At 40.7% G+C, this 127,501-nt stretch overlaps 4 protein-coding genes across 8 annotated transcripts; 1 reads left to right on the top strand and 3 right to left on the bottom strand.

The window, feature by feature from the left end:
- Positions 1–11,624: 11,624 nt before the first annotated feature.
- On the bottom strand, positions 11,625–13,904 carry ARL14EPL (ADP ribosylation factor like GTPase 14 effector protein like). The gene is made up of 3 exons (XM_062019522.1): positions 13,794–13,904; positions 12,178–12,317; positions 11,625–11,847 (listed from the first exon to the last, which is right to left on the bottom strand). Exons 1-3 carry the CDS (start codon positions 13,902–13,904, stop codon positions 11,625–11,627), a joined length of 474 nt encoding a protein of 157 aa, XP_061875506.1.
- A 12,557-nt stretch (positions 13,905–26,461) lies between these two features.
- Positions 26,462–67,430, bottom strand: LVRN (laeverin). Its single transcript, XM_062018791.1, has 20 exons — positions 66,823–67,430; positions 59,031–59,173; positions 56,465–56,604; positions 54,030–54,156; positions 51,645–51,799; positions 49,877–49,990; positions 45,681–45,824; positions 45,294–45,359; positions 45,095–45,160; positions 43,879–44,048; positions 42,474–42,550; positions 39,500–39,639; positions 38,377–38,432; positions 36,977–37,130; positions 36,023–36,117; positions 34,935–35,042; positions 31,138–31,308; positions 28,683–28,823; positions 27,370–27,445; positions 26,462–26,608 (listed from the first exon to the last, which is right to left on the bottom strand). The coding sequence occupies exons 1-20, from the start codon at positions 67,428–67,430 to the stop codon at positions 26,462–26,464; spliced, it is 2,898 nt and encodes a 965-aa protein (XP_061874775.1).
- A 6,316-nt stretch (positions 67,431–73,746) lies between these two features.
- On the bottom strand, positions 73,747–123,400 carry AP3S1 (adaptor related protein complex 3 subunit sigma 1). 4 transcript variants are annotated; one of them, XM_062018313.1, is made up of 7 exons: positions 123,113–123,400; positions 118,779–118,870; positions 117,506–117,617; positions 109,611–109,682; positions 105,409–105,516; positions 96,457–96,599; positions 73,747–73,881 (listed from the first exon to the last, which is right to left on the bottom strand). In XM_062018313.1, the coding sequence occupies exons 1-6, from the start codon at positions 123,179–123,181 to the stop codon at positions 96,471–96,473; spliced, it is 582 nt and encodes a 193-aa protein (XP_061874297.1). In that variant the 5' UTR covers positions 123,182–123,400; the 3' UTR covers positions 73,747–73,881; positions 96,457–96,470. The 4 variants fall into 4 exon arrangements, with proteins under 4 accessions (XP_061874297.1, XP_061874299.1, XP_061874298.1 ...); XM_062018315.1 differs by lacking the exon at positions 73,747–73,881 and adding an exon at positions 81,563–81,588; XM_062018314.1 differs by lacking the exon at positions 73,747–73,881 and adding an exon at positions 86,306–86,789.
- A 21-nt stretch (positions 123,401–123,421) lies between these two features.
- On the top strand, positions 123,422–126,951 carry ATG12 (autophagy related 12). 2 transcript variants are annotated; one of them, XM_062018317.1, is made up of 4 exons: positions 123,422–123,621; positions 123,784–123,920; positions 125,420–125,482; positions 125,848–126,951. In XM_062018317.1, the coding sequence occupies exons 1-4, from the start codon at positions 123,453–123,455 to the stop codon at positions 125,905–125,907; spliced, it is 429 nt and encodes a 142-aa protein (XP_061874301.1). In that variant the 5' UTR covers positions 123,422–123,452; the 3' UTR covers positions 125,908–126,951. The 2 variants fall into 2 exon arrangements, with proteins under 2 accessions (XP_061874301.1, XP_061874302.1); XM_062018318.1 differs by lacking the exons at positions 123,422–123,621; positions 123,784–123,920 and adding an exon at positions 123,930–124,475.
- The last annotated feature ends 550 nt before the right edge of the window (positions 126,952–127,501 follow it).

Below are 127,501 nucleotides of genomic sequence, written 5' to 3'. Positions count from 1 at the left end.
AAATGTTAATCATTTCTGGGAAGGGGTCCTCTCCTTCTCGCACATGCTTTCTTCCATCTTGGGGGTCTTTTTCACCCTCTTTAGGTGGTCGTTGGAGGAAGTCAGTAGTCTTCCTCATGGTGTCCCCCAGACAACCTCTGTGTGTATATCTCTGCAAAACTGGTTCAAGCTAATCCCACCAAAACATCTGCCAAGCTGCCATTACAAGAAGCAGAAACACCCTCGTTATCAAAATCTGGTTCAAGCTAGTCTTCCAAGACACCTGTCAAGCTGCGGTTATGAAAAGCAAGAACAAGTTACACAAGAACAAATAAAGCTACCAAAAATTATCATTCATATTCATTGATCCGCATTGACATGAATCAAGGGAACACATTTCACAGAGAGCAGCAGGCAGCCTGACCAAATAAACTTACTTTTCCTAGGAAGGCAACTAAAAATATTAAATAAAGATTTCTGAATGTAGCTGTAAAGGTGTATGGGATGTGACCCAAAAGGTTAGTTGTATGGTAGTAAATTACAGTAGGCTTAAGAGGCCTAAGAGAGAAAAGGCTAGAAAATTTTGAGGCACTGAAAAATGTTTTATAGGCATACATGCTGAAATCTTGCCTCTATTGAAGTGAGGGGAATTTAGTCATTAACTTCAATAGGGACAGGATTTCAGCCAGGACATATGAAAAGATACTGCTTGTTTAAAGTCAGCCTTAAGAACCAGCTTTAGGAAAAAAAGAGTGACAAACCTGGTCATACTCCCAAGAGGAATTTTGAAGTGGAGGATTCCAGGCTAAGGCTTTAACAACATTCATACTATAGCATTTACCAGAAGTTGGACCCGCAATCACTGTTAAAAAAAAAAGCAGCTACATTTTTCAAGCTGTTTTTCTGGGGTGAAGTATAATTACATTCCACTATTTAATCTGTTTTTTTTTTCTGTACTCTTATAAAACATGACAAGATAATAGTCTTGCAATAAATTTGTTTGGCTAGAAAAGAAAAATGAGTGTTTAACTCCATACTGAAATAATGTACATTCTTGTTCTAGGAAATCTCCCCCAAGAGCAGAGTTTTATAACGTTTGTTCAGTCAAAATGAGCAAGGGTGACTCAAAGTCTAGACAATTACTTATTTTAAAAAGTTCCAGCTGGTATAGGTATTGGATGAGCCACTCAAGTTTGCTGCCAGTTCTTTGGTTTTATAATAGTAGGCACCATTTTAAAGTATTCTCTTTCACAGTTTGCTGTATTAAATTGATATTCAAAATTAATAGTGGAAACAATGAACATTGGAAACTCAGCTGGCACGATCCCATGCAATCTGCTCCAGCTGGACCTACTTCACACAGGAGGTGTGACTTGAGGAGGCTTCTTCCACTCTGTATGATTCTGTGTTCAAAGCCTCCCTGAAAAAAGAAAAGAAAGAGAGCACCTGTTTGGAAGCAGTAGATAATGAAGCTAATCTGTCAAGTGCACAACTACGTCATTTTATTTCCTAATACCTTTTCTGCTCCAAAGAAAGAATTATAAGAAGTTGTGGCTTCTTGTGAATCCATTAATTTACTGCTGTTATACTTTCGTCCATTACTTTTTTTGAATGTAGCTTTTTTCACTAAGCTAATGATATTACACAATTTATTTTATTAGTCATCTTAACATCTAGGTAAGACATGACATTATTACCCATATTTTGACTCAAAATATTACTCTTAAGCATGCAAATGAATGATCTTTGAGTTTTTGTATTAATCTATAGGATTAATACAAAATTAATACAGGACTCCAGATGAGGCCTCACCAGGGCAAAGTAAAGGGAGGAGAAGAACCTCCCTTGACATGCTGGCCACACTGTTCTTGAGGCTGACCAGCCTGTAGTTTCCTGGGTCATCCTTCCTGCCCTTTTTGAAGGCTGGAGTGACATTGGCCTTTCTCCAGTCCTCAGGCACCTCGCCTGTCCTCCATGATTGTTAAAAAATGATGGAGAGAGGCTCAGCAATCACATCAGCCAGCTCCCTCAGCACTCTCAGATGCATCCCATCAGGACCCATTGACTTATGAGCATTAAGCCTGGCCAACAAGTCTTTAACCTCTTCCTCCTCAACCCAGAGCAACTCCGCTGCTGTCCTGGCCTGTCCTATTATCCTTGCTGGACTGGGCTTCCCAAGGGCTAGCCTTGGCTGTAAAGACTGAAGCAAAGAAGCCATTCAGTAGTTCAGCCTTCTCTGCACCCTCTGTGTTCAGCCATGGACCCACATTCACCCTAATCTTCCTTTTCCTGCTGATGTACCTGAAAAATGCCTCATTACTGTCTGTAACTTTCCTGGCTAAATTTAATTCTAGAAGGGCTCTAGCCTTCCTAGTTGCACCCTGCATGCCCTGGCAACGTTCCTATACTCTTCCCAAGAAGCCAGCCCCCGTTTCCACCTCTCATAGATGGCTGCTTTCTGCCTGAGTTGTCCCAGCAGACCGTTGCTCATCCACGGAGACCTCCTACCTCCTTTTCCTGCTTTCCTACCTGTTAGAACATACTAATCCTGGGCTTAGAGGAAGTGGTGCTTGAAGATTGACCAGCTCTCATTGGCACTTCTGCCTTCTACCTTCTAGGATCTTATCCCATGAGATCCTTCCAAGAAAGTCTTTGAAGAGGCCAGAGTCAGCTCACCTGAAATCCAGGGTCACGTCCTGCTTTGTGTTCAATGAAAAGAAAACAATAATGTTTCACACAGATTTTCACTTGCAACTTGCAAGTGCCTTGAGGAATTGAGGTTAGGAAACTATAAATTTATATGGCAGGGATTGTGCTAGTTTTACCCAGTATTAAGCCACTCAACTTCCCCAACCCTATTGAAATTCTTTTTTGTAAAAGTGTGTTACAAACATTTCAGTGAAATTATGTCTACCAGAAAGAAATACTTCTCTGTTGGTCTGTGATTTATGATTATGAAACAATCTGCCGTTTTTTCTGTGTCATTATTTGCATACCACTGAATATGGAATCTCATTAAAATCACCAGAACTACCTGCATACTGCTCAGAAAGAGTAAAGGTAGGGGATTACAGTTTATTGGTTCTGTACTGGTTTATTGTTTGCTGTTTTGGGGCTTACATGTGAACATTCACTATTACCTGTACTCACATGAAGGGAGTCAGGTTATTTAGGTGATACAGTGCTTCACGATGGAAGTCAGGGCTGCATGGCCTGCTCCTTTGATCAAAGGCATCTGTGAGCATAAAGGAGATTCAGCTGTGGATAGGAGGCCATAATTTATTCCCTAGCCCAAATAAATCCGATCCTGTAAGGGACCAGCATTTGTACATTTACACCTGAGTAGAGTTGGAAGTAGGTCAGTACTTTGCAGGACTAGGCCAGTGGAGAAGAGATGCATTGATAGGCCCAGAAATCTTTCTGTGGTTCATGCCAAGATTACAAATTAGGGAAAAGTGGCTGAAAAACTGTCTGACGAAAAAGGACCTGGGAGTGTTGATCAACAGCCACCTGAACATGAGCCAGCAGTGTACCCAGGTGGCCATGAAGGCCAAGGGCATCCTGGCTTGTATCAGAAATAATGTGACCAGCAGGACCAGGGAAGTGATTGTCCCCATGTACTGGGCACTGGTAAGGCTGCACCTCAAGTGCTGTATTCAATTTTGGGTCCCTGACTACAAGAGAGACACTGAGGTGCTGGAGTATGTCCAGAGATTAGAAACAAAGCCGGTGAAGGGTCTGGAGAGCAAGTCTGATAGCAGGTGGCTACGGGAGCTCACATTGTTTAGCCTGGAGGAGGCTGAAGTAGCACTTTCTGCTACTGCCTGAAAGGAGGTTATAACTAAGTTGGGATCAGTCTCTTCTCCTAAGTAACAAGTGGTAGGACAAGAGGAAATGGCTTCAAATTGCACCAGGGGAGGTTTAGATTTCATATTAGGGAATACTTCTTAACCAAAAGGTTTGTTAAACACTGCAACAGGCTGCCCAGGGAGGTGGTGGAATCACCATCCCTGGAAGTGCTTAAGAGACACATAGATGAGGTACTGAGAGGCACAATTTAGTGGTGAAATTGGTGATGTTAGGCTAATGGTTGGACTCCATGATCTTAAAAGTCTTTTCCAATTGAAACAATTCTATGATTCTAAGGCATATTTAAATACGTATTCAGAAAGTATCAGTCTGTATTTCTTTAGTCAAGCTGGTCTGTTTTTTCCACTGAAGTGAATCAAACCTATATTCTACTCTGGGGTAGATGTATATAGAGAAAGTTCAGATATCATCTTATGGGAGGTGATAAAAGGAGCATGAAGACTGGAAAATAATTAAAGTGTAGTATTTTTCTCTTTTTTAAATGTCATTCTGTGTTTGTATGAACCACAGAGGCTGGCAAATATTAACTATAGTGTACTTACCTCAACAAATGCTGGCACATACTAGAATAGGTTCAATAACAGTATGGACTTACTTTTCTGTAAATGATGCAGTGGGATTGAATGGCACCTTGCCATGTGCAGAAGTTCATTTTAAACCAGGAGAAACAGTTTAGTGGTCTCAGGTTGTGACAGAAATACGTAGACTTTCTGAAACCACAGATCTGATTTCTCCCAAGGCTAACTGTCCATCATTTTTAAGGCACTATAGGTAAACTCAGTACTGTGCAGTTTACTGCAGTTGCATAACAATAAATCTCCATGCAGACAGGAATCCTGTAACACTTTTCATACAGAATTTGGGAGCTTACTTTGGGAAAACTGGTCTCAGTTTTCTACCTCTTGTTTTACAGTGCTGTAATCTATTGTATTCCTAGTCTGTGTTTCAGAAGTACTATGTTTTATATATATAACTGTAGATTAGTAACCATGAAGACTTGACATAAAAAGATTTTTACAAATAATCATTATGGAACTTTGCATGAAGGATTTGCAAACACCGAGGAAGAGAAAACTCAGCATAATTTTTCCCATTTATTAGCACAGAAACAGGCAGACATCGGAGTGGTAACTTTGCTACAGCTGACTACCTTGTCAGCCTTGTGCCCCAGTACAGCTTTGGTCTGCCACCTTATTCAAAATACTCATCTCTTAATTCTTCTAATAAAGCCTCAGATGTTCTTTGTGTTTAGCACAGCTTCACATTTCAAAAGTCATAATATTTAATGGCCTTCACTTCATTGTGGCCTCATGATAATAATTTTACTAATATTTCTCTTAAATTGGCAGTTGTTTTAGGATCAGCTGTAAGTATCCAGTGCAATATGCAATGACAGCCTTTGGGGATTTTTCCTTGGATCTGCAATTGTGAAAGAACTTATCTACACAGAGATGCAGATAAGCAGGCACTTCTTTATTATGCAGCACTGGGGAACACAGAGGATATCTCCTCCAATTGTGCTTCAGTGTTAGTACCAATTTCAAGGTTTTTATACATTTCAAATAAAGAACTACATTTGCCAACAAAAGCATGCATGAAATGTCCATCTTTTAATTTGCCCTTTATCTTGATTGGTTCCTAACTAATGTAAAATTTCTCAGTATCATAGTGAATGGTTGAATGCTAATAGAAAGACATCAGTCTACTCGCCCCATCCACCTGCATTGGCAACAGCCAAGTTTTTCCTAACAAACACCTGCACCAGGTATCTTGTGATTACGTGAAGTATAAATCAATAGTTATAGAAAACCTAAAGTAACAATGGTTATTGTATTAACCACTTGTTTCATAGTTTGCCATACATCACTGCTAAAGGTCCTGTCGCTATGACAGAGGAATCAGACCATGAAGGGCCACCTGGCAAACAGTATGAAGAAAATAAAGAAAGACCACTTTTTGCAACTCCTGAGGTTTTTGCAATTTAAGGGAGTACTTACTTAATGGTTAGGTGATTAAACTATTTGCAAGTGCTTAGCTAGTTAATTAAATTATTAACAAGTGCTTAACAAGTGTTTAGCTAGTCAGTGTGGTATTAGGTTATTGACTAATATAATCTTGTTTCTGCAACAATGTGCCAACTTCTACTATCAAATTGTTAAGTAATAGGTGCCTTCAGTGGCTAATTTTCTGGCTTAAAGTCTAACAGTGCAGTGAAGGCAAACAACAAGGTGCTGGGTATAGCTCTTAGTTTGTTTTCTGAGTTTTCAAGTTTTTAAGTGGCAGGAGATGCAAAGGGTGAATATCTCCTTCTGGACGATATAGATTGTAAGCAAGGAAAATACAGTGGAAGGCAAAATTAATTCAAATTAAAGAATCAACATTTAGGCAAGAGACTTAAGAGATGGTGACTTAGTTGGCTATAGTTTACTATGTACCCATGCTTTCATCTTTTCTTAAGCCACAGTAGGATCACTGGTAGCCATGAGCAAAACAGCTGCATGGACAAAGACCAGACAGGCACAGTACATTCACACTGTCACAGACTTTTTAACCCTTATAATCAGGGTCAAGGCAGAGAGGGGAGAGAGAGAGAACAGTCGACAGACATTATGGAACAGTTCTTTGATCTGCTTCCCCTTGTTTTAAACACTAGCTTTCTGAAGCAAACTTACTGCATAGGGAAAAATACATTCTGTTTAGACTGACATAAGGTAAAAAGATGATGTAGTGTCGTCTGGACAGCAGCAAGTTTCATAAGAGACTAAGAAGAGTTTGCTGCCTTTTCTGGTAAGGGATTTTACTGGAAACCACAATGTCACTGAGTGTGCCATTATGTAATTGCCTGACAAAAACTATCAGATATGGGCACTCTGTTGTTATTTTTATATACACACATTTACCACTAACTCTCTTTCTTTTCTTTTTTTTTCCCCATGCTCAATTGCCCTAATACGTATTAAATTTGTACACTGACAGTCCTTATTTGGAATTCAGGGAAAAGTTAACAGGATCATTAAAATGATAGTCATTCTCAAACCACAGTAGAACTGTCTCTGCAGTACCCTTGTATTTCATAGAATCATAGAACAGTAGGGGTTGGAAAGGACCTTTAGAGATCATCTAGTCCAACCCCCCTGCAGAAGCAGGTTCACCTAGATCAGGTGGCAGGCAGGTCTTAAAGACCTCCAAGGAGACTCCACAACCCCTCTGGGCAGCATGTGCCACTGCTCCATCACCCTCACAGTGAAATAGTTTTTTCTTATATTTAAGTGGAACTTGTGTTCGAGCTTCATCCGATTACTCCTTGTCCTGTTGCTAGCTACTATAGAAAAAAGGGATGTCACAACCTCCTGACATCCACCCTTTAGATATTTATAAATGTTAATGCTATCTCCCCTCAATCTCCTCCAGACTAAACAGCCCCAGTTCCCACAGCCTTTCGTCATACGAAAGATGTTCCATACCCCTGATCATCATGGTGGCCCTGCACTGGACTCTTTCAAGCACTTCCCTGTCCTTCTTGAGCTGAGGAGCCAGAACTGGACACAGGACTCCAGATGAGGCCTCACCAGGGCAGAGTAAAGGGGGAGAAGAACCTCCCTCAACCTTCTGGCCACACTCTTCTTGATGCATCCCAGGATGCCATTGGCCTTCTTGGCCACGAGGGCACATTGTTGGCTCATATTTAGTTTATTATCAATCAGGACTCCCAGGTCTCTCTCTGCAGAGCTGCTCTTCAGCAGTTCAACCCCCAGCCTGTACTGGTGCATGGGGTTGTTCCTTCCCAGGTGCAGGACTCTGCACTTGTCCTTGTTGAACCTCATGAGGTTCCTCTCTGCCCAACCCTCAAGACGGTCAAGATCCCACTGAATGGCAGCACAGCCTTCTGGGGAATCAGCCAGTCCTCCCAGTTTGGTGTCATCAGCCAACTTGCTGAGGGTACACTCTGTCCCCTCATCCAGGTCATTGATGAAGATGTTGAACAAGACTGGCCCCAGAATCGATCCCTGTGGAACTCCACTGGCCACAGGCCTCCAACTCCAACTCAGACAGTGCCATTGATCATCACCCTCTGGGCTCTGTCATTCAGCCAGCTCTCGATCCACCTCACTGTCCACTCATCCACGCCACACTACGTGAGCTTTCTGATGAGGATGTTATGGGAGACAGTGTCAAAGGCCTTGCTGAAGTCAAGGTAGATGACATCTGCTGCTCTCCCCTCATCTAGCCAGCTGGTTATGCACTCATAGAAGGATATCAGGTTAGTCAAACAGGATTTCCCCTTGGTGAAGCCATGTTGACTCCCCCTGATAACCATCTTATCTTTCATATGTTCAGTGATAACATTCAGGATGAGTTGTTCCATCACTTTTCCAGTGATGGAGGTGAGTCTGACCAGCCTGTAGTTTCCTGGGTCATCCTTCTTGCCCTTTTTGAAGGCTGGAGTGACATTGGCCTTTCTCCAGTCCTCAGGCACCTCGCCTGTCCTCCATGATTGTTCAAAAATGATGGAGAGAGGCTTAGCAATCACATCAGCCAGCTCCCTCAGCACTCTCGGATGCATCCCATCAGGACCCATTGACTTATGAGCATTAAGCCTGGCCAACAAGTCTTTAACCTCTTCCTCCTCAACCCAGAGCAACTCCTCTGCTGTTCTGGCCATCCTGTTATCCTTGCTGGACTGGGCTTCCCGAGGGCTAGCCTTGGCTGTAAAGACTGAAGCAAAGAAGCCATTCAGTAGTTCAGCCTTCTCTGCATCCTCAGTCAACAGGGCACCCTCAGTGTTCAGCCGTGAACCCACATTCACCCTAATCTTCCTTTTCCTGCTGATGTACCTGAAAAATGCCTTATTACTGTCTTTAACATCGCTGGCTAAATTTAATTCTAGAAGGGCTCTAGCCTTCCTAGTTGCACCCTGCATGCCCTGATAATGTTCCTATACTCTTCCCAAGAAGCCAGCCCCCGTTTCCACCTCTCATAGATGGCTGCTTTCTGCCTGAGTTGTCCCAGCAGACTGTTGCTCATCCACAGAGACCTCCTTTTCCTCCTTTCTTCCACACTGGGACACATTGATCCTGGGTTTGGAGAAAGTGGTGCTTGAAGATTGATCAGCTCTCATTGGCACTTCTACCTTCTAGAACCATATCCCATGAGATCCATCCAAGTAGATCTTTGAAGAGGCCAAAGTCAGCTCATCTGAAATCCAGGGTCACGTCCTGCTTTGTGTTCTGCCTCTTCCACATAGGATCTTGAACTCTACCATCTCATGGTCACTGCAGCCTCCAACCTTCACATCCCCAACCAGACCCTCTCTGTTCGTCAGTACCAAGTCCAGCAGCACACCCCTCCTTGTTGGTTCCTTGATCATCTGCCACAGGAAGTTGTCATCAACAATCTGCAGGAACCTCCTGGACTGTGTGGCTATCCCAGCAGATATCAGGGTGGTTGAAGTCCCCCATGAGGACCAGGGACTGTGATCATGAGGCAGCTCTCAGCTGTTTGTAGAAAGTCTCATCCACATCCTCCTCCTGATCAGGTTGCCTGTAGCAAACTCCTACAACAATATCACCTGCCTTGCCCTGCCCATTAATTTTTACCCATAAGCACTCAGCTCTCTCCTCATCCCCACCCAGGCACAGTTCTGTACACATTAATAGCTCCCTCACATAGAGAGCAACTCCACCTCCACGCCTTGTCAGTTTGTCTTTCCTGAACAACACATAACCCTCCATGGCTGTGCTCCAGCCATGGCAGCTGTCCCACCACGTCTCTGTGACCGCAATGAGGTCGTAGCCCCGCATCCGCACCCACATCTCCAGTTCCTCCTGCTTATTCCCCAGGCTGTGTGCATTGGTGTAGAGGCAGCACAGGGGCTTACTCAAACACACAGGTTTCCCTGGGTGGGTGCAGGAAGTTCCTCCCCAGTTTGGCTCTTTCTCAGGGTGGTCGGCCTGAGATATTTCATGATCCTTATCTTTATTCTCACTTCTGGGGTGTTTTTTTTCAGGATTTTTGCTTTATTTTCAAGGTTGCACTAAATGTGTTTGCAATGGAGTTCTCTTACACTTTGCATTTAGCTATGATTGTGAAAGAGGCACAGCCCACGCTAAAAACTCCAATGTAACACCAGTTAATTAAATACTGGAACTCTAAAGATTTACAGCAATCTGGGTTTAATCACATTACTCAAAACATTTAACATGTAGCCTTACCACAGGAATCTACTTGAAAAACTATCTGGATTTTTGCTTTTAACTGGAAAGAAAGTTAAGCTAATTCAAACTTGTCCATTTCAAATCTTGATATTCCAAGGGAAGGCTGCCATCTTCTTGTCGATGTAAATTAACTGTATCTTCTTGCAGAGCTGCTTATTCACTCTAGTCTAGACTGAATCTGTGGCACACCTGGAAAAATAAACAATCCTTGACTACATTGGTAGGGCTTCCGTGCACCTTAAGAAATATAGAGACTATGTGGGCTCTTTGCAGTCCCAGCACAAAAGTCCCAGCACAAGTTAAAGGATACTTTGGGATCAGGGAAGTGTATGAGAGAACCGCACCAAATCTGACTGCCAAACAGAGTGTTTTATCCACCATAGCAAATATTCCTATAAAGTTTTTGATACTGGGTGTCTCTATGATACAAGCTTAAGTACTGAGGTGTCATTAGTGGAGAGGAATCTTCCAAAGATATCAAGTCAGAAGGAGATTGTAACATTAAGGCATTCTTCTGTTCCAGGAAGTTTCTTCTACTGCAAGATATCTCTGCCTTGGAGCAAGAGGTCTTTGTCAATAATGGACTATTGTAGGGAGGAAATGTAGTGCCACATGCAAACTTTGCAGAATCTCTTCAAAACCAGCAAGCACTGGGCTGAGGGAATGATTCTCCCCATAGCAGCACACTCCTGGATATCACCTGTGGCAACCTGCAGCCTTCCCCACTTCAAGATCCAGAGGGACCCTCACTCATCAAAAAAGGGTGGGAGTGCCCATTATGGATGAGAACACCTACCTCATAAGAAGACTGTTACAATATTTGAAATCTGTCACGTCTTCCATGAAGAGGAAACTTCTGGAACTGAAGAGACTTTTCTGTCAAAAGCCATAAATATCCAGTCCATGTAGCTATAAAATTAATGATTGATCCAGGTTGAGTGTGCCATGTGCTAAAAAAAGAGAAAAGAAATGCTGACAGAGCATGTCTTCAGTCTTTTAGCCTGGGCAGCAAGAAAGAATTGCAGAGCTGTTTCCACTCTCCTCTGCTTTATATATGGAGAGACACAGAAAACAATGACCTAGTTTCAAAGAACAGAGTTATCTCAAATGAATCATGCCTCATCTGTACCAGACATGAATGCATCAGAAGGAAAAGACACTTGAACAAGTACTCACAAAAGAAAGAGCTGTGTCACACATCTCAGTAAATGAACAAGCAGAGAAATCAACAAGAAAAATAACTCATTACAATTAATGTGGTTCAGCTTCCCAAGATAAGAAAATTGTCTTCCCAGAGCAGTCCAGACACCTTCAGTTTTAGAAAGCCAGGATTTAGAGGGGAGTGACTAGATGCCCTAGTAAAGCTCATGGGAATGAGGAAGCATGAAATACATATTTTTACTTCACAGGGAAGTTTAAAGTCTGCTAGGTTAGCAGCAATAAAGAAGCACAAGTACCACTGCCAAGCATTTCACTGGAGAATTCATAAAGCCAAGATTTACTTTAATGACTGTGAATAAAGTTTTTGCGCCTGATGAAAGTTCTTCTATCAGAATGAAATCAATCAGGGACAAAAAATGGCAACATGCTGATCACATTCCCAGCTTCAGTCTCAATTGTATCATAAACCCATTTCCTGTTGCAGCGACATTCTGGTCCACATTTGGTTGAATTGCATTTGGAGCAAGGATAGAAGCAACCCAGGCAGTTTTTTTCCAGGCAATCACACAAATCGATGTTATTACAGAGCAGCCTGCCATGTTTGTCATATTTCCTTGTAGTTCTGTAAAAGAAAAGAAAACATGATTCTCAGAGAATGCTCTAACATGTTTGAAGACTAAACCAAAGAAATGTGTAAAGCATCTGTCCAGGAACAAATATTTCCTCTTTAACAACCACACAACATAACAAAAATACCAGCACTATATCCCAATTGCAACAGCCACTGTTATTAAAAATGAAAGTGTGGCAAAGAAGTAAATTAAAAGTTTGCTTTCCCAGCACAGCTTTCATGTGTAATTAGAAATCTCTCTGCAAAATATTAACACTTCTATTAATTTAATTTATATTCAGCAAACCAGCAATTCTTTAGGTGATAAATTACATATCTTACTTGGGCTTACAAAAATTTTTTTGTCCCATCTGTGACACGCATGCTTTCTTTTTCAGCTCTCTAGTTTCAGGATTGAAGTCAGCTACCTGGGGTCCTGGATTTTGGAAGGCTAAGCATTTTAATTGTTTTTCGAGTTTTTGCTATAAATAAACAACAGAAAGTTTATAGTTAGTACAACTGGGACAAATATTTATTAGCTGCCAAATATCCTCACTGGCTTTCAAATGGCATATAAAGTCAATAGTCTTGACAATACAGATAGGAAAACAAAGCAAAACTCAACCTAAATTAAGATTGCATTGTTTGGAATGTTTGCTTATCCAGCTGTTAATTGCATATTCCTTTGAATGACTGCATCCTGACAGGAGAGGGTACAAGCATGACTGAATACATGACTGGTACAGTGGCATGGAGTTTGAATGTTGTCTTGAGAGAGGTAGAATCATGTCTTTTATCCTTCAGCTTTGTTTAGAATGTAAGACTATGGTTATAAGCATTGCAACTGGATTCTTCACTGTTGTCCCAGATGTCAGTCTGGAGGCAAAAGAAATATCTGGAGGAGCAAGTCATGCAGGAAGTGAGCACTTGCACAAGTGAGGAATATGAAAAAAGCACAGGCAAAAATAAAGACACTTAACTTAGCACAAGTTTTGAGAAGTGGGAAGGACCGTTTTCATGCCTGTGTTAGGAAATACATGTTTGCAGTTAGCTAAAACAGATGAACTTTAGAGGTTTAAAACATCAGCTCTGTGTATTGCCATTCCATGTAGCCCATGTATGTTAACAGTCACATCTAAAGCCAGTGCAAGGCCATTATGGACATTGTGTTGAGCATTTTATTTTTGGACAGTGGTTGTGTGCATTGAATATACACTTGTCATTCATTATGCAAAGGCACAAATGTACACACAATTTTTTCTTTTCTTAGGTGACTTGCAGCCCCTCAGCTTCCCTATCATTCTTTTCAAAGCCCACTTGTTTCTACAAGCAAGTGCTGCTGCCTTTGCTTCTCATGGGGAAAGCAGTGGCAGGTCAGTCCAATCTGCTTTACACAGTGATTTGTAAATATCCTTGCATCTGAGTGCACTTATTTACAAGGTGGTGGATGCTGTGCATCTTCAGTTGCATACTCCTGAAATCCCACAAGGTGCTCTCATGCACATAAATTCTGCTTTTGAGTCTGGGCTAGATTTTCAATGGAGAAAACATGCTTCAGCATCATCATTGCCCATGATCATAAATTACACCATTTCAGGTTGGAAGCATGTAATTAAAAAATGGAGATAGGTTTCCCTCCAAAAGGGGACATGATTTAGTGGTGGGCTTGGTGATGTTTGGTCAGTAGTTAGACTTGATGATCTAAAAGTCCTTTCCAACCAAAATAATTCCATGATTATACGACTCCATGATCTTATACTCTACTTACGATTACTTACTATTTTTCACTACTTAACTATTTTATTTGAGCTCCGAAGTGCTCACAGCCCTCAACTCAGTTCACTGTTGTTATTACTGATATTTCCCTGTTGACTCCAGCTTTTCATTTTTATAATTATGGAAGAAATAGAAGGCAATGGTAAGTATCTTGATAATAAAACAATACTGGAAAATCATACCATTTGTTTTTGTGATATTGAGTCATCCTTAGCAGAAGTGACATTTCCTTTTACAAGTGCTTCCTGGGCAGAACTGCTTTTCTCGCAGAGTCCTTCCACTTGATCACTCATTTGACAACCTTTGTGAAATACATACATACATATGTGTTAGACATACACAGAAGTGTGAGATCCACACTTTAAGTACAGGTTTTAAGGTCAGATGGTGATATCTATACTAGGCTTTTATGTATTCCTAAGCAACAGCATGTGCTGAACAAAACATGGCTCACTATCAGCCTCGATTTTAAAACAGTATTAATCCAAGTAACATAAGTAAAAGCTGTATCACCAAAGCCACTCTAGTACCATTCGTTAAGCAAACCTCAGGAAGTCTCGAATGTTTAAATAACACAGACATTGAAAGCCATGCCATCTTCTCTGGGTCTGTGACCGACACTACCCCTGAAAAGGCGAGAAGCGGTATTCTCGCAAGAGTCGCGAAACCATCGGCGGTGCACGGTGGAGATGAAGTCAGGGGAGCACAGGAGCCGCCTGCGCTGTCACCAGTAGGTGACACTGTTGTCCCAGACCCGCTCCTTTTGCAGCGCTCCACAAAAGAGCGGCCGTGTAGAGCAGGGAGCAGCACGGGCCTGGGCGTGTTATCTGACGTTATTCGTAAGACACTCAAAGCGTGTGTGCAGAGCTGTGTCTCAACAACCTTGTTATTCCTTCTATGTTCACGATTTTCTTCCTGAAGACTTCAGTCAATGGAGCAAAATTAAACTGTTTGGCTGTGAAACCTCAGCCTTTAGCTTTGCAAAGGAGTTTATGTATAAGTAGAATGTGTAAACTTTCAGGTTTAAGACCAAAAAAGTGCATTGCTCACTGTTAAGAAAGCACCTAGAGAGGACTGTGGGTTCTGTGAGTCTGTCCTACAAATGCCATTCATCACCTTTCTTCCATAGCACAGAAATGGTGGTGGTAACTATTCAGGATGAATGTTAGCTACTTGTTTTTAGTCATCTTGTGAAACTACTTACTTAAAACTTGTAATGCAATATATGCAGTTCCAGTGCTTCTGACTTTAACCCTAAACGTCACCAGAAATATTTAAGCTTTTTTACAGTCCCACCAACTGACCCCCAAGTGCTGTCCAGTTTCTGCCCATTGGTCCCTGGCAGGTTACCCTTGACTTCAGGATTGTTGCCCAAACCATGTCCCTTAGAAGATCTTCATTTTACCACTGTCAAAAGGCCAGCACCTCTCAGAGAGAAGCAGGAAAGGAATACAGGCCTTTGGTTCTGTTCTGGTTTAGCAAGGAGCAGCTTTTGCTTTGCAACAGGGGGAGCGGGTTGCAGTGAAGACCCGGTAAAGAGTTTGCGGACTCTCCCCCGGCTCCTGGGTTCACACCCACCTCCGGCCCGGCTGGGCCAATCTGGCGCCTCTGCCATCACTATTTAGGGGACGGGAATTTGAAGTGCTGGCAGGAGGTGTAAGAGTGATACAAGATGGAGGTGACCACACGGACCCTTCAGCCAGAGAAGGAGGAAGGAAGGAGAAGCAATAGACCAGAGACCCCTCTGCAAGCCGTGGCGAGAATGCAGCTGTACCCCTGCAACCCATGGAGACCCATGGCAGGGCTGAGAGTTACCAGCAGCTCCGTGTGAGTGAGCCCGGACGGGCGAGGGACTGTGTGGGGAGACGGCCATGGCCCAGGCCGTGCTGGAGAGCCTGCGGGCTGCAGAGCAGCCCCACACGAGAGGCAGAGAGGAGCTGCAGCCTTTGGGATAAGTGCACGTCGGAGCAGCCCGTGCAGGGCTGCCGTGTGTGTGAGTTACCCCATGGACTTGCAGGGAGGACTGGTGCAGAGTTCACCCGTCCTGAGGAGGGACAAACGGCAGAAGCTATCGGGAACAGACTAACTGAAACCCCCACTGCCTGTCCCCCCGAACCGTTCAGGGGGGGACAGGGTAAAAACCCTGGGATCAGGGCTCTGAGCCTGGGAAGAGGGGAGATGTGGCAAGAAGGTGTTCTTAAAAAGGCTGGTTGGACTCTTCATTGATGTATTACTCTGTGTTGTTTCATTTTGGTTATGTTTTGGGTTTTGGGGGTATGTTTTAGTTGATGTTGCATTAAATTATGTTCTGTTTTCTTCCCCAAACCGAGTAGCCTGGTCTGTTTTGTCCTGAACCTTAAGTGGCAATTAAGCTCTCCCTGCCCTTGAGCAATTCTCAGCCACTTCTGTACTCGAGGCTAATCGTGGTCTTAGTTCCCTGATGGGCCAAAACCAGGACAGGTTCCCTCTGTTGCGGTCCCTCCCACCAACCACAATGCCACCAACTTTAAAAGCAAATGAATCACCATTGTGACCTGTGACTGTTAGACCAATATAACTAATACTTAACAACAAAATTGTTTTAACATGCTCTGATCAGGTCTGTCTTTATGTAACCCTTCATGCCTTCAGAACCAGAACCATCACGGTTTAACCCCAGTTAGCAACTGAGCATATGCAGCCACACTCACTCACTCCTCCCCAGCATAGTGGGATTGGGAGAAGAACTGGAGGGGAAAAAAGTAAAACTCATGGATTGAGATGAAAATAATTTATTAACTAAAGTGAAATACATATATAGATAACTGAGACTGTGACACTGCTCACAACAGAATGCTCTACAGCAACACTTGTGGTCCTGGGACCTAAGCATCTTTAAGATTAGAAATGGAAAGCTATTACCAGGCAGCTAATATTTGCAGTATGCAGGAGGCTGCTTACTGACTGGAAATTGGCTAAAGACTCAAAAATGAAAGAAGAGTGAAAGTCGCTGCTCCAGAGAAAGTGATTATTGCTCTTCATTTGCACTCAGGTTTGCAATTCTGATAAGGATTTGCTTCCTCTTGGGTCCAACCATGCATATAGCACTGTTAAAGCATTTTATGAGTACCTGCCTGTTCTATGACAGTGTGCAAGATTCAGGGGCAGAACAGCCAACAGCAGCTACCAGTGTAAGCATGCAGAATTCCCACCTGTCCTCTGGTGGCGTAACTATTCAGCTTCTTTGGAAACTGGGTCCTAGCAGTTGTTGAAAGCCAAACATCCAAAATCAGAAGCTACTTTTTAAATACTGTCACAAAAGGAACAAGCACCTCGTTGTAAGCATGTTTCAAATGCTTTTGCATCTCATTGAAAATATCCTGCACAGAAAATGTAGCACATTTCTGTCTCTAGATTTTAATATCCAGGAAAGATACTAAAAGATGAGGCTGGAAGGAAAAGAAAACTGCAAGATTCAGAAACTGGTGAGACTCAACAAGCCTGATAATCCTCCACAGCATGTTCTGAAGGAGGAAAAGGGAATGAAGGAGACTCAGACATCCGCTCTCAAGTCTGCAGAATTGTCCAAAGTAAAGTATTCTTGTTCCTGAAGCAGGATTTTTTTTCATTTACCATTTTTTATATGACTGTAGTGATAATCTAGGGGCAACACATTGAACACTACTCTCTTCCATAAAAATTTCAACTCCAAAGGTAACCAATTGCATTATTCTTTGTTCTTTCACAACTTTGAATACAGTAAGTACTTCCTGAAGGTGATCATCCATGTCTTAATGTCCCTTTGTGGCCATAGCATATGGCTGAGAACTGGCAATTTCAACACAGATCCTTGACATAGTTGACAACGCTGAAAGCAGATTAAGGGAGGAAGAAAATCAGAGGCTGTGTTATATATAAAAAGAGTCATAGACTTATCCATGAGACAGATGTTTCTGTGTGGAGAGCAGATTCAGAAGATGTTGATTTGAAAGGAATTCCATGTATTTATGATTTTCCTATAAAAAATATTTTCCCATATGTGCTCTTTCCAGAGTTTAAATTTCCTATTTATGATCTTTGCAGATCACTAGTGTGAAATGTAGTGACCAGCATTCAAAATACTTCAGGATACTTGATCTCTGCAGCCTGAAGCTAGCATCTTTGCAAGTCTTGACAGAGTGAAGATACTTTTTTTTTCAGGTTGTATTTGTTCATGCCATTGAAGACTTTCTGGCTGCAATCTGTATGTTTATTACCTTCACCAGGGCAAGAAAAGATGCTGTCCCTATGCCTTTAATCTCCCTATGCCTGCATGGATTAGACAGACCCATTGCAATAGTCCCATCTTCCTCAGCCTAGTTCTGCAGAGATGTTTGTGAGCTCAAAAGCCAGCAGTCAGGTTTGTGACATATTCAGGTATCATGAAATCTCTATAGGACTTCTGGTGCCAGACAAATTAATAGTAAGAATAAATATATCTTCCTTGAGATCAGCTGTGGACTCAGCTGTAAAGATATGGAGAGGCCACTTACCAACTAGTCTGTGCCTTCTCTCATAGCCTCTAATGTGCATCTGTGTTCAGAAGATGGTCTTGAAGTCAGACTGGGAACACAAACCAGGTGAAGAAGTAGGTCTCATCTCTTATAATTCAGTCAGTTTCCAAAAAAACCCCAATAAAGATGATGACAAAGCAATAGTGCTTTCTGTGACACAAGTGTCAAGGAGCAAATCCCACCCTGTCCTGGTAAAATAAATCAAATCCTCATGAGTTTTCCCTCCCAAACCCATAGATTTTCTGCTGCATCTGGAAGAGAGTGATCCTTTAACTGAAGCCTAAGAAATTATTATAAAATCATGTGTATTTTCTGGTTGTCATGCAGTAGGCAGGAGAGATATGCCAAACTTACCTTCTGAAAACCTGCAGTTCTGAAGGGCTTATGTTCAGCTCAGAGCAGACAGCAAGAAAGAAGAGACATTCTCCAGAATTTTAAACTGTATGGACCAAAGCAAGAGAGTCTGGTACCAAGTAGGTTTACTGCTGCACAATTCCTCTGGTAGTGGAAGTATAACATCAGTCCCAGAGTGACTGAAATAGAAGACAAATAATCAAAATAGTTCCCCAGAGAAACAGGCTGAAAACACTGCCAGGGAACTGTCTTGCAGTACCTCACACTTCCTGTCTCATTAATTATAGGTTTTAAACAGTATTTAGAACAAAGAGAGAAAGAGAGAAATTATATAAACTGCAATCAGAGCCCTCACTTATCCCTTGCCTCTGTGGTTTATTCACAGAGCGAATGTATTTCTTAGAGCTTTTTTTTTTCCTTAAAGGTAAGTAAATAGAAAAAATATAACAACCACTGCATTTTACAAAAATTGATTTTTTTTTTTCCAGGACATGGATGTAGTAAAAGAATATTTTAACACTTTAGACAAAACATGCTGGATTCTTTTCACCATCTCCAGCAGTTTAAAGTCATCAAAGAAATATGGTCCCCAAATAGCTAAAGTGACAATACGACCTCATGGTTCAGCTTGCTGTCTTTCAGGATTGTTTGTTGTACTGGTGGAGACAACTCAGGCTCCTCTTGGTACCTCCAGATGCTGATTTCCAGCATGCTGCAGTCACTTAGAGCTTTCATTATACTTCCTTAGAACACAACGAAATCGTAATAAACATTCAAAATTGTGAAGTCTTAGAAATTCTTCTGTTGTGCTTAGACAAATAGTCCAATGTGTCTTTTTTATCTTCATCAGCTGTATCCATCCATTCTCTGAGGTATTTCACAAGCCAGCCTGAGGGCAAATAAATTTATTATTTACCATACACCTCCAAACACTTTTAAAACCAAAAGCTGATGGAACATTCTAGAAGCAGATCTTAGCTAAGTGATTTAAATGCTGCTGTACATACCTTCATTTTGTTCCACAGAATGTTTTTCTCATTGTGAAAAATAAACCAGAAATCCCTCAAGGGAAAAAAAAAAATCACAGTCTCCAAGGTACTCTCACAACAGCAAGCCACATAAAAAACTTACAACCGGTTTTATTCTCCTGTATTTTTTTCCATTTGCTTCTGATCTCTCCATAATGGAGGTAACAAAAAATTACTAACTCAATAAATACAAAAATTATAATTAAATCACCTTATGCTTAATGTCCACTTTTCTTCTATTTTTCTAAAACACACATGCATATAATCTTTTGTGCATGCGTTACTATGTTTATTATGGTTTTGTTACCATTATTATTGTTATGGTATTTATTACCATAATAACATGCAGCTTCCATTCTCCTCAGAATAGTTTTTACTGAGTGGGTCTTCAGCTACGAGTGAATGAAGGGATTCTTCTTCATTATGTGAGACAGAAGCGACCAGACACCAATATGATATGCATCGACTCCAAATTTATTGTCACATAATCATCACTTATATATTTTTACCAAAGGCTGTATACATGCCAGACAATTAGTTAATACTAAAGATCACGTGCTATGCATAAGGCCTCAAAGTTTCATTTTTGTAACAACTTAGACACCAACCTCATTGTGTTAAAACATCATCCTTATTGTACTTAAAACATCAACCTTATTGTGATTAAAATATCACTTCATCTATTTGGCCTTCAGTTAGTTTTCTCTCACACTAGACTATGGTTATGCTGACATTACATTTTACATAACTTTATACTATTGTTAGTTACATATATTGCAATTTGTTAGTCACATACATAGGATCACACAATGCTTAACTGAATGATCTATCCTGTCTTCTTATTTTGACCTTGCCTCTGTTACAGTCTGTAGTTTCGGTTTCCTCCCGGCTCAAGCTTGCTGTCACGTAGGCATTCTTTTCATTTCTTTTTCTGCTGCCGAAGGAGATTCAAAGATGAACTGCTAACTTTCTCCATCTTTGTCTAACTCCATAATGTTCATTATTGCCCAGGCCCGTCCTGGTTTAGCAAGGAGCAGCTTTTGCTTGGTAACAGGGGGAGCGGGTTGCAGTGAAGACCCGGTAAAGAGTTTGTGGACTCTCCCCCGGCTCCTGGGTTCACACCCACCTCCGGCCTGGCTGGGCCAATCTGGCGCCTCTGCCATCACTATTTAGGGATGGGAATTTGAAGTGCTAGAAGGAGGTGTAAGAGTGATACAAGATGGAGGTGACCACACGGACCCCACAGTCAGAGAAGGAGGAAGGAAGGAGAAACAATAGACCAGAGACCCCACTGCAAGCTGTGGCGAGAATACAAGCTGTGCCCCTGCCACCCATGGAGACCCATGGCAGGACTGAGAGTTACCAGCAGCTCCATGTGAGTGAGCCCGGACGGGCGAGGGACTGTGTGGGGAGACGGCCATGGCCCAGGCCGTGCTGGAGAGCCTGCGGGCCGCAGAGCAGCCCCACACGAGAGGCCGAGAGGAGCTGCAGCCTTTGGTTCAAGTTATTAAACAATAAGAGCAGGGAGATGAGAAATAAAACTGTCTTAAAAACACTTCCTCCCATCCCTCCTCTTCCCAGGACTCCTCTTCCTTCCCCTTCCAGCAGTGCAGGGGATGGGGTTTGCGGCCAGTTGCCGCTGCTTCTTCTCACAGGGAGGCCTCCTCATACTTCCCACTGCTACAGTGTGGGGTCCCTCCACACAGGAGACAGTCCCTCACAAACTTCTCCAGCATGGGTCCTTCCCATGGGCTGCAGCTCCTCGCGAACTACTCCAGCACGGGGCCTGCCACAGGGGCAGCTCCTCACACCCTGCCCCACCATGTGTCATCTACCTGCAGAATAGTGCTTCAAGTACCAACTGCTTCCAGCCTGAGTCCCTCACAGGATCACAAGTCCTGCCAGCAAACGTGCTCTGGCGTGGGCTTCTCTCTCTTCACAGACTCCTAGGTCCTAGAATCATAAAATCATACAATGGTAGGGGTTGGAAAGGACCTTTAGAGATCATCTAGTCCAACCCCCCTGCAGAAGCAGGTTCACCTAGATCAGGTCGCACAGGAACATGTCGAAGCGGGTCTTGAAGACCTCCAAGGAAGGAAACTCCACAACCCCTCTGGGCAGCCTGTTCCACTGCTCCCTCACCCTCACAGTGAAACAGTTTTTTCTTATATTTAAGTGGAACTTTTTTGTGTTCCAGCTTCATCCCATCACCCCTTGTCCTGTTGCTAGCTACTATAGAAAAGAGGGATGTCCCAACCTCCTGACACCCACCCTTTAGATATTTGTAAATGTTAATGATATCTCCCCTCAGTCTCCTCCAGACTAAACAGCCCCAGTTCCCCGAGCCTTTCCTCATATGAAAGATATTCTAGTCTTGGTAGCCCTGTGCTGGATTCACTCCAGAAGTTCCCTGTCCCTCTTGAGCCGAGGAGCCCAGAACTGGACACAGGACTCCAGATGAGGCCTCACCAGGGCAGAACAGAGAGGGAGAAGAACCTCCCTTGACCTGCTGGCTACACTTTTCTTGATGCATCCCAGGATGCCATTAGCCTTCTTGGCCACGAGGGCACATTGCTGGCTCATATTTAGCTTATTATCAATCAGCACTCCCAGGTCACTCTACAGAGCTTCTGTCCAGCAGGTCAGTCCCCAGCCTGTACTGGTGCATGGGGTTGTTCCTTCCCAGATGCAGGACTCTGCACTTGCCCTTGTTGAACCTCACGAGGTTCCTCTCTGCCAAAATCTCAAGACGGTTGAGATCCCTCTGAATGTCAGCACAGCTTTCTGGGGAATCAGCCAGTCCTCCCAGTTTCGTATCATCAGCCAACTTGCTGAGGGTATACTCTGTCCCCTCATCCAAGTCATTGATGAAGATGTTGAACAAGACTGGCCCCAGATCGATCCCTGTGGAACTCCACTGGCCACAGGCCTCCAACTCCAACTCAGACGGTGCCATTGATCATCACCCTCTGGGCTCTGTCATTCAGCCAGCTCTCGATCCACCTCACTGTCCACTCATCCAAGCCACACTGCCTGGGCTTTCTGATGAGGATGTTATGGGAGACAGTGTCAAAAGCCTTGCTGAAGTCAAGGTAGATGACATCTGCTGCTCTTCCCTCATCTAGCCAGCTGGTCCAGGATGAGCATCCCACAGGGTCACAGCCTACTTCAGGCATCCACCTGCTGTGACTTGGGCTCCTCCACGGGCTACGAGTGGATCTGTGCTCAACAGTGGCCAAAATGAACTGCAAGGGGACAACCTGTTTCACCATGGTCCTCAATACTATCACAGGGGAGCCTTTTCAGTGCCTAAGCTCCCTCTTACCCCTCCTTCTCCACTGACCTTGGTGTCCATGGAGATGTTTTCACATTCTCACTCCCTGTTGCTGCTGCTGTTCAGCAACTGCTCAACAACTTCTTGTCTTTCTCAAATATGTTATTCACAGAGGCGTTACCTCCATCACTAAGTGGCCAGGCCTGGATCAGGTCCAGGGTCCAGCTTAGAACTGACTGGCCCTAACCCTGTGAGCTACAGGGGAAGCTTCTGGCAACTCTTTGTTTAAAGAAGTCATCCCTGTAGCCCCCCAGCTACCTAAAAACCTAGCCCAGGCAAAGACCACTACAGACCATAAGTACACCTCAGGCAACATGTTACAAATGTCTCTACTATTTGTGGAGGGACAGGAAGAAGGAAAGGCAGAGAAATGATGTTTGTTGAATTTCTTTTAAGCTTCCTGGTTGTTATCGAATGTCAAGCTGATTGCTCTTTGTACATCCTAGTGCACTCTGTCACACACTGTGCTCCATGGCATCCTGCAGCTGGTACAAACGGGGCAGTTGAAGAGGAAAAAATACATTCTTTGGTGTTAAAAATTAATCTATCCTATCCTATTGGGAAGCAGTTCCTTATGGCTTTGTGATCTCATTGATAAACCTTAACACAGAGTGAAGTGTTCCTCCCATTTTATAATTAATCCCCTCCCTCTGTGTTGCCCAGCCCAGCACTCCAGCTCACGGCTTATTTAGCGCTGTGACTTTCACATAGACAAAAAAGGAGGCAGCAGGAGCAGCTGCTTCCTTCTATCCCACCCTTCTGTTGCCAAGCCCAGAGCCTGAGATCTGGTGTTACATTTCCCGGGCCATTTTCAGGAGGGTAGCGGTGTCTGATCTCACATCTCCAGACCCTCCACAGCTCAGTGTTACACCAGGAGCTTGGCATCCTACAGGCCAGGTCCCTGTCTCCCTGCTCCTCCCCTTCCAGTTGTGGCTGTCCACCCCCTCACCTTGCCTGCTGTCCCTGCTGTGACAAGCAAGTTATAATAACGCTCCCTGTTGGAAGTGGGGCCTGCAGGGAGCTCTGCAGGCACAGGCTAGGGCCAGACTTGTGTCAGTCCCAGTCACTCCAGTCAGCTGTGGGATAGGCCTGAGCCTCTCAGCTGAGCTGGAAGTGCCACTGGGAGAGTCTACTTAAGAAAGGGCAAAAATGACTGGGAAGCAGAGGAGAGAGGGAGAAAAACCTAAAATGGGAAAAAGCAGTGCAAGTTCACTGAAGCAGGCTGGGGAGTGCTGGAGTAGGGACTCACTGGCAGCCCCTGGAGAGGACCATGAAGGAGCAGGTGGATGTTCCCTGAAGAACCTGTGGACTCTGAAAGGGACTCCAGGCTCTGAAGCCTCTCTTCTAACTGGGAGCAGCCTGGCTCACACTGAAGGAGAAACTGGTGTGGAGAGGGCATGATCGTAAAGGGGCAAATGGCAAAAGAGAATTTCTTAGTGCCAGTCGTGGCTTTTGGAGGAAAGCTGGAAGCTGTGCTGTGGGGCAGGTGGTGATGGCAGCTGTATGGGACTGTAATGACCGGCATAATCAGGGTTTAGTCACTGGGGGCAGCTGGTTGCCAGAACTGCCGTGTGCTTTAACAGCTGCGTCAAGCCAGCTCAGAAATGCACAGAACCAGCCCACCACACACCAAAATTGCAGCCAGTCAGGAGAACACGTGGCACCACTGCTCAAATGTATTTAAGAAAGACCAGTAGGAGGGCCAGAGAAAATGAAAGAGACAAACTGGACAAGTGGAAAATGCTGTGGACATGGCTGGAGAAGCACACTTGGGGGAACATGCTTGATGGTAGAGGAAGGAGACGTCCAAGGCAACTGAGGCCTGTAGGCAAATTATGCCATGGCAGAGACACTGGTGAAGAGCTGTCAATGACAAAGACTGGGACAGGAACACACTTGAAGGGATATCAACCCTGCTCTAAATGAACACCACAGGATCCAAAAGTATACCTCAGGTTGAGTTCCTCTGGCGAAAGGAAGCAGGGCAAGCAATGTACTAAAGAGGAACCTCAACTTCTCCTTCTTTACCCCGTTCTCCTCATTCCCCTTGAATTTTCCCTTTCTCCTATAGCTTCTCTCATTTGCTTTCTCACCCTGTCTCCTCTTTGGATCCCTGGTTCTCCCATCTCTTTTCTTCCTTTCTTACCAACTATTCTGCTCTAAACTTCTCATAACATTTTACACCTAAGCCCAATAGGTGCAAATCCTTTCATTCCAACCATGAGTAACCACCTCTGCCTGTAGTCCTAATTCTCCCTCACTACTTCCACCATCATGCTCGCATGCTGTACTGGCAGAACAAGTGTAACTTTTTTACCTACTACAGTCTCAGAGCAGAGAGCAGGACTTAAGGCAAAAGACTTTTACCATCATGTCCACATTTTTTTAACCCTTCAGAGTCTACTAAATGTATCTGGTCTACCAACGACACACCTCTCCCTGGGAACTGGCCCATAAACACACCATTTTCATAATTACATGCCCCATAACACACACACAGTCTGTGTAAGTACTGTACAAGCTCATTTCCTGAACTCCCATCCATGTTCTCATACTCATTTTGAATGAACTTCCTTTCACCTCAACTCCATTTGCAATAAAGCAGCTTTCTCAGGTTGTCCTGAATTCCTCTCATGCACCTTTCTTTCCCTTGCTGCATCTCCTAGCTGCCACTCTATAAACCTCTGTGCTCAACTTGTACCCAACAGCGGCCTGTGTACAGCTGTCCCTGTTACACACCCTCAGGTGAAAACGTATGAACTCTGGAATCCAGATCTTGTACTCAGGCAGTGTGCCTAGCAATCACGCCTCTGCCATGAAAACTGTGCTGCTATTCTGCGACACAGAATGTTGAAGAGGCACACATTAGTCAGCCATTATTTGAAAATAACTGCAACTCATCATCTCCTAGACAAATTTAATCCAAAAAGAATCCAGCTCACACCCTCCAAGAGCATCTTGGGGGTTGAAACATACAACAACTGGGTCTCTTCAGAAGAACATTCTTAATCAAACACAAATGTGAATGTAGAAACATTAAGTACAGATCTACTAAGGAAAAATAAAGTTTCCATGACAATGCATTAATTTATTGCAATTAAAACTTGAGGTTCCTTTTTCTCCTCCTCCTTACAGCTCCAAAGCCATTCTGAAGTTTATGTTTCATGGCATTGTTGTAAATTTTTGTCCTCTCCACAATTTACAGACATTAAAGACACAGATTCAATTACTTGCCCAAGGTCACAGTACAAACTTTTCCAGCTTCCTCATGTATTCTTTCCACAAACTTGTACCACACCTTTCATTCTGATACTCAGAAAAAACAGAGGATTTAGGGCTGTATCGATGCCAGATTATTAGCAACATATCCCTACTAATAACTCATCCCATAGAAAACTAATTTAGATTTCATATGAAAATATATCTGTCATTTCTTTTGTTGAATTGTTCTTTTATTTGTGAATTCTTTTACCCTGACTTTCCATTTGGGAAGACAACCTCAGGACTCATAAAAATGTGCTTTATCTTTAATTACATCTTAAATTGAATACCAAAATGCTGGTGCATCACACTCTAAAATACAGTGGAAGTGATTTTCCAAGTCAATCATCTTCATTTTTCTGTAACCAGTTGGCAACTTTGATGAGCAGTTCCCTCCTTTCCATATTTTCAAATCTTGTAAACTCCAGTAGTAGAGTAGTAGCCACTTGCTCATCCTCTTCCAGTGTAGCATTATAAAAAACCTGCAACTGAGGAAACTAACACATGAGCTTAGTTCATGTGGCTTCATTTGCAGTAAGCAACTACGTACCTAACAGATGCTTCGGACAGAAGCACACAGAAGAAAATTTTTCTTATAATGACAGATACTAGCAGTTTAGGCTGGCATAGAAATGTAGACCACATGCAAGACAACATGACAGCTGAGCTGCTGAGAAAAGGAGATAATATTCTGGAAGGAATCTCAGGAGACTTGGACTGGAGGCAAAAGAACAAGAAGAGTATGAGACGAGTAGTGATAGATTTGTCAAAGGCATTGATGTGGGTTACTGTGGGAAATGAGACAGCCTACAGCCACCTCCAACAGACTTCCACCCTTTAGCAGGTTTCCTGACACCCATCCCCTTTTTCAAGATGTATAGCAGCCCAATTAAAAAGTAGCGTTCATGGGCTCACCTGGGATGCCACACAGTCAAAAGGAAAGAACTGTATCCCATGAGTAGGCCTGCTGCTCTTACACTGCAGCCACACTGAGCAGGACAATGTCCACCCCTAAACAAAAGCTCACTTTCACACCATGCTTAACAGCCAATGTCACACATAGACTGCAGGACTGTGAGTGTATTTTCACATGTTTACTTCTCAGGTGAGGAAGTGTCATTTGTCTCAATGTCTCAGCACAGCAACATTATACAATATATTCTGAGATTTCTTAAAAAAAACAGGATAATTTAAGATCCGTATTTACAAACTGGCAACAAAGGGCAAACTAACTGCTCTTCTGATTTACCTCTTGGATCTGTGTATCTGTATTGATATATCTTCCCATGACTCTCAAAACATTGTGTAATAATTCCTTCCCATACCTGTAAAATTGAGATAAAAGGTCCTTCAAACAGCATGTTCGTAAATACATGAAATTTCATCTCACTTGAAAATACCCCCACTATTTAGTTATTATTTACTGCACTGGAAATACAAACTGAGCTGAAGTTTGCAATTCACTGCTCTTTTTACCCTTTAAAAAAAATGCTGTAACACTTAATTCAGAGATTTGAGCAAAGCTGAAGCACACTAATTACCCTTCATCTTCATTTCCCAATAAGATCTGGTATTTTTACTTTGGACACATGAAGTCTTTGCTTAAAATGGGTAATCTTTGTGAGCACATACAGCCAAACTAAGCTAGAGAGAATAATCAATGACGGTTCTAATGTAGTGCTTCTGTTGGTGTCTTGAGGATGTTGTATAAATTAACACCCTCACTGTTCTTTTAGTCTGAAAATAATGGGTCAGCTTCCCAGCAAATTTCTGATCACTAGAGAACACAGAAAAGCTACGTCAGGGAACAAGCTAGCATTACACAAATCTGCTACGGCTTGCCTTTTCTAGCATTAGCAGTGAAGCTTACACGTTTGAATATTCTCAGATGGCTGGTTTTGCTTGTCCTGCAACTAAAAGATGCTGATGGATTCCTCTACCACCAAATGCAGCAGGAATGCACTCTGTCACAGCCCTGCTGCTTTTCACTGTTGCCATGGAGAGAGGGAGAATCTTTGAACAGTCACCAAAATCCTTGCTTTGCTCAAGACAGGTAGCCCAAGCTCCCCTGCAGTTCACCTGTGTCAGTGTAGGTGGGCTGGAGATGGGATGGGACTGAACTCAGCGAACAATACTGTAGCTGTCCCTTGCAGCACTTGTAAACCTGTATGGTCCAATCCCCCATCTCTCCCTACTCACTTTGGAAAAGAAGCTACAATCTTACTCCAGTATTTTACACCCATGCTTGTGAAATACTGTAGATAAACTCATTTTTAGAGTCAGATATTCCAGGAAATTTAACACTTAAAACACTGAAACTTTATGAACATACTAATTTTTAAAGTATTCTGTCTGACATGAGCTCTTTTTTGACACTGAGCCCTGATTAGGGTTGAGTCCTCTGAAAACCCTGCCCTGCATACTTAGGGAATTGTATCAATCATTACAACAAAGCCATCTCTAGAAGGAAAGTGTGCACCTGCATTTTACAGCTCAAACATAGAGGAAGAAGCCAAAAAGCCACAAAAATAAAGGAAACTCAAAACTACTTGCTTACCATACCTTTCGCTTAAGAGTGGCCAATTTTCTGTAACAAATTCCCAGCCTATACGGTGCCCGATATCCTTAGTCATCACATATAAGATGATGATCGAAGTATGATTGGAAGAAAATAATGTATCACTGAGTCCATATTGCAGGTATCTGTTAGAAAATAAGGTAATAATTGTATCTGTCGCTGTTTAGCAGTGATGATCTGGAAATACCACCCAATTCAGAAAAATTCCTGTCTCAACAAACATCAGAATGTGGAAGTTTACAGCAAAGTTCATGTCACTCTGAGCTGTGTATTCAGCTTGGGTTTTGTCCTCACATTGGTCAAATCCCATTCTTGTACACTGATTCTGTACTTCTCAGTAAAATGAGGGTGTAGCACATCAGGTGGATATATGTACTTTCAGACTGACAGCCACTGCCAGCAGATGACTCTGTGGAAGGGCAAACTGTGCCTCAGTTTCTAGAGAGTCACTTTGTTGTGATGCAGATGGAGCCTAGAGTGCAAGCCAGCAGTGAGACTCCCTGTTATGCACAGGGGACCTGTCCATAGTGCCCTGTACAAGAAGATCAAACGACAAGGGGTTTGGAATGCTTTCACGGGAGCTAAGGCATGATTTCAGAACTATTTAAGGAACTAACTACTTATGATGTCAGTGGAAGCAAGTGCCTGAATATCTTGAAAAACTAACTACTCCCTCTGTTGCCTCAGCATTTCCCCTTGCACTCCTACTTTCAGGGAGCACTGTGAAAGAGTTATCTTCTCACAGGATCTTGCAGGCTGCTACTTATGGGTAGACTGGATGGGTTTCTCCCATTTCCATGCCACCACCATGCTTAACAGAATGGACAAAAGATGTGAGGGCGAGGAAAAACCCATGTTAACATTTCTCACCCCTAAAAAACTTTCAGGGTGACATTCAGAAAAAAATCAGATTGGCTTATGAACTATTGAGTTACAAGGAGGAAGGAGGTCCCCAGGGCTAGCCTGTGCCAATGACAACACCATAAAGGACCACAGATAGGTGGAAAATCGGCATCGCTGTTTGGACGTCACTTCACAACCCATCTTGCCTTCTTCTCAGGCATATTTGTTCTGTCTTGTCAAATGACTGCCATCACAAGAGCAGGTGGCTGGTAAGAGAAATGTCTCTGCTACTTTCAGAGCTTTAGACCCATTGAGTTTATGCCAAATCTTGGATGATAATTCTTTACGGCATCACTGGCAAATTTCTGCCCTTTGACAAATCCTTCCACTACGGTGGACATGGCAGACTAGAGCATTTGCTTCACATCTTTTTACTGATAAAGCAAAAAGATGCCAGTGAAAGATAATAAATACACTATTCTAAATTGTGTTCAGGAAGTGTTTGGACAACACTATTAGGATGGGTCAGGAGTTACAACTCAATCATCTTCACGGATCTGTTCCAACTCAGGATATTGTATCATTCTGTGAAGCTGGAAAATTTTAAAATTGCTTTTCCATGTTGAGTCTGCACTTCAAATGGCAAAAAAATTCATTTTTGCCCTTAACCTGGGCTATTTGGCTTCCACACACAAGGTAAATTAAGGGGATTGGGCAGCACTTTTTTCTGTAGTGTTCAGTGACAGGACAAGGGGTAATGGACAAAAGCTGGAACACAAAAGTTCCACCCAAACTTAAGGAAAATCTTCTTTACTGTTCAGGTGAGGGAGCCCTGGCACAGGCTGCCCAGGGAGGGTGTGGAATCTCCTTCTCTGGAGGTTTTCAAAACCTGCCTGGACTCATTCCTGAGTGACCAGGTCCAGGTGGACCTGCTTGAGCAGGGGCATGACAGTGGATGATCTTTAGAGGTCCCTTCCAATCCCTACCATTCTGTGATTCTATGATTCTGTGATTCTTTACATAGACTTTGACCCTGTAGCTTGGAAACATAATAAGCAGAGGAGTATTGGAAAATTATATACAACCATGAACAGAAGCAAAAACCATCAAAGCAAACTATGGTAACTACTGCTTCTTACAGTGCAGACAGTAAGGACAGACAATGGGTTCCAAGTTAAGAAAACACCACAGAACAAGTATAAAACAAACCAAAAGGAAGCATGTTTTCATACAACATGCAATTATATTATGGGATGTGGTGCCATAGTCTGCTATAAAGCCTGAAGGTATAATTTTAGTTCAAAAAGGTCACTGACAGAAGACAGAACCAGTGTTAGACATGACAAACTAGTTAACAGCTAGGGGAATACCGTTCTCAGTGATTATCAGCATCTGGGGTGTTATACCACCAGGAGGACCATTTCTGTTTGCCCTGTTTATCATACTCTCTTCATTAGAAAACTCTATAAATTCTTCCAGTGCCATAAGGCACGTACTTCTAGAGAAGGCAAACCTCCATCAAGTTTTCACAGTACAATATTTGTGTTCTTATTATTTATTTCTATATACACAAAGATATATTTTGATCAAGGTCACCTGTAAAGTAACCATGACTCTTTGGCACAGCTCATGGCAGAGAGCAGGATGTCTTTATCTTCCTTTGTGGAGTCAGTATGGTTATACATTTCCCATGCAAAATTCCATTCTTTATCACTTCCCACTGCAACAGCATAGCAGCAGACTGTTCTTCTAATTAAAAAGGGAATTCTGCAAAGCAAAATATGATTAACAGGTATTGTATTATTGTAAAGTCAAAACCAGCAGTTAACACATAACTGATAAGTTTATTTACATTTGAAAGATTCACAAGAAAGTGAGTATAAAGGAACAACCTAAATAAGGCTAGGAAAATTGATTGCTTTATTCATGACTTAAACATTTTAAAAGCATGCAGTTTAAAGGCAAACAAAATAAGTTTTTTTAGAACAGCTGGTCTGAGTTCTTTTGTGTGCATACAGTACCAATGCTACTCTTTCACATCACAGTCTTTATCACACCATTAAAGAGTATATGGCTGCATACAAGCATCACCCCACACAAATATTTTCAAAGCTTCCTCAGTGAACGCGCATCCAGCAGGAAGGGCCACGTGCAGCATAAGTAGAAAGAGAAGGGTCATTTCTCCATGCAACAGGCACCCTCCTATTACTCCCACCCCAGGGGAGAGTCCTCAATATGGTGATGACTTTCATAACAGAAATTGAATGCAAACACTATCAGAGTAATATGTCATCTATAAAGGTTGAACAGAAAGGTTCTCTAGTAGCAATGATGTATCTCTGACATTAAGGCACTATCAATGCTTTCCAGGGGTAGCAACGTATGCTACTATGTGGGGTATCTGAAAACAGTTTAAATTAATGATGTCTTGGACTATTTCTCTGTAAGAAATGTTTAACTTCCCAATGGTATACTGTTAATGTGCTTAGCATTACAAGATTGCAAGTAGAGATGTAAAAACTATCTTCCATTAGATCAGGAAACACACCTGGAAAACCAGATAAGCTTCTGGTCACAAAAGCCATTTTTCAGGTTCAAAACTGGAAATAGCAAATACAAACATAAACATAATTTGACAAAAATTCCCCTAAATTTCAGTAAACTGTCCTAGAGAAATGGTATCAGCAGAAGGAGACACAATACTAGTCAGAACAAAGGCTATATGACAGCAGTCTTCAAAAGGTAGAAACAAGTAAATTATAAGCTCTGTAAACTACGAAAGACTAGTGGGCATGAGAGAGAGAGTGCTGGCTGTTTGGCATGACAGACGTAATTTGTTAAGAAATTATAATGTAAGATGTAAGGATTTAGACAGTCCTTTTGTGGGTGGTGGATCTCACTGTAACAACAACAGAAAGTGTGGGCATGTTATATATTTACTTCAAAAAGTAGTATGGATTCATTTACCTGGGTATGTGCTGGAACATGAAGCACCTGCCACCAAGAATGACAGTTATTGAGACTGAGTGGTTATGTCAAGGTAAAGTATAGTCCTGTAAGGAATCCTCTTCTGACAGATCTTGTTTGAGTTACAGGGTCTAGTAATTTGTTTAATAATCACTTCACAACATTGCAGAAAGAAGCCATGGTAGTGTCCTAATAGGGTAAAGCAGCTTTGGCTAAAATACAGCTGTTTTGTTTTGCTACTGCAGCTATTCCAATAGTTTCAAGAAAATGTTGGTTATCGAGTGCAAAGCTGCTGTGGGTGAAGTGCTAACAGACAAGCTCTGTGTATCATTTGGCTACAGTTCTGATGCTCAGCATTCAAGGGAGGCTGTGCAGGCAGTTTGCTATGGGACAATGACTTGCTGGCTCATGACATCTATGGTGGCCCTGAAGTTGTTCACAGTTGGCCATTAGTTCACAGAGGAAGCCCAATGTGCTGCCAAGAGACTTCAGAACTCAAGGTTCTCTTAGATGAGGGATGGGCCTTACTACTCTTGGTATTTTTTCTAGGAGTGGTTGTGTGCTTTGACGTGACTGTTCTGCCAGGACTATCTTGTTTCTACATCTTGGGGATGATGCAAAAAGCTGCTTGGAAGAAAAGTGAATTATTTCACATAATTTTCCTGGAGGTAACACAGACTTCTTAACTTTTGAGAGCAACAGCAGTATAAGGCTACCTTTAGTAAATAACTAAAAGGTGCAGGAACGTTGTCCCTTCCTCTACACTTATTTCCTTCTTTCAAAGGAAAGAGAATATATCAATTTAGCAAGCTTCACTCCTATAAGCTAAAACCAGTAAAACTGAGAAGCTGGTCAGGAATCACATCACTTGTTGTCTGTATGGAACAGATAAAAATGCACTGTAGCAAGTCCTGTTAAGTTCTGTCAGGAACTGTTTGGAAATATTTGTCTGAAAGCTGATCACCTTATATGAAAGGGAAAAGCATACTCCCTTCCACGGATATGAGAATCCTACGGGGTTCCATTTGTGGCAGAACAGCTATAGTGTGTTGTTACAAATTTTGCACTCAAGATGGAGAAGATAAGAGCATCTAAAGGGATCTGCCTGTGAAATGTGAGCCAAAAGTTTATTGTACTCTCTTCCTTTTCTATCCAGCATATTAAAGGCTTCCTCTTTAACTGAACATGAACTGTGATGTGTCATTTGAAACTTTTCACTTAATAAAACTCATAGTTGTATTTCCACACTTATAGCCACATGCAGGGTGAGGCTGTAGTGTCCCTTTGAACTTATCTCAGTGCTAGGAAGGCCAGTGAAATCAATCTTCTCCATCTAATTCAAAACCAGGTCAGCTAATGTATTTCACAGACTTTCCAGCTCTGTAATTCAGATAAGGTATGTACCGCTCCACCAGAAAAAAAAATAATCAAATGTTATTAATAGAGGCAGATAGGTGACTATTTTGAAAACAGCCTAAGAATTCAGCATAGGATTGTTGCTTTTAGTGTGAGGTAGTAAAAATATTCTCTTTGGAACATAACAGAACATATTTAGGATATTTAAAGTTTTCAGTTTCACTGCAAAGAACAATTTGGTTAATTATGATGAAGATTACCATGAAGCTACTTTAAAAACTCACAAGCAGAAAACTACAATTACTTAGCCAACAGAGATACAAGTAACAAGAAGATATTTATTATAACAAAAAAGTACCCAAAAAACTTTAAATAGTCACTCACCGGTGCCAAGTCTATTGCATAGAAAAAAATCAAAAGAAAGAGGGAGGAAAAGAGAGTAAGAATTCATTACACCTTTTTTTTTTTTTAAAAAACGAAACACTTGAATACAGAAATTCTGATCCTGGCAGAGCCCAGACTCCATCCTCATAGTCCAGAAACTTGAATACTAGGCTCCAATACCAGCTTAAGAACCAATAGCTGTTCTGTTACCTCTTTATATCAATACAGAACATGCACAGCAATTTGAAGGTCTCACCATGGGCAGGTGCCTGTATCACATAAACATAATTTCACTCAGTTCTGATTAGAGAAAGCTTAGAAATTGAGTTGGCACACATGATAACCCTAACACAGTATTGCAGCGAAGAGATTTGATATTTGGGAGATCAGCCCTAATCTGAGCTGTTTTGTGGCTAAACAGATTTTGGCCTTCAAGGCAAAAATCTGCATCCTGCAGCCTGAAAAGTGTACGTAAAAAGCAATAATTACAAAATCATTATAAAGCTGGGATTTGAGGAGGAGGAGGGGGTTAGGGTAGCACAATTAGGCTTAAATTCTGTCATTCTTTTGATAAAGAAGAGCAATATAGAGGAGCATTCCTCATTCTCCCTCTCACATGTAACAGCCCTTTAACTTTCCACCTCACTTGGGCATGCACACTTCTAAGAGCACATTAACACTCTTACTTGTACTCAGGGTTGTCCATCCACTTAGCATACAGTTCAGATGCCAGATTCAAACAGTCTTGGAGGCCCAGCCAGCACGCTGTTGCAAAAAGTTTTTCCAAATACTGTCTTGAAGGAAGTCAAAATAGCAAGATATGTATTCCACATTTGGAGTATGTGAACTGTACTTGATCAGCATATTTTCAGTACATGATGTCATTAACTCAGGAGAACCTCTACTAGAAATAGTTGGGATTTAACAAATACATTAAAACCCCACCCAACCTACCAAAAATGGGTTATTACCATCAATATTCACTGACATTAGTGAGGCTACCAATGTACTACCCTTATTTTTTTTCCTGTGGTTTATATTTCTTTTAGTAGTTTTAAGAGAGTAGCTGCATCTAGTCCAAATCACTCTGACATTCAAGACTCTGTCTGCAGTGGCCTTGCACAACAAAGTATTATAAAGTTCTAATGATTGATCCATAAATCATATCTGAAGTTCACTGGTCTCAGTTTATCCCCAACTGGCAGTGGCCTGCCGAGTCTGTTCTCCAACAAACAAAAGCTACCATTCAGATCATTAAACTCAAATACTCTTTCCTAACCGACAACCCCTCTGCATTTGTGAGGCTTTTACATGGCCCTTTAGATCTCTCGGGTGCTTTCCAGTCAGCTGTCTCCTCAGGCCCATGCCAAGCTGAACTGTGTTCTCAGTTACTCTTCCTATAGCATGCACTTCCCTTCAGTAATTCCCCTAGTCACCACTGATTTAGCAATCATTCCTGCAGGCCATCCTGAGGCCTCAGAAGGTTTTTGCAAGACAAAAGAAGACTGTTAAACTATAGGGTTTTGTGGGGTTTTGGTTTTTGTTTTTGGTGATATACTGAAAAAATCCCAAACTATGCTCATACTGCAGCTCAATTTACGGTTTCATCATAAGTAACATACACTTACAAGACAGCAAAAAAAAAAAACCCACCCTGAGTTTCATCCACATTAATTAGAGCACTTTTCCTGTATTTTGTATTTAAATTTACAAAGTGCAACACATCAGATCCAATCACATTAGAACAAACTTTTGAGAAAAGCAAAATACTTACTGAGCAAAATAGTCATCTTGCAAAGCATCAACATTTTGATGAATAAAACCTGCATAATAATGGTATATTGGCAACATTCTCTTTAAAAGGTATTTCTTTTAAAAAAAGAGAAAGAAAAAGTACTTTAATTTGGATGCAAGTTTTTATTTTACTGTATTTTTCTTTACTTACTCAGATTTATCCAAAATATTTTCCACTATTGATTTCTTGATACCACAGTGCATTAAAATAAAGTAAAATAAAATTCAAAATGCCTGTAAATCCATTCAAACTGGTAACTTAGCATTTCACATCACTAGGATCTTTGAACTCATTGTGAAAGAAAGCAAAACAAACACTTATTCTCAAAGGACAGAAAAACAACTTCTCAATAGAAAATACTTGCTTCTTCTCACATATTTTAAACATAACTTTACTTCTACAACTTAAGAGAATATTTTTGTGAGACTGTACTTGGAAATGAGACAGAATCTTCTCAGGTAGCTCAAATATGGGAGAGAATTGTCTCAGTATCCAAACCCAATTCCTTGTTTCTCTCCATGAAGATGAACTGGATAGCAGTACAAAACACAGGGTACATACACACTACATGCCTTCTATACATAGCAGTGTTACTCCTTTTCCTTACTATTGACCATTTGCTAGTAACTGATAGTCCTGTTTTCTCGATCCTTAGTTTTAGAAAAATCTAGCACCAAGTGTAATATAAAGAATGTGAATATATTTTTGCATTACAACAGGAATTGCTCAACATTCAATGATACTAATCATTAACTAATACATACAACGCCTCCTCCTATTTAAAAACAGTTGACAAAATTATGCAAAGGGAATATCAAGAACTGTGACCCATAATAGTCGTCATTACGTCCTTGAGAATTTAAAAAGCATTTATTTTAGTCTAATTTATTTAAATAGACTAGTGTCTTTGCTAACTATCAATAAAAGTGATACCTTTAATTGTGGGTATACTTCATAGTTCTTCAGAGTACTTTCCAAATTCTCAGGTATTAAGTTTAACAATACCACATTCCATATGAAGAGTTCATCTTCTCTGGCAAGGTACTTGGTTAATTCCAGTGCTGTTTCAATATGAATGTATCCAAACCTATTTGAAAGTAAAAACCCTCACACTTGAGCATATCTATTCACATTAATTACCTACCACTATATCTGTTTATTTATTAAACAGGATACTGCATGGAGAGTGATCTAAAAAATGGAAAAATAAAATAACTATAGAACAGTGGTGCTTTTACGAGCTCAACTATCTTTAATAAAGAGAGCACCGTGCCACTATCAGAGTTAACAGGACAGTGATGGCAGTAAGCATGGCAGTGTGCAGACTGTATTCTGCTTGTGTGTGCAGGACTCAGCATAGACATTTACAGCATACATCCATCTCAAACAAAATGAAGGAAAAAAGCATAGGCTTTGAGTTACAATACATTTGCGGTTTTATTGCTAAACATTGTACTTCCTTTATAGGTTATTTTACAAAATACACATTACCATAAAAAATAATTTAATTCATGTGCACGTTATTTGTGGAATTAACAACTCTGGTGTGGCATTTCTGTGCCTCAGTGTGGAATTATTGTGGAGCCGATTTTTTCCCAACAAAATTCCAATTCAAGCCACTCTCCTCCACTTCTGGTGTAGTAACATATGAGCACACTTTACAGGTACATTCCTTATAAAATGATACTTCTGAGCTCTCTTATGAGAAAAGGACAACTGCATGAAAGAAAGAATGGGAATTTTTACTTTCTCCTCTCAGAGGTTCCTCCACAGGCTCTGAGGAGAGTCAGTGCGCTTTGGCTACCTCCTCCCTGAGCTCCCACATCGCAAGTGTCGGATGCTTTTGGGATCTCTCATACTTCTGAGGCACAGACACATTTATTGCTTCTTTATCTCCCTACAGTACTGCTGATTTCACTAGCACCACAGACATGAACAACTGAGTCATCTATCAGCAAGGGAAATGAAAGAGGTATTAAGAGTGATGCAGGATAGCGCAGCTGAGAGAGCCCAGAATAAATCAAGGAAAATTCAGAATATTCATTCAGAATCTTTTTTTTCTGTTGCGACAAATGTAGGTCAGTTCCTAAAAAATCAATACAATGCCATTATCTAAATATTTCCTAGGAGCTGGAATAAATGTTTAAAGAAATTTTGAAAGAAACCACTCAGCACTGACAGAACAACGGATTAAACACTTAACTCCTCCAGCACTTTGTGAAAACAGCTGTTGTTCTTATGAGACACACACAGGTTGAACAACACAGAAGTAGCAATGCTGAACACAATCATGTAGCTTAGCAATCTCTGAGGCATATTCAAAACATACTTACTGTGACAATGCAAAAACATCATCTATCAGTTGGAACCTGTTGACAGCGGGAATAGCCTGCAGAAAGCATTCACATGCCATTAATAGACCTGAATGTGTCACTAACAGTTTAAAGAAGCTTTATGTTTCAGAAGGGTGAGTTCCTAATTTCTAAGACAAAATTTTCTACAAAACATTCTGCATTTTATGCATGTCAGGGGTGGTATGAAATCTACCCTGAGTTCTGGTGTCCACAGAGGACTGAAAGAGCTCAAATAGAATTGACCGGAACTTCTAAGAAAAATCTCCAACAAAAAAAAAACCCTGCAAACAAAAAAACCCCACCCAAGTTAGGTGTTTTGGGTTTTTTTAAATAATTTCACCAACAGAAATATTGTTTGAGGAAATGTGGAAATAGTAAGCTTTCTCCCAGCTTTCTTTATCCACACTTACTTAACAGCAGATACAGCTCAATCACATAGCCATACCACTAACTCTTTTAGTCATATTTGAGAGAGTGCTCCCAATGAGTAGTCTGGGAATGCACAAGAAGTTGGGTGGGGACACTGCTGGGACAGCTGACCAAATCTGACCAAAGAGATATACTATAGGATGTCATGCCCGGCATACAACCTGGGGGGAGCTGGCCAGAAGGGACTGACTGCTGCTTGGGCATCAGTCACCAGGTGCTGAGCAGCTGCATCACACATTGCTTGAGGGGTTTGTTGTTTCTTCCCTTGAGTTCTATATCTCCTTTTTTTAAAAAAAATCCTTTTCATTACTATTATTATTATTATTATTGCTTATTGTTGTTATTATAATATTTTATTTCATTTTCGTTATTAATATGTTCTTATCTCAACCCATGCATTTTACTCTTTTTTTCAATTCTCCTCCCCATCCCAGTGGAGGCAAGGGGTCTGAGCAAGCAGCTGTGTGGTGTGTAGGTGCTCCTTGAGGTTAAGCCATGACACTCTTCCACTATGAAGGCTAACAGACACTTTAGTGGTGCAACAGTGGTTCACTTCTTCTTATGTGAGTTTCTCATTGTTCTAGATTTTCATCAATACGATTATTGATAAGAACTGCAAGAAGTCCATGGAAAGAGCCTGTTTAGAGGCTTGAGAAAACAAATGTCATCTTACCTTTGGATTATTTTCAAGCAAGTTTGCTAATCTTTTTAAGTTTAATTGATCATAGTTCACTCTGTAGTATCCTCTTAAATTTACATTTAGCAGGATCCAGTCATATTCTGACTCTGATACTTGCATTTCAGGAAACATCTCTGTAAAGTGACAATAGAATGTATAATTTTGTTTTCTGCACACTGATAAGTTCTCCAGCATTTATAAACACCGGACTTGGTGCTCCTCTGAGACACAAGTTTGAGGCTGACCTCAAACAGGGTCCCTCCAAAGCTCTGTGCACTTGTGATCTCTGCTTTGCACAGCAGAACTGCACAAGCAACTGATCTCTCAGGTACTGAGCACCTTAAGATGGAAAAGGGGAGGCTGAAGACCCACTTCGCTGCTACTCTTTAGCTCACAGGCAGCTGTGTGAGTTCAGAAAGGTTATCCAAGAATAAGCATTCTGGATAAGAAGCAATACATGCCTACTGCCTTCCAGTGCTGTTCCAAACCACAGCACTCAGTAACTTATGGAAGAGCTGACTATCTACTAGTATTCACATAAACAGAGATCAAGTAAAGCAAAACAGCTAAGTTTATGGAAGAGATAAGTAACTGAAAAAAATGATTTTAAATAAAATAGTCCCACGATCCTATAGAGTTCCATCATGCACTAAAGATCTCCTCCCAGTCCATCTCATTAGTCCTTACTTTATGTGCATTTGTCTGAATATGTGCTCCTGATAGCCTACAGTACACATGAAGGAGCTAGTGCAGCCCTGAAGGCTCTAAGCTGCCTTGTCAGAAGAGGATTCAAATACTGCTTTAACCAGCTACAAACATAACAATTTAAGGTAGCAAATTTTCTTAAGACAATACATCAATATTGGTGAGTAGTCTAGATTCAGCACTGTTTCACTCTGAAAAGACTACTGAGACTTCAGCATGTCTTGACAGATCAAGATTCATCCTCAGTCATCTTCACAAGTTAAATGAGATGGAAAAGTGGTAGATGACAGATACTGGCTTAACGTTTTAAAACCAGCGTGGGTGGCTAAAACATGGTACTAGCAGTACTTCCCCTATAACAGCATATTCATTCAATGCTCTGCTAATTATCAAGAGCACTTTTAGATTCAATTAAAACAGCAAAAACTCTTCTCCTGTACTGCCCAGGATGAGCAAAATGTTCTCCTGTAACAGCATCATCCTCCTCCTGTGTCTTTTTTCGCTGCACAGACATCTCGCTCAGGAACAGCAATTCCAAGGGCAGAAGCTGAGTATGTAGACAGTGCCTAAGGTGCCCTAAACCAAGAGGACAGGCTTTTAACACTGTACAGTGCAGTGCTGAATGAACACACTCCAGCTGCTGGTATCAGACCACCTTCGAGCTTGGAGTTTAATTCACTCTGTTTAGAAGTAAGACATATTGTCTCCTGCAGAGCACTTTGCAGTAAAAATACACACAAGTGCAATCATTTTCGAGACATTTCCTCTTTATGTACTGCTATGCCACTTCAGCTATTTGAAAATTCAAGCTAAAACTGTACATTGTAGCAAATCTCTCTTCATTTACAAAAATCATTCTGATGAATATCTCTAAATGACAACATAACAGGTCTCCACCAGAAGCCATTTCAATCTTGCAGGAACAAAATGGTAATTGAATTTTAAATTATCCTTAACATTTCTACTTCTGTAAGAAACCATTTGGTTTATTTATGTATCAAAAAGTCAAAAGCAATTTTTTTTCTTTTTAGTCATAAAACATGAATGCAACTTTCTTGGCTGAATAGTGCCTGATACATGGAATTCAAATACAAGTAAAATGTAAAGACTGAATTTCTACTTTACCATAATCCCTTCAGGCAAATTCAACATGATGAGTTCTTTAGAGAAATTCTGTAGCTCTTAAGTCACATGATGGGTGATGAAATGGAATTGGCATCACTTCAATAACACAATCTTAGCACACACCAGTCCTTTCAAGCAAGTGCTGCCTAACAGTTCTTTTCCACAATTTTTCTAACTTTTCATTTTAGCAATCACAGGTTTATTTAACTTTAAAGCATTCAGAGGAATGAACATCTTTTATTGGCTTATGTCCTTCTCTATACACCACTTGATGATCACTATCTTATTGCCCAAAAAACAGGGAAAGTAGCTTTTAACCACTGCAAACAGGGTGGAGAACTGCAATATGCACACGGCGTACTGTACTTTTGCTCTTGAACATTCCACAAATATATCAGTCTCTGTATCTCCTTACAACTGACTCAAAATCTGATGAAGTTCGGGACTGATATGCCAAAGAAAAATGATCCTCCCATTGTAACTCACATTTTTTCTTTCTAAAAAAAAAAAAAAAGCTGCTGATTGAAAAGCATTGAGATAAAAAATAAATTATTTCATTAGAGATGCCTACAAACTGTTTACTAAGGCTTTAGAACTTTAAATGCAAAAATACTCTTATCAAAAGAGTAGAATTTTTTACAGTTTATTGGCATAAACAATGATTAAAAATATTGATTTTCACAGATATACATGCGTGCCAACTTTGAGTCACTTTATAGAGATGGTTTTGATTTTTTTCTGTCTTGTATCTACTACTCAAGCTGATAATTTTCTGATATATCACGGCTGAGGTCCCACTTAAGCTCAAAAGCTGTCATTAACTTTAATAGGAGCTAAGAGTTTGGACTTGCGTGCAAAATAACAAATCAAAATTATTGTGGAATAATACTTATAATATGCGTTTTACTGTATTATTAAAAATAGTCAACTGAAGTTGGATGCGACATAGAAAAAAATGACATACAAACCTATATGAAAATCTATTGCAACACCAAATTAGCACAACAGATAAACACAGACATATCTGAAAATAACTCCAATCTCTCTGTTCAGTTAAAATATATTCTCTGCTTACAGAAAAGTTAGGTGTGTTTTCATCACCTTGGTTTTAGCATGGGTGAACAAATATATTACTTACTGCTGCTTTTATCTAACCACATTAAGGGTTGTGATGATCCATTTCTCATCCAAGAAATAGGAATAATCCATGTGTTACTTAACAAAAAAAAGAGATAGTATATTAATTATTATGGTTAAAAAACCCCTCACTCAATTGATGCTAAACTAGATTGCAGATGAGTTCATTCTAACAAGAATTTCCATTTATGTCCTCTCCTCTCTGATGCACAAAACCTCATCAGATGGATCAGCATTTAGGTTCCTCAAAGACAGGAGAGTTTTAGCATGGTTTTGATAGGTGCTCATACCTAGAATATTGTTCAATCCTAGGTATTTGAACACTCCTCAGTTAATACAACTCATCCTACTTCTGGAGTTCCTTTTCAGAACTTTCAAAACTAGAAAAGGCCCCAGGCAAGCAATACAACTGTAATTCTCACAACTGTAACTTCCTTTCTGAGGGAATATAAAACTCCTATCAAAAACAGATGAAAGTTTCAAAACCCTGAAAAGTTACATAATAGACATCTTGGATTTTCTTACAGTCACATAGTACAGCCTTTTGCTGTCTATGGCAAAGGACTTAACATTTGTAACTTGGAACTCCTTATGCGAGCTAACCAAAATGCCTGAATGGACTAATGCTCTGCAATTTCTGTAGCTTGTGAGTAAAAGAAAATGTGGTTCTCATCAAAATTTCTTTTGGCTGCTTGTATGACAAGCAATAGCAGCCAGGAAAAAACTGCTTTGGGTTTTGCCCTCCTTTATACCTTTTCCCCATGTAAGAACTAATCTCACGAGTGCTGTCCATACATGCCAATGCTCATGACAACTGCTGAATTTCATAGAAGTTCAAATCTAGCCATGAGTTTCCAAAGTAGGTCACCAAAGGCAGCTCCTCCTATCACTGTTTTTAGTTATCTAAATAAGCAACACATCTTTGAAAAGTACCAGGCACTTACTAACAAGAACTTCAGAGCTGCATGTCAGGTACTCGGCACTTTCTGAGAAAGAGGTTGTTTATTTAGGTGCTTAAATGCAATCCCTTTTTCCTTGCCAAGCAGAAGAGATTGGGAATATGTGCACTGGAAAGAAGCTACAGTATGGTTCATATAGGTCTCCAGTCTATACAACTGAGAGATAAAGAAAAAAGTCAGACAAAAGTCCTACCCTGTTCACAGCCTGGGCCTGTGTCTGTCCTTACAAAGCCATCACGGGGCCAGAAAAGTCACAGGTCCAGAGGAAAGCAATATCCTGGCAATACAAGTGGCTTGCCAGTCTCAAATAGATTTAACTTGACAGTTCGCAACAAGAAAAACCGTGAAGTTAAAAAATCAGATGCTCAAGACATAGTGTCCTAATTGAACAGTTTCCTGCAAAAAAATACAGTGTAAGCATATAATAAAAAAACAAGCTAAACATACTTGTAAGAATCAGTACTGTTTTCATTCTTCTTATTAAGAAATTGTTCCTGACTGATTGTGCCAGTAGTTAGATTTAATGTTAAAACTGGAAACCCATTCTGGCATGTCCAGGAATCCATTATTTGTTTTACAGATGTTGGCAAATGAACTTCATCCTGTGCATCTACAACCTGCAAGAGAAACAGGAATTAGAGGTATTTCCAATAAACAAGTACTTACTGATACTGCTTCAGCAACACTCTTGGAGTTGTTCTAACTTATTGAGAAGACATTTAGCAGTTTGCTGGTCTTTGATTAATGCAAAAAAAAGATCAATGTGACACGTTCCAAAGGACATTATTGACATGGTAATAAAGCCAGCATAGGCCTCTTTAGGAATTACAAAATACTGAGGCGGCGTTTCTTATAACTTGACTGCTAACCCTTCTCTTTTTACTATTAATACACTTACACTCCTATATGGCTACAATAGACTTGATCTGTTAATTTTATTCAAATAAAGCTACCGGAACATGAAGATTTTTAAATGACTACCTAATGAATAAACTGAATAATAAAGACTATTGAAGAAGACACTATAGCTAGAGTTCCAACTACTGTGAATTGGTACAACCTCTGTTAGCTTAAAAAGCGTAACAGCCTTGCATATCTGAAATTGTGTCACTCTCATTCTTAACCTGAGTCTGCACACAATAGAAGCCTTCTTTAGAGGAACAGTAAAGTAGAATTTTAAAAATTAAACCTGTTATTTGCACCTGGTTTCTTAGTCATATATCTGCCAAAACTAGCAAAGGGTGAAATGCTGAGCCACTACCCTGGGTATAGACTTTGCTGGATCTGTGTCATATCAGCATCGTTGATCATGAAGCACAGAGCTTCACACACTGATCTGGCAAAGCGTACGCTTCAGAAGAACAAACTATGCAATTTCACATAGGCTTAGGCAACTCCATGAAACCCAAAACTCCCACCTGGCCCAGATTTCCCATGTCATTTTGTTACTCCTTGCGCTTAACCCCACTGACATCAGGTGCAGTAAAGCAGCCAAATAAGCACCGAAACATTAGCCAAAAGAGCCAACAAAGGCAATTTTATGCAAGAGGAAGGCTGCACTAGGAACAGACAAATTCCACTGCAGACCTCTACAAGTCATATATGCCTTACATTTGGACTGTGCCAAACATTAGAGCAAGAATACTAGAGATAAAATGAATACCATCTGTATGTGAGTCCAGAGATCATCTTGATTAGCATTTGAGAAGGAATATTCTCTCAGATACAACTGTATAGAAAAAAACAAGCATCAAAATTCATGAGGTTTCAATAAAAAACATCAGCAAGGCAAACAACAATTTATACAACTGTCATGTTCAAGTTTATAAATCAAGATGAAGGCCTTAGTTTTTCAAACTTACAGTAAGTGCTCTGATAAACAGCTTCTCAGTCAGGAAACCAGAAAGCATCCAGGTAATAGAAGCCCCCTGGGGTACAGACACACACACAAAAAAAGCTATGAGAATACGTGAATTATTATTGCATACAGCATTTTTTCAAACTGTATTCCAGAGAACTCAGTCAGCCTACTCCTATGCTTCATATTTCATAGGTTAAAAAAGTTTCCACCATTTCTTTGATAGCCAAATAGATTTGCAACAGCCAATAAATTGTGTGCGCAACAGAAATAGATTTTGAATGACAAAACAAGCTACAAAAAACATTGTAATTCAAACACTTCCTCTCAAACCTACTTTGCACTGTTACTTTAATATACGAGAAATAGGAAGAATCTTGACTTTTTTAACCTTGTTGTATGTGATGCTGTCAAACAGAGATATTAAAGAAAATGATTCTTTGATATTTTCTTCACTCTCTGACAGTGATCGAACTCCTATTTCATTGTCTTCCCTTAACACAGGTTGTACAACATGATCATAAAAGATTTTATCCTGCAAGAAAAAAACAAATATAAGTGAGCTGAACAGAAAATACTTATTCTCTGGAGAAAATGTAGATCTTAGGATTAGCAGTAATAGAAAGTCTGTCAATACACAAGGAACGATCCTTTCCTCCCCTTTCCCATGAAGTAAAAGGGATCATGTACCTAACATTTTCCACTATTCAGTGAAAACTTTACATCAGGCTTGGGTCTGACAAAGACAATTACAGTGTAGAGAAAAATAAGTCAACTATATTAAACATCAAATGAAAAAATATTGACAACCGAAAACCTGTAACTCATTTACATCTGTATGTCATTAACATGGCACCATTTTCCTCCTAAATTCTCAGTTTCTCCTGCTGCAACACGAGCAATAATGTATATCCTGGTTTAACCCAGCTAGCACAGCAGCATCACAACAGTCTCTCGCTCTGTGCCCCCATTCACCCCCACCCTCCTTAGGATGGCAGAGGCCCCAGCGAAATGGGAGTAAAAAGATAAGCAAGATTGTTGTGGATTGAGACAAGGGCAGGGAGGGCTCACTGCCAGTTACGGTTCTGGGCAAAACAGACTCCAGTACTCGACTTAGAGAGGAAAGTAGGAAAGTTTCTTCTACACGAAACAGAACAGAATAAAAGCAAAAAGGGAGCAGGATGATGAGAAAAGTACAACCAGCACTTTAAGATCTCCCTCCCCCATCCCTTCTTTCTTCCCGGGCCCAGCTCACTGCTCCCAATATCTCTACCTCCTCCCCCCTCAACAGCTCAGGGGGGCAGGGAATGGGGGATGTGGTCAGTCTCTCATAGATGGGCTCTGCTGCTTCTGTCTTCTCAGATGAGGACGACTCCTGACATTCTTCCCCTGCTCCAACACGGGGTTCCTCCCCTAGAACACAGTCCTTAACGAACTTCTCTGGTGTGGGTTGCTCCCAACAGCCACAGCTTCTGCCGATATAGGGTCCCTCTCTCAGAACAAGGCCTCTTCTGGGCATGTTTAATGAGCTGCTTTGTCGTGGGTTCCTCCCCACAGTTACAGCTGTGGATATTGGGTCCCTTCTTCGGGACACGGCCTCTTCCAGACATAGTTTTAAAGAAGAAAATCACTGTCCCTGGCTCGGGGTCTGCAGTGAAGTGGTTGGGTCCCTCCCACGGGACACGGCCTCCTCCAGCCATAGTCACCGTCCCTAGCTTGGGGCCTTTAATGAAGTAAATCACTGCCCCTGGTCTGGGGCCAGCTTTAGCAAAATGAATCTCTGCCCCTGATACAGGCTCATTATCAAAATGAGTCTCTACCGCTGATGTGTGGTCTTTACAGAAATGAAAATTAATCTCAGCTTCACCAGTTCTCTCCATAGAATGCAGGGGAGTCTCTGCTCCAGCACACCTCCTCCTCTCTTTCATCACTGACCTTGGAGTCCGCATGGTTGTTTCTCTCGCTGTTCCTACTCCTTGCACCACCACCAGCCAGAAGAAAAAGAAAAGGGGCAGAAGAAGGAAAGAAGATGGAGGAAGAAAACTCCTCTTCCAGCTTCTTCTTAAAAAGTGATCGTGGAGGCGTCTAATTTGCTCAGCCCCAGAAGTGGGTCTGGCTCAGAGCTGGGGAGAGTTGCAAGCAACTTCTCGCAGGAGCCATCTTTACAGTCCCTTCCCCCTTACCAGAAAAGGCTGTCATGTCAAACCATGACAATGTAAAAACTAACCTACTGAGGGTAGCAAGGCTTAACTATGTGGCATTTCTGCCATCACACAGTGAGAAAGAAATACAGAGCAAGAAAGGTTCCTTTGGTGTAAATCAGTTACATCCTCTTTTTATCAAGTGATTATTCAGTTTTCCAGCTGTGCTAAGATGGGATGGAAAAATGACGTAATTACTAAGGTAATGAAAAAAACCTGTACTTTTAATACACTGTGAGTCACTTTCAGGCTTATAATTAATGGTATCAAATTTGTTGACCCATTTTTCTCCTTGCAAATAGCTAGTAAAGTTAATTTTCAGTGTTCAGTTTGCAACTGGGTGATGGTTGGTGGCCAGTAACTAGTAGTGTACTCCAGGAGTAAATATTGTGTCCAGACCTATTCAACAACTTCATTAATTCTCTGGATGATGGGGCAGGGAGCACCCTCAGAAAGTTTGCAGATGACACAAGACTGGGAGGAGTAAATAATACACCAACAGGTCCTGCTGCCATCCAGAGCGACCTGGACAGGCTGGAGAAATGGGCTGACAGCAACCTCATCACCTTCAAAAAGAGGAATTGCAATCTTCAGGGTTGACTCCTTGCAGGGGAAGAACAACCCTAGGCACAAGTACATGCTGGGGGTCACCCATAGAAAAAGTAACTTTGTGAAAACAGACCTCAGCACACAAATGACACCAAGTTGAGCATGAGCTAGAAATGTATCCTTGCAGCAAGGAAGACGCTAACACAATCTAGGGCTGCATTAGGAGGAGTTTTTCCAGCAGGTCGAGGGAGGTGAACCTTCCCCTCTGTTCAGCATTGGTGAGGCCACATCTGGACTGTTGGGTCCAGTGCTGGGCTCTCTAGTACAAGAGACATGGACATACTGGGGAGAGTTCAGCAAAGGGCAAAAGATGCTGAAGGGACTGGAGTGCACCTCACACCACAACGAAAAAAGCTGGGCATATTCAGCCTGCAGGAGAGGGCACGGGGGAGATCTCATCAGTGTATACAGGCTGCAACACAGGAGGTTCCCTCTGAATATCAAAAAACACTAGTTGACCTCAAGGGTGACAGAGCACTGGCACATGCTGTCTAGGGAGACTGTGGAGTCTCCATCCTTGGAGATATTCAACGGCCATCTAGACATGGTCCTGGGCAACTGACTCTAAGTGGTCCTGCTTGAGCAGGGGGCTGAAGCAGCTGATGTCCTGAGATCCCTTCTAACCACAGCCATTCTGTGATTCTGTGAATGTGTATGGCCTAGAAAACTGCACAAGAAAGCCCTGTATTCTCTTATCTGTGTAATTTAATCTGGATTTCCAAAGCACATCACATAGTTGTAATTTACCAAATGAAATTACTGCCCAGCATTAAAATTCATTTTATGGACATAAATAAAATGACAATTGTTGATTTTTAAGGAGGCAAGCTTCCAAATGGAAAGATCAAAATTAAAAAGGAAACAAGGATTTATTTCAAATTTCAGATTTAGTGGCCTTTACACTTTCCAATGATATTAAAATACTGCATTAGAGAGAATAAAGTGAGCTGTTGTTGAAGTTCAAAGCAGAAGGTTAGTATATGTCATGACCTAAAAATCCTCCTGACAGAAGTTGTGTGACATGCCTATATCAGTTTCCAATTAAGCACTTAATTAAGTACTTTGGTAAATCAGAAAGTGCCAAATAAAAAGCAGACTGGATTGACTGCAGTCTCAGGCATACCCACACTAAAAGCTTCTCCTTTCTTCAGAAGCTGAGGGCACAGTGCAAAGACATATACGATTGCAGAGGGGAATGCACCACATCAAACAGCTACAATTGGGAGCACCTATCCTCCTGTCTCAGAGTTTAATGACAGAGTTTTCCAATACATCATGGGATTTATGCATGTTCCATTTGGGCATAAGGGGAAGGAGTTTCACCCTCCTGTCACATTGGTTGTGTGCACTACATTTGCCTTACCTACAAGCAGAGATCCATGGATCCAGTGGGGTAAAGAGGTTCAAAATGGTCTTAGTCACTCAGATACCTGAGGTATGGGATGCTTGGAAAAGAGCTTGGAGAGGCAGGGAGGTAAAGTATCAGCAGCAGCATCCAGGAGGAAAAGATGGGTTTGCTACATGGCAAAACATCAACTCATTGTCACTGAAGAATCACAGCTGTCCAGCTGTCCTCTGCACCAGCTGCAGAAGAGCTGGGTATGATCACAGCACCTAGCAGATTCTTCCTCTCCATAGAAGAATCAAGATGTGCTGGTCTTTCCCTGGGAAGTTAAGTTACTAATACTGTAGCTTAATTAAATCCCATGTCCTGCACCTTCCTTTTCTTAGTTCATGATGAAATTTTGCTACCTTAGCTTACTTCAGTACGACTTACCAGTGAAAGCTTGGGTTCAACAAAGGTAACTCCCAGATACTCAAAGTAAGATGCCAGTCCCTCATTAAGCCACAGATCATTCCACCAGCTCATTGTAACGAGATTTCCAAACCACTTAAATAGAAATAAAAAAAAAAGGTCTCAACATCACTTTGCACTGCTGTTTTCATATCTTAAAGGTTAAACACACATACCTACCCTGAAGTAACTTTATTTAATCATAGAATCATAGAATGGTAGGGTTGGAAGGGACCTTTAGAGATCATCTAGTCCAACCCCCATGCAGAAGCAGGTTCACCTAGATCAGGTCGCATAGGAACATGTCCAAGTGGGTCCTGAAGACCTCCAAGGAAGGAGACTCCACAACCCCTCTGGGCAGCCTGTGCCACTGCTCTGTCACCCTCACAGTGAAATAGTTTTTGTTATGATTAAGTGGAATTTTTGTGTTTCAGCTTCATCCCATTACCCCTTGTCCTGTTGCTAGCTACTATAGAAAAAAGGGATGTCCCAACCTCCTGACACCCACCCTTTGGATATTTATAAATAAGAACACCCCTCAATCTCCTCTTCTCCAGACAAAACAGCCCCAGTTCCTGCAGCCTTTCCTCATATGAAAGATGTTCCATTCCCCTGGTCATCTTGGTGGCCCTGCGCTGTACTCTCTCCAGCACTTCCCTGAAATGTGTACACATCAATTGAATAAAAGACTGGATACTTCTTCAGATAGTGAAAATACATCCCAATAAAATATAGATATCTAAAAGATCATACCAGGCTATGCTTAGAGTATTTATCAAGCAGTTACATTCTTCAATGTTCTTAAGAGAATGAAATTGTAAGAGGAATGATAAACAGAATCACAGAATCTTAAGGGTTGGAAGGGACCTTGAAAGATCATCTAATCCAGCCCCCTGCCACAGCAGGACCACCTAGAACTGCAGAAATAACCATTTCCAAAATCAGCAAATCCCTCTCCTAGCAAGCAATAAAACTTCCACAACTGCTACATACTCATACCTGGTAGTTCATATTTAACAAAAAATGATCACTTGTGGATTTTATTTGTAATTCTTAAAAATCTGACCTACAACTTTGTTTTAAAATAGAATTTAATTAATTTCTGCCAATTGTTTTATTGGCCTGCAATAAAGAAATTTTGCTCATCTGAAAGTCTGGAAAGTTAAAGACCTTGTCAGAAAGACATACAAGCACATTAGCCAAGTTCGACTCTGTCATTAACTTTGTTGACTAAGTGCAAACAGTTATTGCTCTGGCCAACAACAGCAAATTAAGCATTGTTAATAAAAAGAGTGAAACTGTATGAAAACTGGATGAAGGTCCAGCTACAGCATACAATGTGTTCGTGTTAATTTCATTCTGTCATATCACAGGCTGTTTCTGTTAATTCTCTCACAGAAGTGCTGAGTATAATACAGATAGAAAAAAATCTGTCGTTACCATAACCCTACAGTATTTTCTAGCATGGCATGCAGGTACTGCAAAAGGAAGAAAAATAAGCAGTCCACCTCCAAGTTTTGTATCCATGAGTACTGTGCAGTCAGTATGCAGCCTGCAATGTGACAGAATCTGCTTTTGATACTGATTTATCAGTGGAACATGTAATCAAATAGCCTCCCAGTGCTGCTGTGCTCACACCTCCTACTGTCAAGTCACTATCTTTCTTCTACTGCTCAGTGACTGCATCATCAGCAAGGGGAAAGAAACAACATCATAGGCAACTAAATGTACAGAATTTTTTACCACGTGCCTGGTGTCCTAGCTCATGTGACACAATTATGGCAATCATTGCCTTTCTGCTTGTGAATTTATCACTTGGGAGGTACATCAATGATGATTCCTGGAAAGTCATTAGCCCCCAGTTTTCCATAGCACCTGCTCCAAAATCAGGCAGTGCAACCAGATCTAAATTGATTCAAACAGAGAAATAAAAAAGGTATCTTTAAAATTTTCAAAAGTTAAATGCTCATGATTGTAATGCTCACTGGTTCAGTGTGCAATTAAAGGATACTACATTTTAGTGGTTCTTTGTGGTATTATGACAACAGTCTTCCAAATGGTCTGTGAAATTTCTTCCTGTCATGCCTCATTCCAATGTGATTGCCAGTCTTTCAGGAAACCACATAATAAATTCCCACAATGGCCAGATCCATACTGTATCTTGTACATACAAATGTTTTGAGAAAACATGAAGGCTGAACTCTACCAATGCTGGTAAGAATATACTATCTTCTGGCTCTCAGAAATCTTTCTCTGTATGAGTGTCTCCTGTTTTTTAGAAAGATCTTACTTACCTCTTTCTTCAGCCTAGCAACTGATTAAAAAAAAACACAAACTTGCCTTTTCAGCTCTGAGGGATCCTTTCCACTCTTACTTGAAAGGTGCCTTAGAAACATCATCTCTTTGTTCCCACGGTATGGCTGATACCTCTGTACTCCCCTTCTGCCTATGCACAGGGAGCAGTTTTCCAGTTCAAATGAGAGAGCTGAATGAAACATCATGGATCTCAAAGAAATATACGCTATTTAAACCCTGTAGCAAAGAGGAAAATTTGGAAAAGGTATACAGAGCATTTTGGAAGCAGACACAAGCTCCTGCTCCAAACCAGATGACCGTGACCATGAGCCAGATCTAGTCTGAGAGTCAGGCAGTTAATGTAAGCATGGCAGTGGACTTGAGCAAAGCCAGACTGCCTCTCAGTGAGGCTTATCACCTCAGGTTTACAGCAAAGGCACTCCACTTTTGGTGAGGCAGCCTTCATCCAGACAGCTTGGGGCAAGGGAGCACAGTTCTAAGTGCATTAAAATCAGGTGAAGTCAAACCCTTAAATATCACTTTATGAATTTAAATTGATTTATTATTAATTTCATGGTTAGAGTTCACAATAGAAATCTAGGGCGTTTACAAGGTACTACTCTTTGTTGATCTAATCCCATTGATTCTTAAGCAGAACTTCAAAGAAAGCCAGTCGGAAATGCAGTTGGTATTGCATGACATTACTGTAGGGATTGTAATGGTATTACAGCATTCTGTGAAACTGGAATCTCACCTAACAACAAGCCTACAATGCTGTTCCTCTACTTAAATTTTGTAATATTTTTATACCAATTAATGTATTGACATTGCTGCTAAACACAATAACACAAGTGTAAAACAGAGTAACACAAGCTGCCTACATGCCTTGAATAGTTTGCATGACTATTAAGATAACAAAATTTAAAGGGTGAAGACTGTATATATTATATTCACCACAAGAAGTGTAGTGAGTAATTCTGCAAGTTATTCTAAATACACTGCGAGATAATACATTTACACAGATGAAAATTGACTTTTTTCAAGTGTCAAAATAATGATTTGACAAATCAACAAATTATCTAGTCAAGAAAGCAATGCAGTTCTTTCCCCACAGTCCTGCAACCTGCTAAGATCATGGACAGGTCCACTACTCATTTTAAAATAAAACCTGCCTTGTGTGCTGTCAATATTCTACCAGTTTGTATAAATGAGCACATTTCCCCATAATATTCATGTTGAATATCTTGGGGATCCAAGTACAAGTAGTGGACAAACAGTACAGTAGAACTACACAGTGATACCCTTTTGTCTTGTCTGACACTTGACTAAACTGTCTTACCTTATGTCTACTGTACGCAGAAACAGTTTTGTCCTGCAGGAGTCTCTTTTCAGGGGAGAAATACACAGGAACATACAGACAATTCACAGATAAGACATGGACATATTCACAACAGCAAGGAATGCTTTGGGGAGACATGGAATTACTAGGAGGATATAAGGACTACAACATTCTTGCCTGGTATAGTCTATACTTCCTAGAAAAAAACACACGACTGAACAACTTCATTCTATCCACTCTGTAGCTCCATATGCCCCTTTATTAAGAAATGATGCTTCAAAAGAATGAGTGGGATGTCAAGGTAAAGAGTGCTGAGTTATGGGTTAATAAAAGCTATTATACAGAAGGGAGAATACAGCGAGTTACAGCTTAGGGCTTTATTCCATGAATGCAGTGCAGTAAGATGTAAACAGAGAACCCTGCAAAAGAACTCATTGCTTCTGTGAATGTTACACTATTGGCAGCCATTTCTGGTCCATTTAATAAAGTAAGTAACCTCACCTGTTTTTGGCAGAGGGTAGCTGACATTAAGCAAGTCTTCCAGAAATGAAAATATTGGGCCTGTGATATTTAAAGCATAGTCAACATACCCATTTTTAACCGCCTCTTTCCGAGCCCAAATACGTATCTGTAATTAAAAAAAAAGGAATACTATTTCAGACAATCCTCATTTTTTAATTTTCTTTACTTCTCGTATGTGTTTGGAAATGCTGTCTGTCCACACCAGACCATGCAATGAAGCTTTTGATGAAAAAAATGCCAGCTCAAATTTTGCTGGACCTAATGTGGCACAGAGCCTAGTCCTGCTAAAACCTGGAATTCCAGTACTCCAGAAGGGCCAAGATTTGAAGTAAAATACACATTGCTGGAACTCCTCATTTATTATTATTATTATTATTATTATTATTATTATTATTATTATTATTATTATTATTATTATTAAATGGTAAATGCTGTAAAACTATTTTGAATCACATATCTTAAGCCAATGCACTGCAGCCAGTGAGTCTGGGTGACAAACCCTCCTTCAGCCCACCACTCTTTAGCTGAAGAGAGAAAAATGGATGCTCAGAGCACATTTGCTGTCCAAACATACACATCTCTCCTCTTGAACTTTCTCACAGCCTGAAACAAACCACTGGCATCCCTTTGCTATTGGAGAGAGCAGATGACAATATAGCAGATGACATCTGTACCTCTGAGTAATGGAGACAGAACCAGCAAGCAAAGCTCTCCCCTCCCGTGCCTATTTGCTTTGTCATGGTACTAAAGAGGGCAGGTGCTTGCACAAGGCAATGGAGTAGATTGAGAAAATGTATGTCTCTATCACTTACCTCTGGATGCAAGACCCCCCATGTACCTAGCAGCTCAAAACCCACACATTTTGTGCATCTAAATGCAATACATAGTCCCACATGGAGCTGCAGAGTCAAACACAAACCTGTCACTTTTGGAGACAGCACAACAAAAGCTTAAAATACTAGTATACCAAAGGCATGGAGCACAGTACTGCTCCCACTGACATCAGGAAACTGTCCTCAAAGGGTCCTGAAGAACAAGGCACTTCAGTGGTTTGCCACAGCACTGGAAATGTGTATTTTTTTCCATCTAAGAAGAGAACTAAGAAGACCTTGAATTATGACCAGTATTTTCTGCAGAGTATCTACTCTTAAAGTTTTAACACACAAAGCCCATATCTGTGTGGAATTGTATCAAATGAACAGGACAGAACAATAAACTAATATCCTGAAGAAAAGCTTTCTGCAGAAGTGTCTGAAGGATAAATGCTAGCAGTTTTGTCACATAAGAAAATCGTTTTGGAATGGAAGCATAGTTAATGTCTGTGATATCTTCTAAAGCACATGATGCACCACACAGCCAACTTCTGTTGTGTCATGACTTAGGCCCATCAGGGAACAACAGACCACGATTAGCCTCAAGTACCAAAGACCTGAGGACTGCCAAACGGCAGGGAGAGCTTAATTGCCGCATAAGGTTCAGGACAAAACAGACCAGGTTACTCGGCTTGGGGAAGAAAAGAGAAAATAATTTAATGCACCACCAACTAAAGCACAGCCATAAAACCCCAAAACAAAACCAAAATAAAATAACACAGAGTGGTACAACAATGAAGAGTCTGACCAGCCCTTTAAGACCGCTTCTCCCCACTCCTCCCCTCTTCCCGGGCTCAGAGCCTTGATCCTGGTGTTTTTACCTCCTCTCCACCTGAATGGCCCAGGGGGGCAGGGAGTGGGGGTTTCAGTCAGTCTGTTCCTGATAGATTCTGTCATTTGCCTTTACTCAGGGCAGGTGGGCTCAGCACCAGTCCTCCCTGCAAGTTGGTGGGGTACCTCACACATGGCAGCCCTGCACAGGCTACTCTGATGTGCATTTATCCCAAAGGCTGCAGCTCCTTTCTGCCTCTCACGTGTGTCTGCTCTGCGACACGCGGGCTCTCCAGCATGGCCTGTGCCATGGCTGCCTCCTCACACAAGTCTCTCGCCTGTCCAGATGCACTCACATGGAGCTGCTGGTGGCTCTCAGTCCTGCCACAGCCCTGCATGGGTTGCAGGGGTACAGCCTGCATTCTCACCATGGCTTGCAGTGATGTCTCTGGTCTATTGCTCCTCCTTCCTTCCTCCTCTGACTGTGGGGTCCACGTGGTCACCTCCACCTTGTATCACTCTTACACCTCCTGCCAGCACTTCAAATTCCTGTCCCTAAATAGTGATGGCAGAGGTGCCAGATTGGCCCAGCTGGGCCGGAGGTGGGTGTGAACCCAGGAGCCGGGGCGGAGGGGAGAGTCCACAAACTCTTTACCGCATCTTCACTGCAACCCGCTCCCCCTGTTACCAAGCAAAAGCTGCTCCTTGCTAAACCATGACATGTTGTAAACTTGTAAGCTGCCAGAATGTTTTAGACAGGCTCATATTTACCTCATTTCCTCGTTCAGTTCTGGTGATATAATCGAAATCACAAATCACAAAAGCAGTCAAGTAAGTTGACATTTTCAGCGAAGTGTTAAATGTAGTAACAGTCCACAGGCTTCCATTTTCATCCTTCATTTCAGATATGTCTAGAAAACATATCACAGAAATATTAAAATTATTGCTCCACCTCTCTTTGATATGCTGCATTTCTGCACTAACTTTACATTTCTGGTAGAAGGCAAGCAGTCAGGTTCCTTGCTACTGCCATGTATCAGGATCATAACCTTCCATGCAAACATCAAATATGCCCTCAAGCTTTGTAACTCTTGGGAGTATACCACACTGTGTCAGTTTTAAGATGTAGGTAAATACATGAAGAGAAAATACGGTTATCAAGGGGAGTAAACACAGATTTACCAAGGGGAAACCCTGCTTGACCAACCTGATAGCCCTCTATTAGGGCATAACTGGCTGGCTAGATGAGGGGTGAGCAGTGGGTATCATGTATCTTGACTTCAGCAAGGCTTCTAACACCACCTCCTACAACATTCTCATCGGAAAGCTCAGGCACTTAGGCTTCAATGAGTGGACAGTGAGGTGGATGGAGAGCTGGCTGAATGACAGAGCCCAGACAGTGGTGAGCAATGGCATGGAATCGAGTTGGAGGCCTGTGGCCAGTGAGGTTCCTCAGGGATCAGTTCTGGGGCCAGTCTTGTTCTACATCTTCATCAACGACCTGGATGAGGGGACAGGGTATACCCTCAGCAAGTTCCCTGATGACACCAAACTGGGAGGACTGGCTGATTCTCCAGAAGGCTGTGCTGCCATTCAGCAGGATCTCAGCTGGCTTGGGAATTGAGCAGAGAGGAACCTCCTGAGGTTCAACAAGGACAAGTGCAGAGTGCTACATCTGGGATGGAACAACCCCATTCATCAGTACAGGCTGGAGATTGCCCTGCCAGAGAGCAGCTCTGCAGAGAGACCTGGATGTCCTGGTTGATAATAAACTGAACATGAGCCAGCAATGTGCCCTCGTGGCCAAGAAAGCCAATGGCATCCTAAGATGCATCAAGAAGAGTGTGTCCAGCAGGTGAAAGGAGGTTCTGCTTCCCCTCTCCTCTGCCCTGATGAGGCCTCATCTGGAGTCCTGTGTCCAGTTCTGGGCTCCCCAGCTCAAGAGGGAGAGGGAAATCTGGAGAGAGTCTGGCACAGGGCCATCAAAATGATCAGGGAACTGTAGCATCTTTCATATCAGTAAAGGTTGTGACCTGGGACTGTTCAGCCTAGAGAAGACTGAGGGGGAATCTATCTCATTAATACTTACAAGTATTTAGAAGGTACATGTAAAGAGCATGGGGCATCACTTCTTTCTGTTGTTTTCAGTGACAGGACAAGGGGTAATGGGCAAAAGCTGGAACAAAAAAAGTTCCATTTAAACATAAGGAAAAACTATTTTACTGAGAGAGTGAGGGAGCCCTGGCACAGGCTGTCCAGGGAGAATGTGGAGTCTCCTCTGGGGGTTTTCAAAAACCTTCCTGGATGTGTTCCTGTGTGATCTGACCTAGGTGGACCTGCTTTAGCAGGAGGTAGGATTAGATAATCTCTAGAGACTCCTTCCAAGCTCTACCATTCTATGACTCTGATTCTGTAAACGGCAAACAATTTATGCCATGCTGCATATTTCTAAATTGTATGATATATTATGATTAAAATACAGATCATATACAGCCAAGAATTAAGAAATACTTAATCAGGTGCTTTACTTCCAAGTAAATGAGACATAGATAAGATTCTCAGGAAAAAAAAAAAAAACCCAAAACATGTCTAGCAACTCATCCATAATTTCTATGTTACTTAGTTTCCAGGCAAATCTTATAAACCTTCCTTTTTATAGCTGAAAATATTTAGATGAAAAATAAAGATTCATGGCACTGAAATGCCAAAAAAAAAAGGACATTAAGAAGAAGGCAAAAGATCCAATAGATTCCTGTAAGAATATTAATTCACAGACATTGTTTGGAATCTTATTTTATCCCACATGCATCTCACACAAGATCTCAGTAAGAGACAGAAGCAGCATCTCCAGAACATTATACTCCTTATTCTGCACATGCACAGGAGGCTATAGTGTCTTTAACTGGTAAAACAAACTTTTGTATGATGTAAATACATATATAAAATCTACTTAGAATGAGAAGAATTCCTTCATAACATAATTTCAGGCTTTGCATAAGGCAGCTGCAGTTTTGTTTTAAGCAGAAGTCACCCAGTGGGACAGACACTGATTGAGCAGTAAATGCCAGGAATCAAACCTGTGCAGCCTTTGGCAACCAGAGGAGAAGACATCACCACTGACAAACTATGGAATTATTGCCATCAGAGGCACTAAGTAAGAATAACTGCCTCCAAATTATTAAGTTAACAGGCACAAATTTTCTGTGCACTTTCAAGGCACATGGACAACAGAACATTGCTGTATTGTAAGATATATAGTCCATTCAGATAAATTATAATCTTTTAAAAAGTGATTTAGGAGGAAAAGATCTCGTAAGTCTACTTGTTGTTTACCTACCAATAGCAGGCATGTTGGAAAGAGCCACATAGCTTGGGTCATGGACAATCCTGATATTAAAGGTGGCCTTCATAGCAGGTTCATCAAAACATGGGTACACTGTCCTGGCATATGTTGGTTCTAGTTGAGAGGCAATCAGCATACTGTATTAAAAATACAAGTAAGATTAGCCCAGCATGCTATAGCCAATCAAAGTCAAGATATAGTGCATAAAAATATCAAATCAGAAAATGCAAAAAGTGAATCACATAGATACACAGATTTGAAAAAAAGGTCTGGTTACTATTTAAAGCCACAATTAAATCCTTGCACACAAAGGACAGATCAGTTTTGATGATTCTAGAGAAAAGCAGACTTTTTTAGTTAGGTTGTGGTTTGTTGTGGTTTTTTTCCATACAGACCTTTTCAAGGGATCATATTTTAAATAACTGAGCTTTTCTAGTTGCTTTAGTAAGACACAGTTGATTCAAGTTTTGCATGCAGATGGACACTGCTCAAAAGTGATATGATGTCCAACTTTAATTTTATAATTAGATTCCCTCTGTATGCCTGCTCCTCTCTCTAAGGCATACACTTGCTTTAATAGTACATTTTAACAAAAAATTTAAATTTTAGGTAGCTGATGGGTAACTGCATATACATGCACTTGCACACCTCTGTCAAATCACAAAGATAAGAATCCCAATGAAAGCAGTATCAGTGCTATTCCAGTGCACTGGCAAACCCAGGAAAATCTTTTTTCTACCTGACACTTTGGAGTCTTGCCTCGCTTGTGACAGATCTCTGTGACATGCTGTGATGAATGCACTCCTCCTGTTTGAACTAGCTGAACTTTGGTGCTCAGCAAGTGCACTCAGCTTGTGCTCAGCAAGTAGGCCTAACCAAAGTTAATCCTGCTGTGTCAGGCTATTGGTGAAAAGTTAGCACAAAACCAAAAACGCAAGTTTGGCTGGAGACTGGGCTGATAAGCAGCAGAAACTGTATTAACAGCACAAAATCCAACTATAAATCAACTACTTTATGCTACAATTATCTGCACCCATCAGGGTCTGTAGAGCTCTCCCTCCACAGCAGCTGATTGGCATGGCGGGGATCTCCCCTTGAGTAGGGACACCTCTCAGGATCACTCCTCCAGGCCAAGAGATCCCTTATCTAATACCAGACATCAGTGAGTTGGTGACTTTTTTTTTTTTTGCTTGCATTTAGATTTAAGATATGTATGGTAAACTTGGATGATAATCTTTGTATCCGATACCTACTTTAAGTGTAGTCAATAGTATTGACTGACAATCCATCTGTACTTATCAAATATATTACATACCTAAATTTACTGACTAGAACTTAATGAACTACTAGATCAGATGGGTCTAAGTCTATCACTCTTCTCCTACAACACACATTGGACAGAATCAAAACATAAATTGCCATGTCCGTAGCCAAAGTTTCAAAGAACAGCTGTACCTCTGGGTTGTTCACATTAGGGCATCTTTACCAGGAATTAGAAAAAAAGTATACATAATGATTTTTAAAGCTCAATATGTGTCAGCCAAGTAGTTGCCAGCAGTTGAACATATACAGATGGCATAATCTCCTGTTTCAGTGGCCTCACTACTATCACACAGCTAGTATTTTTCAGCTGTGGTTGAGGTATTCTCTAACTAGTCAACATCAAGTACAAACGGGTTTATACATGTCTATAGTTTTATACACAGCCTCTTCTGGGTAAAATTTTAATGAGCTTCTTTGGCATGGGTTCTTCCCCACAGTTACAGGTTCTATGAATATAGGGTCCCTCCCTCGGAACATGACCTCCTTTGGCTATAGTCACTGCCCCCAGTGCGGGGTCTTTAACAAAGAGAATCACTGCCCCTGATGCAGGGTCTTTAGCAAAGTGAGTCACTGCCCCTGATGCAGGGTCTTAAACAAAATGCAAACAAATCTCAGCTTCACCAGTCCTCTCTGCAGGATGCAGGGGAGTCTCTGCTGCAGCACACCTCCTCTTTCCTCACTGACCTTGGAGTCTGCATGGTTGCTTCTCTCTCTCCTAACTCCTTGCACCACCACTAGATGGAAAAAAAGAAAAAAGGACAGAAGAAGGAACAAGAAGAACCCTTGACTTCTGACTTCTTCTTAAGAAGTGATCATGGAGGCATCTAATTGTCTCAGCCACAGAAGTGAGTCTGACTCAGAGCTGCGAAGAGTTTCAAGTAACTTTTTACAGGAGCCATCTTTACAGCCCCTTCCCCCTAACCTGAAACAGCTTCATGTCAAACCATGACAAAAGCCAGTCTAACCAACCCAGTGCTGATGGCATCAGCAGCTCATCTGCACTATGCCATCTTCACTGCTGATGTGGGGGAACTGAGTTAATATCAACAGGACACCTATGTAAAAGCACTGTACCCTCAGAACATGGTACTTTTTGCATTTAGCAGGCATATCTGATGCTGGACCGTAACATAACTTATGACACTTCAAAGAATCCATGTTGAACACACGTTGATGTACAATGACTGCTAGAACCATGACATCTATTTTGAAGCGCAGAATGCTGAGAGAGACAGGAGCACAGTGTATGTGACTTCTTGCTTGTCAGTGCAGGAAGATTTTCTTTATGGACCTGATTCCTTGCAGAGTCAAGTGTGCACTGTGCAAGCTGCCAGCTGCCCTGATGAATACAGCTCAAGTTCAACCTGAGAAAGAAGTACCACCTCCTCTTCTCCTTTACCTTGTCCAATGACAGAAAGTGACTTAAACTTCTGCTGGGTTTGCACAGGGGCAGCAACAGTGACAGGTCACTTCATCGAGGGAATTAGACACTGAAAATACTCTTTTTCTTCTCATGCAGCAAAGTATGTTTCTGTGCGTTCAGTTGTGCAGTTGACTGCAGCTTGGTTCCAGGAAACACTGAGCAACCACACAACTTCAACTTCCCCTCCCACCAGTGCAGTCGCTCCCTGAGCAGAAACTGATACAGACACTTAGCAAATTTGCCCACAAGAAACTCTTGTTGAAGAATAGAAAATAGCATATATAAAAAAGAAATATGAGGATGGACTAAATGTTATTTTTCAGTAGGACTACAAATTTTAAAAATGGCAATGTTTCATGCATGTTACACAAATAACTAGTGCTTCATATACACATCACCTCATATGTCCAGAGTCATTGTTCAGGCTTTCTTCTTGGTTGCTTTTTTGGTTTTCAGGGTGAAGATATTAACATGAATTGAATTACTAGCAAACTTTTTTCACCCATTGGAATATTATCACAAAAGAAATTGTCTAAACAGAAATTATTTTTTTTTAAAGACTGACATTGCCTAAGCAGACAAATAAATTCCTCTCTTCAGCCTACAGTTATGTGCACAGATTTAATTTTCTTTTTTCTTATTATATAATGCCTCCTGTCCCTAGTAAAACAAAAAATCAGAGCCTTAACAAGAAACAAACAGATAATGGGATCTCTTAGCCTAAATCTTCCACAATTTACATTACACAGGTTCCTTTTTTTTTATTATTTTCAGTTAAAAGAAAGAAAGAGAAAATGAGACATTCAATCTGTGTAGTACATGAATGTGGACACTGCCTCCCTTGCTAAAAATCAGCATAATTATAGAAGAAATGTTTCACATTGATGCAAAAAGGCTATTCTTCTAAAAATCTCTTCTCATAAAAATGGGTTTTTTGTAATACTGACAGAAGAATGGTGTGTATGCTAACATCTTTTATTTCTGATTTTTTCCACTTTAAATATATATAACAAGTAAATGGTAAAAACAACTCTGAAGTGGCTCACAGTAAGGGAGTTATACAGTGAGCTGAATCCTGTTCTGTGCAGTAGCTGTCCGCAACACCCAGTCCCTTTTTCAGGTGAACGGGGCTCAATGCTAACACGTTGCCCAAGAACACACCAAACCTGTTATTTGCTCTGATTTCTGTCCCATGTCTTTGATGGTCTTACACACAGATTGATATAAAACAGAGCTAAGAACTTCAGAGTCTGTAATCAGAGGCACAATTAACTGTACTGATGCTGTTCTAATCCCCTTTACCTTCTTTCTAGTAATTGGTGCAGAAGCAACTGATCTGTGCAGATACTGCATCTGATTGCATTTGGGGATGCCTGTTAATACCAGCCCTATCCAGCTAACTATTCTATAGAAGTTACATAGGATGTGGCTAACAAACAAAATTCTCAAAGGGTTTTGAAACACTGATGTGGACATTGATATACAGCCTGCACTTTATGGCACACTCCATGGGGATCGTCTACTCCCTGGAGCAGTCAGTATAAATGAGATCACACACAGCAGTGCAAGATTTCCACACAGAATGGTGATGGATTTTGTTATGTTTAAACCAGTGCTGCAAAGGTGGTTTCTCTATCTTTCTCCTTACCCAGATCCTGGCATATATTCTCTCAGCTCTCTGCAGAACAGAGATTCCCATTTCAACAGGAAAGCTTTCAAATAGTTAGTGCTGGTGAGAAGTGAGAGCATCCCTTCTTTACTTTTTTACTTTTGCTGCATCTGCAAGCATTGCAGACACAGACTATAAAAGAGTACTCCCAATTTTCAATGTTTCCTTTTCGGTATAAGTCTGGATCAAGTGGGTAGTAAAAATCGTCAACAACAGTGAAAACATATGCAGTCATCAAGAATCAAATTGGTAACAATTTCCATGTTGAAAAGTCAGTGAAGTTTGGGCTTTTGTTTATTCTGTTTACCACAGAGGTGAGATTAGCACTTCAGAAAATAGCTGTCTCTGCAAAAAGCTTTCTCACATGACCTCACCAGTATGCTCTGGCTCTGACTTGGAAAGATGACAGAGCATAGTACTTTGGATCAACTAGCTAATTTTGCCAACCTGCCAAGAGCAACGAGGATATCTGACCCAGAAAACAGACACTGACAAAGCTCAGCCCATGGATTTAATTTCTCTCTATGATCTAGCTATCTTCTGCAAGCTTGCCCTTCTCTGCTTAAACTCTTCTGAAACGAGAGGTTTCTAGAGGCTCCACAAGCACAAAAAAAAACCCAAAACCCAAACCCAATCACTAAGCCATCTAGTGCATGCAAGAAATACAGGAACCTGCACAACCGCAGATGAATAGAACACTGTTAACAGTTGGTGGTTTATGTTAGGTGCTGAAGTTAGAAGCTTATGCAGGAATCAGACTCCAAAAGTCTGCTGAAGCCAGGTACAAGTCATTTTAGAGGAGCTACAGGACAATATGAAGGAAACTGTAGTTTCCTCACAGGATAGTAATGCACTTTGTACTGACAGCCGAAAGGCACTAAATGTTTTTTAAGTGGCTCCATACCTAGATAATCCATTAGAATCCAACTTCTTCCATCATAAACAGCTTGCTAGAGCTTAGAGACTGTACCAACCCTTTCAGTGTAACTGGACCCCATCAGATGAGGAAACAGCTGGTAAAGCGATGACTTAATTCTCAGTTGCAGAAAAAATAACTGGATAGTGTTTCATACTCTCAGTTCAGAGAAAGCCTTTTCAAAGCAGAAAAGATATGCAAAATCCATTCAAGAATATCAGGAATGTGGGCCAGGAACAAGTAATTAAAACAATACATTCTATCTGCAATGAATAGATTTCTTTTGACATATTTCAGTGTCTAAATACCATTGGCACCTCTTTAACCAGACTACAGTCTCCCATTTCATGGTTGCTTTGTGATGAACTAAGAACAAAATGGAACAATTGTCATAAACCCTCTAAAGAACCGAAAATCAAACTAGACAAGTTATTTTAAAGTGTTTTTTAAGACTTTTTTCCTTATTTTCTATCATGGCAGCACAGATGATAATAGCTTTTTTTTTTTTCCGGATCCTCTCTGCATTTTACACAGTCTGAATAAAAAGTGTCATAGTCTAACTCCGTGGTTTTTTACATAGATTTTAATACAGCATCAGCATTCTTGATTAATTCCTGATTAAATACAGCATTCTTGACAGAATTAATACAGCATCAGAAAGCATACTAATACAGTATTAAATGACTGCTTCTTCCTTTCTTCCTTATTTGGATTTTTAAAAAATTATGTAAATTAAGTATTCTAGATTTTCCTTAACTCAAAAATTATAAAAATAATCCTGTGAATGACAGTGAATGAAGAAATAGAAATTGATGAAAATCAGAATATGTTTCCTACAAATACTTATTACCAATACTGCATTTTCCTCTAAGGCTAACTAACTTACCTCCTTTTTCTTACCAAAGAATAGGAGCCTGCATAAGTTACATTTTGTAGCTGTGTCAGACAATGGTATCTGCAAAGATTTACAGAGGAGCTGGCAGCTGAAAAGCCAACTCATTGTTGCAGAAAAGCCACACAGCCCCTCTCCATTTCAATTAAATCTATTAGCTTTATTTTGTGCAGTCATACTATTACTACTCACATAGCGATATGCACCGTTCTTCCAGGTAACTAAATATCACCTGCTTGAACAAGAAGTCTATGAACTGCTGAGAGCAGTTTATTTTAGTGGACTCATCAATAGGCCAGGAGCCAGAAACACTTGGATTTTAAGTCTAGTTTTCCTTTTGGCTCACCAACTGCTGATCTTCAGCAATCCACTGCACCTTTAATTATTTAAAATGAAATAACTTTATAACAAGCAATTTATTTGCCTTTCCTTTAAAGAACTGTTTTGAGAAACTTTTCTTCCTCTGGAACTATTTAAATCATGACCTTAAGTTTCACTTATTTTTAGCAAGGTTCACATCCAGAAATTTAGAATGTAATTTACCTTGAGAAGATTCCTGGTATGTAAATAAATCAACAAGCATAATGGTGAGGGTGGAAATGTGTTTTAGGTGACTGGCTGCTCAAGAAGCTCACACTGCCCCAGTACTGATGTTGCAGTTCAAAAGAAAACAAAAAGGAAAGCATTCTACTAACACTACCTGAGGAAATCACTGGTTGGTTGATGACAAACAACTTCATGTGCAACGGCACCTACCAAATCCAGCTGCCTAAAGCAGCCACCCATCCTGCTCCACCATCCTTCTGAAACTGCATGTAGTCAACACCTCAAAACTTATGCCCAAACCACACAACCGAAATCCTGGGTTACAGATAAAGACATGCTCCTCAAATACATAGGTAGAGGTGAGGAGATGTCAGTGCTACACAGACATGAGTGGGGTCGGGATGACAACTCTGAGGTGGACTGCAGCTCCCAGGAACCAGGCATAGGTATCCAACTCCTCACTGCCAATCAAAGGTACAGAGAGACTTGATGCTATCCAGAAGACATTGGCTGACCAGTTGAGATAGGCCCTTTCCTCTGCAAAAAAGGCAGATCTCACTCTGACAGACCCTCCGGAGCCCTTCCAGACTAACTCTGGAGCAGGTGCTTCTCACTGTCCTCTGCAAACAAACAGGTCTCTGTGAGCCATCTCAGGTCTTTGCAAGCCACCACGAGCCGGTGCTGTGGACAGTCAGCTACTGAGGGAAAGCCACGGCAACCTAGCTAATGCTCTCTGGGGTGGTGAGTGACCATCATGGGGCACGGACCTGAATTTCTGACAAACTTATCTTGCCCTGCCCTGGGCAGCCACCTCTCCTGTCCCCCACGGCTGTGAGCTGCTCCAGCAAGGGCCACTCCGCCCTGTTACTACCTAAAACTCTATCACTGGAGACCCGACAGCTCTTGGGGCTGCGGCCGCTGTCTGGGCGCCGCGGGCGACCCCGCCGCTGGGCTGGGAGACCCCTGCAACCGTCAGCTGACGGGTGCGGGGCTCTCGGGGCGGCCGCCGCCGCCTACCTGCTCCGTCCCTGGTCGATGTAACGAGTGAGGAAGAGCCCGTCGAGGTCCTCCTGCAGCCGGCCCTGGAAGCCCAGCTGCAGCACGTATCGGCGCCCGGCCCGCAGCGGGCCTCGCAGCTCCAGCACTGCCATCTCTCCCGCCTCCTCCTGCCGCAGCCTCGCCACCTCCACGGCGGCGCCCGGCTCGGACAGGGGTCCGCGAACGGTGGCAGCCCCGCGGTTCCGCAGTCCAGAGCTGTGCAGCACCGCCGTCGCGGTCTCCTGCCGGCAGAGCACCGTGATGTTCACCTGCCCGACGAAGGCGAAGGGTCCCGCCTGGCCCGGCCGCACCCGCGGCCACAGCTCCAGGTCGTAGTGCAGCGGCAGAAGGTGCCGCGGTAGGCGGCGGACGGCGCCAGAGCCGGCGGCGGTCGCCGGCCCCGGCGGGGCGTTGGGGCCGGAGGCGACGGTCGCCTCAGGGGGCGGCGGTGGCGGCGCCTCCTGCCGGCAGCGGCCGTAGAGGGCGGCGAGCGCCAGCAGCGCGACCAGCAGGGCCAGCAGCGTGGCGGCCAGCAGGGCGGCGGCCCTGCGCCCCACGTACAGCCCGCGCGCGCCGCCCGCGCCCATCGCGCTCTGCGTCGGGTGCCGGCCCGCGCCCCGCTCTACTTACGAGGCGGCGGCGCGGGGGAGTGCAGGCGCGTGAGGGCGGGACGTCGGGCTGGGCCGGGACAGGGGCCCTGGGTGTCCCTCCGTCCCTCCCCTTGGCCCAGCCGAGCTAAGCCCGAGCAGCGGCGGCTCCGATGGGGCGGGCGGTGCCAGGACCCTCGATTGCCTCGCAGGGAGCGGAGCGCGGTGTTCGGAGGCCGCGGGAGAGCTGCCTGGGGCGGGGGCCGGCCCTTTCCCGTCTGCTGGACCGAGCAGCCCGCGACGGAGCTGGGGGCGGCGATGCGACGGAAGGTTCCGAGGTGCGCAGCTGGGCGACGACGGGGGACCGTGCCGCAGGACCCTCTGGAATGAGCGACAGTGGCACGGCATGGATGGGCGGCACTGTCCGGACAGACGGGGTTGCCCACATGGGAACGGCCCGGACTGGTGCTGCTGAAAGCCCCGGTACCCGGCGGCGGCCGTCGGGACGGAGCTCAGGGCTCCCCGCGCTCCGGCGGGAACCGCGGGCGGAAAAACAAAGACAACAACCCCAGAAATATGAGTACCTTTTTATCACCGTAGAGAATGCAAGGGAAAGAATGAGAACACTGGGGAGGATGTTCAGTGTGCAGAGTTTTAGGATATGAACAGATTGGCTCTTGAAGGAAACCTAGAAGTTAAAATGTCTGGGAGAAAGACATCAAATCTGAAAAGTCTTTGGTACATAAAAAAAGAAAAACCCACAAAACAAAGTGGGTTTGTGGTGAATGGCCCCTGTTTACAGCCTCACTTCTCCATGTAGTTCAGTTCAGGCTATAATCATCACTACACTGTATATGCATAGTTAACCCCACTACAGTCAGTAGGATTACTCTTGTTTTCCCAGTTAAACACATACTTGAAGGGCTTGCCTTGGGTTGAGACCGGATTCCCAGCGCGATTTCAAAATTAAACCTTTGACACCTTGTAAAACTTGCTTGTTGGTTTGGCTCAATTGCAACTCCTCTTTTAAATCCCTATGAGCCATGTGTTAAGGGGAGCAGCAGCCAGGAGCAGTGGCCCTCACATGCTATTGCCCCAAACACTTTTTATTCTGGATTTTTTTTTTTTTAGATTCACTTCTACCACCACCATCACTTCCCTTTGTTTTGAACACAAGCCAATTCCCTTGGGCTTGTAGTTCACACAACAGCCACCCTCAACACCACACAGCTCGGCTTGCAAAATCAAGGCATTGGATTAGGCATTACAGTCTGTTTTGTCACTAGAGTTCAAGCTAAGCTGGCTGAAATAAATTCACCCCAATGACCTAACACTAAAGGTTATCCCTCCAGCTAATTTTTTTGTTGAGAGAGCTACCTGTTCCATGGTCCTGTACAGAATATAGCTGTTGCTTTCCTCATGCCAGGCACAGCAAGACTAGCTGCTACAGATTTACGGAATAGCTCCGAGCCACTGAATAAAGAAAGTTTCTGGTTCCAGCTGTTTTCCTGCTTCTGGAGGGATGGAGAGGATCTCTGCCAGCCTGTCCCACTGGTTGCAAGCTCACCCACTCTTCTCACTTCAACTGCCTCCTGCCCCAGTGCCTTTGCTGCTGTTATTCATTAGCTTCCCAACAGGCTGTCTTCTGGCACTGCCCTGTCATCTGATGTTTTCTCTCACACAGTTTGACTTACACAAGTCTCTGTTTCTGTGCTTCTTTTCTCATTTTGTTCTCATTTACTCTAATCTTCCCCACCCATGCCCTGGGACCTGTTTCTGTTTCTCCAGTTCAGGCCTCTGTACTCTTTCCACTCACAAACCTATCATCCCTTTTGTCTTTGCACATGCTGTACATACCTTTACTCCTCATCTTGCACATCAGCAGCTTCTCCCTCTTCTAGCATGTTTTGCAACATCCATTATATTGTTCTCATATTAAGACTTTACAACAATCTCCAAGGGTCTTCTTGGAGTCTTCTGCAGCCACATGGCAGCCCTAACTACCCTCAAACGAGTATGACCTGCCGGATATCACTTAAAAGGTTTCATGGAAAATGTTTTCAAGTGTTTAGGAAAGTATCTCTTCCCTCTTATTGTCACTGTAAGTCTGGAAAGCAGTTTGTTTTGCCAGTCCACAGAGTTGCCCCATCCCATGGGAGTGCTGACACGCTACAGAGACTGGGTAAGATGAGTGATCCAGAGCTACTAGAAAGATCAGGAAAGAAAAGACTGTGCTGCAAGGAATGGGGTAAGAGGAAGAAGAAATTACGTAAGTGTGCCAGTATTTCTAAGGTGGGAGCCGAGACACTGTAGAAAAAATATGGAATATTTCAATGCTGTGCTTTCCAAGCGGTTTTTGTATACCCTCAACATGGTTCATTAAGACCATGCTCATCTGCTCAAAATAAGGCACAGGCAATGTCAAAAGTGTGAGGCATTTCACTCCACATAGGTGGAAACAAGCAGAACTGCTCAGTAATAAGCCTTTAAGTCCCCCATAGGAAGGTTGCCCTTCTGAATGGTGTGGGATATGTTTTAACCTTCACAGTTTGTAAATGTACTTTTTTTTCTCTTGTTTGCAGGGCAGAGTTCAAATCCGCTTCTTTCCTCAACTAATGCATAATAAAAACACAACAAATAAAAAAACCAAAAACACAACAATAAATATTTTAGGAAGTGTTGTTTGATTACCCTTTCCTCCCAAATGACTTTTGGGAGTGACCTTATACAGAAACTGATGGCTGAAGGCTTTTACCAGATCAAAACTGCAGATTCCCTTCCTGGTGGGAACAAACACACTCACTTGTTTGAAATGAGAAAATACTTTGCGTGTGGTAGGAAAGGTGTGAGTAGCTTCTGTTGCAAATATTACAGGTCACCATCCTGCTGAACTTACCTGCGGAATTAAGATATCTGAACAACATGCCCTGTAGCCAAAGGTCTTGCGCCAGGACAGATACTCTAGCCACAGTATGTCAGGCAGAGGCTTTTATTCAGGGCATAGCTCAGCCCAACTCCTGACCTTGTATGGAAACAGGAGGATTATCTTTAAGTCAGTAGAAGCCTCTGGTAGACATTTGAAGGTAGAAACAAATCACTTGTTATGAGAGAACTCAGAAGTCTGTCCCTCTGAAGGATACCAAAGCATCAGATAAACATTACTATCTTGTTCCAGAAAAAGGCATTTGTGCCATGCTCACTAGCTGTTGGTGTTGCTCACTGTCCTGTTGGTGCCCAATGAATTTTAAACAGAAAGGTCACATCCATTAAGATGGGAAATTTGACATGAAATTTCAGTTAAAGAAATATTACAATGACTCATCTCTACAGTTCATCCAAGCTGAAAGATTATTCCCTAAACCACGTTATTTATGATCTGTTCAACCTAATTTGAAAAGTTCTATATGATGGCATATATGAAAATTGCAGCAGCAGGAGGTACTGGTGACCAGCACTTCTGAAACTTTGTTTTAAATAGAACTGTAGGTCTTGTTTCCTGTTCAAATTTTGGGGAGGTGTCTGATTTTTCTGTATTTACAAAGTCAGAACAATGCTCCTCCTAAGCATGAGGAATCCATGTGCGCCGCCACCTATGTCCATGAAGTCACTTTTTTTTTTTTTTTAACTGGGTCTGCTCATTTTATGCACTGTAATTTGCTCTGCATCATTTATTCTCGTTCTTCAGGAGACTCAATATCAGAGCTGAAAACATTGTAGTACCTGGAAATACCTGTGGCAAGAGCTATTCTGTAGGCGATGCTGAAGTCATGGACTTTTACTATTGCTCTGAAGGTCTGATTTTGTGGATATTTCAGGTTCTCCAGCTGTCTGAAGTGAGAGCTATGGGCGAATGTACATAGTTAACATAGATGTGAATAAGTGCACAAGCCAAACATGAGCAGCTGAGGACCATAACTTCTTATTGGACAAGTTAAAGAAGTCCTCAGCATTCCTGCAGGCTCAGGATGAATACTTTATGTCATCCTTCATGAGATGTATATCTTCAATATCAAAGTCAACACAGGTGATACTGTTTACCAAGTAACTGGAATCTGACTTGAAAGAACAAGTTTTCCTCTGTCTAATAATACTTTTTAAACCACCACCAAAACCTCTGTTTCAGTACTTCTGTTCCAAAGAGAATGTGTACATTTTCTGTACAGATGTCAGTGGATAGAATGTTTACAAGCTGTCACAGTGGCATCTGGGTGTGGACCTGTATTTGTATTGGCAGGATGGTCTTAGAAGTCCAGTACAGGCCAGTAGAGAAAAGCAATGAGGACACTTACAATTTAAAAGGATCAGACTTGACCAAGCATTGGAATATCATAAAAAAACCACGATACTGAAGACTGAAGACTAATGGAGCAAAGTGTCATTGCATAGTGGTCACTATGTGAGCAAGGAAGGTGCTTTCACTGTAGACAGTCATGCATCTAATTATAAAATTGTACATGGGGAAGCATGCTCAAAATGTTGCCATTATTGGTAATGATATCTGAGACTGTAATTGAAGCATTTTTTTTCACTCATGCTTTAATTAAAAGATGTTCCTTGGTGTTTTGGACTAACTCTCTCACGGGCTACCAAACTGTGCAAAAATTTGTTTGCAAATTCTGTTTTCACTCAATGGCCCAGATATGAACTTGTCACCAGGACCTCACTGACTGCCTCTGTAGAGCTGTTTACCAATGCCATGGTTTGGACCTACACAGCAAACAATGAGTAGCACTAAGCATTTCACCAGTGGAGAAAAGACAGCAACTAGGGCAAACATAAGAGATTTGTCTGGGTCCTTTTGCTTTTGGAGGACAACAGAGTCATCCACAAATGGTATGGGTAAAGTATGGTAGTGACAAACCATAAAGCTGGTTGTTAACAAAATGTTCAGCATGTACAGTAAGCCAAGTTGCACTCAGAGCTGAAGAAGTCTCCCTCCAAACTCTTCAAGTTGCTCAAAAGAGTAAGAGAGGCCTGCAGCCCTGTTTGAAGGTATACCGGGGAGAGCCACCTCTCCAGAGGGGAGAGATGGGACAGCATCTCCAGGGAACAGGAGGAGAGCCACAAAACAGTGTGGAAAGTAGCCAAGAAGCAATCACAGAAGACATTAAAACCATAATCCAGAATATGAGCAGGAGATGAAAATTACATCATAGCTGGAATTAAGCTGGAATTAATTGGCTGCAGTTTTATCAATAATTTTTTTTGTATAGTTGGTAACTCTATCAGTTGGGTTCTAAGCTGTGACAGGCAATCAATAGGGCTGATAAACTAGGTCTTGCACTTAAGGATTATGTGGGAAAGAAGTATATCACATTTTCACCAGTTCTTAGCAAGAAACAAAAATTGAACAATACACTCTTAATTGAAACGAAATTTGGGGGGAAAAAAAAAAGAAGAAAAAGATGAGTAAACACATAAATAATTTGCAGCACGTGAAACTTTTTTCCAGTTGATGTTTAAGTTTTGTGAAGTTTAATGTTTTCTGATTGTTACTGCACTTAAAACCAACCTGAATAGGTGTCAGCTTTTCTCCAATTGTGCCAGCATTTTCAGGCTTGTATCCGGTGAAACTGTATGAAAGTGAGCAAATGTTTGACCAGAAATGACTTGCAAATGGATTTTTTCTTTTAAATTACATTAAACATCAGTAGATTGATATTGATTAATATGATAAATGGTGGCATCTTCAGAGCTGTTGGTGTTTTATTAAGTGTTTTACAAGCTTTGAGATGCCTCATATTTCTCAGTTAGCTTCACTGAAATGAACCAGGAATGTGGTATTTGTGCTCAGAGCACTAGTCATGCTGGGATTTATCAGGTTCTAGGAGGAATAGCAAGTTAAATTCTGAAAAAGTGATGTTTTTAGATACTGTAAACTGTTTCACACTCATGGACTTGGACCAAGGACACATATGCCTCCTCTTGTTTCATCTGCTTTTGTTGCAAATAGGGCTTTTGGATGGTATGCAAGCCAGAGACTTCAACAGCCGTGTGCCGGAAATGCTTCACGAAGCTGATTTCAGCCCTAAAGTTGCACAGGGAGCTGAAAGGGAAATAAGCAGAACCTTAAACCATCTGGCCTGCTCCCTGTTATTATGAAGGGGACAACAGAAGTGAGATCAATAGCTATTCCTGATGGAAATAACCTCTTTATCCACACTAGGCAGGTGCCAGCTGTCCAGAATGGTAAGCAAAGATCAATCTTTGTCAGGACTTCTGAAACCAATCTCCTGGTGCGCCTCATGCACTTCAGACATTGATGTAGATTCAGTCCAGGACAGCGGAAGAGAGAGGTCCAGGACACCACAGCTAATCTGAAGTTAACTCTCCGGAAATGCATACACCTTGAGAACTTAGTCTTTTGTACCAATTGCGGATTCACTTCTTTTGGACTACCCTATCTGTGTATCTCAACCTTTCTTGCTCCACTGTCCTAGGGAACTTCTTCCTGAAAAAAAGCACAGAAAAATGGTGCTGAGAGTTAGCTCTGAAACAGAGCATTATTATTGTGCATCTACATTAAGTAGTGCTGGATCATCATCATCATCATCAGACATATATGTATATACACATAACACACTTCAGATACTGAAAGAATTTTCCTGACTCTGTCATCTAGATGTTTGTTTTTACCAAAGTTACTGAGAAATGAGGACAACTGCGTCCTCACAGTTGGGATTTTTTCTATTGAAATCTTAATTAAACCACTCAGATTACAGAACACTTGAAAATTACTGGTGCAAGTTCTCTGAGAGAACTATACACCCAAGACTTCAACGGCTTTGAAGCTAACGTGTAGTCTTTATGCCCAGAGCCTGAGTATTGTCTTTTGCCAGATATGCTTCTGGAAGAAGTTTGCAAAACACTCCCCAAATCTTTAACAGTCCAACAAACCTGTGCTTCACTACAAAATGTGGCTGCATGTCAATCTGTGCTCAAACTGGCCAGAGCTCAGTGTATCCCTACAGACTAGAGAACCTGTTTTCCTGGGCTTCTTTCTGGCAGACCTTTGGTGGAAACATATTAAGGCTTGAGCCTGATTAGTAAATGGGATAAAACAGGTTTCCATTTTAACTCTAGACCACTGTGCCTGTTTACCCTTCTTGTCTTGGTGCAGCCTGAAATCCCATTGCAGTTCTCTGTTCCTGCTTGCCAGGGTTATTCTACCAAATTTGATCTCATCAGATCCCTAAATGTCTGATACATTCAGACAAAAAAAAAAAGAAAATCTCTGCTGAAGATTGCATGTTTGGCTGGCAAATAGTTTCAGTGTTTTTGCCATATCTCCATACTTGGTGGCATGCAACATGGAAACCTATATGTGACAGAAGTTGTGCAAGTTTTTTAAAATACATGCATTACAAAATATAATTCACAAATCTTTTGTGTGGGTAGACCTAAGGAGGGAATATACCCTGCCCTGTTGTACAAATCAGCTTCCACAGAGGATGTGACAAAGGAGATGGAAATAGAACGTCTATACTCAGGATAGGAATAAGCTTTTCATCTAAAAGTAATGGATGCAAAGCAATAATGATGCTGGCTACTAGACACTGTCTTTGATGCAGGAAAGATCAGACCAGAATAAAGGATGTGGATCAGTTTCTGAATGGCTTCTATTAATAAAAAAAAAAAAAATTCCTACTTCTCTGCATTTCTCTGTGCTTTAAAACTATAGTTAAAAAAGGCAGGGCTTCTTGCAGGACTAATGATATAGTAGATGCCTCTGTAGATAGCTCAGTGACAACAATAGAGTTGGGAAAATATTTCTGGTCTTTGTCATTCACAGAGGTGGGACTGCAGGCTGATCCATGCCACCAACTCCTAATCTGCTGTAGTGTTTTGCTGTGGAGATTATACTGGAAAGGCATTAGGAGAACACAGTCAGGATACACTTCTGAGGAAGATCACAGAATCTTGAGTTGGAAGTGGCCTCGAAAGATCATCTAGTCCAACCTGCCTGCCAGAGCAGGGCCACCTAGAGTAGGTCACACAGGAACTTGTCCAGGTGGGTTTTGAATGTCCCCGGAGAAGGAGACTCAACAACCCATTTGGGCAGCCTGTGCCAGTGCTCTGACACCCTCACAGTGAAGAAGTTTTTCCTTATGTTTCTTTGGAACCTCTTATGCTCCTGTTTATACCTATTGCCCCTTGTTCTATCATTGGACATCACTGAGAAGAGCCTGGCTCCATCCTCATGATATCCACCCTTTATGTATTTGCAAACATTAATGAGATCACCCCTCAGTCTCCTCCAAGCTGAAGAGCCCCAGCTCCCTCAGCCTCTCATCATAAGGTCTCATTGGATGGCAGCACAGCCTTCTGGTGTGTCAGCCACTCCTCTCAGCTTAGTATCATCAGCAAACTTGCTGACAGTGCCCTGTGTTCCCTCATCAAGGTCATTAATGAACATACTGAACAGTACTGGACCCAGCACCAACCCCTGAGTGACTCCACTAGATACAAGCCTCCAACTAGACCCTGCCCCATTGATCACAACTCTCTGCCTTCTTTCCTTTAACCAGTTCACAATCCACCTCACTACCTGATCATCCAGCCCACCCTCTCTCAGTTTTGCTGTGAGGATGCTGTGGGAGATGGTGTCAAATGCTTTACTGAAATCCAGATAAATCACATCCACTGCCCCACCGCCATCTATTCAGGTGGTTACATCTTCATAAAAGGCTATCAGTTTGGTCAAACATGACTTCCCTTTGGTAAAACCATGCTGACTGCTCCTAATGACCCTCTTGTCCTTTAAATGCCTGGAGACGGCACCCAGGATAAGTCATTTCGTCACCTTTCCAAGGATGGAGGTGAGGCTGACTGGTCTGTAGTTCCCAGGCTCCTCCTTCTTGCCCTTTTTGAAGACTGGAGTGAGATGCATCCCATTGGGGCCCATGGATTTATGCACATCCAGATTGCTCAACTGATCCTTAACCCAGTCCTCATCAACTAAACAAAACTCCTCCTTTAATCTGACTTCCTCTGGAGTCTGGGGCTCCTGAGGACAGTCTCCAGCAGTATAGACAGAGGCAAAGAAGGCATTCAGTAACTCTGCCTTCTCTGTATCCTCTGTCACCAGCCCACTCGCCTCATTCAACAGTGGGCCTACATTGCCTCTAGTATTAGGTTTATTTGAAGAAGCCCTTCTTGTTGTCCTTGACCTCCCTTGCAAGGCACAACTCCAACGAGACTTTCAGTTTCCTAGTTGGCCCCCTACATCCTCTGACAACAGCCTTATATTTATCCCACGTATCCACCCCTTCCTTCCATGACCTATAGACACTCTTCTTCCACTTGAGTTTGCCCAGCATTTCCTTGTTTAACCATGCAGGCCTTCTGGGTCCCTTGCTTGACTTCCTACCTGCTGGGATGCTCTGATCCTGAGCTTTTAAGAACTGGTCCTTGAATACAGACCAACTATCTTGGGCCTCTTTACCCTCTAGTACCCTGTCCCATGGGATGTCCCCTAGCAATTGCTTGAAAAGACCAAAGTTGGCCCTGCTAAAGTCCAGGGTTACAATCCTGCCTGGTATTCTGTTCCTATGAGATTGGATCCTGAACTCTACCATCTCGTGGTTGCTGCAGCCAAAGGCTGCCCTCAGCCTTCACTGCTTCATCCAGACCCTATTTGTTTGTGAGTACAAGATCCAGTAGTGCTCCCCTCCCAGTTGGCACATCCACCATTTGCATCAAGAATGCATCATCGATGCACTGGAGGAATGTCCTGGGAACAGTGATTTGAAGATCAGTCAGAAGACAACACCAAGCTGATGCCAAGGTTAGGAGAAATGATGGGAAGACACAGGGCTTAGAAGGAAGCAGGCTGTGTCACTAGTTTATTCATAAGACAGTTTCTGATCAGAGTCTAGCTGCAGGAGTGTTACAGCTTTCCTAGGCAGTTGAGATAGGGCACTTATGTCACTTATATTTGATCTACAGCATCAAATGATCAAACCTCTGTGTGGGACAGAGAGATGTGTCACAAAAAGGATCCCAAATTCTTCATGCCTGCTACAGGGGCAACAAAGGCAGAGTCCTCACTCAAACAAAAAACTGAACAAAAAAAAAGTGACCAAAGACTAAGGCAAGTCTAACCCTAGAAAGTTTGGGTGCCTGCAACATATGTTATAAGTTTGCTCTGAAAAGAGAAAGAATGATGTCAGTAAAGTACAGAAATAGGCAGCTAGCCACACTCTTCACTCAGAAATTAGTAGATCTAGCTGAGAAGCGAGAAGAGAGGTCAGATAAACCTGAACAAATACCAAGGAAAAAGCAAGTACATACTGGGAAAGTATTCAAAGCTTCAGGCATGAAGAGCTCAATGCTGACTTGAGGGAAGAGCATTTTGTGGTTCTAGGCACTCGGAAGAAGGGTGGTCTCAGGACTTTGGGATGATCTCCTGGCAAGCCTTTGGGATGATCTGCTGTGGTGACTATCTTCACCAGAAGGTTGTGCTGCCATTCAGTGGGATCTCGATAGCTTGAGAGTTGTGCAGAGAGGAACCTCATGAGGTTCAACAAGGACAAGCGCAAGCCTTTGGGATGATCTCCTGTGGTGACTATCTTCACCAGAAGGTGCAACCTTTCACTCTTCTGCCAAATGTGTCTCAAATCTCCTTCCTTATTCCTCTTTTCCCCTTTTCATATTTTTGTTGCTAGAGCTGTGAGTATTTTTTTTATTTTAAAGTTGGATTCAAACGAGGGTAGTTTAGAACCCAACTCTTTGCAATAATCTTTCCAACCTCATTTCAAAAGACATGGAAATCTCCAGTGTTGAACCCTAACATCTTGTCTCCATTTGGATCTGGAACACACAAAGGGCAAAAATTCAAACCTTACATTAACTGAGTTCTTTCCACAAGCCTCTGGATCACAATCCCTAGCAAATGTTGTCATAAGATACAGAGTAGGTGCAGACTATCCAGGAAACAAGTATAGACAGCAGTGCAATAAATATGGCATTATATGGGTGTAAAGTAGTTAACCAGTGCTTCTCTGTGCCAGAACGATATTGTCAAACAAACAAAAACCCAAACAAATAGCATAGAACACAATGGAAAATAAGCCTTCCAAAGAAAGATCTGCCTTCATCTCACTCCTTCCATTACCTTTCAGGAGCTACCTCTCCAGATTTATGTAACTTTCTTTCCCCTTGGTAAAAATTGCTCTTAAATAATTCTCTTTAAATGGTAACACATACCCACTTACTCCATTCTCTTTTTTTTTTTCTTCCCTTTGTTCACATTTTGTACATAATGGGATCAATCCTATTGTTGAGAGTCTTCTGAGATGATGAGTAATTTAAAAAAAATATATTTGGGGAAATGTCCCAAACCAACTTGGTGTACCAAATGCAGCTATAAAGGACTCAGTCTCTCAATAGAACAAGTGCATTTTTAACTTTGATGGTTTTTATTTCTCAAACTTGAAATATTTTAAAAGTTTAGTCAACACAATTGTATTTAAAAAAACAAAACAAAACAAAAAACAACAAAGAAGTGAGCAAAACCCCTGGCAGCATGCAACATTTGTTACACTACTTTGTGATTCTTCTTCCTTGCTTATGTAATAGACACTTCAGTTGCATAAACATATTCTATTGTATCATAAGATGACAATCTGCAATCACTTCAAAATCTTAATGATTCCTTGTTGTGGGTAGAAACAGAAATAATGATGCTTCAAATGCATCCCAAGAATCATCTCAGTACTCTCCTCAAATTCATTGTGTCATCCCTAACAAAGTGGTAGGATCATAATAGGCAAGAACTAAAGACTTCACCATGGGGATTGGTGACTTCATTTTAACACTATGACTGTCTTTCTGAAACTGGAACCAAGCTGACTGTTGCCTAACAACTGTGTTTATCATCACTACTATCTCCTTTGCCATGGTCTATCCCTTACTACCATCAGGGAGGGCTGTATCAGATAGGTTCCCCACTACTCCAGAACCTCACAGTTCAATGCACCAGTTGCTACCACAGCATAGGGAAGATAGGGCCAAGCTAAAAGTTCATCTAAGAGACGTCTTCCATTTGCACAGCCGTTGGTTTTCCTTGCTTGAACTCTGTCATTAGAGTGTTGCTCTAGTTGTTGCATCCAGTACTGAAAAGCCACTCAAGATATTTATCATCTAAGTATCTATCTAGCAGTTGTGAAACAGTGATATTCACCAGCAGTCTGAAGCAACTGGCAGGACTCAGGAACCAAAATGAGCCTGTTATCTCATCTGCTATCAAACCTGGCACAGAAACAGTATCTAATTGCACACAAAAACCTCACATGCAGAAATCTAAGAGTATCCAGTGTGGCTAGTATAGTAATTTACCACACCAGCACTTGAGGTTGCCATGACTGTTGTGCCAAACGAAGATTTCCTGAAATTAGCAGAAGGGGGAAGAGGTACAGTGGTGGGAACTAAGTGACAAATTTTGAACTGGAAAGAAGTATGGGAGAAAGGCACTGCAAAGTATGAATTTTATAGGTAAAAAGAAGGTGTGTATGTATCTCTAATAGAGCAATGTCATAGACTTTGCCAATTGAGACAGCATAAATTTTTGAGAACCCCTTTTAAAAAGCTTATCATTGCATTGCTCTGACTACATACCCATTATTGCTTTTCTGATGGCTGATCCTGAGATCGCAGAATGCATATATAAAATGTTACATCTTTTGCACAGACTTGATTATTTAAAAGCAAAACATTGAATGTAAACATACATGGCTGGTTACAGACATGACATTTAAAAATTCTCATATTCTGTATTGTAAATACTGTCAGCAAAGTGCTTTTGTTTGCAAATTGCAAAAGAAGAGGCAGACAGGCAGCAAGATAGCATTTCTGGAATTAAGTTAAAAACAAGAATCCCTAGAATGCTCCAAACAGAGAACTGGATCAATAGATCTGCAACAGGAAGGGGTGGCGGGGGGGGGAGAAGGAAAGAAAAAAGGAAATTCTGAATATCTGCTCACTTATTTGCATTACATGTTTTATGTGTGGAAAGATTGTTGCCTCAGTTCCAAGGGAGAAATTAGTGAAGGTTTAACGTTACATCATCTATGCTAAAATCTTCATGCAAAAACACTGCTTTCTAGTTAACCTTTGTGGTTGATTCCAAAAGTGTCTTACCTTTTTTCTTTGCATGTAAAATGCATTACCACAACAAAATGACTGCAGTATCAGAAAATGCACAGGCTGAACTAACTAAGCAGTCTATCATATAGAAAGGTTTGCCAGCTCCAATAGCCTCAGAAATCAGTTCTCGACCATGCAATCCACCAGGACCATCTGGTAAAACAAAGAAAAGCTGTGTAAGTAGAGAGCTTGCTAGGTTCCAGCAAAATAGGTAAGTACAAAACAGCTCAGTGATATGGGCTGTAGGCAGCAAAACAATACCAGGGGCTTGCATCTGCGATGCTGGTATTGCAGTTTTGTTTTCTATTTTTTGTTTACTTATTTTTATTTCATTGTTTCTTTGCTTGCTCTTCAAGAGCCTCTAAAAACTGAGAAGAGATGCTCAAGGTTGAATCCTTAGCTTTACTCTTGCCAACTGTAGACAGAAGTTCATAGGTATAGTTGTCGGTTGGCGCACCTTCAGTAGCAAACAGGAAACATTACTTTTAATGAAAAATATGAAAATGATACTTGGAGTTTAATTAAGGTAAAATGTTTCAAAAGTATTGGACTGTACAATTTCAAAATTGTTTCCATTTTGAAATGTGTTTTGAATTGTTCACAATTTAGTTTTATATAGTCACTCTCTGTTTGCTTTGCCTTCAAAGTAAAACATTTAAAGTTCAGCAAAAACACTTCAACTAAAGTGGATTGAAAAACATGTGGAAATGCTGGAACTTTTCACCAATTGGATTTAGTGCTGCAGCCAGCTCCATGTTTTCCAGGGATGTGATATATACAGGAAAGAATGTCACCACGTGACTTTTGGTATGTTAGCAAATCTTTGGCTTTGTGGTATCAAGGAGGGTGCAATTTCATCTTACACATCTCTGGTGACTACACGGGCTTTAAATTTTCATGTCCTCCTTCAGTCTTGACTATTCCTGTCCCCATGCAGCTGTTCACCTCCTCCTGTGCTGAGCCACTATATGGTCCATGTTAGCAATGGGAAAGTATGAGCCCCTCTCATCTCCTTAAACAGAATAGAGAGAGGGAGGAAGGAGAGAAGTAATGACAAAGTGTTGATTGTGACCCCTCCACTCATATTTAATGAATTATTTGCTTCTCTAACATCCATGTAAATATTGCCAATGCCTGTACAATATCACTCTGTGAGTAACCATATGGCAAGGTGCACTTTACACTTAAAATCTAGACATCCAAGAGCTGGCAAGCGAGAGCAAACCTAAAGTTAGCGTAACAAAACTGGATTCTTATCAAGAATATTACAATAAAGCCAAGTTAGCCTGAGTGATATGACTTCGCCTTCTAAACGCTGTGTTTAGACTCTGTTGAATTAACAAATTAATGTCTTGCATGGTGGTTACACCCAGTTCTACTAGGGAGCATTGGCTGAAAAAGACATTTGTTAGTTTATTATAACATTAGAGAAAGCATTCTCAAGAGGAAAAGATGGGAAAGGAACTGAATCCCTTTTTTTCTCAGCCACATCAGTGTTGCTACCTCTCACCCAGAAAAGTCTAGAAAAAACACTGTCCTCCACATTTGAGATCTTTGTCTGGGAATCCTAGATATAGGAATCTGTAGGAATCCCAGATAAATTATCCTTGATTCTTAACTTATTGTATGCTGTTATAAAGCCTACAATGAATACTTTGTATCAAGTAAGTTTATATAGTTTTTAAAGACAAAGGTAGGGAGCTTAAAGTATATTTTGAAGAATCCTTCTCAACTGAAGAAACATGGTGTAATAGATGGGTGTTTATTTTTCAGTTGAAGTCACTGCAAGATAAAAGACTTTATCCTGATGCAGATATAACAGAGAATGGGAAATGTAAACCATCTGCCTGTTAAAAAATGTAAAGGATTTATGGAATGGTTGGGGAGACTTCTGCACAATGTATAGGCCATAGCAGGCTTTTGCTTTTGACCAAGAGGCAGGATATGCTGAAACAGCCACAGACTTTTTGCCAGCACGTGGTAAGAAAAACGCAGCAGTTAGCAGAGACACAGTTCTGACTCTACTGTGTCCCATACACTTGGTCCCAGATCTATTCGCTTCAGTTTTTTACCACTGCAGCATTTATCATCTTAGGCTGTTAAACAGAGAGCTTTACCCTATATACTTTTGACATATTTAAATAAACCAGATGCATGACCAGACTTCTCAGAAAGATTACATAGCATATGCTGCCACAAGAGCATGAGAAGAAGGCCCACCACTTGACCCTCTACATATTAACTTGTTGCTGCTTAAAATGGACATCACAGGACAGCTGTGAAGATTCAGAAAAACACCTAAAAATTGCTCCAGTAAAATGGCTGAGGTAATCATCAGACTTATTCCATTGTAATACCAGGAAAACCAGGAGATCTCTTTGGGTTCAGTTGTCCTACAGTTATTTCACTTGGGTTTGATAGGTGAGACAAGGACTGTGGTCTCTGGCAGCAGCAGGTTTTGCAGACAGGAAACCAAGGGAATAGAGAGTCTTGGGGAGAAATCTTAGTTCAAGATTTGCCTCTGTTAGTAACCAAGAAAGACAAAACTCTCTAAAAATAGCTAAGCTATACATTTATAGCTATAGCACTATACTTCACAGGCTAGGAGCTCCTTTCTGTGCTCTGAGGCGCCAGAAAAGCAGAGATACTGTCTTGTCAGAATGCTCCAGGTCCTATCAAAATCTTCTCCAACATTTTGGTCTTTCTGAACTCTGGAAGCCAGTTCACACAAGCAGGTAGATGGAGACCTGCAATTCCTTCTATTAAGAGAAAGCCTCTTGTTGGTACCTTACTCTACAGTTGGGCAGACTACAGGCAGGGATTTTTTTTTTCCTGTGTAAAGAGAGAATTTTAATTTAGATTGCTTCTCTGAGGGCTTTACTGTTTGTAAACAGAAACTGCAGCCTGGAAAAAAAGAACACCAAAAGCAGAGGATCAAAGCTGCTTTATGAACCCAGGTTTATGGCAGCAGTAGTTACTTGTGCCTTTTAAGCACAGCCTTATGGACCTTCTTGTCCTTGCACACACAGCCATATTTTGAACCACTTAGGAATGCTACGATTTGTGGTTTGATATGGCCTGTGGTTTCAAAACAATGCTGAGCTGGTCATTGAAGTTACCCTGGAGAGGCAGATTTGTTTAGGTCATTCTTTACCAGTCTTTGCTAATCTTTGCAGTCTTTAGAGGCGTTTGTGCAAACTCTAAGGGGCTTCCAGAATTACAGAGGTCTCAAAAGAATACAAAAGAGCACAAAAACATGTAGGATAGTGCTGGCAAATTTGGTCATGAGGTTCAGCACCCCCATCCTACTTTCAGGGCCCTTTATGAAACTTTCATAACCCCCCCTTAGTCTGGTTAAATAAATACTCGGTTAAATGAAGCTGCTCCAGCTTCACAGTAAGATCTAGCTTCTGCTTCCATTGTTCCTGTCATAGCCTTGTGCACAAGGGTGCCAGGGAAGCTGGCCTGATCAGTGCTGCTCAGTCCCAGGAGTGTAAGCTGCAGGTTTATTGGTTTCCTTCCCAATGTGCGGCAGTACAGACTGATGTCTCCCAGAGACTCTGCATGGAGTCGCAAATGGTTGGCACTGCTGAAAAGCTCAGATCTGTATTTTGTTAGCACTAGTACAATTTTTTGGAAACTCATGCTCTCTGTCATCAGTGAATTTCCTGATCCCACCATTTCCTGGTACCAAAGAATAAGGAAGAAAAGCCTGCAGATGGTATAAATTGGCAAAATCAATAAAGAGTCTGGCTGGTAACCTCTCCCTTCAGCTTTCATAACCCAAATTTAGCTGGAGGAATATGAAGAATGATGCAAAGATATAATGTTTCCGTAAACAAACAATGGTAACCATAAACACAGGCACCTTTCTCCCTATACAACACTAACTGGCACATGAAATTAAGAATCTTCTCTGTCTTTTAAAAATACTAGATTTTTGCTATTGCGTTATCCAGAAAATAAAAACGCTCAACTTGTATTAGTTTGAGAGGTTACAAACTGAAACAATAATCTTTTATAGTGGTTTTAATACAAGATACATGAATATGTTGGATGTTTTATGTTTTCAAATGGAGAAAAAACTTGCAAATTCAGTGAAGGTCAAATTTCATGTGGTTGAGTCCATGAAGTAAATACAGAACATATTTTGTTTGTTTAGATCTTGAGGGAACAAACTGTTTTTATGGTGCAGTAATCATATTACACTAAAGAAAGCACTGTAATGTATTGGATTTCAAAATCACATCTTTATAAAATAGGGAATGTACTGACATCCAACAAAATCAGTTTCAATCGCAAAAGCTGGAAACAATAGAAAACTTCAAGAGTGACAACTTGAAAAAACACACCTTTATTTTCTAAATTATAACACTCAAATGAGGAAAAAACCCTGCACTGAGTAAACCATAGTATCACCATGATCTAACAGTGAAAATCTGTTTATCACACAGGACCTTCCTACAGGAGTCTAATTCAGACTGGTCATTAAAAATGGTTACATTTGAAATACCTTCTCATGCTAAACCCCACTAACTTCTTCATGATCCAGGTCTTCATGATGCAGTATTTTGCCTTAATTCCCTTACCTATGTTTCACTATGAAAAGCATGATAAAAATAAACACTGTTCATGATCTTTACTGAATATGACTTGGTGTCATGGTTTGGCCCAGCTAGCACAGCAGCACTACGACAGTCTCTTGCTCAGTGGCCCCATTCACCCCCACCCTTGTTAGGATGGTGGAGGCCCCAGCAAAATGGGAGTAAAAAGATAAGCAAGTTTGTTGTGGGTTGAGACAAGGGCAGGGAGGGCTCACTGCCAGTTACGGTTCTGGGCAAAACAGACTCCAGTACTCGACTTAGAGAGGAAAGTAGGAAAGTTTATTCTACAAGAAACAGAATGGAATAAAAGCAAAAAGGGAATAGGATGATGAGAAAATTACAACCAGCACTTTAAGATCTCCGTCCCCCATCCCTCCTTTCTTCCCGGGCCCAGCTCACTGCTCCCGATATCTCTACCTCCTCCCCGCTCAACGGTTCAGGGGGGCAGGGAATGGGGGATGTGGTCAGTCTCTCACAGATGGGCTCTGCTGCTTCTGTCTTCTTAGATGAGGACGATTCTTGGCATTCTTCCCCTGCTCCAACACGGGGTTCCTCCCCCGGGACACAGTCCTTAACGAACGTCTCTGGTGTGGGTTGTTCCCAACAGCTGCGGCTTCTGCCAATACAGGATCCCTCACACGGGACGCAGTCCTTAGTGAATATCTCTGGCGTGGATTCTTTGCCACAGTTGCAGTTTCTGCAGTTACAGGGTCCCTCTCTCGGGACAAGGCCTCTCCTGGGCATAACTTTAATGAGCTGCTTTGTCATGGGTTCCTCCCCACAGTTACAGCTGTGGATATTGGGTCCCTTCCTCGGGACATGGCCTGTTCTGGCCATAGTTTTAAAGAAGAAAATCACTGCCCCTGGCTCAGGGTCTGTAGTGAAGTGATTGGGTCCCCTCCATGGGACATGGCCTTCTCCGGCCATAGTCACTGTCCCTGGCTTGGGGCCTTTAATGAAGTGAATCGCTGCCCCTGGTCTGGGGCCAGCTTTAGCAAAATGAGTCTCTGCCCCTGATGCAGGCTCATTATCAAAATGAGTCTCTACTGCTGATGCGGGGTCTTTAAAGAAATGAAAATAAATCTCAGCTTCACCAGTTCTCTCCATAGAATGCAGGGGAGTCTCTGCTCCAGCACACCTCCTCCTCTCTTTCATCACTGACCTTGGAGTCTGCATGGTTGTTTCTCTCGCTGTTCCTACTCCTTGCACCACCACCAGCCAGAAGAAGAAGAAAAGGGGCAGAAGAAGGAAAGTGGAGGAAGATGGAGGAAGAAACCTCATCTTCCAGCTTCTTCTTGAAAAGTGATCGTGGAGGCGTCTAATTGGCTCAGCCCCAGAAGTAGGTCTGGCTCAGAGCTGGGGAGAGTTGCAAGCAACTTCTCACAGGAGCCATCTTTACAGTCCCTTCCCCCTTACCAGAAAAGGCTGTCATGTCAAACCATGACACTTGGTATGGGTATTTTGTAATTTTTACTAAAAAAATAAAAGAGGTGGTGTCTTAAGACAACTACCATTCAGAAGTGGTTAGGAGGAATGCCTAGAAACTTTTCAAACTTTGAAACTTGTTCCTGTTCCATTCAGGGAGAAAACCAAGATCCTTAAAGATTTCCTGCAAAGAAGCAGAGAAAGAGAAGCCCAGAGCAGAGAATAACATTTTGTTATTGGAACTACTACTTGAATGCAAGGCATCACAATCCATATTCAGGTGCTACTTTGGGAGCTCCTTTGTTTTTAAGCAAATATTGTTTGCAATGAATTCTCTCAGGACAAATCCCTGGCAGCACTGATTCACTCATTAACAGTTGTGGTCACAACTAATCACTATTTTCCAAATTGCTTATTTTGCAAAATTCCTAACCTGATGAACTGATGCCTCTCTCCCAAGATAAACAAGCTGCACAGTATTGATTTATGAGTGGTTGCATTTAGGGATTACCGTGTGGTAGGGAATTATGACATTTCTAAATAAACCATGATGTTCAGCATGAAAATGCTAGCCTCTGTTTGTCATCCACTGAAACACACAATGGATCTCAATATTCCTAAAGGAGGAGTAAGTTAAGCTCAATAGTTTCTGAGATACAAACAAACACTGTGTGTTTTGAATTATATTGGTGATTCACATAGAGAGCGAATTAATAGGGTACTTTTGTGTGCCTGAAGCATATCAGCCTCCTCAAAGAACAGTGTTCTTGTCCCCCTTCTTTTCCCCAAGCACAGCTGACTACTAAGCTGCATTAGTCCATCATCACAGCTGGGACATTTTAGGTCATAATCCTTAATCTCCTTTATAGGGGGACATTTATACTGTCACTACATAAGCACTACACAAGGCACTAACATAGCCTCTTTGCCACTTGTGCCAATAGTATGAGTACTGTGTGGTGGAGATTAAGGAGTGTACTAATACATAAGTAGATCTGTAAACATCCCAGTTGCAGCTAGTCAGACCACCTCAAGCCCAAAACCATTAAAGAATCTTACTTTTCAAGGCTATCCTCATAATAAACGAGACAAAAAAAAAAAAAAAAAAGAGAGCATATTTAAACAAATCCCAAACTTTGAAACAGAGGTTCAAATACGATGGTCTTCACAGCCTCTCATCAATCAAGATTTTGCAGGCTATTTCTTCTTCCTTAGGGGCACATGATTTTTCAGATTAGAAGTGCATTTTAGCTACAACTCAAACTTCCTGATTGTCGACTTTTCAAGAAAACATGGAAAAGGGAACAGAGGTTACCTAAAATGGAAATTTTGTGTGGGTATGTGTTGGGAAGAGAGCTGTTGTTTTAAACTTCTGAGACACCACAATAAATTGTTCAACTATGACAGTTGTGGTTATTCCTCAGTCATCAGATAACGGTGAACTGCGTGTATGCTGCACAGTTGTCCTGGCAAAATTGCCAAGTAAGGCTGTGGTTTATTTAGCTTAGACAAAGTACCTTTTCATAGGGAAAAGAGTTTAGAAAAGCAGTTGGAAAATAAGTTATTGTACCCTTCCTTCCTTCCTTCCTTCCTTCCTTCCTTCCTTCCTTCCTTCCTCCCCTCCCCTCCCCTCTCCTCTGAGCCCTCTCCTCCACACTAGCTTAGATAAGTCACAAGTTCAAAAATTCCAAGTAGACTTCTGATCCCTTTTTTCTCCAGGAGCATCAGCAACTACCCCTAGATCCATTCCTTGATTCACATTCCTATCCCTGATAGTCCCTCCACCCAAACATTTCCATAAACAGAAAGGCACTAATAAAACACTCACAATGCACTAGTAAAAACAACACAACTTTTATGTATTCACTCCAAGACCAAGAAGCTTTATAGCTCTCATTTGGACTTGTACATTTTGGCAAATACACTAGCATAACTCATGCTGATTCTCTAGCATGAATAAAATTGATTTTATTCTAGACCAGTTACGGTGTTCACAAAATAAAAATGAATGTGAGCTTGGTAATAAGATGTCGTTTATGGTGGAGAAGTCTGTGTACCTGGAGAAGGCATTCCAGAGTAGTCTGAAGATAAGATTTCTTCTATAATCTTCCCTAGTGGCTTGATAGAATCCATATTGTTTATCCAGTCAAGCAGCCCTTCCTGATTTTCTTCATCTGGCAGTCCTCCTCACCCTGTGCAGCAGTCTCCCAGTAGCACCTTGATTCTTACTCTCCCATCCCACATTTGTGAGTCATCCTTCTGGTTTTTTCTTCATAAATTTCTTCAGTAAACCTGTCCTCCTTCCCATGACTTTCTCCACAACCTGTTTTTTTCCTAAACTCTCCTCAACTCCCATTATCTCCTTGCCAAGAAACATCCTTTGATATTTTCTCCTCCCATCACAAAATTTTCTATTTCTTTTCTGTGAATCCATTAAATTAATGGATTTTGTCTAAACCTGACTCTTTCCCGTTTCCAAGCAATGAAGGTCAATGGCCCCTCATACAGAAAAACTAGTTATTGTTGCCTCTCCAGCTAAATGTGGTGTCTGCAGCTCCCCATGTGTGCTGTGAGTCAGCAAATTAGGGGATCTGCCTAAATATGAAGCTATGAACCCTAGCCGTCCATCAGACCACCTATGAAAAAATACTCCACTTATATGCCTCCCCAAAACTCTAACCCACTAAATCTTTACAAGGCAGAACAAAATCTTTACAGAATATCTGGAGGAGGGTATAGCTTTTGTTTACACTAAAACACAGAATGAATGGGGAAAAGAGAACAATTTCGTTAAGGCAATGGAAATGCATGGTGTAATAACTAACTTGAAGACAGTATAAAATCAGAATATATTTTCACTGGCCCTGTGCTCAAACTCTGTGTGCTAAACTGGTCTTTGGTCGTTAGTCATTGAAACTCCTAAACTTTCATCATAATGTTTAAATCTAAGTGGAAAACCGTTGGCAGCACATTTTTTGGCACTGGATGGTCTCTCATTTCTTTACTGTTCTCCCTAGAAATATCTCTCATTCAGCCTTCCCACTGCTGTCTAGACACAGCTCTGCTATTGCCACCCACGGTGGGGTGGGTCTGCAGACTGAAGGCACAGTAGCACATCCTCGGCCCTGATAGGGCTCTCAGCATTGTGGGGCCATCTGCAGTCCCCATCTGTATGAGAAAGGAAGGGGAAGGAAGGGCAGTTCTGTGACTGAGGCACAAGAAGCAGGCAGACACACGTGCCATGCTTTGCAGGGCTGCTCAGATGCTGCAGCTCCCTCTGCTCTCCTCACGAGTCCAGGCCTGGTGCTAATGGTGCTGCTTCCAGTTAACAGAGACACAGCCCACAGAGTCAGCCTGGGAGGGAGTGTGTGCCTGCACTCCCAAAGCTCACCTACAGCTCTTCGCATCTCTATTAACAAATGATTCCAGCCCCTTCAAATTATGGCATCTTCTCAACTTACCCAAGCCACTGCTTGGAATGTCATTGTTTAAAAATTATATGGAAAAACAGTGGGAATGGCTAGGAGAGGCTTTTGAAACTCCACAAGCGTGTCCTCCTAAGAACAGGTATGACTGCCCAATGCACATCAAATGATGAGTGGACGTTATACGCTGTTTCAGTCAAACTTGGAGAAGGACATAAGACAGCTGAGTTGCTAGATGCCTATCTAAAGTATGAAACAATCTACTGTTTTCAATACTGTTTCCCATCAGGAGACTCTGCATTGCTTGTATGTTTTTATATTTCAATTCTCAGAAATACAAATAATATCTAAAGTCTTTTTAAAAAATGAGTACTAAGCAAACTTAGTGACTTTGGATACCTTTTGGTGGACAAGAAATTTTCTCACCAGGAATCATCATCTGGGAATCTCAGACTCTCGGCACTGAAATTGTAATACACATTGAAGTAATATATCCAACCCTCCTTTCCTTTTAGCCTGTCATTTACCTCATAGGTACTACTGCTAGGAGGGGGCTGCTATGGGAAAGGGGAGGCTAGGGTACTCATCTATTGCCACTACAGAGGTTAAATATTCACCCCACCAGCAGCACTATTACCTACTTTGCATCAGAAAGCAGAAGAATGAGGTACAAATAATTTCTTGCATTCACAGAGAGTTTAAGTACTCTGTACCACTTACTGAGGGACAGAAAGTTTTCTCTTTTCTGATATTCAAGCCCATTTGCTTCCTTGTGTCTGTTACTGCTTCCTCATCACTCATGTGAGCTTCAGATAAACGTCTGTCAGAAAAACAGAACTAGTCCATGTATTTCAGAAGCAGTTTAAAACTCACTGCCTCTGTCTTTACCCAAAATAGATCTGGTTTTACAAAGTCTGGTCCATTTTCCTATGTATAACAGTTAACTTAATATTTCACAACTCTGTCACATGCTTATCTCTAGATTACAAAATAGCCTGTTTAACTCTCTCTTCTTCTACAACTTTCTTTATCCTTTGTTTTCCTTCTGGCTTTTCTTTTGGACAGCATTCTTTTTAAAGCTGTTCTGCAAACTATCAGTATCTTTTCACCCAAGGCCTCTCCTAAGTATTTCTCTCCTGGGAAACCTAAGTAAGATTTATCAGGAAGCCATCAGCAATATTTATGAAAGAATGAATTTCTACAAACCACGCAAGATGTAAAGCCCTGTTTTGTTACTACTTCCTGTAACTACTACTGTAACTTTTGTTACACCTCTTCCCTCATCCATACTGCCTTATTATTTTCTTCACGTTGGTTGGGAGAGTTCATTTCTTCAAAGTAGCTCCTATGGTGCTGCATGTTGGATTTGCAACCACACCAGCACAGACAGGAGACCCACATTCCAGCTACTGCTGAGCAGTGCTTAGGCAGCACAGGCCGTCTGTCAGGGAGCAGGCTGCAGGTGCACCAGAAGCTGTCAGCGGACACGGCTGGCACAGCTCTAGTTTGTGTTGTGCTAGAGCCTGGATGTATTTCAGTAAACTGTAGTCAAACTACAAAGACTCTACAGTGACATTAAACTACTTAAATAGGCTATAACAGATTCCTAAGAACTGAAATTTCCAGGGCCAACGGGGCTCATTTAATGGGGTGATACTTTTAACCCTTTGGAATCTATTGCACTGGTAACAGGAGGAAGAGGCTGAGCACCAACTATTTCTTACCCTGCTGCAGATTTCCTGGTTGACTCTAAATTGTAAAATGATTTGGCTGTCCATATGGGCTCTTTTTTTTCTTTTTCCTGAAGATCATCTCAGTGATAACACTTCTTGCTGGAGAGCTGCAATTCCCCTGGGCAGTGTGAAGCTACACAAAAGGCTGGAACTGCAACACCTACTGACACTTCCTCAGACTCAAATTACCCTCCGACAAGAGTCTCTCACATTAACTTTCTCCCAGCGGTTTCCTGCATCATGACTCCAGCATGCAAGTCTGTATAAGGGTTTGCCCCTAATCAACACTGATCTGATTTTGTTTTTATGCAACTAAGGAAAATCTGAAGCAGGATGCAAATGTGTGTATTAACATATTTCTATATAGCAGTATGTTCTATACATTGCGTGGGACATCACACCTTGAATGAGTCCACACCTTGCAGAGGGACGGCAGCCAGGATGAACCCTGACAGATTTTGCTGAAGGTATCTATGATGATACCTCTGCTGGAAAGACACAAAAGAATGAGAGTGAGCCAGTCAGCCTTCCCTGGTGAAGCAGACTTTGCACAGAGAGGTCGGTAGGCTTGCTTGACATGACATGTCTGAGTGTCTCTGGGAGGAACAGAACTGTTGATTTCTGTCCTAGAGTGACACAAACAACTTCTGACATCAAATAACAGAGCATCTCACTTGAGATGGCACGGCTTTTTGCATCATGAAAGATCTTTGCTGTCCTGGCATCCATTATCACAACAAATGATTGTAATGGCTATTTTGAATGCGGACTTCATTCTAGTTCTGCTTCTCTCCATGTGCTTTTGCAGGCTGCTTGGTCAAATTTGTTGGGACGGGCCTTTGGTGGAGAAGAAGCAGATGCCACTTACCATAGCAGCACTAAATGAAACAGTTGCTTAGATGCACAGAGTACTGACCATACAAGTTATCCTGCCACACACATGGGTCATGCACGTACCCTGCAAACACCTGAAGCTGTGAAACTCAACTTCTGTCCAACAGCAATTCCACTGGCTGAGTGCTAAAAATCATTATCAGAAGAGAGTCCCTGGATGGGACTGTGAAAGCCCAAAGTAAACAGGGAGACGGTACACTCATCCATCCGAACAGCTCACAGTCAGTTACAGGCCAGCTTTTAACTACAGATCACGTACATGTTTATAGTGCTATACCGAGATAATTAAGGGGGGAATTTGCTCCACTCCTGGTGCAGTCCTGTTGGCTGGCCAGATTGCATAGCCAGCCCAGACCTGGCGCCTGTGTGTGCTGGCAAGTGTCAGAAGAGCCAAAATGGGCAGGAAAGCAGTAGAATATGGCACTGTCAGTGTGCCTTGGGGACAGATGACAGACCAACTCAAATGCCTCTCGTGCTGCAGACACAGGCATACTTGGTCTGCACAAAGAAAAGGTGTCTAGACCTCCAGTTCCTCCCTGGTCACACCACACTGTCCTGGCACTCACCACATACCACACGGCCAAATGTGGCTGCCAAGCTGACACTGCGGAGTGACAACCTTCACACTTTTACCCATAGAACACAGGTAATGACATTGCTGAGCTCACTGAGCATTCTGGGGTAAATGTTGAACAAAAAAAAAATGTAAAGACAGATCATTTCCTTAAATGAAGACAGGAAGAGAGATTTGCATTTTGTGCTGATAATCATAAAAGTAAGAAAGACTTTTTTTTTTCCAAATTAACTGTTTACTTTTGGTTAGTCTTGGCAGTACTTGTCTCCTTTCTTTGTTCCTAGTAAAATTATGAATACTCTGTGCAGAAGTTGAGAAACATATTTTGTGCAAGACTTAGGGTCTGTTTTTCTTCAACGGTTTTAAGCAAATTATTTGTGACATTTAAATTTCCAGTTCCTTCGGTATTTTATGCCCCACATACTATAATTCAGTACCAAGAAGCTTTATGAGGTAACCCTTCAAACATTAGCAAGTTCCCCATCAGCTGCCAGCATAGGTCTAAGTAAAACTCAGGATTGATTTCTGCATTGATTGGAATGTAATACTAGAAAGAAAAGGTCAAATGTGTTTACAGGAAGGCAGCACCAATTTGAGTTTCTGGCTTGAACATGCTTCTCCCTTGCAACGCGGGACACTTTCCTCCACCCATTCCTGTCAAGCAGAACAAATCAGGGTGGCAACATCTGTTCAAGAGGAGGAATTCTGTATACACTTCTAATGCTGTAAAATACTTCTTCCTCCCAAAATACATTCAAAACAGTGCTTCACTAAAGGGCAGAGTACCTGTACTGACCGTTGTCAATACGGCAGACAGCATTCTCGGCTGATTCCAACATGAGATATTTATCTTTTTAATAAACAAAAGAGTAAAGTGATTTGTTTCAGCAGTGCTCATTGCCCCTACCCCAGCGGTAAAACGATCTGCTTTGTTTCAAGTCTGTGGGGGTAGCTGGGAATGCCCACTCACTCTGTGCAACTTTTATCTTTCCGCTCCTTCTCCATTTGTTTGAAAGAATCTGTCTTGCAAGAAGGAAGAAAATCGTGTCTGCTCCACATGAGCAAAAGCTTTGCAAAAAAGAAGTCTTCAGAGAAAGCCTTTGGCTTCTGAAACAACCTGACAAGGAATCTCTACCCTAAAAAATAATTTCTCTCTCAAAGACAAAAAAAACCAAAAAAAAAAAAAGGACTTGCCACGACTAGCAGTTGCTCCCATGGACTTGATCTTCTCCACAGTACTTAAGTTTCACAACAAATATCTCTGAATTTGAAAGGCGTAAATCATCATGAGAGAGGCAGCCACAAATTGGTGACATGCAATCTGAGCAGCCACTACACCCTGCATCTCCAGAATACAAGAAAATGTGTAAAATACTTACCTTGTGAAACACTGAGAAAGGTAACCACTGTGATACAGTGACTGTCTGGAAAGAGAACCTAATGTAGGAAACCAACACAGGAGGTGTTGTCTCAGATACCTTAGATGCTCTGCTTTGGGGAGGAGGGGTGGCGGGGGAAGAAGATGCACATTTCATTCTCTCAGTTTCTTCCGTGAAAAAGAGGCAGTTTTCTACATGACGCTTCCTGAAGCCTTAAACCAAGAAAGCTAATTTGGAAGAACATATAGTCTTTTCAAGAGGTATGGAGAGAACAATTCTGTATTCAAAAGCATTTATAAAATAGTGTTACCTGTTGTTTACTAAATGTGATACAAATAATACACAGGAAGTTTCTCTCCCTGCCCTCCCCCAAGAAATACATTAAAATTCCTTAGATTGTATCAGATTTTCTATTTCCAAAGTAATTTCTCTTTCTCTTTTTTTTTGTCTCTCAAATGCTCTCAAAAGGCATCAGTGACAGTTATTATGGATCAAACAGAGAATGTGACGTTTTTCCTACAGGGTATGTCTTAATATTCAACTTAAAGGAAAGAAATGCTTGGTTTACATGAAATCTAAGTTTCTGAAGTAATTCAGACTAGTCCTGAAATGTGTTTTTCTTGACACAATACTATTGTATTTCATATCTAGAATTAACACTTTTTTTGAGAAGAAAATTTTTACAAGAGTTCTTAAATATCTCAATGATATTTTTATTATTCATTTAAACAGACTCGTACATCACACAGAGCTTAAAAGCATGGTTATAAAAAACAATCACTATCCCCCTTTGTTGTTATTTAAATCACAGAAGAGTTTTAGAGTTGAGCAACTTACACAGAGGTGACAGCAGATTTTCTGAGGTCTCGATGATACGAGGTATCTCACAAATCTAATTCTCAAAGTAGAGAATCACAAATGTCACCAGGTACAGAGGTTCTATTATTCTAATTTATCTCTCTCTCCAGAGTGCTCTTCTTTATCACATTACTTGGTAACACTCACATTTACAGTTTTGAGCTGGCCAATCTCCTCAGCCCATTCTGTACATACAATGCACGCAGCAACTAGAGACTCTTTTTCCCAAAACAAGGTCAGACCATCAGGGAAAGTCTATCAGATTGTGTAAGTATCTTCTCAACATCTATATGTAAACAGAAGTCATTGGATCTTCAGTAAAGGCAGTTTTTCCTTCAGAGTAATAATGAACAGCTTTTGTGAAAAATGTAAAGAGCCAACGTGTTCAGCACAATACCCCTACATAATTCCTTCAGAGATTAAACTACAACATCAATGCTTGCTACAACAGTACCTATATATAGTTAACTGGTTCCATGAACAGGAAATAACATGATTTATTGCAAAGAATAGATTTCAGACAAACATGTATTTAGAGGTCCAGTTTGTTATGATTTTCTTTCAACAAAACAAGAGTTTAATGTTTTCATGCAACAGTTGCATTTACATCTTAAATAATCATGTCAAACAGCAGGAGTAGTTAAGGAATGCACTAGTTATAGACCTTAGTGAATATACAAAAAAACTCAGCATTATAGGTTATATAAAGTAAAGAACATCTTAAATACTTTCCCAAAATACTGCAGCAGCTGAGACACAGTGATATGCCTGACAAGGCATAGGAATGTAATTTAGAAATCACATGGGAACTACCCATTTCCTTTAATTTCACAAACAAGACAAAAGCAATATTCAAATCCACACATCAATTTTTCAAATTATGTCTATACAGTACCACGAGCTTTATCCAAGTTGTAAAAGTTAGACACATCATGTATTTAGTAAACAATTATGCAGTAAATCTGTTACACTTCTTCCTTGGTTTTACCTGGAATAGCCATGTTATTTAAAAGCAGGCAGGTTTGGCACTTTTATACTGATGTCACCAATATTAATATTTCTTGGGATCTCTGGCAGATTCATATTCTTTACAGCTGAAACAGCCCGGGCTGGAGCTCCTGCTAAACCAGCCTGTGTATAAAGTGAGGAAAAACGCAAGTCAGGTAAAGCTGGTCACAAGAAGATTCACTAGCAATATACATGGACAACTAACTTCTCTAAGTATTTCCATGGTTACACATTCAGAAAGACCAGATGGTAAGTGTGTTTGGAATGAAATGGGTTATTTGAAAATATTAAACCAGAAAGAGAAAACAGTTCACACATACCTTTTTACATGGTAAAACATGTAATGTCAACTTGATGGAAAAGTATGGAGGGAGGAATAGGAGGCTTATCCAAGCATGTGTAATGTGGAGGTTATAGAACACACAACTCTGAGGTATTTGAAGACCAATATGCTGTCTTTGTCTCTTACCTATTCTAAAAGTTCACATGGTTCACAGTTGACTAATGTTGGTTACAGCCTCAGAATATGTAACCTCAAAGTAACAAGCTACCAAATGTCAGCTGAATCATATTACTTATCTAAATGAATATATATAAGGTATTTCAAGGTGGCTTAGCCTAAAATGAAAAGGAGAAACGCCTTGCATTTGTGAGTGATAAAGACCATGCAGAGAGATCAGTTCTATAGTTCTACTCTCTAATCTGTTGTCCCACGGTATCTAACTTATATGCAACTTATCTGGAACATTGCATAAGAACTTGGTCATACCAAATAAAGCACTGAAGTACCTAGTTTGTATTAAAACCCTCTACTGTATGCAGCCCCTTCATTTAAAGAGAGAACCTTTCTGCATAAATGCACAAGTTTCACAACACAGAAGTAGGCCTGTTACTGACTTCCATTCAGTTATCCCTTTCAGATAAAATAACTGCCCCGTTAAACACTAGGGTCTGTTACTGAAATGCTAACAAATACAACTTATAGCTCAGAGGTCTGAAGACATACAGAAAATGATTTGAAGAACATCTCTTCAAAAGCTTGTTCTTTGAAGGACTACTTTAAAAAGGTAATTGTTACTGTATGGGATGTTGTGTAGAAAAGTTACTATTCATTTTAAGTATGGCAATGTTTCTCTTGAAAGTTCTGATTCTCTACAAGTACTCTGAATTAGCTGCATGGTTTTACTTCAGGCTTGCCACAAAAGCATGGAAGTCATTCCTGTTCTTGGAAAAAAAAAGAAAAGCCTGGAGGATTTGAGAAACATAACTTTTACTTACAGAAAGAGAAATTAGATTCCAAATTCTGTGAATATGTAAAAAAACACCCCAACTTTTGATATTTTAAAAGTAGGATTTAAAGTATTAAAAAAAGAATAGGAACCACAGAGTGATTTTCAGAACTACTACAGTTTTAGACTCTGGCATCCTGCAGGCCCAGGAAAAAGGAACAATCCACATCAAACAAAGTAACAAGCTAAGAACTGGTTAAATAAGACTAAATCTGTATAAATGGACTGTCTTTCATTGTATCAGTGTCAAAGACTGAAGAAACCAGTGCATCTGCAGATAAAAAAATTCTGAGTAAGAAACACAGCAAAGCAAAAGAAGAAAAACATCTGGGAAAGTTTGTGTCATTCGATTACTAAACACTCTTGGCAGGTGACTGTGACTCGAAGTATAACCTTTTCAGATTGTTGATTTTCACTTAAACTCATTGCAGTTATGAAAGATAATTACTGAGGAGCACACCTGACTGCTGTGGTGTTCACCTGCCCTACTGCACAAAATGCACGATGCCCCATATACTCCTCAGATAACAACTATATATTTTGAAAGCTGTCCAAAAAAACTATTTGTTTACTTTAACTAGTCTTCCAATAAATAAATGCGAGGTCAAATTAACATAATATTTGCACTTAGTGTCCTAGCTCCTATTCTCCTCCTTCCCTTCGAAAACGTAACCTATAATCAAAATAAAACCGATTACAGTTTCCAATCTTGAACTAACTCTTTCATATCATGTGGAAAGGCTAAAGTATCACAAATCCCTAGATTTTAGTCGCAGGAGGATTCCCAGTACCAGGAACAGAGATCAGAAGCTGTAAGTCATCTCTTATACCCCCGGCCAAACATTTATCTATGATACATGCTGAAGATGGGAAAAGCATGTGGGGGAGTAGTGGACAAAGCTCAGATCATCTTATCAGTTCTCAGAAGTACAGACTGACTAAAACTAAAAGGGTGTAAAAAACTATTTTCAAAGCCTCCTTTTTCTTAGTTTCCCTTAACATCACCAAGTATAGCAGGTTATTCACTTCAGAGGCTGCTTCAATTGTAGTAATTTCAGGAAGGGGAAAATCTGAACCTAAAGTAGTATTAAACAAGTGCAAGTATCCAAAATCTGCCTCTCTCAATGTGCAATATCCTAAATGAGCCATATTAGCAATTTCTTGCTATTTATTAAAAAAAATCCCCAAAAAACAGTGCAGAAGAGGTGAAGCTGCTCAGCACTGTTCTTCTTTATTTGAGGACATGGAGATACTAATTTATTCTATCCTTTAAATTTTATATTTAGTTACTGGAGAAAAATTCTTTAAGCAAAACCAAAAGTGGGACAATGTAAACTGTTTTCCATAGAAAAGATGAAAATACTAAGAAAACAGTAACAAAAGCAATGAATTATACAGTTTGCAACTGAAACAATGGGAAACCAGAAAAATATAGTAAGTGATGGACATGGTCCACACAAACAGGCATGGCTGGCAATTCAAAAGAGAGATGCCTTCTAGGTGGCTAGGATGGAGATTCCTTACCCTGATTTAATGAGAGCTAATTATTTTTAATGGACAAATACAAGTTTTAGTATAACTGGTCATTATTTTTACCTACCTGCAGCTATCCTCTTTACACAGACTTACAGTCCCTGCCTCCCGCCCCAATGGCAGAGGATACAATGGAGACATAATTGAGAATTATTTAAAATATCACAATTGACATGACCATTGCCCTTCCACCCCCCTACACAGTCATGACCTCCAACAGTCACATTTCATGAGAACCACTCTGGGTAAGGCTCATGGAACATCCCTGACAAAAGCACTAAGAATTTCAAATTAATTTTTTTTTTTGGCCTGCAAGATTGTCTTTCACTATCATATGCTGAAGTAAAGATTTTTAAACTATTACGCTCTCTTCTCCTGTAATTCTCTGTATTAAGAGGGTTTGTAATTCAATTTATTATAATATGCATAGCAGAACACTACTTATCACAGTTAATTTCAACCCTACCAAGCACAACACAGTCATATAGTATTTCAAAGACAGAGCAAAAGGTTCATAACATCTAACAGACAGAATCAAAAGTACTTAAACTCCCAAACTGTATTAACTTATACACTACTTCAAATGCTATTATATCCAAATGCATTAGCAACCCTTTTTAGCATGTCAAATGGTGAACTAGTACACAGTCCTTCCGTTTATCATTTCTTTTCCAGAAAGTGAACTGTAGTTACAAATACAAAAATAATTCCGTCTGAGAATGCTTTTAAGGAGCTCTACAGAGGTACTTGATTAAAAGACCCATCACTGTAACACTGAAATGGTTAAGTTTCAACTGCCTTTTTTATCAAATAATTCAACAAGTTGGTGAGGTGCAAAGAAAAAACTGCTTCGCTTCAAAACAAAACCAAAACACATAGCAAGCTTTAAACATACAGAGAACGATGGATTGTCTATCACAGTAAGCAAATGACTTCAGCAAGTGGAAGTGAAACTTCTTAAGACACATTAACAAAATTTAAAAAATACAGTAGGAATTGCATACAGCTGGTATTATTAAGCCAATACATCCCATTCTTGCCACAGCTGCTTTGTGTTCCCAATTTCATTTGTTATTGAAGGTTGCACTTCAACACAGAAATGCTGTGTATCAAGTTTAGGCTCACCTACTACAAAAAAACGCTTGTAAACATGTTCATACACTTTGAGAGTCAAAGAGCAATGCCACAGATGCTAAATAATAATGCTATTCTAAAGATTGAAATAATAGAACTTCTCTTCTACTGGTCCTAGACTATTAAGTGAGAAATATAAGCTGTCCTAAGTTTACTCAGATCATTACTTATCATTGTAGGATTCATTCTTACCATCATCCTTTCTCCTAATGCCTCACTGATAACTTTATATGAAAGTGATCCCAGAAATTCAGATCATTTGGAGGAAGTATTGCACTTCACAGATGTAGTTAATATGCATACGTAGATAGAAAAAAAAAAAAACACCCTACTATCCTGTACAGCTCTACACAGATCTAGCTATCACCAAAATAAACATATAAAATATACGGCCTACTGGAAAACAAAATAATGAAGACTAACACTTTGCAAAATAAGCCACCCTTTTCCAGATGTTTTGGAGGTGCTAGGGCCTCTCTCCTTCTGGTGTTTCAAACCAGAACAAGTATGGCTTCAAAGCAGCAGGGTTATGAAATCATGAAAGGATGCAATACATAATATAAAGGAATGACCATGTCCCCTGCTTATGAAGTTAAATAAATGAACATAATTAGAGAAAAAACAAAATGAAGTCTGCAAGTATATCAAAATGGGGCCAAACAGATAAGAAGACTTAAGACATAACTCTTAGAAATTTTAAGCACTTGAATCACAAAGAGAGTAATGGATGGGAATGATTAATAATTTGTTTGGTTTTCATTGCCAGACCCAAAAATAAAAACAGAGTACGTTGGAGCAGAACAGAGAAAAAGAAAAGTAGCTTTGCATAAATAAATTTTTAAAAAATTAAAAAAAAAATCAAGCTTCCTAGTGTTACAATGAAATACAGATTATATGTTACAAGTGTTGACATATTAAGCAGAGGAAGGTCATTTGCTTGATTTTATTCATGTGATATAGCACACTTCAAACTTAGGTAAAATGTTTCATACTACCCAAAAATATTTTTAGTTAATGCTTTACAAATTAGAGGTACTAAATCCAATTACAGAATTATGCCTGTTAAATCTTAAAAGGTATTACACTACTTTATTGTAGAAAGTAAAGAGAAAAGTTATTGATGAATGAAATGAACTTCATCTGCTTAAGATTCCAGCTATTTAAAATACTTATAGTTTGAATACACAGATACTTAGAATTAGTGGAAATGAATTTTGAAGTATTCAAATTAACACTGACTGACATTCAAAGTGTTGAGCTGAACTAAACATTTTAAACTGCAAATGTCAGGGAGAGAATGACCATAAACTGAACTTTAAACCTATATTTTCTTCTGCCTTTTTCAGCTTTTTGTTAATATCACGATCAGTCACTGCATCTACCACGATATCTTGCAGCAAAATCCAGTGATTCAGCTTGCAAGGACAGTTGAAGTCAGCATCTACATCTGAAGTTGAGTACATGCTGACAGTTTCTCATTTACGTTTTGTATATTTAATGTTGAAAGATAGATCAACTTTGGCATTTCTACATCATCTTTACAAACTGCACCAATTATTTTATTTTGTATGTAACAAAGCTACTTGAGTTTGTTCATTGGTTTTGGTCATTGGGGATTTTTTAACATTTTGTTCACCTGAAACTCATTATGAAACTTCTCTTTGCAAGCTCTTTGTTTTCATTTGGCAATACTAAACGGTGAAGCAAGAGTTCACATTACCTGTCTTAGATTATCGTGCACAAAATTCTTCCAATAAGGAAGTTAGCTCCATTACATCATCACATTTTGTTATCTGTGTGTTCAATTTTTATTCAGATTAATTTTGCAAGTTTTTCTGTTAATATTCATAAAAGTTCATGTTACTTTGTTTCTTAAAGAATGATAGAAAGAAAAGTTAAATTCTAAAATGCAAGAAGAGAAATAAAATAAAAAATACAATGTCAATGGAAAGCTAGTAAAATACACTATAGCCAATAAAAAGATGAGGGAACTACAAGAAGAAACTAGCACAAAAAGTAGGCTACAAGGACTAGTATGGGTATATTTACACATAATTTTTGAGTCTGGCCTACATAATTTATTGCCTTTGACATCATTTTGCTTTCCCTTTTTGTTAAAAGTACATTTTTTCTAAAAGTCAGCAATACCTTTGTCTACCTGTCCTGTCTGGGAGACTGAAAGATAAAGGTCTGTAAGAGAGAAGAATGGAAAGAGCTAGAGAAGATCAAGAGGTTCAGAAAAAAAATGAGGTCCAACTTAAAAAGTCTAAATCACACGCAGTTGAACACTCCAAATAGAGAAGAGGTAGCCCACCTTTACCTACAATACTTCCAGAGGCTCTGGATAAAATCCCAATGACCCCTCTCCCAAAAATTCCCTCCCTTTATCACAGTGATATTTTTATTTTAGGAGGATTGACCAGAAATCCATTTCACAGATAAACACTAAACTGAAAGGTAGAGCAATGCATTTAGAACATTTCTCAGAGTAGAATTTTTTTTGCAGTCGATCCAAGCAATGTAAGAGCTGAATCAGAAATCAAAGCTAGAGACTTCTTCATACTGTTTTAAATAATCTCTGTTGAAAGCATTAACAGATTCTTCAAGTTGAAAAAGATCTTCCTCAAATATTTCTGAATTTAATAAATATGTTTTATCTTCACTAAATTCTAACTGGAAGCCTGCTTAGAAACCTAATATGCAACTAAACAAATACTTGACGTCAAATGGCTAAATTCTGTATATTAAGACAAGCCAAGTGGGCATAATACAGAATTTTAAGTACTTCTGAAAATGCATCTCAGTAACAACTATATTAGCTTCATCACTTCATCTATAAAAGAAAAAGCAATTTAAACTTGGAACAGCTATTTTATGGATGCAAGAACTTTGACAGGGGACTAACAAGCCAAACAGATTGAAAATCCTGTGACACAAGTGGCAGACTACAGACTACATCAATAACAATGTCTAAATTGAAAAAATAATTGTATTTGATAAAAGACAATTAAGAAGATCCACTAGTTTTGATTTCTTAGTGACCAGCATTCAAAAATACAATTATTATTATTATTATTACAGATTTTGAATAACATGAACTGGATTTGCTTGTATCTTGAAAATACATGTTTAGGAAAGACAGGTGGAAAGATTTACAATCTTGATCAAAAACATAACAGGAAAAGAAATAGCAATCAGGAAATCTCTGTGGATATACAGGAAACAAATGATTCATGATCTGAGGAAATAATTACCAGGTAACATGAAGTATCTCAGTATTAAAGTAACTGTTAAATTTGAAAAGAAACAGTCACTGAACTAACAATAAAAAACCCCACTTGTGGGGAGCAGTGTGTGTGTTCTACTCCATCCCAGTCACCAAGTCTTTTAATTTATCACTGCTACTTCTTTACCTTCTATAATTCATTGCTGAATGTAAAGGAACAAGTTGCTATTTGCCTTATATGTTTTTCTAATATCTTCTACTGCCTATTTTTGTATGAAAAGCATCTTAAATGAAACAATGACTTACTGATGAATAATGGAAAACAGCAAGTATTGCAGCTGGCTGGATTCAACTGATGTTTTTGAGATGACTAGTCAGAGACTGGTTGGTCTACAGTTGATTTGGTAACAGAATTCACATAATTAATACTTTAATTAAATGCTTTCAGCTAAAACTAGTAAGTGCATAATGTATGGTAGAACATAGCTGCTCAGCTTCTGGGACTTTTCCATCAAATAAATACATGTATACAGAGTTATTACAATATAGTAAAAAAATGTATGAGAAAAATTCCTCACAAATATATGTGATCAATGGCTCATTCTGAGCTTGAGAAAAATGTTAAAATGAACATTTTGGACATCTTCATAATCTACAATACAATCCTTATGGATGCATATTGCTATGTATTGCATCATATCCTACTAAGCTTTTTCCTGTTTTTCCACACAGTGTTTTCCTGTTCTTGGATACAGTGTGGAAGTTGTGCAGACAATTAAATATATTAAAAGAACTGAGGTGGTGCAGTGTGAAACTGCAGAACTCGGAGAACAGTGTACATTGTACCACAAAAAAGCTGAAGAATCAATTTCTCTTTGCTGCACTTAAGTTAGAACTTGGAAGTTCTCTGGTCTTCTCCTAAAATGTCATTTAGTTCATATTTATACTACCTGCCATATTTCTATCTAGTCAGCTGACTTCAACTTTAGAAATAGCTTCCAAGTCAATAAAAGGTTTGTTTAGAAATTTAAATGTTACACTTCAAAAATCAGGATGTTTTTTTCTATGGAAATACTCTCATCAATCACAGACTTTGCTAAGATGTACCAGTAGTATTTTGACTTACAAAATAATGCCTGGTGATGTTAAAGCAACGGTAATATTCTGCGTCATAGATAAAGGAATTCTTAACATCCTTTCTTAGTCTAAGTTTCTTTCCTAAACACAAATTCAACAAATGTTGAAAAGGGATTCCCACAACTTCAATCTAGTCCATTTCAGTCCAATTGATTATTCTTGTTCCAGTACTATTGTGACACTAAATAAGCTGCTATTTATTTCAGCTGCTAGAAACATAGCAGACAGGAAAATGTAGTATTTGTATACACATTTTGGTTGTTTATCTAATTTCATTTAGGTGTTACAGTCATTAGTCCAGCATAATATATACACTGGAAATAAAATACTTTCTGCAAGTGAAACTTAAGAGAATTACAGAAGTATCTCAATAGCAATGCTGCACAGTGCTATTAGATACAAATAACAGAAACTATTTGGCAGCAACTCTAAGCAATTATTACTTATGATGAAAGGTATGACACCTTAACCTAAGGGCACATTGTCAGTTTTTAGCATAAGCAAGGAGCAGGATATAGGTTGCTACTGAGGGACGAAGAGCATTATATAATGTAGCATGCATTTACTACAACCCTATTTTTAGTTTAGAAACTACACAGTATGTCACTCTTACCTCAGATTTCTCCAGTTTATTTTGAGCATCAATCTGAGTGACAATTTCATTCATGTTGGTCTCCAAAACCATTCCACCCATGACCATTTCAGCCAATATATTATGGACCTAAAAACAACCAAAAGAAAATTCTGAAATGCAAAATGTCCTACCTGCATCTGGACAGATGAGATATAGATTCCTAGTTCCAACACAGGAACACATACATTCTCCAAGTCATTTATCAATGTTAGCAATTAATTTAAAACCATTTGGGAATAAAGCTCTTAACATCATGTTTATTTCTCAAGTACCTTATTTGCACACAGTTCTGTAACACACTCATCAGCTATACCACTTTGTCAATGCTGGAAGAAACTTTGACATTCATCTTTCTTTCAGTACATTCATCTTTCTTTCAGTACATTTTTCTACCTAATGGACAAGAGTTCTAATTATCAATAGTAGCCATAGCCATAAGGAGCAGGTTCTACAAGATTCAACAAATTGCCTACAAATAGATGTATAAAAATTTTGGGCTACATCTTTGAAGGAAGACATAGTGATGCTCACTCACCAGCTGTGTCAAGACTCAGCTCAGAATAAAACTAACATACCTGAGCTGACCCATATCCGAGCTATGTCATAAACAGGGAGCCTTCAGCATCTTGGACTAAGACTGACAGCTAAGACTCAAACTAAGGACTACATAAGCCAGCTGGGGGCATTAATGAAATGAGTACGTCTAAATAATCCTCTTCCCTGCAACCCTGACTTGGGGAGGCAAGCTCTGGTTCATGAACCTCTTCTTCGGAGACCACATTTGCAATTTATCTGAAGACTGATTTTTTTTTTTAAAAAGAATGCTTACACACATTTTCTAGAAAAATACAGAGTTAACATGTAATGCATAATATTTTAATCTCATTATAATTCTGAAGACAATAAACACTATTACTTTTCTGAAATAAACACATCATGCAATCTGATACTTCAAAGCATAATTCTGCCATTATTTTGGATATTCTTACACTTTCCCTATGGATCAAAGACAGAAGTATGAAAGTAAATCTCTAAATCAAACAATTCTAAAGGTGAGTTGCTGTAGCACTGATGCCACAGCTTTACAGAACAGCAGTATACTTGTGTGACTGATGACAATATCCAGCCTTCAGTAGCTAATGCCACTACTCTTGTGACAGACCCAGTGCAAACAGAAAATTAATGCAATTCTGAATACAGCTTCTTAAATAAGATTTCTCATAATCAAGAGTGTATATGCAGATTTACAAATACTACAAGAAGCTTTACAGATTAAAAGAACAACAGGATATTTTTTTCCCCCTAAAGCACACTAGGTCCACAGAGGAAACATTAATACTCTAAATCAAAACATTAAGGAAATGCCTTCCTTAACCATTTTAGCTCTAAAGAAATTGTTTTATTACTCTAGCTGTTGGCGTTTTAAAAGATTGTTTTATTATCGTTTTGCTCTCAGAAAGCTCTTTAGTAAGAATATAGTACCAGTTACAGCTGAGCAATTGGTTTGGTATTTCATGTTCGGTGTTTCTATATCAAGTCAGAGGCAAAATCCACCTAGTACATTATCTGGTTTCAAAAATTCACCAGTTGAGACTTCACACAGTATTTAAGAGTACTATTTATACTGATATAAAATCTCTGCTTCCAAATATCTCCAACTTAAAAGATTCCTGAAACACAGATTATTTGCTGTTTCTTGCCACATCATATTTTATAGCCTGTCAGATTTTTATTCGGTTACTACGTCTAAACACTTTTGAATCTATTTACAATATTCACAGAAACATACAATAGTAGGAGTTGGAAGGGACCTTTAGAGATTGAGTCCAACTCCCCTGCTAAAGCAGGTTCACCTCAATCAGGTTGCATACAAACACATCCACGTGGGTTTTGAAAACCTCCAGAGAAGGAGACTCCATAACTTCTCTGGGCAGCCTGTGCCAGGGCTTCCTCACCTACACAGGAAAATTCCTCCTCATGTTCAAGTGGAACTTCCCTGTGTTCCAGCTTGTGCCTGCTACCTCTTGTCCTGTCACTGGGCTACAGAAAAAAATACTGGCCCCATCCTCTTGACATATACCATTTACATAGGGTCACCTTCCACAACCTCATCAGGAACTGAAGACACAGATCAACTCTCATCCAAATCAACTAGTCAATCCTCACTTTTCTCAACATCAGACAACTCAAAATGGAAGTATATTAAATGTTTCACCTGAAAGAGCTACATGTAAATATCTTGTATAACTAAGACTCTGTCTAGACCAAATATCCAGCAGTAACTGCTGTTTTTCCCTTTTGCACACCTGAAATCTATTCACAAGCCAGGCCATAAACATCTGACAAGGTAATGTGTGTAGCTCAGGAGACTCAGTATAAGGTGACCATATCAGTTTAAAGAGAATTTAATACTGTAACATTATTCTCACAGATACATATTCCTGGTGGGTTTTTTTCTTACAGATCTACAAGAATACTCAAGCCATACCAAATCAAATGTTTTTATCCTATATTAAAGCATAAAGTAAGTCTTACAAACCAATTATGCTGGAGGAAGAAAAAAAAAATAGAGATGAAAACATATTAGTCACAACCATGCAACTAATGCCACTGTACTGCTGGTAGTAGCCTTGCATTAGTGCAGTAGTTCAGCTTTCTGTGTTAAGTTCTTTTGTTGACTCATGCTGCATTTCAAAATCACAACATTGGTTAATGCCATGTTCTTAAATATTTTAACTCAACGTTTCACCGGTCTTTTATTTCGTAAATGAGTTACTTTAGCTAAAACATCTCATTAGTATTTAGGGTTCACATGTTCCTCAGAGTTTGGAAATCCTAACCTAAACATTTAAAATAATTCTCATACAGTATTTTAATAAATCAAATGAAACATTTAAAACTTAGCTTTCCTTTAACAAACAGTTTTCAAGAAGAAAATACCATCTTGTATCAGATATAAAGTAAAATAGTCTTCAAGCAATTACGTCTTGAAGCATCTAAGTTCTCTACATTTTATTATAACTATGTTTCTCCTACAAAGTGTAAAAGACTGCTTACCTTAAGGCATGCTAGTGAATAAAACATTCTACACAGCAACAGCTTGGAACCCTTACCAACCAAAATATTCTGCAGCTAAAGATCAAATCCTTTGCCAATAAATGATTGCAGTATTTGGGTCCTTTAAGCACTGAGGTCAACATATAAACAACTCAAATTCTTTTGTACTTTAATCTGCTGTTTTGGAAACAGCTAATGTGTTCTAGCCAGGCCAGAAATTCCATTGATTTGTCATGAACATGGTATCAGTTCAAACACCTACTCAAGGTCATTTTCATTTCACTATCTGGTCAGTTCTTCCAATAGAACTTCCTGATCTTGAAACAAACCAAATCAGTTCCAAATAGTTACTTCAGATACTTAATTCACTACTATTTTTAGTCCACTTTTAGTGATTTTTGTCATATTCTCCTTTTGCATCTTTTGTCTTTGATGTAAAAAAATGTCCATGAGGCAGAAAGGTGACTGCACAGAACATAACAGTAGGCACAAAGTGCAAATGAAGGAATATATTCTGTATATTCAACTCTTAGTATTTTACGTAATGCATCTAGAGGTCCCAATGTCCTCTTAAATGAAAGGTTACGATAGTAATAGCATTTCTCAAAACTAGATCAATAAATAAAACCCTTGCTCCTGATAGCTATTAATATTCAAACACGATTGTTTCGAAATGTTTGAAAAAAAGACAGAATATCTGTTTAAGACTTGGAAGAAAAGATACACGCAGCATTTATATTACATAATCATAGCATCTGAAAGGCAACTGTTCCTTAACTGGAACACCTTGTAATAATTTCAGTTCTGAGTAATATAACACCTAACCATAAACAAAACAGAACAAATTGCTTCTTGAAACTAAGACCTACTTTGAGAATATTCAGATGTATCTCATTTGACAATTATATGCACAGTAACACTATGCAAGTCTCCCCTACTGTTTTATTTTTCCTTGGACAGACATGTTCCACTATAGCTTTCAAATCTTAAAAATACTATGTTGATAAAAACTGTCTAGATTTCACCGACCATGCAACTGGAATCACTGCAGAGTTTAATACCATGTATCAGTTGAACCAAACATTTTACTTGACAAGAAATACTACAGGAGCCCATCACAGTACCTTGTCTACATGGAAAATTAAATCCAGTTCACAGACATTTTCAAAACATTTGTCTAGTGTTTCCACAAATACCTGCAAAGCGGAAGAAAAAAAAAAAGGCCAGAGGTCAAACTTCAACAGAAACTCGATATTTCCAGTAAGTGTGAGTTTTAGAAAAGTGAAATACAGAAAATAAACACTGGGCAGACTTTAGAGCATTTAGAGCATTAAAAGCATCTCTGTGGTTAACATTATTATGTCAACAGTATGTCATCTGTAGAAGGCAAAACTGTATGCACAAGTCAGTTTATGTTATAACTGCTAGAAGTCACATAGTTTTAAACATTAGTTGCATCTTGAAAAAACAATAATGCTATTATGCTACAATTTTCTCAGCTGTAATTCAAACTGTTATTTCTCATTTCATTATAACCCACTTACAAAGCAAAAATTAGCTTTTGTTTTTGGGGGGTTTTTTTGTTGTTTTTTAACAATCACTACATCGCAGGTATCTCCCTGTCAACCAGAGTACTGTTAACTTTGTCACACAGACAGATGTGCAATGCAAACTGTCAGCATCCCAGCAAATTTGTCAGCATTACAGCTTCCAGCAACAGTAGAGCAGCTTTCACCAGCTTTTCACCTGGTTTACACCTGCTGCATTCACGATCAATCACATAAAAAGGTAGCTGTCCCAATGTCACACCCGCTGAACCTGTGAGGCATACTACCACATAAATTTAGAAACGTACAGTAGTTTGCACCCATGTGAACAACCCCTCACTGAATTTATAATGTAAATGTATGTAAACCAGAGAATCCAAAGCAGCTGCTGAAGCCTGGTCATTGATGATTTCTGCCAGACATAGATTGTGTATTACCCTGCTTTGGGTACATCTGTAACAGGTTCCTTGGTACTCAGCCAGTTTGGTACACTAGGAGCATCCCAGCCCCAAGTTAGACCAGATAATGAAAACACAACCATACTTGCACTCCTAAAGCTCCTGAATGCCAGTCATCATGTGCTTGTGGTGACTGTCAACTTTGAAGACTACAGACTTACAGAGGTACAAGCATAGCACCCTCTATGCAAGCAATAACTCCTCACTGACTGACAAGATGTGTCAGGACCTCCAAATATGCTCATTTGAGAGACTGAGATTTCTGTAAGAATTTACAGGTCATTTATTAATGACTAGCAAATAAACTGCAGCTTGTGGGAAACTTTAATTTTAGTGTTATATGTTTTGAGGCAATTTTGTCACAATATGTTTTCAACAGCTGTCATTGTATGTATTTTATTTTTTTCAATTCTAAGCTCAAAACCTAAAGAAGTAATATGGAAGAAGTTAAACACCTGGTTTTGATACTCTCTCTATTGAACATGGTTTATTAATCCCATCTCAGTCTTTAAGAGGAAGCAGATTGTAAACTGCCTAGGCCCAGAGTAACAAGAATAAGAAGTCATGTTGTGATGATAAAAATAAAGTGGATAAAATGCCTCATTCTATAGATACATATTTACGTCCACAGACCTAGTGAAACAGGTCTACTTGACATCAACCATTTCCAGTTCTTTAACCTTGTATATCAAGAAAAATTACTTTTACATCTAAATCCCTGGCCTCAGATATTGCTCATACTCTAAAACAGCAGAGGATCACACTTCATTTTAAAGTCATACTACATCTAACTGACATTCCATGCATTCAGAACAAGGATTAGTCTTTGATACCAAAATACCAATTAATTTAAACTAGGAACATGGGGCATTTTCACTGGCAGATTCAAGACAGTAAAGGTTCACTGATAACAGTTAACCTTAAGTAAATGAATATGCTTCTGTTAAATTATATCGAAGCTAAGCAAAGCAGGCAATTTTTTTTTCCCTTCAAGTAGTTGTTAATTTGCCATGGTAACAACAATATTGTATAATGAAGAGATGCCAGCAAACAAACAAAAATGTTAAGCAGAACTAACTACATAGGTCAGAGCTATGTACAGCAAGACAAATGACCAGAGATGTTCTCTTACTTTCCTTATACCTTAGGAGAATGTGGTTACAAGGACAATGCAGTTTGGTATTTAGCTGCAGGAAGAAGATTGGAAATAAAGTGTAAAGGTAATCTTTATCCAAATTTCCAAGAGTAACAGTTTCACACTATTTTTTGAAAGAAAAGAAAATATTCTTCATATACATCACCAAGTTGGCACATGTGTTTACACTCTCCTCTAGCTCCTTGGAAAACAAAGGAACACATTAAAACCAACTTTAAAATCCTCAAAAAAATCCCCCACAGACACATGCATTTGGTAGCAGTGTGTATGCCCACACATATACAATCCAGGAGTTTTATTTTTGTGGTCTTCTTCCAGTAACTAGGACTTCTCCTCAAAAAATACTTGATTCCTAGTTACAATGGTTACTTTTAAATCTCGAGTAAAGATTACACAGTGCGAACATCACATACTGAATGAACCCACAGATCTCTGCTTGCAATGAATGACCAGTAATGTGCACCACATGTTTTTAATCTAAGGGAAACCAGCTGGCACTGAGTATTCTTCCGAGAGACTTTTCATTGGCTAAAAATTTCTCACTGAAACTTTGAAAATGCCCTCGATCTTAGATTTAGGATGGAGAGTTCACTCAGAGTAATGCAGGCACTGACAACGTATGCGGCTATTACAACAACTGTCTTTAAAAGCATTAGTCTATAAGGTAAACTAGATTTTTTTACACTAATGTTCCTCAATCTATTTTAAGATACCTTCAAATAATTAATAGAGTCAATGAAATTGAGCCACTTTGATCATAATTTTAGTTGAGAGTCAATTGCATGTTGTGGCATTATATAAGTACTTTGTCCAGATGCTGTAGATTTGTAGATGAAAGTAATCAGAAGAACAGAATTGTTTTGGGACACATACACAGACACACCATACATCAACTCAAATGCACCTTGTGATGTTACTGGAAAAGAAACATAGGCAAGCGAGTCAAAGAGCAGGAAAAAAAGGCATGTATGCACAATGAATTACTAGCTCCCCCTTGTGCTTCATTTTCAAAACTATAATCTTTCCCAATTCAAAGAAAAGCCCAGACACATATCCATGCACATAAACATAGGAAAAAGGAAAGAAAAAATTAAAAGGAACATCCCACCACCACTACCTTCCTTTTGTAGTAAATATGCTTTAATAAAGCCAGGTACACATCTGGAGAGTAAAGTATGAAGAGTAAAAAATGCTTTTCAATGTATATAAGCCAAGAACTCCTTATACTCATTATAGGCAAATAATACAACAAAGCAATAAAAACATACATTAATAACGAGACGATAACAAGACAAGCAGAAAAATCACAGCATCTAATAAATCAAATACATCTGATGCTAGATAATGTAAAATACTAATAAAAGCAAGTACAAAAATGAAGTAAAAACAACAGGAGCAACTCATACCAAGATCTCGTCCTTCTTCCTAGGCTAAAAAGCAACAGTAAACCTTAAGAAAGAATTAATTAAATCTGCCTATGAAGAGTCCTCGACTGCTTTTGATCTTGACTTTTATGCCTGATCATACAGCCAGCTCCCCATACACAAGACTGGTTTCTCTTCTGCTTTAAGAGTGATCTTTATTAAGTCATCATTCATGTATCATTGAAAGCATATGAAATAAACTAAAGTGTTTCCACAGCCTTTCTAACTGGAAAATCCTTGGAGCAGCCACTGTGTTTTCCCCCCCACTTACATGGATACCCCAGTTTTCTTTCATTTTTTTTTTTTTTTTTGTTAAACTACTCATAGATTATATAGAGCATGCCAAGATTACTGTGTAAAGAGTGGTCAAGTACTGATGATCAGTCAAAACAGAAACACGTTACCTCTTTCAAGCAGCCCTACCAATAGACTTACTGCCAATAAAGTGGTTTAGGTCAAATTATTTCTTTTTGTTCTTAATTCCCACTCTTTACTTTCCACTCAATTCTAAAATAAACTAATAGTGTTAAATGAGAACTAGTTAGAGATTTTTCTACCAAAAATAGGTATCCCAGTCATATATCTCTCTCTTTATCTAATTAGCATAAAAGCAACTCTGGTCAGGATGATTTAAGAACTGAGAATAAAAATCATATTTCATGAACTGCTCTGGATTTCCTGATGCATCTTACTGCACAACATTATCTTATAAGGCTATATACAACTTTTCATGGAAAACTTATCTCAAAGATTTACCTGCTTACTGAGTCAACATGTCTTCAAGGTACTGCAATGGTCTAAAATCCTCAAAATGCTTAGGGCTGACATAGGTATTTAGGTCCAAAAGACAGTCAGGTACCATTGTAACTGTCACTCAATTTTACCTCATAGCAGTTTACAGCCAGTTGCATTATCTTATTTATTTCCACATGCCATAATCTCATACTTCACAGGCAAACAAGAGTCTGAAACAGCTACAACTTGTGATACAATTTACACTGAATCCAAAGGACTGCAAACCCTACCTACAGATGCTGACATACCTCTCATCCAATTAATCAAAAACAATACACAGAATCTTGTGTATTTTTTTAGAAAAAAGGAAAAATTTAAGCGTGAATTTACCTGAGGTGTTCTAACAAATCCATTTTTAGCACTGTATGAACTCCATGACAGTGTGTTTTCTCACACATACAGTGCATTCATTAAGCCTCAGTCAAAAAGACTTACCTGTGAAACAGCTCTGACCTAATGGTGGTACAAGCGGCCTTTGTAGAAGTATCTTAAGTATTACAGTAAAAAACTTTATGCTGAAAAGAACTGCAGACTGCCATATATAATCTAACCTACTACAGATGTATTCACAAGACAGAAAACAAAGTGCTATACAGAGATCTAGATTCGTTTCACCAATTTATTTTAATGAGATCATAAAGTGGTCCTCTACACAAATACAATGTATTTGTATCAGTATATGTATGATTCATAACAAATTTCTGTTGACTTACTCTTACCTGTGTTATCTGTGAACTACAGTAAACAAAGATGTATGAAAACTATTCAACATTTCTCAACAAAACACAGGAAAAGCTTATTGCTTGAGTAGATGTGCACAGATATATACTGCCAATCTGCATTGCATCTGCAGTTGAGACATAATAATAAGCTTTCTGAGGACACTATTCCTGTGTAAAATACATTTAATTCTGATCACTGTTGCTAAGAGGATTAAACAGATCCTTCTTGTAAGACAGAGTGAAAATCAAAAATGTTTAATTAATCTTTGTATACTCTGTACTATAATCACATGGTTGCTGTGAAAGGGGAATGATGAACAGCTGCAGATACTGTGGTGAGACTGTATTTATAAACAAAAATCACATGCATCAGAAAAAAGTATTTCTATAAATAGAAACTGCATTTCTATTACTGCTGCTTCCTTCAAGTAATTATACTGGGATGTAATTAAACACTGATGCACAATGGAAAAGATGTGTAATATAAAGAGAGATTGAAATCCAGCAAAGTACTCTGGCACAAGAAGCAACATAATTTAGAGAAATGTTTAAGATCTCCCTAATTCAGAGTTTAAGGGCTATATACATATAGGTAATAGTAAGCTCAAACAATTTGTTTCAGTGCTATATAGTATAACTTAGGTTACATCGTACAACTGGAAATAACTGGAAGGTACTGATGTGACATTTATCATATACCACAAATTAAAAAAAAAGTCATTGAACTTGCACAGTGGCCCTGCAAAATATAACAGGCCAGACTGACTGACCTAGATAATCTTTTGTATCCTTATTATCTGATTAAAAGATATTTAGAATATCCATTTTATCTGAAGAACATACCTAGGTCATATGAAATATTAATATGCTTTTTTGATCAGCTCATAAATATTTTCACACTTCCAAGTAAGAGAATACACTATGCAACAAGCAGCTAAGCAACTACGTAAACCAAACTGCTGGGAACAGGTAAGGCCATGTGTATGTCAATCAGTAACATGCGCTGTTCATAGAATTATAGACTCAGTTTGGCTGGAAGAGACCTTTAAGACCTTTAAGAATCCAGCCTTTGTCCTAGTCCTATCAACGACTAAACCATTTCCCTAAGTATAACATCCACTCCTCTCTTAAACACATTGTAAAATATTTCTATGATAAAAAATGATGTAAGAACAGAGAAAAAGTGTTTTCTTCCCTGCTACCCACACAGCCACTCAGAAAGAAAGTTTATATCTACTGTCCAGAAAAGCCCTGAACACATAAGACTTGTTATGAACACCAATAGATGTCTAAGAGAAGCTATTCTACAAGAAATATCTGCAGGAGACTGAAAGGCCTTTAAGGCTCACAGTGTTTCTGCAGTGAAACAATAAATACATTCCCATGTCTCAGGATACCAGAGACTTCAAGATACATAGTCAATGAACCATCTTGATGTGCAAGTTTTTGAAAGACTTAACAGTAAGTGAATAATACACATACATACATCCAAGATAAATTTTATGTAATGACATACATCACTTCATGGTGTGAACTATTTTTGTGCCACCTCTGACTACAGTAACAATCATGAGTAAAATTGCTTATGTGCAAACTTTAAGTGGAAAAATCACAGGTGCAGTCAACCTGTTGACATAGAAGTGTTTGCATTACCAGACATAATTTTTGTTGCCGAGTTGATACAGATGCATTAAACATTAAATCACACATGCTGTATTGGAAGCCTTGTATATGACACGTTATTTGACATAGTGATCTTGAACAGACCATGTCTGCTCGACGGGCTCTGAGATGCCTATAGCATATTAATATAATCTACAACTTAGAATGTCTTTGGGAAAGGTAAACTGTGGGTGCATCAGTGAGTGGAACGTACTGATCCTGACCAAGAGACCACTGCATGCTTAGGACTCAGTGATCCACATAACGCTTAACCTGAAGAGGGAAAGGGACGTGCAAACTCCTTGTCTCAGGATAACTTCAACAACTTCAGTGTAACAGAGGAGCCTAAGGGCAGCTCCTACTTGGTACCAGAAATTATGCCATCTGCATGGCCTTGCCTGTACCTCCAAGTGCAGCAAGTTCTCATGAGAATATCCTTTAGAGACAGAGTTGTTTTCTTGAGAGGAAATATATCACAGCTCAAAGGTCCAAAAAAGGAAGAGCTTCTCTCCATGAACAGGATCTGCTCTGCACAGTGCCCCTCAGAAAATCATCCTGTGCTCCTGGATGCTGCATGAACACAGAATACCCAGCATCTGAAGAGGTGTTAGATTTACTGTCTACACTGCTCTTATTCTTAAGCCATTTTGTTGTCAAGCCTTTTGTATCGAGATGCAGAAAGAATCTGTACCAGCTCTTTTTATCCTCACCTCTCCACACCCACCCCACTCCTCAGTGGGGAACATATGCCTAGGGCAGCATTTGCATTCATCTCTAACGTAGATCCAACCAAAAACTCATAACCCATCAGGAAAGTTTCATGCAAAGAGGTGGGAGGTGGGTGTGTGTGGGTGTGCGTGCACATTTGTGTATGTGTGTGTGCGGACCTGTGAGTATTACCTACACTTTTCCACAGAATGTTTGAACTGCATCATTTTTACCTGCAGTCAAACTAAGACCTTGAAAAGCTCCAGCAAGGCTGCTCGTTGTTCAGTAGGTTCCAAACAAACAAACTGTTTCCCTACTTTCTCATTAACTTCAGAAACAACTTTTTCAAAGACAGTCCAGGAAGCGGCAAACAATCTAAAAGTAATACTTGGCACTTTTTTCATACTCACAGTATGAAAGTCACCTTCACTTCAAAATATTACAGAAAAAGATACACCTAAATATTGTTCTACGGTACTTAGAAGTTGAACTCCATTTATTAAAAAAAAAAACCAAAAACCAACAAATCAGCAAAGAAAACACTTACTTGTATGAGGTCTAAAATGCCAAGCTCGCTTTCTGAAGAATCCACACAGAAGACAAAATACAAGGTGGCATAGTGTCGGTAAATTAGTTTGTTATCGGATCCACCAATTAAACTAAAGGGGAAAGAAAACAAGAAAGCTTAGTCAGTATCTCAGGATAAGCTGGGCAAATCCTCATGGTTAATAGGAGGCCTATTGTTAAAGGAGGCCTATTGTTAATGGCTCGCTGGAGCTTTCCCAAATCCAACTATACCACAACTTCTATTTTGTGATATAATCAGTATCGAAGAATACTAACTACCAAGGGCGGCCTAAGTTCTATTTACCATGCTAGCACAGTTACTGTTATCCACATGGGTAATAACTACCTCAACGTATGCACCTTGTCATTAAAATCAAACAGATCATACAGTTTCATAAAAAAATGGGTATTTAATGTACTTTCATTACATACTAGTGGCCACTGTAAGGTGATTAATCTGCTTTACAGACTAAGGGAGTGTATGCCTAGGAATCCTTCCCCGCCTTTCTCAGAGGAGCATCAAGAGAAAAAAAAAAAAACTCAAAACACTGTAATGCAGACTGGTATTTGGAATATAGAAAAACCTTTAAATATGGTTTAAGGTCTGCTTAATAACCAAGAACATGTAACACTCCTGTGCTACAAAATAATTGCTATCTTGGTAAGTAAGACTGTACTACAACCAATAGTTTGTGATGCAATGTTAAAGTCACAGAAGCAAATTTTTATGAACTCACTAATCATCAAGTTACTGAATAAGAAGAGGTCTAAACAGGTATTTCATTACATTCTTCTGCTACAGTCTTCTCGAAGAAGGTATGTAAATCATAACAGATGTTCTTCAGATCACTGACATTTGCTTTGAGCAGTAGGAGTCCTGGTCAAATGAAAATATTTTGCAGCCTGAATCTGCATAACATAATTCTCCCTTACTTCTGTACCAAACTGAACCACACATATGGTGTATCATAACTTATTCCTTCAGTTTCTGCCTTTATCACAGGGAGAGAATACATAAATAAAAAGAACAAGAACTCTTCTAGGTCACTTCTGCTTAAACACATTGCTTTGCATTAATGCTTGGGTAGGGTAATATAAAAAAATACATGTACACAAGGTACAACATGGTATTACTTTTTGTGCATTAAAATATCCCAAGTGACATGGCATTCATCAAAAAAACAGTTACATCACAATCAGAAGTAACAATAAGCCAGGAAGTACTGGGGCTTTATTTCAAACTGGATACTTACAGTCCTCCTTCCAGGAAATTACAGACATTTTCATCACGTTTTGATACTAAGTGGAAAGTTTCTCTGATAATTTGTTGCTGTGTATCTTCACTCTATGGAAGAAAACATGTTTTGCAATCAAGATAAAATGTATTGATTATAACACTGCACAGCACACATAGCTAATAAATAAAACGTAAAGTGCATCAACGCCCTCAAATATCTACTTTTGAAGCCTTAAATATGCCAGTTAACAAGCTGCAAACTGTTTCAACATAAAAAACCCCATATTTACAAGTTAAGTTGCAGAAGAATGCACTACTGAGCAACAACTATGAAAAAAGCAACTGTTTTTACAAAACTTCTAAAAAAAACCCACATACAAACAGTTTTTTCAACTAAACAGGAAGCCTTCTCAAGTACTGATATTTTTGTATCTCAACAGTAATCCCAACAACTACAGACAAGCTTTGAAAATACTTTCGCCCATGAACAAGAGGGAAAACAAGGTCTCAAAAGTCTGAAGTGGGTAGGGAAGCTAAATATCCCACAATAGATAACTCCTTCAGAAATAGCTTAAAATACAACAGCATCATGAGCAACAGGTTCTCCTAAGCCATTAACTTTCCTTCCAGCAGATCAGAAACATCACTTCTGAGTTTGAAATGCCTTGACCCTCCTTGAGTCCCCACCTTGATTCCACCATTCCTTGCTTTTGCTACCCTTCTGTAAGAGTGGGCTCAATTTTAACAAGTCTGTACTCCCACAGTAAAAAAAAAAAAAATTAAAAAAATCTAGAAATGTTCCTGAAGTCTTCCATTGATTTAATAGCACAGAGTCCTAAAGTTATTAAGCACAGATAGCCCCCATTCCTGGCCAAGCATTAAGTCAGCATTTTAAACCCCTGTATGAACATTCTAAGCAAAAATGGTGCATGCACCTTAAAAGTGATTTCAGCTAAAACAGTGCAGTACCCTGTGTCACACCAAAGCAAACCAAGCCTGGCAAGCCAAGTGCAGTTTGCATTCATCACTTTAAATTTGGCTGTTATTTCACAAACGACTTCTAGAATCCACAAACACATCAGCAAAGAGCTCCAGCAGAAGTAAACTGCTCCATAAAACAAAGAATAAGAAAGTGCAAGTTCCTCTGTATCTACCATTTCTGTTCCTTAAATCGCATCTGCCTTACACTGATGCAGTTACGTCAGTTACTTTTCTAATATTTTCTATGATATCAGGAAAGAAACAATTTGTCTTTTTTTCCTAAGAAATGGAGACAGAATATTTAAAATCACTTTTCAAAATCTGCCCAAAAGTTGTTCAGAAACTTATTTTTAACTTTGAAATTATGGTCATTGGTCTATAATCTGAAACATAAAACCACGGCACATTTGTCTTCCTGTTTGATTTCCATGAATTATTATTTTGCTACCTTATTACACAAGATTATTAACTTCATTTTATGCAGCAGAAACAACTCCTACTTTCATACACATCAGGGAATAAAGCTACATGTTTTATATGTTTTGGTATCATGTAGCAAACAATAGGTCTTTCACAGATCTCACCAAATTTATCTCTCTAGAAAGCATGAGATTTGTCTCCAGTACTAGTATAATGAATATTAAAAGTATGCACAAGTTTCAAAAAGTGTGTAAATAAATCTGTCTTGAAGTCACACAGGAAAAGACAACTGCCCCCATTTCTGTGCACCACAAAGATTTAGAGAAATCATCTAACCACATCACTTCTTAGCTTAATTTGCTATTCACATTTTCAAAATGACATGGTGTTCTGTTCATATCAACGTTATCAAACCTACTTTTGGCATTGAGGATTTGTTCCAATTCCTGTTATGAAAGCAGTAGATCAGAATGGAGCTGACAAGAAAAATCTGGTATCCTCCTGTCACTTACCCCTCTCTCTCCTGTTTCTTCTCATGGAATCATAGAATGGTAGAGGTTGGAAAGGACTTTTAGAGATCACCTAGTCCGCCCCCTATACAGAAGCAGGTCCACCTTGAGCAGGTCATACAGGAACGCATCCAGTTGGGTTTTGAAATCCTCCAGAGAAGCAGACCCACATCCTCACTGGGCAGCCTGTGCCAGGACTCCTTCACACTCACAGTAAAAGTTTCTTATGTTTAAGTGGAACTTTTTGTAGTTTGGCTTTTTCCCATTATCCCTTGTCCTATCACTAGATGCAACACAAAAAAAGTGATGCCCCAACCTCCTGACATCCACCATTTATATACTTGTAAATATTAATGAGATTTCCCCCCCCTCCCCCAGTCTCCTCTTCTCTAGACTAAACAGCCCCAGTTCCCACAGCCTTTCCTCATAAAGAAGATGCTCCAGCCCCCTCATCATCTTGGTGGCCCTGTGCTGGACTCTCTTCAGAAGTTCTGTGTCCCTCCTGAGCTGGGGAGCCCAGAACTGGACACAGGACTCCAGATGAGGCCTCACCAGGGCAGACGAGAGAGGGAGCAGAACCTCCCTCGACCTGCTGGCCACACTCTTCTTGATGAATCCCAGGATGTCATTGGCCTTCTTGGCCATGAACGCACATTGCTGGCTCATGGTTAATTTATCAGCAACCAGGACTCCCAGGTTTCTCTCTGCAGAGCTGCTCTCCAGCAGGTCAATCCCCAGCCTGTACTGGGGCATGGGGTTGCTCCCAAGGTGTAGGACTCTGCACTTGTCCTTGTTAAACCTCATGAGGTTCTTCTTTAAGGGGAAGCAGTAAAATCTCAAAGCAAACATTACACTATAAGAGTGTTATGAGCTGTAGCAGGGCTGCTTGGATGTGCTCAAGACCTCTGCTCCAACTGTTGAGCCTTTTGCAGCATCTCTGGTTCTTCTCATGTGATGTTTCTCCTTCCCAAGACTGATTACACAGCAGTTAACAGAAATCAGAAAAAGATGATCCCATTCAAAGGGAAAATGAGAAGTTAACTGCTTGATGTTCATGCAACTTTTGCTTACTTTGCAAAGTCTTTCAACTACTTATTTGACTGTTTACCTCCACAGTGATAGGGGAAAAAAAGGAAAGGAAAAAAAATCCACAAAAAGAAAACTTTGGTACAATAGCTCCACAATGGAATTTACCACGAACAGAGTGGGGATGCACATAAGAGGAATGCTTATAAATACATGTAGGTGGGGATATTTCTTTTACAATTAGAAATTAGAAACAAAAAACATCTGCTTGGCAACACAGAACTAAAGAGAAAGAAGCCAACAGGTTCACAAACATGTATTAGAATATCCTCATACTGCCTTTATAAGGAGAAGTGATCAAATTCAGTCACCTACAGCAACGACCTGTATCGGTTACATTCCTTTAATTAAAAGCCTGACAGCGCAAATTGAAGTGTCACAGTCACTATTTCTGCTCTGACTTGTAGAAGACACATGCCTTCCAATAAAGTTAAATACGACTTTTGTAATAAACAGAACTGCAAGTATGCAAATAAAAACAAATTTTGTTTGCATTGTTCTGGGATGCTTTGGTTGGGTTTTTTTTCTGTTTTAACAGCCAAAGACAGCCCTGACAGAACTTAGCCTATCTGCTAGGAAATACATTACCTGACCAAAACATTACCTTAAAACCTCTTATCCTGAATTAAATCATCTTTTTGCAGGCTGCTTCTTAATTCCCTGTGGCTGCCTTTTCTTTTCACTCAGATTAAGTGCTTGGGCTTTTTCAGAGCTGCTTTCCTACTTGCTTTCTCTCGTGTAAAAGAATACATTCTTCTATTTCGTCACATTTCTTTCCCATGCAACTGCATTTTTACAGCACGCCGAAAGCTTCCACAGGAAAAGGCTCCACTTATTGAATCCCCGTACCCCATAAAATGCATCTCCCCAATCCCGACATCTCTGTCACATCATGCAGACCGGCAACGCCGCATCAGAGATGCCGACAGTCAGACTACACAACTAAAGCAGGACACAGCTTAGAGTTCCGTTTCCTCAAATAAGCTCAGAGAGCTGAGCCTGCCATCGAACAACGCTCCCTTCCTTCACCTTCGGTACTGATAAACGCTAGTCTCCAGAGAAAAGCCCACTGGTTGGGGAAACAACTTTCTTCGAAACCCCATCTTCCTTACAAGGTCTCGGCCCCCGCCTCCATTTGCCGATGCCCTCGGCCCGCGCCGCAGCCTGAAGCACGGGTCAGCAGGCGGCAACACCGCCCGCAGGTACTGGGACAGCACCGGGCCCCCGCGCCCAAAGCCGCACCCCGGAGCCGCGAGTCCCCAGGAAAGCCCGTGTGCCGGAGCACGGCAACGCCCGGAGCCCCAGCGGCACCGCCGCCCCGCCCGGCCCTCCCGCGGCCCCGGCCCGCCCGTACATAACGCTGGTAGAACTTGGAGAGCCGCGGCTTGCCGTGGTTGTTGAAGATGAGGATGGCTTTGATCATGGTGGGGCGGGGGCCGGCCGCCGGGCACGCTGCGCTGCGGCCCTACTGCTCGTGCCTCTCCTGTCCTTCCTTCCTTCCTTCCTTCCCGCCCGCGCCCCTGCCGCCGCCGCCGCGCCCGGGCCAGCAGCGGAGGGTCACGCACACCACGTCGCCGGCGGCCCGCGGCGCTCTCTGCTCCAACGGGCCCTGCCGCACGTGACGCGCCCCGCGCCGCCCCCTGGCGGGAAGGCGGTGCCCCACTGGAGTCACTTCCGCCGCCTCGGCCAGCAGCATGGCGGAAGTGGAGGAGCGGGCGCCGGTCTCGCCTCTGACCGAGGGCCGAGGCGAGGGTGGGGAGGAAGCGGCGGACGGCGGAACCGCAGCGGGAGCTGTCGACGCGGTCCCCGCCCCGGCCGGCTCGCCGGGCGGGGAGGAGCCCGCCGGCGACACGAAAAAGAAAAGTAATGGGCCCGAGAAGTCTCCCTGGGGGCGGGCGGGCGGGCTTGTGCGGTGTCGGGCAGGGGCGCCGGCCAATCGGCGGCGGGAGCGGGTGGCCGCGGCCAGTGAGGGGGCGGGGGGCGGGACCGCGGCGGGCGGCTCTGAGTCGCGCACTTTCCCCGCAGTTGACATCCTGTTGAAGGCCGTGGGTGACACACCCATCATGAAGACCAAGAAGTGGGCGGTGGAGCGCACCCGGACCATCCAGGGCCTCGTTGAGTTCATCAAGAAGTTCCTCAAGCTGATGGCCTCCGAGCAGCTGGTAGGAGCTGTCGCCTGTCCGCCCAGCCTGGCCCAGCGTGCCCGGGAGCTCTGGGCTCCCCATCACGCCATGCAATGAGACTGAGTCCAGCCTGTGGCTTTTGGCACACAGCTTGGCATAGGGGCACCAGTAGAATCTCAAAGCACACACCGCAGCATACGAGTGTGGTGAGCTGTAGCAGGGCAGTTTGGATGTGCTCAAGTCCTCGACTCCAACTGTTGGACGTTTTGCAGTATCTCTGTTTCTTCTTATGTGATGCTGACACATGGATCTGCACGCATGTTGTGCAGTGATACACTTCTGTGAAAGGTTCACATGCATGGCGTAACCATAAAGAAGTCAGATACACAGAAGGAATATTTGGGGAAAAGTCTAGGGTGTTTGAGGTTGACTCCTTCCTTTGGAACTTACCTCTCAAGCAGTTTGAGTACTGTGCTAGGACTGATTTATCTCATTGAAATGAGTAGCTTGGAAATATGTGCACTTTGGCAGCATGTTACCAGTGTTGTTTATGTATTCTTTCCTTTGAAGTCCACGGGGCCTTCTGATAACATGGTAAGAGCTGAAAGAGGTTCAGAAACTTGTTTATTATAACTTTGTCACTAGCAGTAAACTCTTAACATAAACAGATTTCAGAGTTTTTATTTAAGATAGAAAGTTAAAGCTAGGCTCATTAGAATAGGCAAACATGTAGCTGAAGTGTAAATGAAATCACTCTGTTCTTGGTCTGGAGATTCCTATTTAAGCATATAGGCATAAATGATTTCACTGGCTATCTTTCACCTGGCAGTCATGAAGGGTTTCTTTTTCCCAAGGCTTACTATCTCAAAAGAAGAGCAATGGATATTCTCAGCAGTTTAATTCATTAACTGCCATATCATTGTCTCAGGAAAAAAATACAGGAGCATGGAGTATTCCAGCGTCTTCCAGGCTGTACTTTGGGAGCAAAGCCTTAGGAATTTTATAACTCTTCTTTACAAATAGAACATGACACCCCGCTACACATTACTGACTCACAGTGGAAATACCAATGCCCTTGTGGACATTATGGACTAGCTACCATATGTGTATACATTTGGAACAGGAAGTGAGAAGGATGACTTTAAAAATAAAGCACAAAACAACACTAATTTCTGTGACTGCAGTTCTAATTGAGCAAATTCGGAATAGCGGGAATGGCTTGGATACTTGAAATAAAAGCAAGAACTAAACCAGTGAGTTCATTTGTGCTGCTGTGTGGGGCAACTAGTGGGGCAACTTGCAGGAGAGGGAATTCAGCACTCTTGCTTGGGCTTGAGCTGCTTGGCCAGTCAGACATGCCGCCTGGAGGTCACATTGCCCCTCCACACTGAATGGAAAATTTGCTGTATTTTTATGTGGAATGTAAAAATTATAGAATAAATGGTGAACAGATGACAAATTTACCCACCTCTGGCAGCAGAATATTTCTTCTGTGTTATCTATGGAAGAACTCGATCTTTTGTTTTCTTTTCTTGCAGTTCATATATGTAAACCAGTCTTTTGCTCCATCTCCAGACCAAGAAGTTGGGACCCTCTACGAGGTGACTTTCATCTTAAATGTCTTTTCTATGTGTGATTAGCAGAATTTGTCAGTACACTGCTGGAACTTGAAATCCATTATTGTCCCTGGCTGTGCTGGACACATCTTGCATTTAATGTAACGTCGTTGACATTCACAGATCTGTATGAATGTGATTTAAAAAGACGTGACTTTGTGCAATACCTGGAAGTGCATTCCTTCCCATGCAGTGTGTTGTCACGCCTCCCGTTATGAGGGAGAGCTTTGTTATCAGTATTTCATGGCACAATCATCCAGTGGGGGGCTTTTTTGCTTGCTTTGCTTCTTGTGTATGTTAGCATATGAATAATCTAATAGCACTCATTTTTATTTCTTTCTTTCTTGTAGTGTTTTGGAAGTGATGGAAAGCTGGTTCTGCATTACTGCAAAACTCAGGCATGGGGATGAACGACAAGCAATATAGATTAGGTATTGCCTTCAAAAGTGGAAAAGGGACTGAATTAAACTCAACTCGTAAACACACAGAAAGAAGGATTTTTGCATTTCTGCTTATGACTGTATGTATATAAAAATGATGCAGATGGATAGTGTGAAAGAAGAGCTACTTAGGCTATTTGATCATGTGGCTTTTCTCTGATGTACATCTGAGGTACAGAAGAAAATTTTGTATCTGCTATCCACAGAGTAGAGCCAGCTTTTTTGCTGCCAAGTCTCGGTTGCTGTATCTGAAGGGAATTTCATAGTTACCTGGAGGACTGACTGGACAGCTCAGTACTGAAGAGTTCTCTTTTTTTATTAAAAGAAATGTTTATTTTACATATATACTTCTGCTGCATTGTACATCTGTTATGTGCATTGTAGGCTTTGTGACATCTTCACATTGAGTGTGCATTATCTCATGTCATTTTAAGACTTCTTTTTTTCTCGTAATCAGTATGTAAGAATTGGTATGTAATCACTTCACCTTGTGCCTCTATCATGGTGGTAATGTAAGTAGCTCATTTGTATGGCAGAGTATAATGATAAGCCCCGAATACTTTCCTCTTGGCCCAATTGTGTAGCAAGTTATTGAAGGCTGAACACTTCTGCAGTTGCCAAGATATTTTCTTCTGCACTGTTTAATGACTAGCATCTTTAGTTGAACGATGCCACTGGCTGTTGCATCTTGAGTTAATGAAGAAATAGGAATGAGATGCTAAAGTCCTACTCTGTATATTCTTTTGGCTGGTGTTTGCCTTTTTCACCAGCTGCATTGTCCATCAGCAAAATGGAATGCACTTTATATTCTTTTAAGTCATAACATAATGAGGAATTTTATTTTTTTTAATTATCCCAGAGAGGACTCTGTACCTTGACCAGGATACTGACCTTTGCTTCTCTTTATTGGAGGGTTTGGATGGGGGGCAGAGTTTGTGTGTTCATTTTAAATGTCTGTTGTACAGTCTTTTGTGTTTGAGCTGGACTACATTAAATATTAGCTGTTGGCTTGCAGAGTGTTTTTGTGCTGTTTTGGTCCCTGATGTAATTCACTTCTTCAGCATATACACACAAAAAGAGCCTCTTCTATTTTGAAGCATGCTTGTATGACAGTCTTGAGCCACTCATTGCTGTTTGATGGATAAGTGGCTCTTCTGTGATCTCTGCAATCCGTGTATCAGATTGTTTCCATCCTTAGAAGACTTACGGAGTACTAGTGATCAGCTTAGCTTTGTGACATTTCTGCAGTTACCATGCAGCTTCCATATACGGCACAGTAACACAGGCACATGCCCTGAATGCTTGATACGTGAATAGATTGATGTATTTTACCACTTTTTAAGTGGAAAACCTGAATTCATTGAATTAAGTTACCAAAGCAGAATTGGTTGTAAACCGAGAGACTTCAGATAGTCCATACTTTTGCCTGCTCTGAACCCTGATCTCATGAATCTTGGTCTAGTTAAGAGAATTTTTGCAGTGGTAAGCACTCTGACCACTTTTCTTGAGGAAACCCACTGCTCTGTTCCTGTGAGGCCAGCATCGCTTTCTGCAGCCACTAGAG

This window comes from Colius striatus, chromosome Z (assembly GCF_028858725.1).
Source record: "Colius striatus isolate bColStr4 chromosome Z, bColStr4.1.hap1, whole genome shotgun sequence".
NCBI lineage: Eukaryota > Metazoa > Chordata > Aves > Coliiformes > Coliidae > Colius > Colius striatus.
The sequence above is the reverse complement of the archived record's forward strand: the minus strand, read 5'-3'. Positions and strand labels throughout refer to the sequence as shown.

Coding starts and splice junctions, on each gene's coding strand:
- LVRN (XM_062018791.1), bottom strand. CDS start 67,430: ATGGGCGCGGGCGGCGCGCGCGGGCTGTACGTGGGGCGCAGGGCCGCC. Junction 39,640..42,473: donor GTGGTTAGATAAAAGCAGCA/GTAAGTAATATA, acceptor GTCACTTTACAG/AGATGTTTCCTGAAATGCAA. Junction 27,446..28,682: donor TGGCCACTCTTAAGCGAAAG/GTATGGTAAGCA, acceptor TCAATTTTACAG/GTATGGGAAGGAATTATTAC.
- AP3S1 (XM_062018313.1), bottom strand. CDS start 123,181: ATGATCAAAGCCATCCTCATCTTCAACAACCACGGCAAGCCGCGGCTC. Junction 117,618..118,778: donor AATTTCCTGGAAGGAGGACT/GTAAGTATCCAG, acceptor TTTCCCCTTTAG/TTTAATTGGTGGATCCGATA. Junction 96,600..105,408: donor ATAAACTGGAGAAATCTGAG/GTAAGAGTGACA, acceptor CTTTATACACAG/GCTGGTTTAGCAGGAGCTCC.
- ATG12 (XM_062018317.1), top strand. CDS start 123,453: ATGGCGGAAGTGGAGGAGCGGGCGCCGGTCTCGCCTCTGACCGAGGGC. Junction 123,622..123,783: donor CGGCGACACGAAAAAGAAAA/GTAATGGGCCCG, acceptor CTTTCCCCGCAG/TTGACATCCTGTTGAAGGCC. Junction 123,921..125,419: donor TGATGGCCTCCGAGCAGCTG/GTAGGAGCTGTC, acceptor CTTTTCTTGCAG/TTCATATATGTAAACCAGTC.
- ARL14EPL (XM_062019522.1), bottom strand. CDS start 13,904: ATGAGTGATCAAGTGGAAGGACTCTGCGAGAAAAGCAGTTCTGCCCAG. Junction 12,318..13,793: donor CAATATCACAAAAACAAATG/GTATGATTTTCC, acceptor GTTTATTTATAG/CAAAAACTCGAAAAACAATT. Junction 11,848..12,177: donor AAAAATTTTTGTAAGCCCAA/GTAAGATATGTA, acceptor TTTCTTTTACAG/AACTACAAGGAAATATGACA.